A 106,265-nucleotide genomic window follows, 5' to 3' on the forward strand; every position below is an offset into this window, starting at 1 on the left:
TGATTTAAGACAGTCTGTTATTTGGCTTGGAGATCAGCTAATGAGTCTTGAACATCACATGCAAATGCAGTGTGATTGGAATACTTCTGATTTTTGTATCACACCATATTCCTACAACAAGACTGATCACTCATGGGAAATGGTCAAAGGACACCTGCTGGGTAGGGAAGATAATTTATCTTTGGACATAACTAAATTTAAAAAACAAATTTTTGAAGGCTCTCAAGCTCATTTATCCATTGTGCCTGGAGCTGAGGTGTTAGATCAGGTGGCAGAAAGTCTTTCTGGACTAAACCCCACAACTTGGATTAAGTCTATTGGGGGCTCCACTGTAGTAAATTTTGGAATCATGTTTCTTTGTTTAATTGGCTTGTTTTTAGTGTGCCGGACTAGTCAAAGAATCCTGCATCAAAACCAAGGAACAAACAAGCCTTCATCACCATGGCACATTTATATAAAAAGAAAGGGAGAGATGTTGCTGGAAGTCAGGGACCCCAAACGGAGGGACCGGCTACAGCCGTAGCAGAGGAACATAAATTGTGAAGATTTCATGGACATTTATCAGTTCCCAAATAATACTTTTATAATTTCTTATGCCTGTCTTTAATCTCTTAATCCTGTTATCTTCGTAAGCTGAGGATGTACGTCACCTCAGGACCACTGTGATAATTAACTGTACAGATTGATTGTAAAACGTGTGTTTGAACAATATGAAATCAGTGCACCTTGAAAAAGAACAGAGTAATAGCGATTTTTAGGGAACAAGGGAAGACAACCATAACGTCTGACTCCCTGTGGGGTCGGGCAAAAACAGCCATATTTTTCTTCTTGCAGAGAGCCTATAAATGGATGTGCAAGTAGGAGAGATATCACTAAATTCTTTTCCTAGCAAGGAATATTAATATTAATACCCTGGGAAAGGAATGCATTCCTGAGGGGAGGTCTATAAATGACTGCTCTGGGAATGTCTGTCTTATGCAGTTGAGAGAAGGACTGAGATACGCCCTGGTCTCCTGCAGTACCCTCAGGCTTACTAGGGTGGGGAAAAACTCTGCCCTGGTAAATTTGTGGTCAGACTGGTTCTCTGCTCTCAAACCCTGTTTTCTGTTGTTTAAGATGTTTATCAAGACAATACGTGCACCACTGAACATAGACCCTTATCAGTAGTTCTGCTTTTGCTCTTTGCCTTGTGATCTTTCTTGGACCCTTATCAGTAGTTCTGCTTTTTCCCTTTGTCCTGTTCCCTCAGAAGCATGTGATCTTTGTTAGACCCTTATTAGTAGTTCTGCTTTTTGCCTTTTGAAGCATGTGATCTTTGTAACTACTCCCTGTTTTTCACCCCCTCCCCTTTTGAAACCCTTAATAAAAACTTGCTGGTTTGAGGCTCAGGTGGGCATCATGGTCCTACTGATATGTGATGTCACCGCTGGTGGCCCAGCTGTAAAATTCCTCTCTTTGTACTCTTTCTCTTTATTTCTCAGCCAGCTGACACTTATGGAAAATAGAACCTATGTTGAAATATTGGGGGTGGGTTCCCCCAATAATTTGTCCCCACGCGACACCCTGTGAGCCAGCCCTGGGTGGTACAAGGACTCCTGTGGGAGCCACAGGAGTGGGTGCAGCCCCAGGCTGCTGGTGCTATCAGAACTGCACAAACACTACTTTCTGAGAAACCGGTACAAGTACTTTCTAGTAAGGGGGGAGGGCATCTCCCAAACCAGCTATGACCTAGTCACCTGAGGTGTTTAAAAGTCTCTCTCATCTGTGCCTCACTCCAGCTTTGGAAGTGGGACCTCCTTGTCTAAGCCACTCCTCTGGAGTGAGCTGCACAGCCCAAGGGACAGATTTCACACCAGCACCTTATGCTAGCCCAGAGAGACAGATGTCACTCACTGCAACACAGCAGAGGTGCAGACTAAGTGGCAGCCAGGGGCCATGAGAGGGAATGTGGTGGAGGGGGACAAACAGGGCCCTCCTGGCCAGTGAGCCCTGGGCTTGGATCCAGTTAAATCACCTGAGTCTTAATTTCCTCACTCAAATAGTGGGCACAGTAATCCCCGTTACACAATATTGAGGTATGATCCCCACCGCAAAGGGCAGCGGGATTGTAAACCCAAGAGCTGGAAGGGAACATCTGGCAAGAAGGGTCTAGAGAGCTGTCTCCTTTTCTTCATTATTACTTTTCAACAACCTACCTCCTACATCCTCCAGAGTCAAGCTCCAGCCTTTCTTCTCTGCAAGCTCCCAGGGTTCTGCTCCCTGCTCCCTGCAGAGGACACACCCCTTGCCCACTGACTGTTGCCCACACAGCTGTCTGTGGCTTCCCCGGGACTTGGGGAATGCCTCCTGTCAGGTTCACACTCCATTCCTAATGGGGGCTTCCACCCTGACTCATGCACTCTGGAATCAGGGACCAGCTGGGCCTCAGACAAACCTCAAACACTGTAAACCCTGCCTCACACTGGGCCTGGGACAGGAACGTCCCCATCAGAAGCACTTGCAGACTGTGGTCTCAGCCAGCCTGCCTCATCTTCCTCGGTGTGGCTGAACTGGGAAGGAGGAAAGAAAGGTCACTTCTACCATCCTCCTTCTCCCCACAAAGGGCCAGCACACCTTGGGCCAGGGTGCAGGGCAGGACTGCCCGCCTTATACTTTACCAGGTATGCAGCTGAAGCACTACAGAGGTCTTTAGAAAAAGGAAGCAAGGCTGAGGTCAGACAGAGTAAATAATCTCAAGAACTCAGATCACTAAAGTTATTTAAAGTTACAAATACACTTTTAATTGATTTCAGATAAAAACTACTCAAGGAAGGTCAGTAATCATTTTAGCCCCGAATCTGTTAGAGCCGTATGGTGAGCAGCCTTGAGTAACTGGGTTAACTCGTTATTTTCCCGAATTCCCACCATCCACAGTATTAGAAAAACAAAGCATTGTCTCAGTTTAGGATAAACACATGGCACAGTAACCAAATCCAGTCTCTCATATCCCGTATTTTTTCTTTAGCTCTTCTACTTTGTTGATGTAAGCTTTCATGGCATCTTCCTTGGTAGTCCCTGTAAGGAATCGACAGGATTAGTTGTCAGGGAGGTAGCATGGTAGGAAACAAGTAGCCTCCAGAGTCCCAGGCAGCTCTGCTGTAACTCTCCTAGGCTCAGTTTCTCACTTAATAAAGTTGAGATTCTACTAATTACACGTTGGAGGAGACAGTATCCACGGAACCTGGCCCGAAGTGAATGCTCCATAAGCAACTGTGCTCAGAAAGCCTGGTGGGGCTGGCCAAGGTCTGTCGCCCATCTGCTGGACACCTGCATCCCCCACCTGTCCTGGGGGAATGGCCAGTGTGAGCCTCGAGAGAGAGGTGCCACCCTCCAGAGAGGCAGGAAACTGTCATCGTGGTGACTTGACTGGTCCTGCTAACTCTCGTGACTGACATTGGCTTTGGCCTTTTCAGTATCTCTGTTTTGGGCTGCTATCTCCCAGAGCTGTTAAGCTGGCAGTGAAAAAGCAAAGCCAGGCATCCTCTTCTCCCCAGAGAAAGGCTATGAGAAAAGTTTCAGGAACTCTGAGCAAAAGTGGCTGCTTCTTGGAGGGGAATGAGACAAATCTTTGTCTTCTTGCTGCAGTAGAAAGGACACTGAATGTATCCCTCAGAGACAGTGACACCCAGTTTCCTTGATTCTATGGTGAAGGAGAGAGACCCTTTGGAACTCAGAGCTTGTTCTGAAGCACTGGAGAGTACATGGGGCCTGAGGATGGTATGGAAATGTCCCATGAAAATGGCCAGGCAGATAGGCATTCCCTTCCCAGTTACTTGCAGATCCTAGGAGTGTGTTTATTGTATTGTGGCCCTTTCTGAATTCAAGGGTTTCTCATTTGCAGAGACAGAGGGCTTATTCAGAAACTAGCCAGCAGGAACACTAATGCTGCCAGGAGCTTTGGTGCCAACTCTTAGGTCTTGCTGCTGCAGGTGGCACGTGATTAAGTACGAGCTTGGATATTTCTTGGCTGCTGGTGCTTAGCATATAATGGCTCCATTCACTGAGCCTACGATGCCAGCGGCAGGCCATGCATTAGCTCATTCCCTTCTTTTATGTACCCTTCTGGCTAGGAAGGAACTGGGGAGGGCCACTGGGGTTAGGGGGTCACCGCCTGGCCTTGTGGGGGAGAGGGAGCTGCAGACAGGAAACCACCCCTTATTCTGAACACATCCAAAGCCCACATCAACTACATCATTTCCCAAACTATTTTTCAGTGGCCTGGTTCCCAGCCCCTCCTCTCTAGATGATACTCCTGCTCAGAGATGGTACTTTTAGAAAAGGCATAAGTGGTGTTAGGAGAAAAAGTAGGTGGCCTGGTTTTTTCCCATTCTGGCGTAGGTCAGGCTGGTTTCCCACACGTGCCCCATTGACTTTGTTTTCTCTCCTCCTCCCTTACACTTCATAATGAAGACTCTTTCATTACTGGGTTTCACAAATGAGGGAAATTGATTAGAACAATTACCTTTCAGCTCATTCCAGGCATCCCACTTGGCCTTGCCTGTGAAGTCCAACATCCCGGGCCGTTCTTAAACAAGGGAAGAAAAAGCATTAGATCTGGTTCAAATTCTAACGGAGAACTTGATCAACCTTCTTGCCATAAATGCCATCTTCTATTACACCTGTTCCTTCTAGGTTCTGTCATGGGGTTAAATAGGTCTAGTAGAGTAGGTTCTGCCCTAAGAAAACCAATGTATGCCAATCCAAACTTAAAATCTAGAGCAAATAGGAAGAACACTATTCTTATTATAAGATAGCCTTTGTCTTACAAGTTAAATGACTCCAAAATTTCTCCTTTAAAAAAATTATACTTTAGTTACAATTTTTTAAAAAAAAAATCCATTCATATGTCTTAAAATTCAAAAGCTACAGAGGAAAATACTATAAAGTTTCTCTCCTACCCCTGCTCTTAGCTACCCAATTTCTCTCCCTCATCATTAATGATATCAGGTGTCCTTTCCTGTGAACTGTTTATATCCTAGCCCCATTTTTCTACCAAATGGTTAGTCTATTTCTTGCTGATCTGTGGGAGATTTCATCGAGGGTAAGGTTTCTTTAAGTTATATGATGACTTTATGCTTATAGACCTGTTATCATCTGCAGTTGGGAAACACACTCACCATCTCCCTGTTGTCCTATTTCACTACCATGCCCAGCCCCAGAGCCATAGGGAACAATCAGAGTCCGTAGCCTGGAGCACTGTGCCTGAGAAAATGTCCCTGAGCGCTTTCAGGGAAGTGTTCCCAGGGACAGCTGAAACAAACTGCCCTTGCGGTCATCATCAGGATCCTAGAATAGCACTCCTCGACAGCTCTCTCCAAGTGGTGGAAATGGAAATGTACATGTATATTTGCAATGTCCAATTCAGGAGCCACTTGCCACACCAAGTACCTGAAACGACTACTGGGCATCTGAAATGTGGCTCCACTTGATTTTATTTAACTATTTTTAGTTAATTTTTTTTTTTTTTTGAGATAGAGTCTCGTTCTGTTGCCCAGCCCAGTGGTGTGACCTCAGCTCACCACAACCTCCGCCTCCCAGGTTCAAGTGATTCTCCTGCCTCAGCCTCCCAAGTAGCTGGGACTACAGGCATGTGCCACCATGCCCAGCTAATTTTTGTATTTTTAGTAAGATGGGGTTTCTCTATGTTGGCCAGGTTGGTCTCAAACTCCTGACCTCATGATTCGCCTGCTTCGGCCTCCCAAAGTGCTGGGATTACAGGCATGAGCCACAGCACCCAGCCTCAGTTAAAATTTATATAGTCATATGTGGCTACTGGCTATTATCCTAAACTATCGTGTTTGGACTATCATGTTTTATAATCGTGTAATAGGGCTGTATAGTACAGCCCTAGAGAAAGCCGATGACACCTCTTTGATCAGTAAGTGATAGATTCCTACGCCAGTCTATCTAGACTCATGTAATCGGTAACTCTAGTATGGGCACAGGCCAGTCTCTGTGAAAATACTGTTTGTCAGAAAAGCATCTTGGCACCTCTGGCCTCCTCCACTTCACCTTTCCTTCCCCTCCCTGGAAGGATAGAGTTTACGAACTCACTGTAAAACTCATCTTCACCACAAGATCTTCTTCAACTAAGTGCTCCATGTGAACCCCAGGGTTTGATTTGGTATTGCCTGTGATCCATCATTCTGGGTGTCATTTCCTGCTTCCAGCTGGTTGGCAGCCAGCCCACCTGCTCCATCTTCCACCCCAGCTACTGTGGAAATGGGGACCATGCTCACCTTCCTCCTCAACAGGGGCAGGGGAAACCTCCCTTCTGTGCTGCCATAACGCTGAGTCCTTGCACAGAATGCACTGTGCTGTTGCCTCAGTATCCACCCACATTTCAGGGACTTAGGGACATAATGAAACCTACCCAAGGCAGGAAAGATGTTATTACAGAACATGACAGTCCAAAGCACAGCCTCAAAATCAGCACCAAGATTTCTGGACAGGGAAAAAGTTGTCATCAGGAAGGCACAGACTTGTTAGCGAAATGCTCTGACTGGCCGAAGAAACCAGGTGCTTCTCTGCTCCTGATATCAGGCTTGGCCAGGCTGTCAAGTGCTCCGAAAAGTGCTCCAACTTTGATCGTGCCCATCTAGGGCAGAAGCTGAACGGCTCAACAATGATACCACTGAGCTGAGAGCCTTCAGCAAGTCTTTTCCAAGCTGCAGCCTTTGCTCCTTCCCTAGTAGAGAGGAGCTGCTGGTGATAACCAGTAAAGACCTTCTAAAACCAGGATTTGAATTCTGCTACTACTGGAGACACTGAGAATCCGGAACATGGTCTTTTCCACCCCAGGAACCATCACCATACTCCACCTGAAGAGTAGGGCCTCAGGCAGTTTGACAGTGAAGTTCCCAGGGACTTCCAGTCTGGGCTGCTGAGCCTGCTTTGATGAGCAGAGGCCCTCCCAACCCGCCGCTCTGCATACCTGTATTTATGTCGCCCACAGTTGCTTGTTTGTAGCGGCCATAGATGAACAGCATCTCATCATCCGCTGGCTTGGTCTTAAGGTGCCTAACCTCCTCTGCAGCTTTCTCAAACTCAGCCTGAATGGAAGGGAGAGGAGAGGACTGAGGGCCTCCTCTGGGTGGGAGAGGGTAAGAGTCCTGCTGTGGCCTGAAGAAAGCCCAGTTACAGGGATGGAGAGGTGGGAAAGGTGGCACCCTTCGGGCAATGCAGCCCCTGAAGTGTGTCTGCCCCTCCCTGCCCCAACGGGGCAGCTAGAAAGATTCAGCAACACAAGAAGGGGAAGCCCCTCCAGTTCACTCGTTCAATCGAAAACCGTATATCCAGCGCTCTCACAAACGCAGGCATCAGGTCTGGAAATACAGCAGTGAAGAGGGCAGGCCAAGCCTTCGCCCGCAGTGGGCGTCCACTCTGCGGGAGAAGCAGCGAGGCCAACTGCTTGGCCACCACCGGGCCAGGCACTAGGGAGTGGCTGGGGCTTCAGCGAAGCCCTGGCCTGGGGACAGAGAGGGAACAGTATGCTGGAAACAGCTGAAAGGGGACAGGGCATGAGTGCCGCGGTGTCAGCGCCGAAGCCCGTTGGTCCCCTCCCTCCCCCTGGGGCCCGGGCGTTCAACACCGACCTCTGTCCCAGTGCCCGGATTGGCAGAGGCAGGCGGGAGGAGCCAGGGGTCGCCCCACATAGCTCGGTCTCAGACAAGGGTCTACACTGGAGGGAAGGGGGCGGCCCCTAGGTCACCTCTCCCCGGGCCGCGATTCTCCTCGTCCCTCACTCTGAGCACCCGGCCCCGTACTTCCCATGACCTCCAAGCTCCCGGCCACGGCCTCCTCGCTTCCCCACTCCGCCGCGACGTCCTGCCCTGTGCTTCGAGATGGGGACTGAGTCTCCTCGCTCCTCCAATCCGTGCAACCCCTTCCCCCATCTTTCCATCAAGCACCCTCGACTCCCAGCCTTCTCCGGCTACACAGCGAAGTCCACTCCATGGGCAACTTTCCGGCAGTTGCGGGGTGGGCAGCAGATTTAGAAATCCCCAAACGGAAAATCCCGCTCACAAGGCTCTGTCCAACGAATCAGGGCTGGGCATGGGTCCATGAGGAAGTGAGGGGCACAGAAGGAAAGAGCCCGAGAGCTTCTGGCTCCCGGCTGAGCCCCCAACAGGCCTCCCGCCCGCTGCACCTTCGCAGCCTGGCTGTGCAAGCGCTGTACCTGAGACATCCTGGCCGACTTGCAAGAACTCCTGGGAGACAGCGGAGGAGGCGAGGACCAGGAAGCGATCGTCCAGACTGCACTGGCAAGCGCCTTTACAGGCGCGGTCCACTCGCCCCAACCCTGCTCGGGCGAGCACCGGAAAGCCAATCAGAAGCCAGCTATGCGCTAGGGGCGTGCCCAGCCCCCGCCGCGGCGCCAGCCCCGCCCGAGCCCACGTGGGACCGCTTGCGCAAGCGCCGGGAGTAGCCAAAGGGAACGCCGGGAGCAGGTGGGGACAACGGAAGTAGGGCGCTTAGTTTTGCTGCCGGGAGTTGGTCGAGAGTTGGGTTCAGTCCTGGGCCGTTGTGGGGACGGCACGCGGGGGAAGGGGAGGGGACGGAGACCGAAGAACGGAAGTCCTTATGTTTCTTTTCTTTCCTTAAATCTCCTGCCCGGCCTGAAGAGGCCGGAAGTTGCATCTCTGGACAAGTAAACTCTGAGACCTGAGAATGGCGAGCGGGACCCGCTCCTCCCTTGGGGTCTAGAGGAGACCCCCGGAGATGGTCACTGGTGAGCAGCGTGATGGTGGAAAGCTGGACTGGTCTCCCGAAAGGCAAAGCCGAGGCTTCTTCCTCTGAACTTTTGGCACGTTCTTTGACTTGCCTGTGGCCTTAGTGTCAGTCCTGTATTGCACATATATGTCTGTGATGCATTTCTCCATCTGGTGCGTTAAAGGCAGGGACAGTGTCTTATTTGTCTTGATTTAACAAACTTGGGACGAAGTGCTCAGCAAATATTTGTTAAATGAATGGCTGTTTATTGAACTGTTGGGTAACTTGCACTGTTCTAGACCTTGGCAGACAGCAGTGAACAAAGCAGGTGAATCCCTGCAATCTTGGAACTTACAAGTAGGGACAGTAGTTTATACAATAAGTTAAATCTAGAGTTCTTTAGGGGCTTAGGAAGTTGGAAGTTTATAGTTTTAAATGGAGGAGGGTGAGTATCGAGGGAAGGTGACATTTGAGAAAGTTCCTCAAGGAGGGGAGGGAGGATTCCAAGCAGAGAACAAGTGTAAAGGCGTGGGCAAGGAACCAGGGGAAGAGGAGAAAGATGAGGCTGGAGAGTTTTGGCGGTGGCAGAATGGCTAGGCGATGCAGAAGTTGGCCATCACAGGGACTTTGACTGTCATGCTGAGTGAGATGGCAAATTGTAAAAGGGTTTGAAAAGAGGATGAGGAGACGGAGGGAAACGCCTTTGCGAGATTGTTACACAGCCTAATCTCCATGGGAACAGAAAGGAGCAGCACAGGTGTCTGGAAGTGTTTTAGGATCGATGTTTAAGAAGCTAAAGGAAGACTTCTCTGGCAGTGGTTACAAAGGAGCTGGGTGAAGAGAGGGAAATGATGGAAAATTCTCTGGAGATCATTATAAAAGCAAAATCATTCCTCTCTAATTCATAATTTGTGGCAAGAGGGCTGGACTACAAATCTCCGCCCTGCCTACACCTTCCCCCTCCCCAGGAAAGGTAGACGCTTTCAGACTTAACTTGCTAACTTCATGTAGGTCAGATTTTATGGAATGTTTGGGAAGAAATGAAGATGCAATAGGGAACAAATCTAGAGTTTTCAGTCTGAGCATAATTTTGTTTGAGAAAGGAGAACCAAACAAATTAACAAAAATCTTGGAGTTAAATATGGGGAAAGTACACTGAAGTGTAAGAAATGCAGGTTTCTTTGAAAATCACAATTCAGAGCTGCTTTTTCCATTTGAGGCTTGGATTTGTTTTTGCTCTACTTGGTGCTTACAGCTTACTTGATGGAAACTCAGATTATTGCTTGTGTGGGCCAGATTTGCAGTCAAATACATCTCCTAGTCAGCAGGTTTTAATTTAGGGTATTGTTGAGATTAGGTACTTTGAAAATGCAGTTATCACTTCTCAAAGATCAGTTGCTTTTAGTTTTTTAGTTTTTGTTTTTGAATTATTTTTGTATGTGATGGGGTCTCACTCTTTTACCCAGGCTGTAGTTCAATGGCACAATCTCAGCTCTCTGCAGCCTTGAACTCCAGGCCTCAAGTGATCCCCCCACCTTAGCCTCCTGAGTAGCTGGAACTCTGGGCACAACCACCATGCCTGGCTAATTTTTTTATTTTTATTTTTATTTTTTGTAGAGATGGGGTCTTCCTATGTTGTTGGTCTTGATCTCCTGGGCTCAAGGGATCCTCCCACCTTGGCCTCGTAACGTGCTGGGAGTACAGGTGTGAGCCACTGTGCCTGGCCTTGATTGAATATTGCTTTTCATAATTCTGAGAGTGCAAGATCCTCAGCTCTGTTTATGTCCTTGTTAGCAACCGTAACATGTTGTAATTATTTTATTTACAATTATTTTAATTTTAATTTACTTTTCTACTGGTAACCCTCTGCCCCTGCCTCCCACCAAACACACATAAGCCAGGAGGAGATGGGGTCATTGTTTACCAGTCACTGCTGAATCTCCAAGTGTCTGGCACTTCTTAGGCACTCAACAAATAGTTGTTGAATGAATAAAGTGTTTTTCTCTCTATGAAGATTTATTCCTTCTGATTAACTGAACTTGGAAACCATCTAAATTTGTTAGAACTGAATGTAAAACTATGGGGTTGAGTAAAGTAGATGAACTCTGGTGCAAAGACCATGTAATCTCTTTGTATCACTCCCAGCTTTGGAAGCCGAGCACCTGGAGAAGAGAAACCTGACCAGCCAACTTGTCAGCCAAATTGACCCTGCCAGTCAATAGAGAGGCCATTGTCGTTGTTGTAGTTTGCCTTCACATCTGGGGATGCCACTTTTTATTTATTTTTTATTTTTATTTTTTTCATAGAAACCAGTCTTGTCTGCCACAGGCTTCACTTGGTGGGTCTCAGCATAAAGCCAGATGGGCAAGATCTCTCTCTCTCTCTTCTCCTATCTCCTCTCCCTCTCTCTGTGTCCTGCCTCTCTCTCCCTCCCCCTTTCTCCTATCTCTCTCTGTCTCTCTCTCTGTCTCTCTCTCTCTATTTTTTTGAGACAGGGTCTCACTCCATTACCCAGGCTGGAGTGCAGTGGCACGATCATGGCTCACTGCAGCCTTGACTTCCTGGGCTCAGGTGATTCTCCCACCTCAGCCTCCCAAGTAGCTGGGACTACAGGTGTGTGCCACCATGCCCGGCTAATTTTTTGTATTTTTTGTAGAGATGGGTTTTTGCCATATTGCCCGGGTTGGTCTTGAGCTCCTGGGCTCAAGTGATCCCCCCTGCCTCAACCTCCCAGGATGCTGGGATTACAGGCCTGAGCCACTGTGCCTAGCCCTGGCAAGATATATTAATAAGCGAAAGCATTTCTTGCTCAGTGGGTGGGAATAGTAGTTTCATATTAAGTTTCTTAGTATAAATGAAACCTCTAATTTCTGAAAGTAACCTAATCACCAGAAAAGGAACTACAATTACAGGAGTGCTTCCAAGTTGCTCTAGTAACTAGAGTTACTATAAGGTGAGGGTTAGGGCATCCACAAATGATGGATTACATTCATTCTGTATTTTCTTTCAGGTTACTTGGAATGTGAGTCCTGTGGCAGGGCTCCAGCAGAGATGGAGGAGACTAGTTTTTTTTTTTGAGATGGAGTCTCGCTCTGTCGCCAGGCTGGAGTGTAGTGGCTTGATCTCGGCTCACTGCAAGCTCCGCCTCCCGGGTTCATGCCATTCTCCTGCCTCAGCCTCCCGAGTAGCTGGGACTACAGGTGCCCGCCACCACGCCCGGTTAATTTTTTGTATTTTGAGTAGAGACAGGGTTTCACCGTGTTAGCCAGGATGGTCTCGATCTCCTGACCTGATCCGCCCGTCTCGGCCTCCCAAAGTGCTGGGATTACAGGCATGAGCCACGTTACCTGGCTCAGGAGACTAGTTTTAAAGGGAAGAAGGGACTTTGGAAATGCTTCTGGATAGGATTGGGGAGGTATGGGTGGAGTCAAGGGTTTTGTGAAGGCCGAGGGAGGTGAGAGTTGGTGGGGGTGGGGTAAGAATGAAGCCTGGCTTTCCTCATAACTGGTGAGAGGAGGCCTGGCAGCTGGAAGTGTTAGCAAGGCCTTTGCCATTCTTACCCTCTCCTTCCTTTGGGTGTTCGTCTTCAGAGGAATTGTGGCAAGGCGGGCATGAGAGAAGAGTGAACAGGTGTGGCATGCACATGTTTACCATTTTCTTCTTCCTCTTCTTTCTGCCTACCCAACTTGGGCTGGGGGTGTTTAGGGCTGAGGTGAGATGCAGAGATGGCTTGGGAGTGGAAGATTTTGATAGGGAAGTATCCTAGGCTGGCTGGAAGTAAGGAAGACAGGACTTCCTTCAGAATTGCTTCTCCATGAGTTGGTCATACACTGGTCAGGTGCTGCCTGCGCTCTGTTTAGAAGCATTCATGATTATGGGCAGTAATAATGAAAATATCTTGAGTTCAATACTGAGTTCTTGTTCAACTTCATACTTTAATAACAGTGTGTTATATATTCTCTTTTAAATCTACATTGCCTTCTACATCTTTGCCTATTCAGCTCCTAGCTGCACATGACAAACCACCTGGAAAATGCCTCGAAACTAGATTGTTAGAGATGAATTTTCTTAGTAAACTCTTCTGCCTGTCAACAAGAAAATTAGAAATACAGCTGACCCTTGAACAACACAGGGGTTAGGGGCACTGACCTTCCACACAGTCAAAAATCTGTGTGTAACTTTTGACTACCCTAAAACTTAACTATTAATAGCCTACCGTTGATTCGAAGTCTTACTGATAACAGTTGATTAACACATTTTATATGTTATATGTATTATTTACTGTATTTTTAAAAGTAAACTAGAAAAGAATGTTACTAGAATCACAAGGAAGAGAATTATTTACTGTTCAGTAAGTGGAAGTAGATCATAAAGGTCTTCAGACTTGTCATCTTCACATTGAGTAGGCTGAGGAGGAAGAGGAAGGGTTGGTCTTTCTCTCTCAGGGATGGCAGAGGTGGAAAAAAATAGAAGTTGGACTCCTATTGTTCAAAACGCCACTGTATTAAAATACAGCCTTGGTGACAAGGCTGCAGTGAGGTATAATCCTGCCACTACACTCCAGCCTAGGCAACAGGGAGAGACTCTGCCTAAAAGGAAAAAGATCTGGTGACATGCTTTGGCTAATAATTCCTTTGAAGGGCAATGTTGTTCAAAAAAACGCTATTTTGAGCTAACTACATAGATTGACGTGCGGTTATAAAAAGTACAATAGTCCCTCCTTATCCTCAGAGGCTAAATTCCAAGACCCCCCCAATGGAGGCCTGAATCCTATATATGTTTTTTCCTAGATGGTTGTCTGTCAATATCTGTGGGGGATTGGTTCCATAACCTCCTATGGATGCCAAAAATCCATGGATGCTCAAGTCCCTTATATAAAATGATGTATTTGCATGTAACTTATGCACATTCTCCTGTATACTTTAAATAATCTCTAGGTTACTTATAATACTAGATACAATGTAAATACTATATAAATAATTGTGATACTGTATTTTACAGTTTTTTTTTTTTTTTAGTGTATTCGTATTTTTTTTATTGTTTTCTTCCCAGGATATTTTCACCTGAAGTTGGTTGAGTCTGCAAAGACAGAACCCACAGATACGGAGGGCTGACTGTACGTACATATCAAAACATAATAAAATTTAAGTTTTAAATTAGGCACAGTAAGAGAGTAACAAAATAATAAAATTGAGCAGTTATCACAATATATTGTAATAAAAATGTGAGTGTTTACTCCTGGAATTTTTCATTTAATATTTTTGGACAGTGGTTGGCCGTTTGTAACAAACCCACGAAACCCATTTTGGGTTCAAACCATTGAAAGTGGAACTGTAAGTGAGGACTACTGTAGTCTGGAGAGATCTCTTGTACGTCTTACCTAGTTTCTCCCAGTGGTAACATCTTGCAAAACCATATAGAATACATAACACAATCAATACATTGACATTGATACATTTAAGTAAAATAACAATATTTCCATCATCAAAGATTCCTAATAGTGCCTTGTGGCCACAACCACTAACTTCCTAGCTCCTCCTCAGCCCCTGGCAACCACAACTTTCTTCTCTATTTCTATAATTTTATCATTTCAAAAATGTTATGTATCATGAAATTGTGGTATATAGCCTTTTTGGATTGTTTTTTCTGAACTCAGAATAATTCTCTGGTGATTCATCTAGGTTGTTGAGTGAATGATAGTTTTGTTCCTTTTTATTCCTGAGTACTATTGCATCATATAGATGAAAGAGTTTAACCATTCACTATTTAAAGGCTATCGCTATTGTTTCCACTTTTTGGCTATTATGAATAAAGCTGCTGCCAATCACTTGTCTACAGGCATACCTCAGAGATATTGCAGGTTTGGTCACAGACCACTGACATAAAACAATGATCACAACAAAATGAGTCACAGTTTTTTGGTTTTCCAGTGCATATACAAGTTATGTTGACACTATATGTATAGTCTGTTATGAAGTGTGCAATAGCATTATGTCAAACAAATGTATGTATCTTTTTTTTTTGAGGCAGAGTTTCGCTCTCATTGCCCAGGCTGGAGTGCAATGGTGCAATCTCAGCTCACTGCAACCTCTGCCTCCCAGGTTCAAGTGATTCTCCTACCCCAGCCTCCTGAATAGCTGGGATTGCAGGCATGTGCCACCACACTTGGCTAATTTTATATTTTTAGTAGAGATGGAGTTTCACCATGTTGGCCAGGCTGGTCAAACTCCTGACCTCAGGTGATCACCTGCCTCGGCCTCCCAAAGTGTTGGGATTACAGGCGTGAGCCACCGTGCCTGGCCTCAAATGTACATATCTGGATTAAAAATACTTGATTGCTAAAAAATGCTAACTATCACCTTACTTCAGTGAGTCATGATCCTTTTGCTGGTCGAGGGTCTTGCCTCAATGTCGATGGCTGCTAACCGATCAGTGCGGTGGTTGCTGAAGGTTGGGGTGGCTGTAGCAATTTCTTAAAATAAGCCAACAATGATGTTTGTTGTATTGATTGACTCTTCCTTTCAAGAAAGACTTCTCTGTAACATGAGATGCTGTTTGACAGCATTTTATCCACAGCAGAACTTTCAAAATTGGAGTCAATTCTCTCAAACCATGCTGCTGCTTTACAAGTTTATGCAATATTCTAAATGCTTTTTTTGTCATTTCAACACAGCACTCCAGCCTAGGCGACAGGGAGAGCATTTTCACCAGGAGTAGATTCTGTCTCAAGAAACTGCTTTCTTTGCTTATTCATAAGAAGCAACTCCTAATCCGCTGGCATTTTATTATGAGATTGCAGCAATTCAGTCCCATCTTAAGGCTTCACTTCTAGTTCTAGTTGTCTTGCTGTTTCCACCACATTTGCTGTTACTTCCTCCACTGAAGTCTTGAACTCTTCAAAGTCATCCATGAAGGTTGGAGTCAAGTTCGTCCAAAGTCCTGTTAATGTTGCTATTTTGATCTCCTCCTGAATCATGAATATTTTTAATGGCCTCTAGAATGGTGAATCCTTTCCAGAAGGTTTTCGCATTATTTTGCCCATATCCATCTGAGGAATCACTATCTATTGTAGCAGTAGTCTTACAAGATGTATTTTCTTAAATAATAAGACATGAAAGTTGAAATTGCTTCTTGATCCATAAGCTTCAGAATGCATATTGTGGTAGCAGGCATGAAAACATGAATCTCCTTGTACATGTCCATGAGAGCACTCAGGTGGCCAGATGCATTGTCAATGAGCAGTAATATTTTGAAAGGAATCTTTTTTTTCCTGAGGATTAGGTCTCAACAGTGGGCTTAAAATATTTAATAAACGATGCTGTAAACAGATGCACTGTCATGCAGACTTCGTTGTTCCATTTATACAGCACAGGTAGAGTAGATTTAACATAATTCTTAAGGGCCCTAAGATTTTCAGAATGATCAGTGAGTGCTGGCTTCAACTGAAAGTCACCAGCTGCCTTAACCCTTACCCACAGTCAGCCTGTCCTTTGAAGCTTTAAAACCAGGCATTGACTTCTCCCTAGCTAGGCAGATCCTAGATGGCATCATCTTCCAATATAAGGCTGTTTTGTCTGTGTTGAAAATCCGTTGTTTAGTGTAGCCAACTTCATCAGTCTTAGCTAGATCTTCAGGATAACTTGGTGCAGCTTCTACATCAGCACTTCAGACTTCATTTTGCACTTTTTTTTGTTATGGAGACTGCTTCTTTCCTTAAACATGAACCAAACTCTGCTAGCTTCACTCTTCTTCTATAGCTTTCTCACCTCTCTTAGCCTTCATAGAATTGAAGAGTGTTAGGACCTTTCTCTGGATTAGGCTTTGGCTTAAGGAAATGTTGTGAGTGGTCTGACCTTCTATCCAGAGCACTCAGACTTTCTCCATATCAGCGACAGGCTGTTTTGCCTTTTTTTTTTTTTTTTTTGAGACAGAGTCTCCCTCTGTCGCCCAGGCTGGAATGCAGCGGTGCAATCTCGGCTCACTGCAATCTCCACCTCCCGGATTCAAGTGATTCTCCTGCCTCAGCCTCCCGAGTAGCTGGGATTACAGATGCACACCACGACTCCTGGCTAATTTTCGTATTTTTAGTAGGGACAGAGGTTTCTCCATGTTGGTAAGGCTGGTCTTGAACTCCTGACCTCAGGTGATCCACCCACCTAGGCCTCCCAAAATGATGGGATTATAGGTGTGAGCCATCTGTTTTTCTTTCTTACCATTTGTGTGTTCACTGTAATAGCATTTTAATTTCCTCAATAACTTTTCCTTTGTATTCACAACTTGGCTGTTTGGTGCAAGGGGCCTAGCATTCAACCTATCTTGGCTTTTGACATGCCTTCCTCACTAAGCTTAATCATTTCTAACTTTTGATTTAAAACGAGAGACTAACAACTCTTCCTGTCACTTAAAAACTTAGAGGCCATTGCAGTGTTATTAATTGGCCTAATTTCAATATTTTTGTGCATGTTTTGTTAGATTTACACCTAAATACTTGTTTTTGAGTGATTGCGAATGTTATTGTCAATATTTTGTATTTGTATTGTATATTGTGTTCCATGTGTTCATTGCTACTATTTGGAAATACAGTTGGTTTTGTATGTTTATTTTGTATCCTGTGACTTTGCCAAATTCATTAATTCCAGATTTTTTTTTGAGAATTCTTGGGATTTTCTGTGTAGATAATCATGTCATCTGCAAATAGGGACAGTTTTATTTCTTCCTTTCTCATCTCTTTGCCTTTTATTTCCTTGTCTTGCCTTGTTTCACTGGCTAGAACTTCCAGCAGCATGTTGAATAAGAATGGTGAGCATGGCTATCTTTCCTTGTTCCTGATCTTAGGGGGAAAGCATTCAGTCTTTCATCATGAAGTCTAATGTTAGCTCTAGTTTTTTTTTTTTTTTTTTTGGTTTGTTTTTTGTAGATGCTCTTTACCAAACTGAGATGTTTCCCTCTTGTTTTTCTGAGAGTCCTTATTGTCAGTGGATGTTGAGTCTCCATTGAAGTTTATCAGGTACCTTTTCTGTATCACTCGATGTGATCATGTGATTTTTCTTTAGCTTGTTAATTTGGTGGATTACATTGATTGATTTTCAAATATTAAACTAACCTTGCTCCTCTGGAAAAAACTCTACTTGGTCATGGTGTATAATTATTTTTATGTATTGCTAAATTCTATTTGCTAATGTCTTACTAAGGATTTTCATGTCTATATTCATAAGGGATATTGGTCTGTCATTGTCTTTTTTTTAGTAATGGCTTTGTCTGGCTTTATTGTGGAAAAACTAGCTGCATAAAGTGAATTAGGAAATGTTCCTTTTCCGTTTTCTGAAAGAGGTTGTGTACAATTGATGTTAATTCTTCTTTAAATGTTTTGTAGAGTTCTCAAGTGAAACCTTCTAGCACTGGAGATTTCTTTCCTTCCTTCCTTCCTTCCTTCCTTTTTTCTAGGAACCTCATCAGGTTCTTACAGAGATTTCTTTCTTGGGAGTTCTTAAATTATGAATTTAATTTCCTTAATAGTTATAGGGCTATTCATATTGTTTATTTCATATTGGTGAGTGGTGGTAGTTTTAGTTTTTTAAGAAATTGGTCCATTTTGTCTGTGCTGTGAAATGTACGTATGTAATTAGTTCATAATATTCCCTTATTATCCTTTCGCTATGTGCAGAGCCTGTAATGATATCCTCCGTTTCATTCCCAATATTGGTTATTTTTGCCTTCTTTTTTTTTTTCCTAGCTGGTCTCGCTCAAGATTTGTCAGTGTTTAAAAAATCTTTTCCAAGAACCAGCTCTTTTTTCATGGATTTTCTGTTGTTTTTCTGTTTTCAGTTGTATCGATTTCCGCTCATTATTATTTCTTTCCTTCTGCTTGCTTTGGGTTTGTTTTGCTCTTGATTTTCTAGGTTCTTGAGGTGGGAGCTTAGATTATTGACTTGAGACTTTTTCTCATTTAATATATGCATTTATACATTTTCCTCTTCACAGTGCTTTAACTGTGTCTCACTTTCATTCAGTTCAGTGTATTTTTAATTTCCTTTTTTTTTTTGAGACGGAGTCTCGCTCTGTCACCCAGGCTGGAGAACAGTGATCTCAGCTCACTGCAACCTCTGCCTCCTGGGTTCAAGCGATTCTCCTGCTTCAGCCTCCTGAGAAGCTGGGATTACAGTGCCTGCCACCACGCCCAGCTGATTTTTGTATTTTTAGTAGAGATGGGGTTTCATCATGTTGACTAGTCTGGTCTGGAATTCCTGACCTCAAGTAATCTGCCCACCTCAGCCTCCCAAAGTGCTGGGATTACAACTGAGAGCCACCGAACCTGGCCTTAGTTTCCTTTGAGACTTCCTCTTTGGTCCAGGGCTTGTTTAGTAGTCTGTTGCTTAGTTTCCAAGTGTTTGAAGACTTTCCTGGTAGGTTCCTGTTTCTGATTTCTAATTTGATTCCACTATGGTCAGAGAACACATTGTTTAATTTCACTTCTTCAAACTCTTCATGGTTTTTTCCTGTGGTGCAAGATATGGACGTCTTGGCATCTATTTTGTGGATACTTGAAAAGAATGTGCATTTTGCAGTCATTAGTGGGGTGTTCTATAAATGTCCATTACATCCTGTTGGGTGGATGGCATTGTAGAGCAGCAGTCCTCAACCTTTTTGGCACCAGGGACCGGTTTCATGGAAGACAATTTTTTCATGGATGGGGTGGTAGGGGGATGGTTTTGGGTTGAAACTGTCCCATCTGAGATCATCAGGCATTAGATTCTCATAAGGAGCATGCAACCTAGATCCCTCATATGCTCAGTTCACAATAGGGTTCATGCTCCTATGAGAATCTAATGCCACCACTGAGAGGAGGAGTTTATTCCATTCCTCCTCCCTATAGGTCCCACAGGGGCAATCAGAGTAGCTCAGTTGCTACTGCGTGTGCAGTGGGTTTATGTCACAGCTGTAGAACCTCAGGTTTAGGTAAATAAAATTCTTTATAAAGGGCTGCAAGCAAACCTGTGCAGCCTTACCCTGGAGTGAGATGTCTTCATTGTACTGGACAGTCTGGTGGGAGATACTGTCTCTGTCTTTCTAAGCTGTTCGCTATATACATATCCTTGAAAGATAGTTCAGAATGAAAGCAGCCAGCCCCTCTGCTTCTAAGACACGCAGACGTGTGAGAGACCCATGGAGAAATGTCTCCCAACACACAGTACAAAGATTAATATTCTCACTGATGATTGCAAATCAAGAAAAATAGAATTTATACCTAGTATACCTTGTTTAAGAAAGTGTATGAAATATTCTTTCTAAATGGTTAAGTCTCCAACCCTTGGGAAAACTCAACTGTCCAGAATGGTTTATGGAGAGTCTTGCATATCTTGAGCAGAGAAAACAAATTATGGTTTTGTGCATTTGCTCCAGATTCAAGGTCATAATGGCAGGTCTGAGGAATTGTAGGTGTTGATTTGTCAGTGGGTGGTGTATTCTAGATGTGAACAGTAATCAAGGATATATTTATTTGGAACTGATTATGGTTCTTCCTCAGGGAAGGTCAGCTGCTAATGTCATTATGCAGTAAAGCAGTTACAGCATGGAGAAGCATGTGCCAGTCAGCAGATTAGCTAAAATTTATCTTGTACCTACTGTGTTACCTAAACCCCTAGAGGTGGAAGATTTTATTTATTTAACCTATCTAAAAAATGGCTGAGGTTGAAGACTTTGAAATCATTTATAAATGAATATGTTGAAAATATCTTTCTCAAAAGTTCTGTCAGTGAAAAATGATTTAACCAACTCTTCTAGAATAATGGTGCTTTCATTTGTATTATGCAGCTAAACAACAATAAAAAAAATGCCAAGAAGTTTTCAAATGTTATTTAACCCTCACATAGTCCTAGTTTATAAATGTAGGGTTTTTAAAAAAATTTTTATATTTTGAGACAGAGCCTCACACTGTCTCCCAGGCTGGAGTGCAGTGGTGCGATCTTGGCTCACTGCAACCTCTGCCTCCTGGTTCAAGCGATTCTCGTGCCTCAGCCTCCCAGTAGCTGGACTTACAGGAGTGTGCCACCACTCCCGGCTAATATTTTTCTGTATTTTTAGTAGAGACGGGGTTTCGCCATGTTGGCCAGGCTGGTCTCGAACTCCTGACCTCAAGTGATCCGTCAGTGATCCGCCTTCCTCAGCCTCCCAAAGTGCTGGGATTACAAGCGTAAGCCACCATGTCCTGCCATAAATGTAGTTTATAAATGCTGAGTTTCATATTTAAAAAAAAAATGTTTTTGAAAAAATTTAAAGCAGATTCTTTAACTGACACGTAATTGTACATATTTGGGGAGCACAATTTGATGTTTCAATACATATATATGTTGTAGAATGAGCAAATCAGGGTATTTAGTGTGACCATTGCCTCATGCATTTATCTCTTTGTGGTGAGGATATTTAAAAATCTCTCTTCTAGCTATTTTGTAATGTACTGTTAACCATAGAACTCCAGAACTGATTCCTCCTATTTAATTTCAACTGTACCTTCAACCAGCCTCTCCCAGTCCTTTTCCCACCCTTTCTCCAGTCTGTCCTAAAAAGAAAATTCTTGGGGCTGGGCGTGGTGGCTCACGGCTGTAATCCCAGCACTTTGGAAGGTTGAGGTGGGCGGATCACCTAAGATCAGGAGTTGGAGACTAGCCTGCTCAACATGGTGAAACCCCATCTCTACTAAAGCTACAAAAATTAGCTGGGCGTGGCAGCATGTGCCCGTAGTCCCAGCTACTCTGGAGGCTGAGAAGGAGAATCACTTGAACATGGGAGGCAGAGGTTGCAGTGAGCCGAGATCACGTCACTGCACTCCAGCCTGGGTGACAGAGCAAGACTCCAGTGAGACTCTCAAAAAAAAAAAAAAAAAAAAAAAGAAAATTATTTTTTCTTTTTATTATAATGTCCAGCTCTTGATATTTCATTGTTACCAAGATCTATTTTTAGAAGAAAATTTTGTTCTCCATCCAAGAGTTAAAATTATGCTTTTGAAGTAGGCCAGAGTAGATTAAAATGCAATTAACATTTTACTTTTAGTCATAGTCCTAAGTGCGAATTAATTTTGTCATTCTTATAAACTTAAACTGAAATTAATATAGTTATTAATTTGCCAAGGTTAAATTTTCTGTAAATGGTGAGCATTTATCATTCATCTACTAACAGTATGCTAGGTGTTCCGTCTTTTTAAGAAGGATAATAAAAATAATTTAGGCTCCCCCACATCACCCCTGGACTTAAACAACATTTTTTTTTGATAAAATGACATATTTGAATGCTATTTAATTGTACTTAAGGATTATTTACTCCAAAATCATTAAGGGCAGTTTCAGAATCATTTGCATATTCAGTGATTTTCTTCTTAACAATTTCCTGCCCTTTCTCCTTTTATACCCGCTTACCTTTGCCAATTTAGTTTCCTCACTTAAAAGAACAATAACAACTGTATTTCATATATTCTTTTTATTGATTTATTTGTTTTAAAAGGAAGGTGGTGGACTCTCTGCCCTGTGATACTGGTTCCTAAATCTTGAGGAGAATTAAGCATTTAGCATGATTACATATACATACATACATACATATGTATGTATATTTAATCACTCTAATACACTGTCTCTGTATATAACCTATCTGTCTATAATGAGAGAGAGAGAATATGGTGTTAAAAGGAAAACTTTTGACAAATTCAATTTAGCAGCATTTATTTGAGTAAAGAAACAATGCATGAATTAGGCAGCATCTGAACCAGTAAAGGTTCAAAGAGCTCTAACCAGCAACAGTATTTTCTGTCTATAAATACCCAGCAGGCAGTATTTATAGACAGAAAACAGAAGTGAGAGACTGAAATAGTCTGACTGGCTACAGCTTGGCTTTTGCCTTATTTTGACATGTTTTGGCAGTTTGCAGCCTGTATTGGCTGAAAGTTTGGCTGCTGTGATTGGCTGAGACTCAGTTACTTATTCCAAGAATACACTTGCAGGTTAGGTTGCAGCTTGTTTATATAGTAAGATAGGGTGCAGTTCATTACCTGTGGAGGCAGCTTTAGGCCAAATTTAATTAAACAGTGGTTAGAACCTTCCCTTTTTGAAAGTTGTACCTTTTTCATTTGGATAAGACAAACTTTAAAGCAAAGTTGATATATGACAAGTGTAATTTTACAGTACTTAAATTTAGGGAGTATATATGCTTTATAAAATATTTTGGTTTTTCAAAATAATTCTCTCTAGGAGTTTGTTAAAATTCTGGTCATAAACATAATTTCTTGGAAACCTGCGTGTGGCTTGAAGGAAGGTCAGTCAGTGCGCAAGTGGTTATAGGGCCTTCTCCATGTTACCTGCCTTAGTGCCTGAGTACTTTTCCTACCTTTAAAGCTTCTAATAGCTCATTTTGGATTCCATTCTCTTATAAAAAAGTCAAGAAGATGCTTTCTTCGAATACCATAAGGCATGTATACCAGGTTTTTTAGGTAGTACAGTCAATCCTAATTATTTTCAGATTCTGTATTTGCAAATTCACCTACCTGCTAACATTTATTTGTAACCCCAAAAGCAATATTCATGGCACTTTCTTGGTCATTCTTGGACGTGTGCAGAGCAGTGAAAATTTTGAGTCACTCAATACATTCCCAGCTGAAGTCAAACAAGACAACACTCTGCTTTTTTTTTTGAGACAGGATCTCGCTCTGTTGCCCAGGCTGGGGCTGGAGTATAGTGGTGCAATCTTGGGTCGCTCTGCAACCTCTGCCTCCCAGGCTTAGGTGATCCTCCTACCTCAGCCTCCTGAGTAGCTGGGATTACAGGCGCACATTACCACACCCAGCTAATTTTGGTATTTTTTTTTTGTAGAGATGGAGTCTTGCTATGTTGCCCAGGCTGATCTCAAACTCCTGGGCTCAAGTGATCCTCCTGCCTGGGCCTCCAAAAGTGCTGGTATTACAGGCATGAGCCACCATGCCCAGTCGCTCTGCCTTCTTGTTTCAGCTCTTATATTGTAAACAAGTGACCAGTTTGTGGACTATTTATTGCCATGTTTTTTTTCATTTTAATGCTTTTCTGTTGGTGATTCTGCTATTTAAAATGTCCCCAAAGCATAGTGCAGACGTGCAGTCAAGTGTTCCTAGGCGCACGAAGGCTGTGATGTGCCTTATGGAGAAAATACTGTGTTAGATAAGCTTTGTTCAGGCGGGCTGTGAGTGTTGTTGGCCGTGAGTTCAATGCTGATGAGTTAGCAACACATAATAATGTCTCTTTCAACAGAAACATGCATGAAACAAGATTATGTATTGATCATTTGCCAAAATGTGAAAACAGGCTCACAAGACCCTAATTCTGTAGTTCCCCTAGGAGCAGTGGTTCAGGATTTGCTAATTCAGTGTTCACAGCCAACTTTATAAACCATAACTACTACCAACAACCAGAATCAACTGTAGTGATGTTTTTTTTTTGAGCTGACAGAGATCAGTGTAACATCAACAATCAAGTATCTTGTGGGTGTTTTGTGCTTATCTGGATGCTCGGCTCTGAGCTTTTATGTGTGGTGCCTAGTTTTTCACCTAGAAGCCTGTGATGCTGGTTTATAACTCTGCAGCTTAGAGCTCTGCCCTGGGGAGACCAGCCAGCTTGGGAAGGGGAACCACTGGGCAAGTTAAGGAGCATTGCATTTAGCTTGTTCTGGCTTTGCCTGGTTGCTGAATTTCCACCACAGGCTCCAGGACTGAAGGCTGAAGGCCCATCTCATCTATGGGGCCTCAAAGCTTCCAAGCTATGCTTCCCTCCTCACCATCCTTGCAGCTTGGACCAAAAAAGCAGCTGCAGAGGGGCGGGTGCTGGGCTGCTCTGATGCAGTGGTTACTGGCCAGTGAACTGGGACTTCCATGCGAGGCAGTTCCTATGGAAGTTTTGTGTTTGCTTTGTTTGTAAGAGCTTTGTTTTGCTTTGCATATGGGCTTTTCTGCACTGCCCCAAACTAGCTGGGAAAGGTACTAGCTAGAACTACAGGTTTTTTAGGCAGAGAGGTTTAAAGACCTTCCTAAGCCCTAGGCATTCTTACTTTTCAAAGCACCACCTGGGTCTTATGTGTTGAAATATATCCATATCCTACATTAAATCTAACATATATAATTATGAATAGAATCTAGTTGCTGTTGAACTGTTACATTTTATAAATATATAATTAATATTAATTTTGATTTTTTTTCCACATCTCAAACATTTTCTTGGGTCCTATGTCTCTAATGCAAGATTGCCATGTTAGTGTGTCCTTAGGAAATGGAAGAAATCAGGTTTTTTTCCCTCCCTTTAACTGCTCATTAGTTCTACAAACATTTATGCGGGGTGTGGGGCGGGGGGTGTGGGCGGGGTGTGGTGGCTCACACCTGTAATCCTGTGCTTTGGGAAGCTAATGCGGGAGGATTGCTTGAGCCCAGGAGTTCAATACCCACCTGGACAACATAGTGAGACCCTAGCTCTACACAAAATTAGCAATTTTAAAAAGAACATTTATGGGGCTTCTGAGGTGCCTCACGCTACACAAGCTGTTGGGTCTACAAAAACAGACCATACAGCATTCTTTCCCTTAAGGAGCTTGTGGGCCAGACCTCTAACACAGATGACATCAACAGGGAGTGATAGGTGCTACAGCATACAGAGGGGCCCATGGCTCAGCCTGGGGGAGAGGAGGAGCCCAGCTCAAAGGTGTCCTGCAGAAGATAGCCCCCTGAGCTGGGTTGAAGGAGCCTCTGTGGGAAAGCAAAGAGGGTGAGGGGCGGAGGGATTTTGGAGAGAAGCTGGGGCTGGAGAGGTGTGGTAGAGGCTTGGCAACAGCATGGTGGGTGTGAGGAACTGTGAGCTGTCATTGTGGCTGGAGGGATATGTGAAAAGCAGATTTTGATGGTGACGCATACCACTAGAGAGGCAGCGGGACAAGTTCAGACTCCTCTGGGCGTGTGACCTGCTTCTGGTGCCTCCGAATGCTGTTTGGATTTATTTGGTGTCCCTTGGTACATAGCAGGAGTATAACTAAGTTCCTAGCCCTTCCCTCCTTTCCAGTACTCTGTAAGTTTGGTATTGTTTGCTTTGCTCTGTTATCTCTTCCTTCTTAAAAAGAAATGGAAATAGCTGAGTTTTTAAAATAACTTATTGTTGATGCATACACATACATCAGAAAAGTGCAAATATAAGTATACTGGAAATAGCTTAATTTAAAAACACATGATTGGTAAAACATCAAACAATATTAAAAAGTATATGAAACAAGTAACAGTCTCTTGGATTTCTGCCCCTCAGAGACAGCCACTGTTAATGTTTTGGTAAAGGCTTTTCTGGACATCTCTCCATGCTTATGTTCACATGTAACACACCTACATTACAAACATGCAGTGATACTGTACACAGGCAATTTTCTAATTTTTGTTTTGTTTTGTTTTTTTGAGACAGGGTCTGGCTTTGTCTCCCAGGCTGGAGTGCAGTTGTGCAATCTTGGCTCTTGGCAACTTCTGCCTCCCAGGCTCAAGCGATCCTCCCACCTCAGCCCCGCAACTACGGGCTTACGTCACCATGCTGGGCTAATTTTTGTATTTTTAGTAGAGATGGGGTTTCACCATGTTGCCCAGGCTGGTCTCTTGAACTCCTGGACTCAAACAACCTGCCCGCCTTGGCCTTCCAAAGTGCTGGCATTACAAGTGTGAGCCTGGCACCCAGCCCTTTAACTTCTTTTCTTTTTTTTTTTTAAGACAGAGTTTCACTCTTGTCTTCCAGGCTGGAGTACAATGGCACAATCTTGGCTTACTGCAACCTCTGCCTCCCCGGTTCAAGCAAATTTCCTTCCTCAGCCTCCTGAGTAGCTGGGATTACAGGCACGCACCACCACACCTGGCTAATTTTGTATTTTTAGTAGAGACAGGGTTTCACCATGTTGGTCAGGCTGGTCTCTAACTCCTGACCTCAGGTGATCCACCCACCTTGGGCCTCCCAAAGTGCTGGGATTACAGGCGTGAGCCACCGTGCCCAGCCTAAGTTGTTTTTTTACTCATTGGTATGTCATGGCCATCTTTCAAAGTTGGTATCCATACATCCATATCACCCTTTAATGGCTGCAGGGTATTTTATTTTACTGTGTGGCATAATTTACTTAACCATTTCTTTACTGTTGGACATTTAATTGGATTCTAATTTTGTTAACTGTTAGAAACATTTCAGTGAAAGAAAATCTTTGAATGTACACCTTTGTGCACTTATAGTCTTCTTCTTTTTTTTTTTTTTTTTTTGAGACAGAGTCTCGCTGTCGCCCAGGCTGGAGTACAGTGGCGCAATCTCGGCTCACTTCAGGCTCCGCCTCCCGGGTTCACGCCATTCTCCTGCCTCAGCCTCCTGAGTAGCTGGGACTACAGGCGCCCGCCACTGCGCCCGGCGAATTTTTTGTATTTTTAGTAGAGACGGGGTTTCACCGTGTTAGCCAGGATGGTCTCGATCTCCTGACGTCGTGATCCGCCTGCCTCGGCCTCCCAACGTGCTGGGATTACAGGCGTGAGCCACTGCGCCCGGCTGCACTTATAGTCTCCTTGCAAAATGTTTTTATTATGAAAAATGTCAAGCATTTACAAATGGAATAATATATGAGGTTTCATACATAACCAACTTCAACAGTTAACAATGGTCTAGTATTTTTTTTTTTTTTTTTTTTTTTGAAACAGAGCCTTGCCCTGTTGCCCAGGCTGGAGAGTAGTGGTGTGGAACACAGTACATAGCTCACTGCAGCCTCAAACTTCTGGCTCAAGTGATCTTTCTGCCTCAGCCTCCCAAGTAGCTAGGATTATAGATGTCCGTTGCTTGTATCAATGTCAATTTCCTGGCTGTAAAATCGACTATACTCAAGCAAGATGTTGCCAATGGGGGAAAGTGGATGAAGGGAAATGGGATCTCTGTATTATTTCCCAAATCTACATGTGAATCTACAATTATCTCAAAATAAAAAATTAATTAGCTGAGGTCATTGCACTCAGCTAATTAAAAAAATTTTTTGTAGAGATGAGGTCTCGATATGTTGCCCAGACTGGACTTGAACTCTTGCGCTTAAGTGATACTCCTGCCTCGACCTCCTAAGTGCTGGGATTACAGGCGTGGGCCACCATGCTTGGTCTCTACTATTCTTTTTTAAATCTAGGCTTCTACAATTGTTTTTCCTCTGCTAGGGTATTTGAAAGCCAATACAGGTCGTCATTTCACCTGTATATTCCTCAATCTTTTAAGGTAAGGACTTAAAAACACAATCATAGTATCATATAAACAGAATTAACATTAATTCCTAATATCATCTAATATTATACAAATTAGGATCCATACAAAGACTAAATGTTGCATTGGTTGAGATTAGCTCTTTTAAGTCTCTTTTAATATATAGCCTTCTTCTCTTTTCTTTATTTCTCATGCCATTTGTTGAAGAAATCAAGTCATTTTTCCAGTACAATTTTCCACCATCTGAACTTGGCTGATGGCCTCCTTGTGGTGTCATTTAACATGTTCTTCCGTACCCTATCATAGCTGATAAACTGGGAATGAGATCGGAGGCTTGATTCATTCATTAATATGGATTAGTAAGTTCAGGTGTTGTCAGCCCCAGATGTACCCATGCTGAAGTTTCCCATCAGTCTTTTACCTGATGGTTTTAACACCACTTTATGATCATCACCTACACTCATTTCATTAGCGTTTTCAGAATGATAATTTTTAGAATTTTTTTATTTTGGAATAATTGTAGATTCACATGTAGATGTAGGAAATAATACAGAGATCCCATTTCCCTTCATCCACTTTCCCCCATTGGCAACATCTTGCTTGAGTATAGTCTGATTTTACAGCTGGGAAATTGACATTGATACAAGCAATGAATCTCATTTAGATTTCACTAGTTTTATATGCACTTGTGTGTGTATATGTGTGTATGCCTGCGTGTGTATGCATTTAGTTCTTTGCAGTTATATCACATGTAGATAAAAATGGGTAACATTACAGTCAAGAATCAGAACATTTCCATCACAAGGATCTCTCATTTTACCCTTTAATAGCCACAGACACTTCTTTCCCTCTCCTCCCCTAACCCCTGGCAACACCCTAATGCATTCTTCATTTCTGTAATTTTGTCATCACAAGAATGACATAAAAATGGAATTATACAGTATGCAACCTTTTGAGACTGCCTTTTTTCATTCAGCTTGATTCCCTTGAGATTCACCCTGATTGTTGCCTGTATCAATAATTTATTTCTTTTTTATTACTGACTAGTATTTCTTGATGTGGATATACTGCAGTTTGACCATTCATATGTTAAAGGGCATTTGGATTGTTTCCCAGTTTTGGGGTATTACACATGGATATGCTATGCACATTCATGTACAGGTTTTTGTGTCAACATAAGTTTTTGTTTCTCTGGCATAAATGCCCAAGAATGCAACTACTGGGTTATATAATGGGTATGTTTAGTTTTGTGAGAAATTGCCGTATTCTTTTTCAGACTGGCTAGTACCATTTTACATTCCTACCAGCAATGTATATGAATTTCTCCACCCTCACCAACATTTGGGGCTATTGCTGTGTTTTATTTTAGCCATCCTGATAGGTATGTAAATTAGGATTTTAAAATTTTATTCTTTTTTTTTTTTTGAGATGGAGTCTCACTGTCGCCCAGGCTGGAGTGCAGTGGCACTATCTCTGCTCACTGCAAGCTCCGCCTCCCGGGTTCACACCATTCCCCTGCCTCGGCCTCCTGAGTAGCTGGGACTACAGGCACCCGCCACCACGCCCAGCTAATTTTTTGTATTTTTAGTAGAGACGGGGTTTCACTGTGTGAGCCAGGATGGTCTCAATCTCCTGACCTCGTGATCCGCCCACCTCAGCCTCCCAAAGTGCTGGGATTACAGGCGTGAGCCACTGCACCTGGCCAAAATTTTATTCTTTTAGTACTTTTTAGCTGTAATTCTTCTATAAAGAAGAAACTTTTTTTTCATCAGCTATTTGATAATACTGAAATACTGTCTGTACAAGAAAGGAAGGGTAAAATGTTTGACTTCTTATTTCCACCAACCCTCACTTGGAAAGCCACTTTTCAGAAAAACAAATTAGGGCCCTGTTAGCCTCCAGAACGACTAGCTTTTTAAAAAAGTGTCATATGAACTCATGGGTTTATAAAATAATTGATATGATTATCTTCTCAGGGTGAATTATTAGAAAAGAAATTGCCATCTCAAAGGGTAGACAAGTTTAAAATTTTGGTACAGATTACCCACTCACCTCCAGATAGGCTGTTTCATTTTATGTTCTTGCCAGTAGTTTATAAAAAATATTTGTTTCTCCATATCCTTGCCAACACTGGTTGGCCAGTTTTTAATTGTTCTTACTATACCAGTCTGATGGCAAAATTGATAACTGTTTCTCTTTCAGTTCTTTAGTTGGAAGTAAAGCTGATCTTTTCACATTATTGGCTTAAATTTAGCCAGTTGCCTGTTAATTACAACTATCAGTCTTTTACTTGATGATTGCTGCTTTGTCTTTGCTTAGAGCTTTTCCTATCTTAAGATTATAAAAATATGTACCTATTTTCTTCTGATGCCTCTTTATGATTTTATAGTTAAATATTTGTTTCATGGACACGTTATTTTGTATAAGGAGTGAGATAAGAATCCGTTATTACTTTTCTCCAAATCCATTATTAGTTTTCTCAATGCCATTTATTAAGGAAACTATGTTTTCCCCACTAATTTGAGATGCCACTTTCATCTTACATTAAATTTTCTATAATCTTAAGTCTGACTTCTCTGTTAGATTTCACAGATTTGTCCATCTGTTTTTGCTCCAGTATCAGATTTTATATTACTGTGGCTTGATTTTGCATTTAAAATAGTTGTTACTGGCTTTTGTAAAATTATGAAAATCAAACAAGCTTTTTCCTGCATAATGGTTGCTTTATGATGTGTTTTAATAATTGGTGTCACTGGTCTCTTTTCTTTTTTGTTGTTTTATGACTTTGCTGACAAAGCTCACAGATTCTTCTAGATGGATTTTAGAATTATTTGTGTCAGGATTCCCAAACAGCTCTTTTTTATTTTGATTGGGATTTTATTCAATGCATAGGTCAATTTAGGGAGACTTGATTTCTTTACTACTTTGAACCTTTGTAGTTAAGGACATTGTCTATCATTTCATTTATTTAAATCTTTTATGTCCTTGAATATTTTAAATTAATTTATCCCGAAGTTTATTTTTATTGGCTTCTCTGCCTTTTCATTTGAAGAATACTTTTAAAAATTGGTCAGATTCACATTTTTAAAAAACTAGGCCAAACTTTCTGGGAAAAATGTCAGATTTTCTTATCTGTAAGGTTAGTCTTCTAAGCTGAGGCAGCTTCTCTAGGCAAACAAGCCTATGTCCCACTGTCCTTAATCAAATTAAATAATGGTCCTTCTGATAGTAGCTATTGTTTTGTTACTGAGTATAAATTGAAGCACATAAAAGAAAAATGACAATAGTTGTCCAAAATGAGATATAACACGAATTTTGGGGTTTTAAATGGAAAAGTTCAACTATTTAAGTACAGCATATGGGCAGCTTTTTATTAAGTGAAAATAACAAACCTGTAATTATGAAAAACAGTTTTATGAGGAATGCAAGTGCCAGCCTGCCCAGCCGTCGCTTCATTACATCTGGGAATTTCTTTATCTGCTGCTTATATAGGCTGTATTTATACCCAAACCTATTTTAGTCTAAATACAATAATAATGATAAAAGCAGCTACTACTTATTGAGATCCTCCTATGTGTGAAGAATTGTGTTTTATGTATGTTAATTTCTTAAAGTAATGGAACAACTTGTTTTTTTGTTTGTTTGTTTTTTGAGATGGAGTCTCACTGGGTTGCCCGGGCTGGAGTGCAGTGGCGCAATCTCAGCTCACTGCAACCTCCACCTCCCTGCCTCAGTTTCCCGAGTAGCTGGGACTACAGGCATGTGCCACCACGCCCGGCTAACATGGAACAGCTTTTTAAGGAATTCTTATTTTATATATCAGACAGTTGCAGCTAAGAAGCAGAGTTGATCTTTAAGTTAAATCTGTCCAACTCTAGGCTCTTAGGGACACTGGGCTGCATTCCAGGGCTTCCCAGTGTGTGTGTGTGTGTGTGTGTGTGTGTGTGTGTGTTTGTGTGTGTGTGTGTGTGTAGGTGTAGGTGTGTGCATCTGCATGTGTATGGGAGGGCTTTTTTGTTGTTTGGGGGGTGAGAAGAGGGAGATGTGGTCATAGCTTTAGCAAACCTGTCAACGCTGCTTCTAAAATACAAGAGGCTTCTATATGTTTCATTCTGAAGAGCTTTCCTTATTGAGTACTTCAGTGTATTTTAAATTTTAATTTTGTAGATATTTGCTGAACTGCTATTATGTGGTAGATTCTGGGATCCAATTTTCTGAGAAGCATAGTAAGCCAGATTTAATAAGAAATAGTGAAGTAACTAATATTGAAATTGTGAAAAGATTTGTTAAACTCATTAACCACAAAACATGCTTATGAGATTCAGAGTGACTTTCCAGGCCAAATTAATGTGACTTGCTTGTGAATGTTATAAAATATTCCAGACATACTAAAAGGCATAAAGAATGATATACTTTGGGAGGCTGAGCCAGGCGGTTCACCCGAGGTCAAGAGTTCAAGACTAGCCTGGCCAACATGGTGAAACCCCATCTCTACTAAAAATACAAAAATTAGCCGGGTGTGGTGGTGTGCACCTGTAGTCCCAGCTACTCACGAGGCTGAGGCAGGAGAGTTGCTTGAACTGGGGAGAGGGACGTTGTGGTGAGCCAAGATGGTGCCACCGCATTCCAGCCTGGCGACAGAGTGAGACTTCATCTCAAAGACAAACAAACAAAAAACCCATATACCTAACATCTGCTTAAGATATAAAATGTTACTAATATAATTGAAGCCCTGATTTATTCCTTCCCAAGTACACAATTCTTCCTACACTTCAGATAATTGTCTCCTTTCTTTTTTTCTTTTTTGTTTTTTGAGACCAAATCTTGCTCTGGCAACCAGGCTGGATGGAGTGCAGTGGTACTGCTCACCGCAGCCTCCATCTCCCGGGTTCAAGTGATTCTCCTGCCTTAGCATCCTGAGTAGCTGGGATTTCAGGAACCCGCCACCATGCTTGGCTAATTTTTGTGTTTTTATTAGAGGCTGGGTTTCACCATGTTGGCCAGGATGGTCTTGAACTCCTGACCTCAAATGATCCTTCTGCCTCGGCCTCCCAAAGTGCAGGTATTACAGGGGTGAGCCACCGTGCCTGGCCAATTGTCTCCTATCAAACAAAATAAAGACTATGTTTATGAACTTTGTATAAATGATAGTACAGGATGCTCTGATTCTTCTGCAACTTGCTTTTTTCCACTCGTGGTAGTATTTTTGAGATTTATCCATGTTTGATGCTTGTAGTTCCAATCCATTCATTTCTATTGCTTGTATTGTATGAGTACACCATCCTTTACTTACCTGTTCTGCTGTTGATGGACAGTTGTTTCCAGTTTTTGCAGTTAAAAAATTACACTGCTATTAATGTTATTTTATGATTCCTCCTTGTATATATATGTGAGATTCCTTAGGGTACCTATGTATGAATGAAACTGTAGATTAAAAGGTATGTGTATCTTCAGTTTTACTAAAGATTGCCTAATTGTCTCCAAAAGTACTGCTCCTTTAAGTCCCTGCCATCACTGATGAGGTTTTCATTGTTCTCTACCCTTGCCAATAGTAGGTATTGTTAGACTTTGTAATTTATCAGTTAGATGAGTGATATGTCTCATTGTTATTTTGAATTTCCCTGACTACTAGTGAGGTTGTATATCTTTCCTTACATTTATCAGTATTACAGGTATTTTTTTCTAGTACTTACTCATTGTATATTATGGTTTAAAGTTACATGCAAAGTTGTAAGTAGCACAAAGTAGGTACTACTAGATAGAACTATGCCCTGCTTGTATCTTTAAAACAAAGCGTTTTTGATACTTCAGAAAGTGAATGTGAGAGTTAGAGTTACATCTTTCAACATAGATAAATGAAAAGCGATGCTGAAAGGCTTGCGGAAGCTATGTGTAATACACCATGTATGTTAAGGTAACCATACTGTGTATCTGTGGGCACAGTACTTCAGCCTATTTGTGTTTCACTTTTTCTGTCTGAGATGATCTTACCAACCTCACAGGGTGATTGGAGGTGAGTGGGCAGTCGATGATATAATGAATGCTAAGCACTTAGAATAGTATCTGGCATGTAAGCATTGTTGATACATAACAGAAAGTGTTGCTGGGCATGGTGGCTCACACCTATAATCCCAGCACTTTTGGAGGCCAAGGCAGGAGGATCACTTGAGCCCAGGAGTTGGAGACCAGCCTAGGTGACAGAGTGAGACCCTGTCTCAAACAAAACAAAGCAAGATTTAAAAAAATATAGAAAGTGTTGTTATTGCTGTGCATAATAGTCTATTTTCTGTAGATTCAAATGATATGAATTAGAGTGTAAAATTATATATTGGAATGGCGTGTGCGAGTCACTGCTCTGTCGTCCCAGGGCAGAAAATGCTGATGGAATTGGGGAGGGTACATGGGGCTTCTGACGTGTTTTCTTCCTAAAAGATGCAGAATGCATCAGAATGTTAAGATTTGACAGGGTAGTGTAGCAGGTTCTTTTTTTTAACTGTTTGCTTAAAATATTTCAAAACAAAAATGTTTTTTAAGCATAAAAAAACATTGGCAATTGTGCAGAAATTTTTTGGAGGAAATAATTTGGGGTGGTTTTCCAATTTGTGTGTGTGTGTGTGTGTGTGTGTATTAGAAAGCATGAACTTTGGAATTAAATTGATGCTTGAATCCTGACTCCATTATTTACCAGCTTTATGATTTTGGGCAGTTTATGCAATCTTTCCAAGTCAGTCTTCTCATTTTTAAAATGTTACCTCATTTAATTCTCTCACCAAACCATGAGGCAAAATGCTTCAGGTTTTGTTGAGAGAATTAAATGAATTAAATGAGCTAACATTAAGACCTGGTACATGTGCCTAGTACTTAGTTTTAGGATGAACTATACATACTCAGTTTTAGTAATGTGAAAGATGGGTAACACCATCATATATAATTAAATCAGCCCTGAAATCTGGCAGCATTTATGAGATTGAAATGCTGTCTGTTGATAGTTGATTCTAATATAAATGTACTTCCATCTCAGGGCCAGCTGAGGGGCCCACGGACATAGGGCACCCACAATAGGCGTGTGTCTGCCGTGTGTTTGTGTTCGGCCATCCTGCTTCTCTGCTTCCACACGTACACACGCCCCTGTGTTACTTTGGTTCATCTTCTGTACTCTGTCAGTTTTCTGCTGGTCAGAACATCTGTGACTGTGACAGAGCCGTCCAGGATTGCAGTGGATAGGTGGGCATAATCACTGGGACCCTTCTGGGGACTCTAGAACCTGGCTTCTGTTTGGGAACTCTATCAGTGATCATGCAGCATGGAAGAGGGGGCTGGTGCCGGAGGGCTGATGATAGAGATGCCGGCTAGGTGCTGGTAGACAACTGTGAGCTGGCTTCATTTAGATGGTTCTCATGTCTCTTGCCACAGGAATTTCTTCACATGGCTCCTGAAGAAGTGACCATCACAGTTCGCCTCATCCGTTCCTTTGAACATCGCAATTTCAAACCTGTAGTGTATCACGGAGTGAATTTAGACCAAACTGTAAAGGAATTTATCGTATTTCTAAAGCAAGGTATGAGATGTGAAACCCATTTTGTTTTACTAGTATTTTTTAAAAATAGCTGACTATGACATTAATAATAATCTTTAACAAATCCTAAAGTACTTTGAAAGATTAACCTGGGTTCCAAGCCGGGTGCTGGGTGAGCCCCTGTTCTGGGCCCTGGCATCTGTAGAGGGCCTCCCTCAAGGATTCTCCCTGAATAGTCTGTGTCCTCATGACGGATTGTGACCGTCATTTTTGGCTTCTTTTTTTTTTTTAAATTAAAAGTAATATCTAGGTTTGTTGTTAATAGGGTTATGTATTTGGAGGTTGATTAGCAAGGGGGTGTAGCGTAGCTGATTGTGGTACCCAGCTGAGCACAGAGGGTGTGGGGTGGTCACATGGGGAAGTGTGGTGGGAGGGGAGCAGAGGCTGTACAGCAGGAAGTCATGAGAGCTCCTGCTAATTGTGGTCACAGACACAGAAACGGCAGTGCTAGTTTATTGTTTCAAACTAGAAGTATGCATGAGGTTAGTCTTCATTCTGTTATGTCCTCAATGGGTTTCTCTTCTCTGTTTTTAATTATCGAAGTGTCCCAATCATTGACCTTTGAGAAAACATCTAAAATAAGGTTTTATTATTTTAATTGAAGTGTTATTTATATATGGCGCAATCTGCAGATTTCTTGTATAGTTCCATTGGTTTTGACAAAGGTATTGCTTTATATCCAATGTAATTTTTTTACTTTGACATGATTTCAAACTCAGACAAGTTGCAAGAACAGGACAAAGAATTCCTGGATGCTCTTCACACAGATTCCCTGTGTTAACATTTTGTTATATTTGTTTTATTCCTGTGGAGGCCAAAGCAACTCCATCTTGGATGCTGATCTGCCATATTGACTTCTCATTAGCCCCAGTTTCGAGATGCCTCTAAGATTTCCAGGTTATCTACTATTCCCTGTGTAAGAACAGGTACTTACTATAAATCCTGACCTTAGGTCAAACAACCTTGATGTTACTGTACTTTGCTTGCCCTACACATCCCTTCAGATCACCCTTTCCCTATGGTGTAAGCCCTGGGTCTGGGGGGTAGTGGTGTGTGGATCCATTGTCTTGTCCTGCCAAAGCCTGAGACACAGACATGGCTTCTGTTTATAAGTTCCTATTAAATATGTCTTTCTAAGAAACTGAATATGTCAACCTCTTTCTTCAGCCTCTCAGCTTCCTTGGACTTTCTGGGGCAGGTTCACATAGACCTGCTCACCTTGAAACAATTCCTCACTCCCTCCCCTCTCTCCTCTTCCCGTTTCTCTCTCATTCTCCTCACTCCCCCAGATTAGGTAGCATCCTCAACAAAGAACAGTAAAATTTTAGAGAAGTGACAAGACAAAGGAAATGAACTCTGAATCTCTCAGGGTGACTTGTGGGAAAGTGAATACTTAGTAAAGCTCGTTAATGTGGATTCTGTTGTGCCGTCTCCAGACTGATAGGGGTCTAAAGTTGTCTTCAGTGGTTAACCTTTGTTTTCCTTAGTAGAGAGGTGGGCAGGATACCTTTTGTCTTTGTAAATCTATTATATGTCCTGATTTTAGGCAAACAGAGGGAGGGCCGAGAACTTTCCTGCATCTGCTGCTGCTTAATTGCCTTTAGCTCAAAAAAAATCCTTAGCTAAAGAGGCATATTTTGGGGGGCACTTCCTGGTCTCTGACAGTGTCAATTAGAAAGTGTCCTGCTTTTGAAAGGTCATTACCCAAAGCATAGTCAGAGTTTGAAACAGAAACAAATCCGTACTTTTTTATTTTATAATCTTTATGTGTACTATGGGTTACAGTGTTTCTTAATGTTGGTACAGCAAGTGCTATGATGTTCTTTGTACAGTGCAGACTAGGTTCTTGAAGAATAAGATGTATTTTCAAGCTGCTGCAATGTCAGGGGAAGATGTCTTTTTTCTGGGGTCACGGTATTCTTTTCTTCCCAGGTACCACAGATGCCTTCCCCAGCAAAGCAGTGGTACTGGTCACAGTGAGATGCTCAGACCCACCTACTCATACCTTTCATATGCAGTGGGAATAACAGCCACTGCTTGTTTCAATTGTGCACTTAGGGAAATGTGTTCCACTGACTAAAAGGTGAACTTTTGGGGTACAGACTTTTTTGAGTTGTGGGCTCTGTGTCCAAGCCTATCCTTGTCACCTGATTTGAGGTACTATGGAACTCTGAAAGGTTGGTGGGCCACAGATTTGCCTTTTATGAATTGTATACATAACAAAGACCAAATAGTTTGATAGTGAGGGATTTTTGAAATATGTAATAGTAATAATGATAGCAAACATTACTATGTATCAGGTACTATACTAAGAATTTTACCTAGATTATCTCATTTCATCCTCACAGCATCCCTCTAAAATTGGAACCATTTTACAGGTGAAGAAACTAAGGAACAGAGGGGTTAAGAAGCTTGCCTGGCCACTTGCAGTAGCTCACATCTGTAATCCCAGCAATTTAGGAGGCCAGGGCAGGAGGATCACTTGAGCCCAGGAGCTTGAGACCAGCGGGGGCAACATAGCAAGACCCTGTCTCTCCAAAAAAAAAAAAACAAAAAACCCAAAAAAACTAGCTGGGCTTGGTGGCATACATCTGTAGTGCCAGCACTCAGGAGACTGAGGTGGGAATAAATAAATAAATAAAACTTTCCTGATGTTGCATGGGTAATAAAAGGCAAAACTGCAAGTCAACCCAGGCATGTTAACTATCAAACATGTACTCTTATTAAACACTGCACTAAATTGCTTCTTTATTCTTCTCTACTGCCTCACTTGCTTGAGTGGGATCTCTGAAATAAATGGATGGACTCTGTGTCAAAAGGGTCATTGAATTTAGTTCATCTTGCTCTAGCATTTTGAATGCTGAGTGCTAGAGAGATTGTCTGACATAGTGGCACAGGGAATTTTGTACAGGTACAGAAATGGTCATTGTGAAGAAAGATCTCTTGGAGTTATTTTACACACTTTATTGCCATTCTTTCTTTCTTTCCTTTTAAATTAAATTTTATTTTTCAATCCTCCTCCCTCCCCAAGGCTTTCTAAATGTTCTTTTCTTTCATAGTCATGTTTTGCCATCCACAGGTTAACCTAGTTACCTGCCATCATTGTTTGTATTTTCTCCTCAGCCAAAAAGTTTTGGTTAAATTTTATTCATTCCCCATTGAGAATCATAGGTCTAGAGCATCATCGCATCATCAAAACCTTAAGTCATATAAATATAATAAATATAAATGTATATATTTACATATAAATATAATAAATATAAATGTATATATTTACATATAAATATAATAAACCTATTTCTGATGTATGAGAAATTTATTTATTTATTTTGAGACAGAGTCTCGCTCTGTTGCCCAGACTGGAGTGCAGTGGCGTGGTCTCGGCTAACAACCTCTGCCTCCCGAGTTGAAGCGATTCTCCTGCCTCAGCCTCCTGAGTAGCTGGGATTACAGGTGTGCGCCACTGTGCCCGGCTAATTTTGTATTTTTAGTAGAGATGGAGTTTCACCATGTTAGTAGGCTGGTCTCAAACTTCTGATCTCAAGAGATCCACCTGCCTCAGCCTCCCAAAGTGCTGGGATTACAGGTGTGAGCCACTGCACCTGGCCTGGGAAATGGATATTAATCAAATATTATCATAGAGGTATCATAATATATTACCATCTATAGATGACTGTATTTTTTAGATTCGGAATACTAGACAAACCAATTATCTAGATAACATAAAATTATTTTAATTATTCTTAATTTGCAAGCATTTCGATTCTTACTAATACTTCAGATCTGGTTTCCAAATGTAAATTCATCCCAACTATGAAAAAGAACGCTGTGGAAGCTCTCTCCAACCTTCCAGTTCAGTCTGATGTTTTTCTCATGGTTAGACTGGGCTTACGGGTTTTTGAGAGGAAGGTCACAGAGGCACAGAGTGATTTTATCAGATCGTATCAGAGGTGTACGCTTTCCACATGATTTAGGATTATTGATGTTGACCTTGATTAAGTGGCTGAAGTCATGTCAGGTTTCTCTACTGTAAAGTTACTCTTTTTTCCTTCCCTTTTCAAATGGTACTTTTCAGAAGGAATTCATATCACAGTTAAACATTCGGGGGTTATGCTCCCCTTCCTTTAGAATAAAACATTTACAAAAATCCTTTGGAGTTCTGTATGGTGGACTTGACTTTGTTGCTCAGATTGTGCTAGGTTTGGGAGCTCTTTCAGTTGCCTCCTGTGCTCCTCTGACATACGCCCTCAGTGTGCATGGGTGCACGTGTTCAGTACTTCTACTTTCTGGTACTACAGGATGCTCCAGACTGTCCTGTTCCTAGAATCAGCTTTATTTCCAAGGAGTCTCAGTTCTTTTTTAGTGGAAAATTGTGTTAGAAACCAGGATCTATGCACTAGATGTGTTCATTGCTACTAGAGTGTTCTTTCTTTCTTTCTTTTTTCTATCGTAGATATCTAAAGACCAAGGAGTGTTATTTTAAACTGTCTCAGCTGATCAGGCAAATAAATATATGTGTCTATATTAACCTGTGCATATGTACATATCTATAAATATTTTTATATGTAATGACCTATATATAAATATGTTAAACGTGGGTTCTTACTGACCTTTCCATCTCTGATCCGTTACCCTGTGGGTCATTCTAGCTTCCTCTCCTTGCTTATCTGTTAATTCCCACACCAACAGTGAGAAACGTGGTCCCACCATCTGCTATCCGTTTATTTAATTGTTTAATTCTAGCATACAGGTATAGCAGTGTATCTCCATGGGAAGCAACTTGATATCAGTTAGACACAGTCCTTTTGTGTCCTTTCGCCATAAGCACTGTAGTCTTACAAAATCTGTTCATTGCTAGAGTTATTTAGGTCAGCACTTTTTCTTCTACTCCCTTCAGTAAGGTTGTTGTAGCATTTGTAGTACAGATAGATTAGATTCTCTTGTCACCACCTGCATTCTTTCCTGGTATCCTCTGACTTTTTTTTTTTTTTTTTTTGAGACAGAGTCTCGCTTTTTCACCCAGACTGGAGTGCGGTGGCTCAATCTTGGCTCACTGCAAGCTCCGCCTCCCGGGTTCAGGCCATTCTCCTGCCTCAGCCTTTCTGAGTAGCTGGGACTACAGGCGCCCGCCACCACGCCCGGCTAATTTTTTGTGTTTTTAGTAGAGACGGGGTTTCACTGTGGTCTCGAACTCCTGACCTCGTGATCCACCCGCCTCGGCCTCCCAAAGTGCTGGGATTACAAGCGTGAGCCACCGCACCCGGCCTCCTCTGACTTCTTAAATAATTTTTTTTTTTTTTTTTGAGAGAGGGTCTCATTCCAGTTGCCCAGGCTAGAGTGCAGTGGCACCATCTCGGCTCACTGCAGCCTCAACCTCCCAGACCCAGGTGATACTCCCACCATAGCCTCCTGAGTAGCTGGGACTACTGATGCATGCCACCATGCCTGGCTAATTTTTTTTTTATTTATTTTTTATTTTTAGTAGAGACGGGGTTTAGCTGTGTTGCCCAGGCTGGTCTCAAAACTCCTGGACTCAGGCAGTCTGCTGCCTCAGCCTCCCAAAGTGCTGGGATTATAGGTGTGAGTCGCTGTGCCCGATCTTTTTTTTTTTTTTTTTTTTTGCTTTGCATACATTGAGGTTCACTCTTTGTGCTACAAAGTTCTTTGGGTTTTTGACAAACGGGTAATGTCATATAGCCACCCTTACAGTGCTGTACAGAATAGTTTCACTGCCTAAAATATCCGCTGTGCTTCACTTCTTTATCCTCTCCCTCCCCATGCTGTACCCTTGGCAACTACTGATTTTTTTCTTATCTCTGTATCTTTTCCAGAATGTCACTGAATTGGAATCATACAGTATGTAGACTTTTCAGAATGGCTTCTTTTACTTAGAAATATACATTGAAGGGGTCAGGCACAGTGGCTCACGCCTGTAATCCCAACACTTTGGAAGGTGGAGGTAGGAGGATCACTTGAGCCTGGGAGTTTGAGCCCAGACTGGCCAACACAGTATGACCCCATCTTATTAAAAAAAAGAAAAAAAGAAAAGAGAAACATTCATTGAACATGCATTGAAGGGTCCTTCATGTCATTTTGTGACAAGTCATGTCTTTCTAATCTCCATTAATCTGGAACAATCCCCCACCTTCTTTTGTTTTTCATTATATTGATTCTTAAAGAAAAATTTAGGCCAGTATCTTATAGAATGTTACATAATTTGCATTTGTCTAGATTGTTTTCTCATGATTAGGTTCAGGTTAAGCAGTTCTGGCAAGATTACCATGTAGGTCAGGGGTTAACAAACTATAGTCTGTGGACCATATATGTACCACTTTTGTGATTTAGTAGTAGAGTTGAATAGTTGGGACAGACTGTCACAGAGACAGAGACTGGCCCACAAAGCCTAAAATGCTGACTCGCTGGCCTTGACCAAAGGCTAAAATGCTGACTTGCTGGCCTTGATGTAGGTGATTCCTCCTTGTTGCATCACATCAGGAGACACTGAATGTCAGTTTATCCCTTCATTGGTGATACAGATTTAAATCCTTTGGCTAAAGGTGCCATCCGCCAGATTTTCCTGGTGTAAAAGTGTCTTTCTAATTTATAAGTAGTCTATGGAGTGATCAACATTGAGACCATTTACATATCTTGTTTCTTATGGTTTTAGCATTTATTGATGATCCTTATCTGAATCATTGGTGGTTGAAAAATTGTGATTTTTCTAATTCTATGATTATCTCTACATGTATTATCTGGCAGTCTTCCATAAAGAAACACTCCCTTAAAGCCTCTCTGTTTTTGAAAGGAATACAATAATTTGGCTGCAGCACAGTCATAACATAACATGAGGCAGTTCCTTCAACATATTGTTAAGGCAATGCTTTCTTGTTTTTACTAGTCTACTACAGGATATACTGCAGATTCTTTAAGTATTTTATAATTTTAATACACAAAATAATACTTGGCCTCGCATGGTGGCTCACACCGTAATCCCAGCACTTTGGGAGGCCAAAGCGGGAGGATCGCTTGAGTGCAGTTCAAGACCAGTCTGAGCAACATAGCAAGACCCTCATCTGTACTAAAAATGTAAAAACATTGGCCTGGTCTGGTAGTGCATGCCTGTAGCCCAGCTACTTGGGAGGCTGAGATAGGAGGATTGCTTGAGCCTGGGAGGTCGAGGCTGCAGTGAGCCTCGATTGTGCCACTGCACTCCAGTCTGGGCAACAGAGAAAGACCCTGACTCAAACAAAACAAAACAAAACTATTTTTATCATCTCTAGCTATCAACCTTTGGAACGAGAGTATAACAACAGAGCGGGTGTGCTAACCTAGGGATGGCAGGTGGTTTCTTCTAGGTAGGGAGTAACAGTGGGACTGGGGAAAGATAGAAAGGTTTCAGTTGTATCCAGATTGTTTTACTTAAAAAAAATGGTAAAGGATCTATAGTCATATGACTACATGTTAACATTTGTAAAATCTGGTTGGTGGGTTAAATGAATCTTTTGTTCTGCTCTGTGCTTCTCTATAATTTAGATTATTTTATAATTAAAGTAAAAAGCATCTTAATATAGCTTAACCTTGGAATCTTACCATCATATCTGATAAGGATACCTTAACAGGTTTGAATGTTGGTGCATAGTTTTGATTATTAGGTGTTTGGTATTCTTTGTCCATATAGATTAGTCATTGGCTTAGTTTTGTTTTTTTTCCTTTAGGTGTTTACGCTTTCTCAAAGGTCTTCTAATGTAGATCCAGCATCCAATAAGTTACAAATTGTACCACTTCTATTTTTAGAGCCTTTACTGTGAGGCAAAGAATTATTTTATTGCCTATTGATATTTCAGTGGTTTTCTAGACTTTATTGATTTTTGTATTGAAATGTGTGTTTTAACATTTCAGACTCCCCTGGGGCATCCTAATTTTCAGTAGTATATTTGTTAAGTTGCTAAATTTTTCCACTGATTTTTTTTATGGAGACTTAATTGTATGAGAAAAGTTAGTGGTTACCTTCTCGTGACCTTCCTTCCTATTAATGAAATATTAAATTAATTTTTGCAACATTCTGAAGTCTGAAGTTCAAAGGTGGGAAAACAGAAAATGAAAGAAAAACTCTGTGCAAAGTGGGAAATAATTTTCAGAATATAATAGATACGTCATAGACTTTTGTTTTCAGCCAAGATAGATTGGGACTGGGGGACCAGGCTTGCTCTTCTACATTAAACAACTAAAAAAACTATATGTAATATATAAAACAATCATTTCCCTGGGATTGGGGAAACAGACAAGGTGACCCCTGTGATTGTGCCACTTTCCAGGCCACAGTGCAGGGATAGGGAATTCAGGCAAAGCTGGTGGGTTCCATGAGTTTAGGAATCAGAGCTGGCAGTCTGGAGTGGAGCCTGGAGAGTTCACAGGGCAGAGTACAGGGACATAGAGAGCAGTACAGAAAGATGGGGACTCTGAAGATTTGCAGAGGATCTTTGAAGATTTGCAGAGTGTGAGTCTTCAGTTGTGTATGGATCAGTGCAAGCAACTAAAGAAACCACTGGAAGCCTGGGAAAGAACCACCTAAAAGTAGTAGAATGAGAAATGCTTGGAGCTCCTACAGGGCTGGGAATAGTTTTTATTCCACCTGTTGGAGTGGAAACCTTGTTATTCACAGGTTATCGGGCAGAGTATCCAGAAGGGTGTTGCTGCAGTAGTAGAGCAAAATTATCTGTAGACTGAATTCTGCCCTGGTCCCATCTAACAAAGTTCAGAAGCACAACTTGAAAGGATCATATTGTTTCCAAATAATTTAACTGTGTTGCAGAAGAAAGCTCAAGAAAGCTTACAGGAATACAGAAATATCCAGCACCCAACAAGATAAAATTTACAGTGTCTAGCATCAAATCAGAACTTACCAGGCATGCAAAGAAGCAAAAAAGTATGACCCATAATGAGCAGAAAAAAAAATCAGTCGATTGAAACCAACCTAGAAATATTGCAGATGATAAAATTAGTAAAGATGTTGGAGATAATTATGACTATATTGCAAATGTTCGAGAAGCTAGAGGAAAGATTGAGCATGTTAGCAATGGAAGATATTTAAAAATACCTGAATTGAAAATAGTGTCTGAGATGGGTATACACTGGACAGGATTAGCCTGCAGATTAGATGCTGCGGAGAAAAGATTAGTCAACTTGAAAACATAGCAACAAAACAACCTAAAATGAAACATAGAGAAAGACTGGAAAAAATAAAGCAGTGGGGAGGTATGGGACAACTTCTAGTAGCCAAATATACTTGTAACTGGAGATAGTGAAGGAGAGAGGGACGGGGGACAGAAGATATATTTGAAGAAATAATGATTGAAAATTTTACAAATATGATGAAAACTAGAGACTCACATTTCCCAGCAGTTCAACAAATCCCAAGCAAAAGAAACATGAAGAAAGCCACACCAAGGCATACCATAATCTAACTGCTTAACTGGTGGTAAAGAAAAAAAATCTTAAAAACAGCAAGAGAAAAAAGAACACATTACATAAAAAGGAACAAAGATGAAATTGACGGCTGACTTCTCATCAGAATCAGTGCGTGCCAGAAAGAAGATACTGGATTAACATTTTTTTTTTTTTGAGACAGTGCAGTAGCGCGATCTCGGCTCACTACAACCTCTGCCTCCCAGGTTCAAGCGATTCTCCTGCCTCAGCCTCCCAAGTAGCTGGGAATACAGGCATGTGCCACCACGCCTGGCTAATTTTTTTCGTATTTTTAGTAGAGATGGGGTTTCACAATGCTGGCCAGGCTAGTCTCGAAATCCTGACCTCAAGTGATCTGCCCGCCTCAGCCTCCCAAAGTGCTGAGATTACAGATGTGAGCCACTGCACCTGGCCTGGAGTAACTTCTTTAAAGCAGTAAAGGAATGAAGCCAACATGAAGATGTTTTCAGACATACCAAAGCTGAAAGAGTTCATCACCTGGAGATCTGCACTGTAAGAAATGTTAGAAGGCCTTCTTCAGGCATAAGGAAAATGATACCAGATATAAATCTGGATGCACACAGAGAAATAGAGAGTACTGGAAATGGTAAATATAATAAATATAAAATATTTTTTCTTATTTTAAAAATAATTAAAAAAAAATTTGACCATTTAAAGAAACACAACAACAACGGATTGTAGGTTTTGTGGGAAATTTATGACAGCAGTAGCACGAAGGCCAGCAAGGAGAAATTGAAGAATCTTTTGCTATTACAAAGTGTTATAGTATCATTTGGAGGTAGACTGATAAAGATGTTTGCTGTAAACCCCAAAGCAACTCCTGCCTCCCAACCCCACAATCTAAGGGTTACAGCTAATGAGCTAACAAAAGAGATAAAATGGAATCATAAAATATTGTCAAATAGACAATCCAAAAGAAGACAGAAAAAGAGGAAATAGAGAACAAATTTAAAAGAATATCAAACCTTAACCATATCAATAATCACATTGAAAGTAAATGGTCTAAATACCCCAATTAAAAGACAGACATATAGTAGGAAGTCCCAATTATATGTTACCTACAAGAAATGTACTTTAAAGATAAAAATCAAGTAAGAATAGAAGGATGAGAAAGTTATATCATGCTGATATGAATCCAAAGAAAAGTGGAGGGACTGTATTAGTATCAGATGAAGTAGATTTTAGAGCAAAATATTACTAGGGATAAAACTATCACTTCATAATGATAAAGGCATCAACTGAGAGGACATAACGATGCACCTAACAACAGAATTTCAAAATAAATGAAATAAAAACTCATAGAACTGCAGGAAGAAACAGATGAATGGAACAAATAGAAAATCAGTAAGGATCGAGATAACTTAAAAACACTAGCAACCTAGTCAACTGAACTGATATTTATAGAATCTTGCTTCCAACAATAGTGGAATTTACACATGTCTTTCAAATGCACATGGAGCGTTTATGAATAGTCTAGATTTCATGTTATAAAACAAGTCTTAATAGATTTTAAAGGATTCAAATTAGTGTCTGTTTTCTGGCCATAATGGAATTAGATTAGAAATCAGTAACAGAAAGATCTCTGGAAAAATCTCCAAATATTTGGAAACCAAATAACACACTTCTAAATAGCCTAAGGGTCAAAGCAGAGATCAAAAGGGAAGGTATTTTGAACTGAATGGAAATGAATATACAACTTTTCAAATTTTGTGGGATGCATGTAAAATAGTATTTAAAAGAAAGTCTATAGTACTAAAACACCTAAATATTAAAAAAGGTTTCAAATCAATGATTTCAGTCTTTGTGTTAAGAAACTAGAAACAGAAAAGCAAATGAAACCTAAAATAATCAGAATAAAAGAAATAATAATGATCACAGCAGAAAATAAAAAAACCATAGAGAAAATCCATAACAGTCAAAGTTGATTCTTTGAGATCAATAAAATTGAGGAAGCTCTAGCCAGACTGATGAGGAAATAGAGAAGATACAAGTAACCAGTATCAGGAGTGACAGTTGTCATATCACTACAGACTTTCTACAGATATTAAAATAATAATAAAGGAATATTCTTAACAATTTAATGCTAATAAATACATTATCCTAGATAAAGAGGACAAATTGCTTGAAAGACCCAAACTATCAAAGCTCACTAAAAAAGAAACAGCATGAACAACTCTGTATTTTAAAAGGAATTATGGTTAAAAAATACTTCCACAAAGAAAACTCCAGGCCCAGATGGTTTCACTGGTACATTCTACCATATTTTTAAGAGAGAAATAATCTCAATTCTACAGAGATTCTTCCAGAAGACGGATGGGAGCCAGGCACGATAGTTCTTGCCTATAATCCCAGCTATTTAGGAGGCTGAGGCAGGAGGTTCTCTTGAGTCCAGAAGTTTGAGAACAACCCGAGCAACATAGCGAGATACTGTCTCTTAAGAAAAAAAAAAGGAGGGGGCAGAATATTTTTCATCTCATTCTCTGAGGTCATCCTTACCCTGATACCAAACAAGAGAAAGTTGTTGAAAGAAAACAAAGCTACCAGCCAATATCCATCATGAATGGAGATGTAAAAATTCTTGCCCAAACTTTAGTAAATCAAATCCAACAATATTTAAAAAGGATAATACATTATGACTCTGTTAGTCTGTTTGCATTGCTATAAAGGAATACCTGAAGCAGGGTAATTTATAAAGAAAAGAGATTTATTTGACTTTCGGTTCTGTAAGCCATACCCAAAGCTTAGTGCTGGCATGTGCTTCTGGTGAGGGCCTCAAGAAGCTTACTACCATGGTGGAAGGCAAAGGGAAGTCAGCATGCCACATAGCATGTCCTATGGGAGAGGAAGCAAGAAAGCGAGAGAGGGAGAAGATATCAGGCTCTTTTTAAACAACCGAATCTCACGTGAACTAATAGAGGAGGAACGCAGCCATTATAGCATGGAGAGCACCAATCCATTTGTGAGGGATCTACCCCCATGACACAAACACCTCTCACTAGGCCCATCGCCAACATTGGAGGTTACATGTCAACATGAGATTTGGAGGGGACAAAACATCCAAACTATATCAATGACCATGTAGGGTTTATCCTAAGAATGCAATGCTGGTTCCACCAAAAAACAAACAAACAAACAAACAAAAAAACCATGTAATTCATCATAGTAATAGTAAAGAAAAGAAAACTATAAGATTATTTTAATTGAAGACAGAATCCAAAATCCATTCCTGCTAAAAACTCTTTTCAAGCTAGGAATAAAAAGGAACTTCCTCTACCTGATGAAGAGTATTTATGAAAAACTGTTGCCTAACATCATACTTAATGGTGAAAGACTGAGTGCTTTCCTCCTAAAATAAGGAAGCAGGGGCATCTGTTCATCATCGCTGCTATTCAACATTGTACTGGAGTTCTAGCCAGTTCATTAAGGCAAGAAAATGAAGTAACAGGCAACCCTGTTTGAAAGGAGGACATGAAACTGTCATTATTCACAGGTAATATGATTATCTATGCAGAAAATCCTATGAAATCTATACAAATGCTACCAGAACTTACAAACTGAGCTTAGCAAGGTTATAAGATATTAAGATATAAGATCAGTGTACCAGAATTAATTGTATTTCTAGTTACAAGCAATATACAGTGGGAAACTGAAAAAAAATGATAAAACATCAAAAAACATGAAATACTTAGGATACATTTGGTAGAAGTGTAAGACTTTTACTCTAAAAACTTTAAATATCACTGAGAGAAATTTAAAGAGACGTAAGTAAATGGAGAGGTATACTGTGTTCATGGATCAGAAAACTCAAAACTGTTAAGATGTCATGTGTCCTCAAACTGTGGTATTGATTCCAGTTCCAATCAAAATTTTAGCAGGCTTTTTTATTCCTTTCAGATAATACCAAACTGATTCTAAAATTTGTAAGGAAAGGCAAAAGACCTAAAATGGTCATAACTCACAAAAAGAAGGAAAAAAGTTGAAGAAATTACACTACCTGATTTCATGACTTACTGCTATAAAACTATAGTAATCAGTACTGCATATGTGATACTGGTCTGTAGATAAACATATACGTTAATGGGAAGCGGAGTCCAGAGACAGACACACAGATGTGTTAAGCTGATTTTTGCTCAAGGTATTTTTGAGGAGAGTGTAATTTTCCCAAACAAGGTATTAGGACAATTTGATAGCCATATGCAAATAAATGAACCTCAATGCTTACCTCCTACCATATACAAAAATAACTCAAAATTGGCCAAGAACTAAATGTAAAAGGTAAAACTATAAAACATCTAGAAGAAAACAACAACAAACCTTAGAGACTTTGATTTTGGTAAAAGTTTCTTAAATACAGCACAATAAGCACAAACTATAAAAGAAAAAATCAATTGGGCTTTAGCAAAACTAAAAACTTATCCTTTTCAAAATATACTGAAAAAATGAAAAACCAAACCACAGATATGGAGAAGATATTTGTAAAACATACATCCAACAAGGAACTATTAGGAACTATTATCTAGAATAATAACAATTAAAACTAAAACCAAAACCTCTTATAACTCAATAATAAGACACACAACACAATTAAAAGTGGGCAAAATATTTGAATAGACATTTCACTAAAGAAGACATATGTATGGCAGATAAGCACATTAATTAATGCTCATCATTAGTCTTTAGTGAAATGGAAATTAAAACCACAGTGAGATTACACAACACATCCATAAGAATGACTGAAATTAAAAGGAGTAACCATAGCAAGTTTTGGCTAAGATGTGGAAGAATTGGAACTCTCATATACCACTAGTGGGAATATTAAAAGGAACAACCACTTTGGAAGATGATTTATCATTTCTTTCCTTTTTTTGGAGTCAGTCTTGCTCTGTCTCCGCTAGGCTAGAATGCAGTGGTGCAACCATAGCTCACTGCAGCCTTAACTCCTGGGTTCAAGTGATTCTCCTGCTTCAGTCTCCGAGTAGCTGGGACTACAGACATCATCGTGTCTTTTTTTTTTTTTTTTTTTTTTTTTTTGAGACAGAGTCTCGCTCTGTCGCCCAGGCTGGAGTACAATGGCGCGATCTCGGCTCACTGCAACCTCGCCTACTGGGTTCAAGCGATTCTCCTGGCTCAGCCTCCTGAGTAGCTGGGAATACAGGCACCCACCACCACACCTGGCTAATTTTTGTATTTTTAGTAGAGATGGGGTTTCACCATGTTGGTCAGGCTGGTCTCGAACTCTTGACCTCAGGTGACCCACCTGCCTCGGCCTCCCAAAGTGCTGGGATTACAGGTGTGTCTTTTTTTAATTTTTATTTTTGTAGAGACAGGGTCTCACTATGTTGTCCAGGCTGGTCTTGAACTCCCGGGCTTAAGCGATCCTCCTGCCTTGAACTCCCAAAGTGCTGGGATTCCAGGTGTGAGCCCCTGCACTCGGCCAACAATTTCCTAGAAAGCTAAACATACACCTATTGTATGATCCAGCCATTCCACTTCTAGGTGGAATGACAGTATGTGCCTGTGAGAATGAAAGTAATTTCCTCCATGTGAATGTTCCCAGCTTTACTTGTAATAGTGCAAGATTAAAAATGACCTTTAGCATAAAGAACATGTTTGTTTTTTTCTAGTTCCTTTGCAGGCATGTTTATGTGTATTTTGGCTAAAGCTCTTATCTCACCGGAGTGGGTCTAATATCTAATCTGTCTTTCTGCCACTGTAGAAGGTAACTGCTTTAGTTCCTACCCTTCTCAGTGCTGCAGGAGGGGAGTCGAGAGGGCAGGGTTCTGGTCCCAGCTCTTGACACCTTGGGCTGACCAGGCACTTCTTGAGACCTCAGTGTTCTCCACTGGCAATTGTAGGCATTAAATTATATGTATTCTTTCATGAATGTTTTGAGCACATGCTGTGTACCAGGCACTATTTTAGATTCTGACAACACAATGAAGAAAACAGGCTGTGGTCCCTGCCCTCATGGAAGCAGTTTGTGGTAATTTGTTATGGGCCGGACATGGTCCTAGGTTTTGAGAGGACAGCCCATGTTTTCATCTTGAGGAATTTATAAATTCATAGGAAATAGTGACAAAAATAAGTTAAAAGACAAAACTATAATTGTAAAACCTGTTATGAAGGAAACAATATCAGAGAAGACCCCCGCTTTAGAAGGGTTGTCAGAGGAGATGGCACTTCAGTTAGGACTTAAAGGCAGGAAGAGAATAGGTGCTCACTGTGTCCTGGTCGTCGTCTCTTCTCTCAGAAGTCTGGATTGAACATAAGACTGATTTGATTTCTTCAGTCGTAGACATCTCTAAATGATAATAGCTTCATGGGGCCATCTGTTCTTCACCTCACGGCTTTCTTCCGGGAGTTTCATTGTCTAATTCAGGAAATATAAATGGCAATACATTAAATGGAATTAATTCTCCTTTCTGATGTTTAATGAATACTTCTTTGGCCCATAATTCACAAATGATGGAGACACAAGAAGAATAAAATGAAGTACATATGCTCTGGTAAGCCTAAGCCAGAGGTTTCAAATTGGTATCTGGCAGGCAAATCCTGCCTCCAGAGAGGTTTCTTTTGGCCTATAGTGTTTTAAAAGTCAAGAAATTTCACCTAAAACCCTAGACTTGTAGCATTGCCATTTAAATCTTGAGGTGTGGCCACTCCAGGCTCATGTTCCTACAGCACTGTGATCAGTCAGCACTGATTGGCAGAGCCCCCTTTGATGGGCGCATGCTCTCAGATCTCATTGCCCCTCCTTGTTTGACCTGCTTCACTTACCTGTTGTCACCTGTCTGGCCTCCGGGTGAATTTGCTTGAGTACGAATCATCTCTGGGTTTTTTTGTTTTGTTTTGTGTTTAAATATCTCTGCCTGGGACCAGCCTACTGTGAGTCGGATCCACTCGTGCCAGGCTGGATGATTCTGACGTGCAGCCGGGGTGAGGACCACACTCCTAGGACCATAGCCCTGGCTGGAAACGTACTTTTGTTACAGCATTCACCACTGGAGCACACACTGTCATGAGTGGGCAGCTCTCTTTTACTCTGTTCCTGGAATACCTGGTAGTAGGTGCTTTAAATGCTTGTAACATAAATGAATAAATTATATTTTAATTTGATACGTATTTGATCTTGAAAAAGCATTTAAAAAAAACCCACATTTCCTGACCAGGTGTAGTGGCTCATGCCTGTAATCCCAGCACTTTGGGGGCGAGGTGAGAGGGTTGCTTGAGCCCAGGAATTTTAGATCAGCCTGGGCAACCTAGTGAAATCCGTCTCTATTTAAAAAAAAAAAAAAAATGCCAGTACTATGGGCATGGTGCTGAGTGCCTGTAGTCCCAGCTACTTGGGAGGCTGAGGTGGGAGGATCACTTGAGCCCAGGAGGTCAAGGCTACTGTGAGCATAATCACACCCCTGCACTCCAGCCTGGGCAACAGAGCAAGACCCTGTCTCAAAAAACCTTCACATTTCCTAATTTAGATATGTGGATATTTTTTGTTTGTTTTTAGTTTTCTTTAGTAGGTAACACATTCATGTGGTTTTAAGATCAAAATGTAAAAAGGAATATAGTGAAAAGTCTCCTTTCCCCTTCTGGTCCCTGTCTGACCAGTGCACCACCCCCCTGCCCTGCCTACCCCCCACTCAGCAAGTGCAAGCAAATTCCACCATAAATTCTCATTTTACCCCCTTTATACTCAAGAGGTAGCTTCCTAAAAATAATGTTCTCTCATATCTTTTTAGCCTTGACATAACTTGAAGATCTTATGATGTTAGTAGAGAGCTTCCTTCTTTTTGTTTTAACAGTTGAAAAGTATTTTTCATTGTTTGGGCATATTATGATTTACTTAACAAGTACCTAATTGAAGGACATTTGGACTTTTCCTAACATTTGCTGCTGTGAGCAATACTGCAGTTAATACCCTTCTATGAATGTCATTTTACACACACACATGTGCGTAGTATAGTTCTATGATAATAAATTTCTGGCTGGGCATAGTAGCTCACGCCTTTAATCCCAGCACTTTGGGAAGTCAAGGTGGGCAGATTGCTTAAGTTCAGGAGTTTGAGACCAGCCTGGGCAACATGACAAAACCCCGTCTCCACAAAAAATACAAAAAATCACTGGGCGTGGTGGCATGCATCTGTAATCCCAGCTACTTGGGAGGTTGATGCAGGGGGATCACTTGAGTCTGGGAGGTCGAGGCTGCAGTGAGCCATGTTTGTTCCACTACACTCCAGTCTGGGCAGCAAAATGAGACCCTGTGTCAATCAGTTAATCAATAAATTCATTCATTCACTCATTGATTCTGAAGTGGAGTGGCTAGGTCAAGGAGTATGTGCATATGTAATTTATATATACATTTCTCTGTTAAGTGTTGTACCAGCAGATCTTATTAATTAAAATTAGTACTGGCATTTGGAATATGTTTTTAAAGGAATATTTACTGTGTTTTGTTGTCTTTGTGGAGTTAGAGGAGTTATTTTGTTGGTTATATGAATTTTGGTAGAGTAATAAGATTGTTCTAGGTCATTGGTTTCCACTAATGGCCAAAGACCCATAAGGGGCTCTCAGATTCATATGCTAAACAAACATCAGCTATATATATACATATATATATATATATATATGTCTCACACAAGTGTATTAGTATATATTTTAACTATACGTAGATACTGTTGTCTTTAATGAAATTAAACATTCTTTTAATAGTGTTACTGAAGTCTTAGTTCAGATAGTAACAACTCAACATCTTGTCAAGAGCTCTAATATTTTAGATGGTGATATGCTTTGGCCATATCCCTACCCAAATCTCATCTTGCATTGTAGCTCCCATAATCCCCACCTGTCAGGGGAGGGACCTGGTGGGAGGTAATTGAATCATGGGGGTGGTTTTTCCCATGCTGTTCTTATGATAGTGAATAAGTGTCATGAGATCTGATGGTTTTATAAAGGGCAGTTCCCATGCACAGACCCTCTTGCCTGGCGCCATGTTAGACGTGCCTTTGCTCCTCTTTCACCTCCTGCCATGATTGTGAGGCCTCCTCAGTCCATTAAACATTTTTTTAAATAGATTACCTAGTCTTGGGTATTTCTTTATAGCAGTATGAAAATGGACTAATATAGATGGCCCTTGGATTTCTGTGATGTATTCATTCTGTGTTCTATCAGTTTTTTCAAAGTAACTTAGTCTGTAGATAGAGAAGAATAGAACCAAAAGACTGTGCATATTCTATGAGTATCTATTTGCTTATTGTGTAATAAAAATAATCTTTCTCTTGTAGATGTCCCTTTAAGGACCAGCCTGCCACCACCATTCAGAAATTATAAATATGGTAACCATTTTTTTATTCTTTTAAAATATATATAAATACAATTTTGCGTTAGTTTGTTACAAACTTAAATTTTGTTTTCAAAAATGACTATCTGTAAATAAAAACCAATTTGGAAGTTTATTGAGAAATATAGGAAGGCTAGTATATTGCTCAAATGAATTGTAATAGTAAGGAAGTGGCATATTTGCAAAGAATAGCATGTTTGGCAAAACTGTGTTTAAAATGAGTTTCTCTGCCAGGTAATTAGAAAAGGAAAAATGATTGAAGACTAAGAATTAAAAGAAGGGATTTAGGATTTTAAATGCTAAGAATTTGAGCATGTTATATAGTAGTTTTATGTGTTACAATTGATGAGTTAAAAATGGAGTACTAAGGCAAGAAGCTAGATGTCATTCATTATTTGTTATAAAGATGGCACAGTTATTAACCTTCAGCAGAGTGACACTTACTAAACTTTGAATTTGAGACTTCATTTTAAAAGTATGATGCACCTAATAAATATTTCTGTTAATTGGTGCAGACATTTTAAAGTATAAATTTTTTATTACCTTAGATTATTTTTTTGGAGTGGCTTTTCATTCCGTTCTCATTTGATAGAACAACTTACGACCTAAAATCCTTTGAAATCACAGTCTTCGCCGTGTGTATGCATTTTAATATCCAGAAACTAATTGTGAGGTTATAAGGGGTAGTGAAGCAGAAGTTGAAGGCACTGAGTGGAAAGTACTTTGATTTATTGGGCTTAAAGAATTTACATACTCAGTATTGAATAAGATAAAGGAATAAAAAGGATGATTAAGGTAAATATGAAACTTCTCAATTATGGCTTTCAAGGCTTTCAAAGTATAATGTCTTGAGATATAGCCTTAAACTTGAATCAACTTCAGATGCCATTTTAAATTAGAATAGGTACATATGGTTTCCTTTTTCATGGTGTGTGTGTGTCTATATGTCTATGTGCAAAGCTGTGTTCCATGTAAGTTCTTTTGAAAGAAATTTTAGATAATGAAAGCGTTAGAATATCCAAGTTGCTAAGCATTATTGTGGTAGATAATGTACCTTTTAGGCTATTCTATCTTATTAACATCCTTCTGCCCTAGTATTTCTATACTATTCAGATGAATTGGCAGAAAAAATGAATACATTTATCTGTGAAGAAATTATAGAACCACTCGAGTTTTGATAGACTTCGAGTGGCTTTGTCTGAACTTGGCTCTTTAACAATCTTCTGCTTTCTGTTGAACAAGAAAGGCTGCAGTGTTATTTTCACCTGTCATTGTCATCCGAGACTGCCACCTCATGGTCTGCGGGACAGAGCACTTTGTTAGGTATTAGGGAGTGGAAAGGGTGTGGAGTCAGATTTCAGTTTTGCCAGTTACTGTCTCCCTACCCTTTGGCAAAGGGCTGGTTTCTTTGCCACCAAAAGCCTGAGATATCTCAGAGCCCTCCTCCCATTTAATTGGCATCCACATCTATTATTGATTTACCACGCATGCTACTTATCTTAAATCCCTATCGCCTAGACGTGACGCATGAGGGCACGCAAGAATGTAGTTGTTGTACAGTGTGGGCTGCTCATCCCTCTCTGTTTCATAAAGCTGTGTGTGATGCTCCACAAATACAAGATGATATTTTTATGAGGTTGCTTTCCTCAAGGAATTTGTATTAAGAAAACAACACCCACAGGGTTGTTTATGATAATTATGAGGCTTATTTGAAAGAAGCAAGAACAAGGGAAGCAGCTTATTCAACACAGAAACGGACAGTAATACATCTCTCTGCTGGTTTGTCATTTCTCCTTTCTTACCCACTCCTCAGGTCACACCCCTTTCTCTTGGAGAGAAAAATCTGGCAAAAACTTCTCTTCAAAACATTTCTTTTTCTGCTAAAATATGTAGCCGTTTAATTGTGTGTTGGCCAAACCTATTAAAGCAGCAGGATTTCTAGTTTAAAGGCTCATTAGCAAAATATATAGAACAGGATTAATATTTAGTAAGGTCAGACTATAGTTTTGCAGGTTGATTGCGACAGACTTTGAGCTCCTGTTATTTTAAAAATACTATTGGCTTCTCTCACTTATCTCAAATAATAAACATATCTATAGTGAGAAAAAGGACATGATAGGTAATTCAGAATACTAGATAAGCTGAAAGTCAACTTTGTTTATTTTCTTACACACATTTTAAGCTTATTTTTAGCAATCACGGTTTATTTACATCCCTAATATGCGTATTTTACTTAGGTTAGATTTATTTTTATTTCTTAGGAATACAGAGTTAGTGAGGATTATGTTGACCTTGTATAAAAAATTACAAGGCCAGGTCCAGTGGCTCATGCCTGTAATCCCAGCACTTTGGAAGCTGAGGAGGATGGATCACCTGAGGTCAGGAGTTCGAGACCTGGCCAACAGGGTGAAACCCTGTCTTTACTAAAAATACAAAAATTAGCCAGGTGTGGTGGTGGGCGCCTGTAATCCCAGCTGCTCGGGAGGCTGGGGCAGGAGAATTGCTTGAACTTGGGAGGTGGAGCTTGTAGTGAGCCGAGATCATGCCGCTGTACTCCAGCCAGGGCGACAGAGCAAGACTCCATCTCAAAAAAAAAAAAAAAAAATGCAATAGATAACTGAAAGTTGACTATTTAAAATAATGGGCAAATTCAGAGTGCTAGTTCTTATCTAGATAGCCACCTTATTGTGTATTATGAGAACATAGTTAAATAAGGTCTGTTTTAAAAATAGATCCTTTCATTTCCTGTCACTGTTGGAATTCCTTGTTACAACGTGATTGATAGAAATGAGTTTTAGTTTAAGTTTGGGAGTTTATTCAATAATACATTGTAATCATAATGCATTCATTAAATGGTTAAATAAAAACGAGTGAAGAATTGGAAACTTTCTGAATTTCAACCTGTTGAACGGCTGCATAGATTATGTAATTAAGGGCTGATTGTTGCTAAGTTAGAATTTTACCCAAGTGTGGAGAAATTACTTACTGGAAATGCACAGTGTAGCCTGACTTCAAGATAAACAAATTAAGGAGTGAAGTTGGGTTTGAATAGAGCAGATTAAATGGTGTGAGCCTGTGCGGTATTTGCAAACCAAGAGACAGATACTGATATTCTTGGGGCAGCCTTGCTCAGATTACCGGTGGTCCTAGATATAGTGTTTGAATTCTGAGAGTGGCAACACCTGTATCGTCATTTGCTCTCTTATCGTTATATCTCATCTGAATAGATTTTTTTGAACTGCATTTGCTAATGTCTATTTTAAGACTTTTTTTTTTTGCATTATTTGCTAATCCTATTCTGTAGTGACTCCAAAAAAACAAGATACAGTAATGTGATTTGCTTGTCTTCCATTCTAAGAGAAAATGTGCTGAGTTGACACAAAGTTCTGACACACACTGCTGTGTGTCAAAGACCAAGGCTTTGAAAGATAAAGATCTTTTACTTCAGTTTTAATGATCTACAGAAGTAATTTTTCTTTTACTGTATAGTATATTTCTAAATGAGTCTGGTTATAAAACAAGGACTTATGTTTCTCAATTTTGTAGCCATCCTCCACTCATTTTAATAATTTGAAAAGAAGTTTAGAATAAACTGTGTAAAAAGATAACTTGCTTTTTTCTTTCAGATACACTAAAGATTATTCATCAAGCACATAAATCAAAGGTATGTTCCACAGGTACAGTATCTGGCACATAGCAAGTAATCAATGTTGGTTGAATTTGTGAATAAGTGAATGAATACATGTACATCTAAAATATTTCCCATTATAATAGCGCTTTTTATTTTGTAGGTACCCTTTCAACTGTCTTAGCTTTTTCATTGAAGAAAAATAAGCTATTTCCCTGTTAGTAGTAGGTCCTTTTTTAAAAAGTGTTAATTAAAAAAAAAGTATACTGTATTTTTATCAAGTACATATTTAACATAAAATAAGCATAAAACTTGGAAAAGTAAATTCAATTTACAGATAAAAGAAACTGCTTATTATCTGGCAATCCAGTGTCTTTTATTTTCTTAATTCTGTGCCAGAACAAAAGGGCCAGATGCAGACACGAATAATTAACTTGTTCTAATTTGAGTCTTGCTGCGTATAAGAGAAGGCACAGAACTGTGGCTCTGGGAACACACCTTTTAGCTCCACCAAGGCCAGGGCCTGCAATCCTGAAGTTGTTTTACCTTTCCCAAAGAGAGCTATTTATTTATGGGTTTGTTGTGTGTTTATATTTCTGTTTTTTTACTTTTTTAGAGTAACGTTTTTATGAAGCCACACTCAAAGACTTGTTTATCATACAGACAGAACAGAGTGATCTTTTTTTCTTTAATCTCAGTGGCCTTCTATAGAGTCCTCATTAAAGCAGTAATCTTCCTGTATTATATAAACTACTCAAGAACAAGATATTATTTGTCATTCTCAATACCTAGCACAATGCCTAGCTCATAGGAGTTTTTCCATAACAATTTTTGAATGAAGTATTTATTAATTCATTTTATTTCGTTGTCTTCTGTAGTCGTAGATGTACTTCATACACTCAGTCACCTTTCAGATAAATGCATATCACAGATCATAAGAAAATGGCATGAGGGTATGTCTGTTGACCATTGATTAGTAACTGTGTTTTAAAATTTATTTTATTTAAAAAATTTTTTCGTGGCTTAAAACAACACACATTTATTCTCCTACAATTCTGGAGGTCAGAAGTGCAAAATCAGTTTCACTGAGCAAAAGTCAAGGGTTTAGTAGGGTTGGTTCCTTCTAGTAACTTTATTTTTTATAACAAGGATCATATATGCCAGTTTTACGACATCCATTGTGAAATGCCTCAAAATGTTATGCTCACACGTGTCTGGGGCTGTGGTATGCAATCTGCCCTTTTGATTGGTACTAGAATGTATGGCCACTGTATTTGGACTTCATCCAATTTCTCTCCTCTGGAACAGGAATGTTTTCAACCTGTTCCTAAAATGTAGAGAATAGGTAATGTTCTATATTTTTATGTATTATATACAATATATCTAAAATACAAATATAAATATAAAATAAAGTTAAAATAAAACGATACGCTCTTTGAAAAGGTTGTAAAGCAAAGTGAGTCCCCATTCTCCATTCACTGCTGCGTGTTCTACGTCATTTGGCTTTTCATATGCTCATGTTTCCAAAAAGGAGTAAGTAGTAAATTATTCCTTCATCTTAGTGAAGACATAGTTCATTGTGTTCAAATTATCAGTATTATAACATTTAAAAAATCTGGAAATTATCCTGTCATTGAAAGACAAAACAATCTTAGAATTGTTACTTATATTTAAGACATATGTTTCACACTGGCAGGTTCTAGTTATAAAATTAGGGCTTGTTTTTCCAGTTGAACAATGTATTTGTTTAAGGGAGGATTCCCAAAACAATTAAGTCACTCAGAGTGCTTCTGAAATCTTGCTTTATAAACTTTCATCCAAATCATAACAATGCTAGTTAAGATGCTCTGGGGATGGTTCTGCAAGTTTCTGCTTCAACTTTTCTAAGGGAAGAGTTCAATGTATTTTCACAGATACAGCTTTGAAACTTCAGAGAAACTTCATCCACATGTCCTCATTTGTGCCTTATCCAGTTCACAGGCATTTTTCTCATTTCCAAGTTATTGTTGTCCTTTCATTTTCTATTCCCCATCTGCGGGGCCTGTGGCATTGCTGGCTTGGCCTGTCAGTGTTCCAACTCAGCTATAATTTTAATCTCCTTCGTCAGCCAAAAGGAGAGACTTCTGAATAATTCCTTTGTCTTAATGAACTCATTCATAAAAGGCATTTTCCCCATTTCCCTAATTTTCTGGGCTTAGAGACTTTCCTAATTGCAGTTACTACATATCCTCAGAAATTTCTTCCCATTCCCACAACAAAAAGACTGACTGGATACCTTCCCACCAGAGCCTCCTCTGTGTGTGTGTGTGTGTGTGTATTATGGATGGTAATTAGTGGTCTGTTTATAAAGTCAGAATAATTTCTATTAAAAAGATTGAAATAAAAACTTTAATTTCCATTTTATATGTGGAAGTCATATCCTGGAACAAACTTTATAAGAAATGTGCAAGGTCTTTTAAAAGAAATCTTAAAATGCTGCTGTCCTTCCTCACCCCTCACCACACACACACTTGAAAATATGAATCTAAACTCTGGGATTAATTTTTCAGACCCATTAAAGTGAACTCCTCTCAAGATCTGTGCATTTTATTGGGTGAAACTGTACTTCAACTTAACAACAAAACAAAACTTGCTATAAGAGTTCCAAAATAAGACTTAAATAGAAATGCTTAGGATATTTTGGATAGGAAGATACAACAGCATAAAATCAATTCTCTCTTAATTTACATATTTAATGCTGCCCCAATAAAATACAATCTTTGTGTTTATATGTAAACTAAATAAGCTGATTTTAAAATCAGTATGTAAAAAAATAAGAATAATCAGGAGAATTTTGAAAAAGAGAAATGAGAGTAATTAGCTCTAACATACAAGACATGTTATAAAACGATAGTAATTAGAACAGGATGGCACTGTCACATGAACTGGTAGTTTAAGGGCACAGAATTAAAAGTTCCAAAATAGACCCCAGTATTTCCAAATATGGAAATTGAATGTATAGTAAATATGGCATTTCAAGTTTGTAAAGAAAAGATGGAGGATTCAATAAATAGTATTTGAATAACTGTGTAAACACCTAAAAAACAGCTAAGTTGAATCCATATATTTTTCTTTATGCCAAAATAAATACCCCTTGGATTAAAAAATTAAACCCATAGATGAGGATAGAGATGAAACAGATGGAACATGACTTGATAATTTGTTCAAGTTGGGTCCTGGGTACAGGGCAGGGGGTTTATTACACTATTCTGTATCTATTGTATATTTGAAATTCTCCACGATGAAAAATTCAAAAAATGAAACTCATAAAAATATTTGAAGAGAACATGCAATTTAAAAAATCTTAGAGTGAAGGTCTTTCTAAATATGCCAGAAAACTGAGAAACGATATGAGATTGATACATTTTACTTCATTCACTAACTTACTTATTCCACGAAAATTCATTTAACACCTTCTATGTAAAAAAAAAAAACCACTGAGAAAAAGCAAGGAACAAATGAAAAGTGGGGGAAATTTTTCTAACTTACAGAAAAGGCCGAATGTCCTTAGCATAAGAAGATGCTCTAGACTCTACAACTCTTATTGGATAAATTAGCCTACAATTCCATTAAAAAATAGAAAATATTCAGAACTTTAAGCATAATAAAATACAAATTAAGACTATACTTAATCCACACCTGTCAGATTGGCAAGGATCAGAAGGCTTTGCTAACATACTGTGTTGGGAGGGTGTGGGAAACAGGTCCTCTCAGTGGTCCCAGTCCTCTCTGGAGAACTAGATAGCTGGTGGATGGGGATTGGAAGGAGACTGACTTTTCACTTTCTATTCATATGTGCTTGGAGAACTTTGTATAATGAGTAGATATTCTTTTTTTTTTGAGACAGAATCTCACTCTGTTGCTCAGGCTGGAGTGTAGTGGCATGAACACAGCTCACTGCAACCTCTACCTCCCAGGATCAAGATATCCTCCTGCTTCGGCCTCCTGAGCATCTGGTAGTATAGATGTGTGCCACCACACCCAGCTAATTAAATATAACTTGTTTTTTGTAGAGATGGGGTCTTGCTATCTTGCTCAGGCTGGTCTCAAACTCCTGGGCTCAAACAGTCCTCCTGCCTTGGCCTCCCAAAGTGCTGAGATTGCAGACTGTATTACCTATTCTAAAATGATTTTTTGAGTGAAGTATTTTTTCTTTTAATCTGTATGCTTGGAGTTTAAGCCCCTGTGCTCTGCAGTGAATGATGTCCATAAACCCTGCGTGGGTTGGGCTTCTGATTTGGCTGCTGAGAGGCCTTTCTGTTGACTCTCTGTCTCAGCTGTATTCTACAAATAGAATATGTTGCTAAACAGGTGTGTTCTGGTTGACAAGTGGTACTGTGTGCCACTAGTGGTCATCTCTTTTGCTATTTAGGGGCAGATAGCAACACTTTTTTTTTTTTTTTTTTTAAATGGAGTCTCGCTCTGTCGCCCAGGCTGGAGTACAGTGGTGCAATCTCGGCTCACTGCAAGCTCCGCCTTCCGGGTTCACACCATTCTCCTGCCTCAGCCTCCCGAGTAGCTGGGACTACAGGTGCCCGCCACCGTGCCCGGCTAATTTTTTGTATTTTTAGTAGAGACAGGGTTTCAGTAGAGACCGTGTTAGCCAGGATGGTCTCGATCTCCTGACCTTGTGATCCACCCACCTCGGCCTGCCAAAGTGCTGGGATTACAGGCGTGAGCCACTGCGCCCGGCCAGTGGCAACTTTAAATTTTCACTTGTATTTATGGAGTCTCACTGGATTTGTAAATATTGCTGGAGAGCACTCTCATTTACCCCCACCCCAAATCACATAGAGAAATATTCCAATTAATGTGACGTGGAACCAGATGTTTTTTAGCTTGGGCAAGGTTTTTAAATATGTGGACTTTTGGCCGTTTGAAGTATACTTGTGGCCAGGTGTGGTGGCTCATACCTGTAATACCAGTATTTTGGGAGGCCAAGGTGGGAGGATCACTTGACCTCAGGAGTTTGAGATGAGCCTGGGCAATATAATGAGACCCCATCTCTACTAAAAATAAAAAAAAATAGCCAGGCTTGGTGGCACATGTATGCAGTCCCAGCTACTCAAGAGGCTGGAGATGGGAGGATTGCTTGAGCCTTGGAGACTGAGGTTGTAGTGAGCCATAATCATGCCACTCCTCTCCAACCTAGTAGACAGAGTGAGACCCTGTCTTGAAAAACAAAACAAAAAAAGGAAGTATACTTGCTTCTCTCAGAACTCAGATTGGCCAGAGCTGGAAGCTCAGCTCTGTCGCTGACCAGGTTAGGATGGCAGAAGATGATGATGATGACTCAGCAAAAGAACAGTGACAGCTAAGAGAGAGTGCTCACCCTGCGGCCGGCACCGCTAAGGGTTTATATGCCCCATCCTGTCACCCTTACCACAGGTGATGAGGAAGGGGTCCTCTCCTCCCCTTTTTTACCGATGAGGAGATCGAGTCCTAGAGAGGTTGTGTAGCTTGTTGAGAACACACAGCTGGGTGCTGGTGGAGTCTGGATTTGCATCCTGATCTGACTTCACGCCCATGCCACAGAACTCTCCCCAGTGCTTTAGGTGGTGCGTGCACTCGGCAGGACCTCACTGTGCCTCTGTTCACTGCCCTCATTGCGGCCAGGGGAGTGGAATCTACTTAGATTATTGCTGTGCTCAAAGTTACAACTCTGTGTCTTTGAGAAGTCTCACCAAACAAACCCATGTAAGTACTAATAAAATGCAGATTTTCTTTCTTTCTTTTTTTTTTTTTTTTTTTAAGACAAATGAACTTGTGTTGAGTTTGGAAGATGATGACAGACTCCTGCTGAAAGAAGACAGCACTCTGAAAGCAGCTGGAATCGGTGAGGAAGGGGGCCTTGTGTTGCTGGAGGGGAAACACTCTGCCGGCCTATGCTGAGGCCTGGCTGATGGTATTTGGATAACTCACTGGAAAGTAAATGCTGCCCTTGGCTCCCCTGACACTGCCCGGTAGCTGTTCAGAGGAGGAGGATGAGGATGATGTGCATTCCGATCTCTTGACTGAGGGCAGTAGGTGTCTGCTCTCCAAATATGCAGAATGCAAACGGCTGTTTTCAGAAGGTATGCTCAGAATTCTCCTGAGGGTCATTTTAAGTGACGGGTTGTTAGTACCATGTCTACTTACTCTTATCATTGTCGCTTAAGCCAATGGTTGGAGAGAAATGGACATAGTAAGAACTAATGAGGAATAATGAAATGCGTTGTCGGTATCACATGCAGTGTGGTTTTTGATAGTCTTCCGAATCACTCAGGGCCCACCAAGGCATGGAATTTAAAATAGGAACCTGGTGTGTGCAGCTGAAAAGTACCTGATTGGGCCTTCCAGCCTAGAATGTGCATGTGGTTTATTCTAAATAAATGTTATGTGACATGTTTTGTGACCATTAGATGTCACTGTTATTCTACGTGTATGTACACCTAAAGCTGATCTGGCAGGAGGGGGAGTGGAGATTGTCAGGGAGGTCTGAGTGGTTAAAGGCGGTGTGCCCCTGACACACCTCTGCAGTTGGTGATGGATGCAGTGTCACAAGCCATGCTTCTTAATTATTTATTAATTAATTTATTTTTTGAGACAGAGTCTCACTCTGTCGCCCAGGCTGGAGTGCAGTGGTGCAGTCTCGGCTCACTGCAACCTCCATCTCCCGGGTTCAAGCGATTCTCCTGCCTCAGCTTCTTGAGTAGCTGGGACCACACGTGTGCACCACCACGCTTGGCTAATTTTTGTATTCTTTTAGTAGAGACAGGGTTTCACTATATTGGCCAGACTGGTCTCAAATTTCTAACCTCAGGCGATCTGCCTGCCTCGGCCTCACATTGTTCATAATTATTTATATGCACTTGTTAAGGAACACCGTTAGTGAGGTGCACATTGGGAGCCTGAATTTTTTTTTGACGAGTATTATTTTGAGTTACTTTAATCACGTATATCAGGAATTTACTTCTGATTGATTCATGTGACGAGCATGAATTCCTAATATGGATCTTCTGAGTTAAATAGGATCTTAAATAGCATGTTGTGAAATCTTAGACTTGATTTCTGTGTTGACGTCTATACTATTTGCTAGAATATTCTTGTCTTTCCATATTGTGAATATGTAAGGTTGTTATTTTGAAGAATGATTTTAAATTTGGCATTTGTTTCTTTAAATGGTATTATATTATTGTAGCAGGTGGCACCTTTGTGATTGGGGCATGTAGCACCCATAAGGTAGCCCTGCTTGTTGTTAAAGCATAAAGCATAATGAATATTACAGACTGATATTAATGGGGGTATTGACAGACAGCTCCATGGAAAACACTGGAAAATCCAAAAACGAAAAAAAGGGTAATGTTTCACAGGATGATGAAGTTGACATTTCAAATAAGTGAGGAAAGAATGATTTAGCCAGAAAATTATGTCAAGCCCATTGCCAAAGCATTCAGGAAAATAAAATTCAAACTCTTATCTCTATTTTTATTACAAAATAAATTCTAGATGGGTTAAATGTTATAATGTAAAAAAAATTTTAAAAAAGAAAGTGTAGTTCAATGAATTTCATAATCTTGGGAAGGAGAAGAGCTTTCCAAGCATGAGCTCAAAGACAGAAGCCATAAACAGGGAGAAGTGATAAATTTGACTACATATAAACTAAAAACTGTAAACAGAGTTCAAGGAGAAACAATAAACTTTGAAAAATACCTGCAGCATATACAACAGATCAAAAGTTATTAGCCTGGGGTCGGGCATAGTGGCTCATGCCTATAATCCCAGCACTTTGGGAGGCTAAGGCGGGAGGATCACTTGAGGTCAGGAATTTGAGACCAGCTTGGCCAACATGGTGAAATCCCATCTTCACTAAAAATACAAAAATTAGCCAGGTGTGGTGGCACATGCCTGTAATCCCAGCTACTTGGGAGGCTGAGGCACGAGAATGGCTTGAATCTGGAAGGTAGACAGTGCAGTGAGCTGAGATCACACCACTGCACTCCAGCACAGCACTCCAGCCTGGGCAACAGAGTGAGACTCTATCTCAAAAAAAAAAAAAAAAAAAAAAGAAAAGAAAAAGAAGTTATTAGCCTGACTTTATAAAGAGCCCTTGTAATGACTATGAAAAAGAAAAATTCTATTGATAGAAGAAATAACTCACATATTAAAAATAGCTCCACCTTATTAGGAGAGAATGAGTACTTATTAGAAATGAGTACATAGATACTGTTTTATGTAGTAGAGTCTAATGTTAAGACTGTAGTCTGGGGCCGGGTACGGTGGCTCGTGCTTGTAATCCTAGCAGTTTGGGATGCCAGGCTAGTGGATTGCCTGAGGCCAGGAGCTCTAGATTAGACTGCACAACATAGTGAGACCTCATCTCTATAAAAATAACAGAGTCCAGAGCCAGAGTGCTTGGGTCCAAAACCTGATTCTGTCTCTTACTGTCTGGGTGACCTTGGACAGCAGCAATTGTTATAAGATTAGCAGACATGAAAAAAGTGGCATTGTCCAAGGGAGTTCAAGATGTAGGAAAATGGATACTCTTACACCACTGTTGGGAATGAATATGACCTTGAATTTTCTGTGGGTCGGTTTGACCAGTAAGACTTTCTCAAGTTTGAATTTCAATGATACTTGTTTCTAAGCCAACAGGGACAAGCTGTGAGGTTATGCTAGGTCTTCAGAGGGGTGGTGGGGTTAGCCCTGACCTTCCCTCTACACTGATGTAGAGCTTGATTTATTGAATAGAAATAGAACATACTGTGTGATACCATTATTGTTTGGGTTTTTTTGTTTTTGTTTTTGAGACCAGAGTCTCGCCCTGTTGCCCAGGCTGGAGTGCAATGGCACAATCTCAGCTCACTGCAGCCTCCATCTCCTGGGTTCAAGCAATTCTCCTGCCTCAGCCTCCTGAGTAGCTGGGATTATGGGTGTGCACCACCATGCCCAGCTAATTTTTGTATTTTTTAGTAGAGACAGGGTTTTGCCATATTGGCCAGGCTGGTCTCGAACTCCTGACCTCAGGTGATCCACCTGCCTTGGCCTCCCAAAGTGCTGGGATTACAGGCATGAGCCATTGTGCCCGACCCCATTATTGTTTTAAAATGTTTAAAGTATACATGTAAGATTATTGTTTATGCGTATGTGGAGAAAAGATCATATGCCAAAATTATAGGAATGGTTTCTTGAGGTGGTGGCATTACCAGTAATTGATATTCTCCTTTCTTTTCTGTATTATCTAATTGTTTTTATGGTGATTTAAAAATTTTTCTACAGTTTTCATGTATTCCTTGTAATTAAAGGACCATTTTTTTTTTTAAGTATAAACCCATGACGTTGGGGAAAATTGGTTAGAATGAAGGCTGTGCACTTTGCTTGCTTTCTGGCCTTCTGTAAGCCACTTATCCTCTCTGAAACTCTATTTTGTTTTCTGTAAAAATAGAATAATGAAACCTATTCTAGAAGGTTGTCGTAAAGGTTGTGTAAAACAATGAAGGCATCGGGAGCGATATGTGTGAAAGGTCCTCAGGAACAACTGCTTTGTTTGGAAACCGTCCTGGAGAAGGCAATTGGCAAATGTTTTGACTTTACTAAAATATTGAGTTGTTGGTCTTGTTGTGATTAATTTCAAACTACTTATGTAATGAACCATCTGTAAAGGTGAGAAGGAAATCCTTCTTTTTGTCCTCTTACTTTAAGGCTATTGGTCCCGGATCACAGTCAGATTATTTTCCCAGATTCTCCACTCATTTCAGAGTGGTATGAGGACTCCAAACTGCCCTCCGAACTCCAGCAAGCCAGCAGCCCTGGGCTCGGGGTGATTTGGGTCCCTGCAGGGAGTGATTTTCTCTTTGTTATCTAGAGTGGTGTTGCTATGCTCCTGGGGACAAGCTGAGGTTATACCTGGAGAGCAACAAAAAATTCTAAGTGAGAAATGAGTTGTGAAAATGATACTTGAAACATGTGATTTTTTTTTTTTTTTAAGACAGAGTCTTGCTCTGTCGCCCAGGCTAGAGTGCAGTGGCGTGATCTCAGCTCACTGCAACCTCCGCCTCCCAGGTTCAAGTGATTCTCCTGCCTCAGTCTCTGAATAGCTGGGATTACAGGTATGCACCACCATGCCTGTCTAATTTTTGTATTTTTAGTAGAGACGGGGTTTCGCCATGTCGGCCAGGCTGGTCTTCAACTCCTGACTTCAAGTGATCCACCCGCCTCGGCCTCCCAAAGTGCTGGGATTACAGGCATGAGTCACTGTGCCTGGCCTGATATATGTGATTTTTTTTAGGGAATTTTCCCTCCCTCAGTGCTGTGTCTGGTGAGATTTTTAAGAGGTTTAAGAGAAAAATTCAAAGTTGTCTCTGTCTTCCTTTTCACCACTTGATCTTGCTGTAGATCTGTCACTCTGCTATCACAGCCAGTTGCCATGGGAATAATGCCAGGGTAACAAATTTATCGTTAGGACTTTGCTGCAGTAGTCATGAAAGGAAAAGAAAGGCTGCAAGTGGGGAAATTAGGGGGAAAAAACATGTTTGAAGATTTCTTTTCTCAGGGAGAAATTCTCTAGTTCATCCTTTGGCTTTTTATCTGCACTGCAGATCCCCGTGGAACATTCTACACCTGACGTCAGTGGAAGTTTTTGCTTGTGGACTCAGTACGAAAATACGTACTTAAAAAAGATTTGCTCAGTAGAAGCAAGAAGAAACTTTTACCTAGAAATGTTACTTATAATTTTTTGTCAGCAATTGTAGTTTTATGGACTAATTCCCCTAAGTAATACATTTACATGTAAGCTTTTTTTTTTTTTTAAGTGTTATTTTCTCTCTTTCATTTTGCTACATTCTGCTACTGTTGTCTTTCGAATCTGGTCTGGTTTAAGAGAGAAATTGTGGCTGGGTAACTCTTCCAAAGCCAGTTGTGTTTCATTGGAAACATTTTAAAACAAGATACAATGGCCAAACTGTAAGTGTTTATCTGAGGGAAGCATGCTCGGCAAGCCAGGTCCTGTAATAATTCCAAAACTCCCTCGTGGTTTGTTTTCATTTTGCGTGTCACTTCTGTCATCTGCCCCCAACCAGAACCCTGTCGTTCACGCCTCGCCCCTTTGGGTGATCTTGTCTGTAAAGCTAATATTGTGGGATTCTGTGGCTCCCCCTTCTCTTTCGGGATCATGTTTGATTTGTGTTTCCTTAAGGTGTGGGTCCCCTTCCCTTTCTTTTTCTGGGTAGCAGTATTTTTAGGTCATGCGTGTTTTCTTCCTTCGACAGTATGTTATGGTGGCCGTTCTTCACTCTTACATAGAAACAGTGATAGTCTGGTTACTTGGTAATGTGGGTGTCGGACCCAGGAAACTGGGGGATTCCAGAAGCAGGACTCTGAACCTCTGTAGTGTTTCCCTTTTTACCTCCCCACACTATGGTGGAAATTACAGGCGTGTACCCAGTCTATCAAAGACCGAGGGTTTTTTGTTGTTGTTGTTGTTTTTTGGCTAGTTGTTTTCTTCAAACTGTAGTTTGAAATCTTCTCTGCCAGCAGATCCAAAACAAATATTTGAAGCAAGTCATGAAATAAAAGGCACAGCACTTGGGACCTTTGTTGGTGGTGAAAACTTAGAAATATAACTCAAATGCGAGCACAGCTTTGAATGATTTGTAGATTAGGATTTTGTGACATTTGGGAGGATAGGCTATACTCCTAGAGTGGGAGAGAGGGTGAAACTTCGTCCTTTTGGTCTCAGATTGCCACAGAAGCCACACCTCGCCCTTCCTGTATTTTTTTTTGTCAACAGTATGCAGTTATTGTCACATGGCAGCTTCGAAGATTGTGGATTTTCTGTACCACAAAATCAGTGCGCGTGTCTCAGGCTCCTTTTTCCAGACAACAGGGGCTGTGCCTCATACTATATTGGTGCTGACTAGCATGAGGCTAGAGACTCAGAACATATGGATAAATCCTTGTTGATAGATGAATTTATTGAGATAAATTAGTTTAAGAGTTTAAATATATTGCATTTAATTTTTCTTGGGATTTTATACTTAAAATCGATTGTTCTTATATTCTTTCATTTAAAGTCATTATCATTATGTTCCTGTTAAAGTTGTGTGTGTGTGTGTGTGTGTGTCTTTTCTGTCTGCCTGTCTGGAAGCATTATAAAATGATTAATTTTATATCCAAAGTTTGAAAGCCCTGGCTTGTGTTTATTTCATTAAACTCGAACATCAGTATTAAAAGGATCCTACAAATGTATTTGGAGGGTTCTTGGTTTCATTTGATAGTAAGACGAAGGGATGAAGTGGCAGTGTATTTATTGGATTTTAGATTGCACATTCATTTCAGATTCCCATGCCAAAGCACTCTGCACCTGACTGCCCTGCCGCCTGCAGCACATTTAATTTAAAATCAGGTGCCCTGGGGGACCAGCACAAGGTAGACTTCTTGAGGGTTCATCCCCAGCCAGTTTTAAAGGAGCCATTTTAAATAGTATTTGGGAAGCAGGAATTTAAGGGATAATGGTGGAAAGTGATTATGTAGAAACCTTAAAAATCATTTATAATTGGTTTTCACATAAATTGGCAAATAAATTTGCAGCGTTAAGTCCCTGAAATCATTCTCTGAAACATTTTCCACAGTGCCTTACAGATGTAAGAAAACATTATATTCTACTTCTGCTTAAGGACCACATTACTAAAATTTAAAACCCATTTAATGTTTTACTTTTGAATGTTTGGAGTAAATTTTAATTTATGTGTTTTCCAATTTGTTAAGGGTGAAAAAAATTTTAAATCAGCCTGAAGTATTATAGTTTAACCCATTTGTTTACCTAGATTTCCTGAAAAAAAGTGCAGCCATCTGAAAATAAAATCTTTACACTGCAGACTCTCATTTTGAGTCCACATTATGAGAGCTAGCATAAATGCCTTATGTAAATAATGGATTGATGTTTAAGTTAACTGGACCCAAGAGAACCTGTGTGTCAAAACAGAACTGCTTAGTCCTTGCTTTCCAGCAGCTTCTCTGAACCTACTATTGCTGAAGAGCCACACAACATATTAGTTTCTCAAAAGGGGTTCAGATAAATGTCAACTGCAGTAAGTGAAAATTGTAATTACAGTTAGCGTGGATTGAGCGACGTGCTGTGTGGGCAAGGCGCTGTGTAAAGTTCTGTATGTAAATAGCACATCACAGATAAAACCTTGCTCTGCGATTATTAAGAACAGGATGTCTTTTGCTCATCCTCCATTAGAAGGTTGATTAGAATCACTTGCAAATTATATACGTCTACCTCTGGGCATGCTTTCCTTCAAGAAAGGAAACCTCAGGAGCTTTTTCTGTAAAGGATAGATTTCCAGATATCTTTGAATATTGAAGTTTTTGAAGCTCTCTTTCTTGATTTTCTTTTTCCCACTGATTCCAAGTGTGGAGGAGTCTTTTACCCATTCTTTTAGATGCCACTTTCTTGTAAAATTTAACTGTACCTTAACTTACTGTTTGCACAGGGTGCATCTTTTTACAGCCCCTCCTTATTGATCTCCAGTTTCTCTGTGCTGTATCCCCCACAGGCTCCTTGTCATGCGAGGTTGCAATCTGATTTTCATCTACTCAGATTAAATTTAATCTTGAAGATATAGTAGAGGACTGGAATGAGGATCTGTGACTATGGGTGGCTTTATTTTCTTCTTTAGACACTTGTTTATTTTCTGTAATGAGCATGGGTAGCTTATGATTAACAAACATTAAATTTGATATTTTTGAAAACAGCAAAAACATTTTTAATGAAATGGCATGCTAATCTCATTAATTTCATTATTTTGTGATAAAGTCTAATGATGAGATGAGAGTTGTAAACTAAGAGACCAGCGATAATCCTTGGCACTCTTTCTTATTATCCTATTTGACTTGGAGAGTTTCTCTTGTCTGTTTTTAGAGAATATGTTAATTGAGTGCTCAGTATGCATTACGAATAATCTTGTCGGTTTTCTTGTGGAGATTCTGAAGGCCCTTTTGCTCTTTCTGTAAAAGCCAAGCAGACTGTATTAACTTCTGGTTTAATTTGAAAAATGAATGTGGAACTTGTTGGCACAACGCCTTAAAGAATTGCATGTTTAATAATTGGAAGGCTTTCCATCAGATTTGTCTCTAGCCTGAATTAATAATGTTGCTGACTTATTGTTTTAGAAGATGCAGTCCTTGACCTGCTAGGTTGAAAGAATTGTGACTGCTCTGAACCTTCATGGGTCCTTTAGCTGTGCCATCTCCCCTGTGAATAATTAGAGGTATTTGAAGGTATCGAGGTAGAAGCCAATTTGTGTCTTTCACTTTGCATATTGTTGAAGCCGCATGAATTAATCATAAGCAGGGCAAAAAATTAACTTCTTCAGACACATATTTTGATGGGTCATGAGGGAGAATGTAAAGTGATCTGTAAAGTATTCTACTGATCCTCTAAGTATTAAATTATTATACCTACAGGCTAATTTCAGGGGGGAAAAAGAGTTTTCCCTCCCCTTCCTTCAGTACCTGAGTAGCATATTTGAGAAAAAAATCAAGGTTTTTTATTTCCTAGCACTGTAAAAAAGACTATAAACGAGCAATTTTATGATTTCCTGAAAACCAGATTCTTGTATTAACTCTTGATTTTAATTTTTTGTTTTTTGTTCTTTTTTACTTTTAAATCATTTGGGTTTTCGATTCTTAAAACTTCACCTGAAACTTCTTGTTGATTTGGTAAAATGTATTGTGTGACCCAACAAAAACTCATCTTTTTCACTTTAGGCATCTGAAGCTATTCTGAAATACCGAATCAAAGTCATATGGATTTCCATACTTGTTTAAAATTTAGATTTACATTAAAATCTTTTTTTCCATTTTCTGCTTTTTTTTCAGCCAGTGAAACTGAAATTGCATTCTTCTGTGAAGAAGATTATAAGAACTACAAAGCTAATCCCATTTCATCCTGGTGAAAACATCTCGAGGGCTTCCTTTTTGCATACCTGTATTAAGCTCTTTATTCCACTGCTGAGTTTTTGAAATTGACAAACAAATCTTAAAAAATTAATCCCAGGCTATACTCTTTGAGCTAAAATATGGTGATTTCTTTCTCTTCAGGTCTTTTTTTCTTTCTCTCTTTCTTTTTCTTTGTTGTTGTAAAATAATATATTATGAGAAAAACATTTGATCTTTTTAAAGGGAAATAAATTGTTATTAAAAATTATCGTGGAATATTGATTTTTAAATTATAATTTGTTTTCTAAAATTAAGAATTATTTTGGTGACTTGCATGTTGAGTTCCTTAAAAAGATTGTAAGACTAAGATCATACTGTTTATATTTTTTTCTGTAGTTTCTAATTATAGCAACTGTTTCTGTCTGTGGCTACCAGAAATTCTGAATTTCTTGACCCTCATGGCTATCTTTTAGCTCAGGGTGTGTGATACATACCACCATATGTGCAATTCAATTGTGTATATTTTAGGGAGGTTTTATGATGTAGGACGGTTACTTTTTTTTTTTTAAGTATCGCAGCCTATACAAATAATGTTGCTGATTTTTTTTTCTTTTCTTTCTTGAGCTGTGTTTTCCATCTTCAGGAACAAACTATCATAGAATCAAACTCATTTATTTGGAGAGAGGAAGCAGCAGGATGCTTGCACTTCTGGAAGAAAATTGTTCATTGAGAACAAGTCTATGTCCTGGAAGATACATTCCTTCTAAATAATATAATACTTGTGGTTCCTGATCATGGCTGACCACCAGCACCTGAGGAGTCATTTTTTCAGAGGCCTTTCAATCAGCCTGCGTTTAATCAGAACTCCTGGAGAGCTTAGCTAGCTCTGTCATTGCTCCCTGAGTGCTGGAGGGCTTAGCCGGCCGTGCCATTGCTCCCTGAGTGCTGGAGGGCTTAGCTGGCTCTGCCATTGCTCTTTGAGTCCTAGAGAACTTAGCCAGCTCTGCCATTGCTCCCTGAGTCCTGGAGAGCTTAGCCGGCCGTGCCATTGTTCTTTGAGTCCTGGAGAGCTTAGCCGGCTGTGCCATTGCTCTTTGAGTCCTCAGAGTTGCCAGGAGGGCAAGTTGGTTTCATTATGATCGTGTCTAACTTAAGAAAACCTATTTTTTTTTAGAAATCAACTTTGAAAGTCTGAGTAACATGATTAGAAGATGCTTTGCTTTGTTGAAAAAGTGAATAGGGTCTTCTTTAAAACAGAAATTCTATTTATTTTATTCATTGTTTCATTCAGGAGCAAAGTGTTGAATACACAGATGACGTAGCTTTTTGGGGAGTTAATAAAGAGGAAAATAAGACCCAGTTTTTGCCTCAGTGAATGGAGAAAGACATAGTATAAGCAAATGATTTTAAGAATAGCAGAAAAAGCTGCCATCGGAGCATTGTTGACAGAAATTAGTTCTGAGGTTTTTTTTTGTTTTTTTTTTTTTTAAGAAGTAGCAGTTGAGCTGTGTCTTAGAAGATTGAATAGGAATTTTTGCTTAGAAGAAAAGAAGGGAAAGGCTTTCTGGAAGAGGGAATAGCATACACAAAGGCAAAGGACTGTGAAAGAGCTTGAGGTTTTAGGAGAAAGCACAAATTTTAATGTTCCTGACTTTTATAGATGGTGCAACTTAATGATGTTTTGACCTTATAGTGGTACAAAAGCAATAGGCATTCAGTAGAAACACTGAGTACCCATACAGCCATTATATTTTCCACTTTCAGTGCAGTATTCAATAAGTTACATGAAATATTTAATACTTTACAATAAAATCAGCTTTGTGATAGATGATTTTGCCTAACTCTAGGCTAATGTAAATGTTCTGATCATATGTAAGGTAGATTAAGCTAAGCTGCAATGTTTGATAGGTTAGGTGTATTAAATGCATTTTTCACTTAGATGATGTTTTCAACCAACAATGAGTTTATTGGGACTAACCCCATTGTGAGTTGAGGAGCATCTATACAGGAGTGCGAAGTACATGGAACAGAGTAGAGGAAGATAAGGCCAGAAAGGTAGGTTGAGTAGGCCTTACAAGTCATGCTAAGGAGTTAGAACTGTATCTAGTAGGTAGATGGGAGCCAGTAGCATGATTTAAACAGGTATTTGATCTCATTTGTATTTTAGAAAGTGAGCTTTGTCAGCAATGTCCAGATGGCAGAAAGACTAGAAGACATCATTGAGCAGGTGAAGTTTGGAAGGCCTGGAGGGGCAGAGGGGAAGAACAGGAGTGGGGAGGTTCTTGGTGTTACCATTTGATCATCATTCCGTGGCAAATATGGTGTGGGAGTTAATTTACATATGTTATCTCATTTGACTTTTACCACAGTTCTTCAATGGTAGCATGTATATTTATAGATGAAGAAATTGGGGCCCAGAGAGGTATAGTTATTTGCTCAAGTGAATGCAGTCATGTGCAATGGGATTGGAACCAAATCTGTCTTAAAATCCTGACTTCCCCCATTCCATCCTGTAGCCTCCCAGCGGAGACCTGAGGTAGAATGACCTTAGAATGTTTGGGACCTGGTGAATGCCTGGACGGGGATAGTGTGGGGAGGGAGGAATGGAGACTTCAGTGACTCTTGCTGGAGTTGAGTGGCTGGATTGATGATGGCAGCAGTAACCCAAATAGGGAACTCAATAAGTAGAGGTTAAAACATATTCCAGTTGTTCGCTTTGCACACATTCAATTTGCATACCAGGCTTTTTTAAAATATAAAATTAAGCATATCTTTACCTGTGCATTTTTAAGTAGATAATGCAAAAATATGTATGTATAGTGCCTTTTTTGGTGTGTATTTTTCTTATAAAAGGTACATATAGGCTATTTTCACTTATAAACATAGAATAAAAATAAAAAATAAACGTATCAACAGCAACCACCAGAAACTAGAAGAGGCAAAGAAGGATTGTTCCCTAGAGCCTGCAGAGGGAGCAGAGCCCTGCTGACACCTGGATTTCAGACTTGTAGCCTCCACAACTATGAGAAAAGACATTTCTGTTGTGTTTACAATAAATAAAAATATATTGTGACTAAAAAGGACTTTTACCAGGAATGGAAGATTGATTCAAAATTAGAAAACCTCTCAATGTAATTTTCAAAATTTATAAAGGAGAAAAAAATTATGTTTATCTCAATAGATGCCAAAAGGCATTTGATGATATTCTTGCTCATGCATATATATAAATTAGCAAGGGAAAGAAATACCATTAACTTGATGAAGGTTGCTCATAGAAAACCTGCTTAATGGAGAAGTGTTCAGCAAATCTATTAGATATGAGTAAGAGGCTACGGCTGGGTGCGTTGGCTCAGGCCTGTAATCTCAGCACTTTGAGAGGCTGAGGCAGGCAGATTGCTTGAGCTCAGGAGTTTGGGACCAGCCTGGGCAACAGGACAAAACCCCGTCTCCATAAAAAAAACAAAAACAAAAACAAAAACAGGTGTGGTAACTTGCACCTGTAGTTCCAGTTACTTGGGAGGCAGAGGTGGGAGGATCCCTTGGGTCCAGGAGGTCAAAGCTGCAGTGAGCTGTGATCACACCACTGCACTCCAGCCCAAAAAATATGAATTAGACAAGAATGAACACTATTGCCAGTACTATTCAGTATGTTTCTGCAGGTCTTATTGTAGCCAGTACAGTAGGAAAAGTAATAAGATTCTCAGATATTGGAAAGGAGTAGGCAAAACATTCATTTGTAGACAATATGATTACAAGAGAATTAAGTTTTTTGAACTAAGAGACTTGAATGCTGAACCTAAAATGTATTGTTCACAAAAGCTATAAAAGTGTTATTAGATGAGTATAAAAGACCTAAATAGAGATAGATTACATGTTTATAGATGGAAGATACCTACCTAATCCATAAATAAATGCAATCTCAATCAAAATCCCAAAGGATTTATCATGGAACTTGACAAATTGATTTTTAAATTCATTTGGAAGAAAAATATGCAGGAATAGCCAAGATCAATTTGGAAAAACAAAAGGTAGGCTAGAAGAAAGGGTGGTTGCCTACCAGATGTCAAAATATATTCAGTGATCAAAACAAGTTGGTAATGGTACAGAACTAGATAAAATGATCAATGGAGTAGAATATAGAAACTGATAAAATTTACATGGAAACAATAGCTAATAAAGGTAGTATTTGTAATTATGAGGAAAAGGAAGATTATTTAGCACATGGCCATGTATTTAAAAAAAACAGTTAAGGGTCCTACTTCATACCATTCACTAAAATTTCAGATGGATTAAATAACTAAACATGAAACACAAGATGATGAGTTTATTAGAAGAGAAAATGGATTATATTTGTGACCTTGGGGTAGAGAAGACCTTCTTAAAACACAAAAGGTGTATGCCATAATTTCCTAAGGAGAATGTATTTGTGTTAAGAATGACTAAAAGCAAGCCAGGTGTGGTGACGCACGCCTATAGTTTCAGCTACTCAGGAGGCTGAGGTGGGGGGGATTGCTTGAGCCTAGGAGTTTGACACCAGCCTGGGCAACATAGTGAGACCCTGTCTCATAAAAAAAGAATTAGTAAAAACAAAACCAAAACATGTACAGAAATTAAAAGAAGCAGAAAAAATCCATCAGGCAATTGCCATGAACATTTTGACATATTTCCATCTAGGTTATTTTTTCTATGTCTATTTTTTAGAGTTTCTGATCTTTTTCATGTGTTTTAAGTCACATTTGCTTGTTAAAACAAGCAATTCTGGTCCAGGCATGGTAGCTCACACCTGTAATCCCAGCACTTTGGGAGGCCGAGGCCAGTGATCACTTGAGCTCACGAGTTTGAGTCCAGCCTGGGCAACGTGGTGAAACCACATCTCTACAAAAATTAGCTGGGCATGGTAGTGCATGCCTGTAGCCCCAGCTACTTAGGAGGCTGAGGAGGGAGGATGGCTTGAACCCAGGAGGCAGAGGTTACAGTGAGCCGAGATCACACCACTGCACTCCAGCCTGGGCTATAGAGCCAGACTTTGTCTCAAAACAACAACAAAAAAATTCTGAAGGTTAAGAAAAGTAAAACTCCTCTTCTTGCAAGGTCACTCCTTTGCATAGCTTGGTGCGCATACTTTCAGACCTATTTTTTTTTTTTGCACATATGTTATTTAAACATATAGGTATGCATTTTAAAGCATTGTCATTTTATGCATTTCAAAGCGTGATCACGCTCTTAAATATGGTTGAGAAGTCTGTTTTTTAAATCACCACTATGTGTCAGACGCTGTATGTATTTTATATTATCTCATTTAATCCACACAGTAGACTGTGATAGAGCTCTGAGGAGTCCTGGTTTCCCCATCTGTGAGATGGAGTAGATAATAAGGGCCACTTTGCAGAGTTTTGTGATCAAGTGGGACATTGTCTACAAGGCACTTACGGACAGAGCCTAGCAGGAAGTGGGTGCTTTTTACATGTCTTTGGGTGCTTATTGTGAGAGTGAGTGCAGCAGCAGCAACTTCATTTTGGAGCAAGGAACCCTCACCCTCAGAGATTAAGCCACTTGTCCAAGGCCTGAGATCTGATAAGTCAAAGAGCAGGTCTCTTCTGGCTTCAAATCCTACTTTCTGCCACTCTTTGAAAACAAGGAGTTGGGCACTTGGAGAAACATGGTAGAAAGGTGGTCAACTACAGCCAAGAGACAGTTCCCCATCTGCGTTGTTGGCGCCCCTTTATATGCATTTTTCTATTCTCAGTTGAAGAGAACTTGCCTTTGCCAAAGGAACACATGGGCCCTGGTCCCACGAGTTGGGCCAGGTTTCATGTGACTTCGAGGAACTTCTTTGCCGTAGCAACCGGGTTTTCTTTTCCTTCTTTTTCTGCCTGCCCCAGACACAGGCAGGAGAGATGGTGATGTTCCTGCCTATTTGGACACACAGAGAACTGGCCTGGCCTGAGCCCCTTTGGAAACCTGCTGCTGATTGCTGGGGACAAGAGGGAAGAGCGGGGGCTTCCCCATTTCTGCTAATGCATGTCGGGGCATCGTGGGCCTGAGTGTCCAAGCATCTGTACTTGGACACCTCTGCCCACTAGAGAAGTTGTCCAGCAGTCTTGTCATCTTTTTCTCACTGTACGTGTACACATGTGTACATGTATGCATGCATGTGTGTTGGGAGAAGGGCTCTGATTATTGGTTCTGGGCAGTTTCACCACATTTTAGTTTCAGAAACTCTCATGATTGCTCAGAGTAGCAAAGCTAATTGAAGTGGAATATTGACTTAATTGGTCTGAGGTTAATATTTTGAACTCCACCATCAAGACAGTGGGCCTTTCTGTCTGCAGGCCTGGAAAGAACCACATAGAGCCGCAGCATGCATCTCATGGCCACTCTGTACCTTTCACTCTGCACTTCTAGTATTTATAGGAGTGGAAGAGGAAGGCATGGCATTTGTCATTTCTTTCCATCAAAGGAGATACATTTATTCAGTGAATCAGACCTGAGACCACTTTCCCCATCCCCAAATGTGCATTTTGGGTTAGAATATGAGCATACGAGTTTCGATAATGGCCTTTGGAGGCTCATTTGTTGATCATTAGTCAGCGAGAGGGTCATATAGTTGTCATGACTTAAACATACAGGATGTGTGTTGTGCTGCTTGACGATGTGGTTTGTTAGGGAGCAGTGACCCTCCTCCATTCCGTGCTGCTGCCACTTTGGATGAGCGTTCAGTGAATAATGTCATTCATAGGCCGTGAGATTTTAAGATGGAGAAAATCCATTTCAGGTCCCGGATGAAGTCATGTGACTCTTTCAAAATAGGTAAGGGCAGACCGTTTTGGGAATACTGCCTTAGAGACTCAAGCTTTTGGTTTTAACTTCATTTCTATTACGTCCAATACATAGGAAAAAAACTGTCGTCCATAATGGCATTCTTGTGATCTATCAAATCTGGTCAATCAAAGCAGTCACCAGAGCACTCTTAAGGCTGTGACTCCTTCACAGGACTAAGGCAAGTGGCAGGGATGGAGGGTGGCGAGGGCCTCTTCCCCTCCATCTGTGACTTGATGGGGGAATGAGAGCAGTAAGATCGGGAGCTGTCATCTGCAATCCACTCAGTGTTAATTCTGTTTAGCAAAGCACAACAACCTCATTTAATTTCCTATCAGTGTCCCTTCCTCCTCCCTCTATCCTGTGACCTTGAGCCTTATGCCATCGGACTATACATTATTGCCGTCCCCTAAGCTTGTTGCTGACACCTGCAGGCCCTGTGCCACTCTCCCTCATTACCTGATGATTTTAGCTCCTGGCTGACTGCTGCTGTCTCTCGTAATTCAGGATAGACATGGACAAACCTTCCTGTACCCTGGGGACTCTTAGGTCATTGAAGAACTCACTGCAACTTTCTTGTCGTCTGTCTCAGCCACCTCCTCCTGGAGGCACACCTTTGCCATAGTCATTAATAACTGCACCCTAGTCCACAATACCGTCTCAATATCCACCTCCCGTTCTCTGACTGCTGCCTCCTGACTTTCCATTTCTCTGCCTCTGGTGCCACCTCCAAGGCTCTTGAACCCCCACCTTCATTGATCCTGCTGTCTTCTCACTATCCCACCCCCTGACTTGAGATCCTCTACGCCTTCTCATCAATCTCTGCCTAGACCCTTGCTGCCCTGACCCCTCTGGCCCCAGGCCTAACCCTGCCGCGCTCCACCTTCTCCACCTGCACCTGAACAGCTGCACTGCACGTGGTGGGGTGGAGGGTGAGTGCTGACTGGCCACACTGTCGGTCATGGCCGCTAAGCTGCAGTCAGGTCCTCATGCTGCCCTGCAGTTCCGCTCGCTCTCCAGGTTGCTTTAGACCCTCAACCCTGAGACCCCTCCTCTCCCAGCTGCTGTCCTTACTTTGGGCCATCCTAGACAGCATGCTCTTGCTCCTGGCCACGTCCCCCACCTGCCTTCCTGTGTGGGTGGGCGAGCGAGTAGTGCTATCTGTCCTCCCTCGTGCCCGGGCTCCCCACCTCTGGAACACCTACGAGCACACTTCAGCATTGTCCTCCCTCTTCCACACCATCAAATTCTGCACCCCACCAGCATAGGGACAGCTCTCCCATCCGAACCCTACCACAAGAGCCACCCCACCTTCCCTTCACAGCCAAATTCCTGAACTGAGTTCTCCATACCCTCTTTCCTCCATGAGGGCTTCCGTACAGCACTCTGCTGAGACAGCTTTTGCCAAGGTCACCAAAGGTTCCTGTTGCCACAGGAATAGGATTCTCTGTCTTGGAATTGCTTCACCTCTCAGCAGCATTGGACACGTGGAATGAACCGACACCCTTCTTGCCAACACTTGCTTCGCTTGGCTTCACTGGTCACTCCTCTCCGTCTCGTTTGCTGGTTCTTCCTCATCCCTTAACCTTTGCAATGTAGAAGGCCCCAGGGCTCGGTCCTCTGACTTCTCTAATTATATCTTCTCCCTAGATGACCTCATGCGTGCTCCCAGCTTTAAATAACAACTAAGTGCTGCAGACTCCGGATCTCAGTCCACAGCCCAGCTGCCCGCTGGAGTCCCTGCTGGGTGCTCCCCATCCCTGGTGAGGTGGCTGATAGGTATCCTCTGACAGATGCCTCAGATGATAACACACTCCAGCTGAGCCTCTGAGCTTTCTCCCTGAGGCTGGACCATGCTCAGTCTTCTCCACTGAAGGACATGACCTCCAGTCCTCCATTTGTTCAGGCCAGAAACCTTGGATATATATCTTTTTTCTTTTACCCCCACACCCAGGCCATCAGCCAGTTATGTCTGCTCCATGGGCGTTCAGAGTATATCCAGGGCCCAGGCCCCTCTCACCTTTTTCACTACTACCACTGGGTCCAAGGCACCACCATTCTTACCTGGACTATTGCAGTCACCTTCCTTCCAACTGGGCTTCTTGCTGTCACTCCTGCCCCACTACAATTCTTCCTGTTCTCATTCCTGCCCCACTGCAATTCTCCACCCAGCCATCACAGCGATTCTTCTAGAACGTGAGTCAGATCCTGTCATGCCTCAGTTCAAAACCCTTACTCAGAGAAAGAGCCTTGGCCTTGGTCCTCTTCCCGGTGTACACCAAACATATGCACGCCCCAGGGCCAGCTGGTAAACATACATATGCCCCAGGGCCTTTGCACTTGCTCTTCCCTCTGCAGTGACTTTTCTACATTTTTTGCATAGTTTCTCTCCCTTTCTGTCAGATGTCTGCTCACATGCCATCAAAGAGGCCTTCTCTGCCTATCCTATATAAAATAGCAAATGCTTGCCCTTGCAAAACTCATTTGTCTCTGTTTTACTTTTTTAAAAATCCTTTTCTGTTCCATCTTCTGCTATTCGAATGTCTCCAATGTATAGAACAGCAGCTGGCACTTCATAGGCCAGCAGGGATGTTTCTGGGATGAGTGAATGACTTTAAAATTATATTTGTTTTTTGTTTGTTTGTTTGTTTTGTTTTGTTTTGTTTTGAGACGGAGTCTCATTGTGTCGCCCAGGCTGGAGTTCAGTGGCACAATCTCTTCTCACTGTAACCTCTGCCTCCCGGGTTCAAGCGATTCTCCTGCCTCAGCCTCCTGAGTAGCTGGGACTATAGGCGCATGCCACCACAACCGGCTGATTTTTGTATTTTTAGTAGAGGCAGAGTTTCACTATGTTGGCCAGGCTGGTCTCAAACTCCTGACTTCAGGTGATCCGCCTGCCTTAGCCTCCCAAAGTGCTGGGATGACAGGCATGAGCCACCGCACCTGGCCTAAGATTGTATTTGAATGTTAAAGTGAAACTTTACAGATTGTTGAAGCTCATCTCATAGCAATGTATTAACAGATCTGTGTAGATTGAATACACTCTCTAGGAGTTTCTTTAATTGAAATTAGTCATCCAGATGTGTAAAGTGGTGTAGACTGAGCTCTGGAATAATTGGTCAGCAGTCCTGCGTGCATATGTGTTTCAAATGGAGTTGAGGAAATGAGATGAAAACCTGTGTTGAAAGTTAGTTTGTTTTTGTGGGTCTGACTTGGGTCACTGCTGCACTTGCATTTTCATGCGGCTGACAGTTCTTTTCTGCCACTCGGCTCCATGTATGCCCGGAGGCGGTACTGAGTCTCCTGTGAGGGCTTTTTTACCAGCTGCAAAAAAAAAAAAAAAAACTCAAACGCTATGGTGGTTAGTCACAATAGGCAAGATAAGTGTCCTAGATTGTCATTTGTTTCTGTTTGAACTGTTCCCTGGAAAACTGAGTAGAAAACTGAACAGTGGATTGTACAACTGTACAGATTAAGGCAGAGTTTTTCTCCCCACTTGCCTTAAAGCAAAGTTGCTGGTTTTAAAAGTGACCTAGAAGTGAACTTGTGGTGACATTTAAAATTATACAAATTGGAAAAGGCAAATGGTGCACTTTTGCATATATTGGAATATTTGTCTTTCTGTGTTTGCTTTAGGCAAGCATGAGTGGGAGGAGAAAGCTCAGCTTTGACATAGGCAGCCCCGGGTTGGAAGAACACAGGCATTGTTGCTAGCTTGGAGGTGTGACCTTGGGTGAGCTGCTCGACCTCTCCAGGTCTCAGTTTCTGACTCTGTTAAGTGGGGATGATAACACTGACCTTCCAGAATTTCTCTCTGGCTTTGTTAAGGTGACCTAGCTTGGTGCTGCCTAAACATACTGTTCTGGGGAATAATTTATGTTACACTGCTATTTTACAAAGAAATACTATTAATCCCATCATGCAGAGAGAACATTTAGACACTGACGTTTGGACGTCCCCCATGAGTGCTAGGCAGTGGAGCCAGGCCTCTTCCTACAAGGCAGGGGTGTCCGGCTGCTGCCCGTTCTCCCCCTCCACCTGTCAGCTCCAACCACACCACCCAGCAGTGTTCTTGGACCCAGGGAAGGACTCGTTTTTTATTTTCCAAGAACCTTCTCTTCCCCTTTCATTTCCCGAGGTGCCTTGCCCTTGGATTCAGCCAGCCCTGAGCACATTACCTGTCACATGTTTCCTTGACGTATCCCCTTTCTTCTGGTTGCAATTTTCCCCAATTAGGACTAATGGGCTCATTAACAGCAGCCGGCACTTTAAATGTCCTTTCTGTAAGGATAAAGCCATCCCTTTCACTATTCTCTGGCTGTAACTTGCTTCAAGTGGGATGGGGTGGAGTGGGTTGGTAGAATGAATGGATACACAGGTTGTTCAAGGAAATATAATGTCTGGGAAGAAAAATCTTGCAAAGGCAGGTTTTGTAGTTTGAATATTCTAGATACCTGCCAGGCACCAGCCAATTAATGCCCAGCCTTTCATCTTTATATCTTGCCAAGCAGCTTCTCCTCTGGTATGGCACCTTTCCCGCTATTTTAATAGAACCTCATTATGCAGAGAAGTCCAGGCTACAGGTCAGGTGGAGTGGCTCTGCACTTGTCCGCCTTTGCCCACCTTCAGCCACCAGGTGGCAGCAGAGTCTGTCTGGGCCCGGGAACTAATGAGGCCGAGCAGGTGTCAGTCATTTGTTAAGGACTGTGTTCAATAGGTTTGTCCCCCTGTAAATCAGCTTTGGCGTCTGATAGCTGAAAGTCAAAGTCATCAGCTTATAGATGGGGTGGCATGTTGTTCTAGTGCTCAAAAGCGACCATGCAATTGCTACTGCCTAAAATTTTATTTTTATTTTTATTATTTTTTTGAGGCGGAGTCTCACTCTGTCACCCAGGCTGGAGTGCAGTGGCAGGATCTCGGCTCACTGCAACCTCCGCCTCCCAGGTTCAAGCGATTCTCCTGTCTCAGCCTCCTGAGTAGCTGGGATTACAGGCGTGCATTACCACGCCAGGCTAATTTTTGTATTTTTAGTAGAGACAGGGTTTCGCCGTGTTGGCCGGGTTGGTCTCGAACTTCTTACCTCAGGTGATCCAACCCACCTTGGCCTCCCAAAGTGCTGGGATTACAGGCATGAGCCACCACTCCCAGCCTAAAATTTTATTTTAAAAGTCAATGCTTAATTATTTCAAAGCCAATACCTAACTTTAGTCAGTTTTACCTCTATAGTCTTATTTTCTTCTTTTTCTTTTATTCCACTCTATTTAATGATGGGCCATTTCTAAAAAGAAGACTAATAATGTGTCAACGCTTTGGAAAATGTCCCTGTATATTTGTTGAGGATTCCTTAAAGCTGAGGGTTGAAAGGTGGTGAGCCGATTTCTATGGCTCCTTTGTTAAATGCTTCTTAGTACAACAATTGATAGGCAGCCTCCTCCATTTGGCCCAGGTGAGGTGCTTAAAAAATTCCTTCTCAAACCAATTGTAGGGAGACTTTCTTCTGCTTGGTGGAGGGGCTTGGAAGCTGTCCTTTAGCTTGTGCATATGTGAGCCTGTAAGCAGTGCCCGGAGCTTTGGGGTCAAAGGGTGACTCCCATGCAGGGGCAGGGACGCAGGAATTACTTTGCAGAGGGGATGTCCCTCTTCCCTTCTGAAGACCGAATGTTCTCACACATAATTAGGCAATGCCAGTAACTCTTCGGATAGTGTACAAAACCCTATGTTTGTCTCCAGGTTATTTTAAAAATTAAGAAATCTCACTTTAAGGCAGCAGACAGAATAAAAACCAGTCTGCCCTGGTGCAGAGCTGTGCCTCTGTGGGCTGTCTTCCTGGCTTAGCTGGGTGTGGCTGACAGCAGAGAACTATTACCGGCAGAGGGCTGAGTTGGGGCTACGAGTGGGGCCTGAGACAAGGTGTGAAGTGGCAGGGTCTCTTTATAGCTCTGTGGACCCCCTTGGTGTCTAATTCCAGTCCCCAGTCTGTCAAAGCCACCCTGCACTTTTTTTTTTTTCCCTTGAGACGAAGTCTCACTCTGTCGCCAGACTGGAGTGCAGTGGCACAATCTCGGCTCACTGCAACTTACGCCTCCTGGGTTCAATCGATTCTCCTGCCTCAGCCTCCCAAGTAGCTGGGACTATAGGCGCGTACCACCATGCCCAGCTAATTTTTGTATTTTTAGTAGAGATGGGGTTTCACCGTGTTGGCCAGGATGGTCTCGATCACTTGACCTCGTGATCTGCCCATGTCAGCCTCCCAAAGTGCTAGGATTACAGGAGTGAGCCACTGCGTCCGGCCACCCTGCGCTTTAATGCAGACACCACAGCTGGTAGACGCTTCCAGACTAAGATGTCAAGGAGACTTGGTTAAGTGCAAGATGGAACACAGAAGCTAAACCACAGGAGAGTAGAATCCTAAGAAGGCTGATTTGAGGCAGAGTACAGTATGTCCACACCCGGCTGCGTGAGACCCCCTGACCTAGCACACATTCTGCAGCCTTAAGGCCCGGTGTTTGCTAGAAATGCGTTGGGACCTGCCTGCAAAGGTCCTGGTAACTGGCCTTCCTTGGGCTCCAAGTCAAAGGGACAGAGTAGTTTCTAGAGCCAGCAATTCTCTCTGTATTCTCTCTTCCTCTCTTTCCAACGTGTTGGGTTTTTCAGTGTCTTGGCCCAGGGTTGCTTGTACACTTGAAAGCAGAGCAGCTTGAAGACAGATTATTTTGGTCTTCCCTGAAAGCCTTCGAGAGTCAGGGAAATTTTGCTAGAAGGCTTGAGGTACAAGAGAGGGAGAGGAGGCTGGGGGCTGGAGTGACTCACCAAGGCTGAGGGGATGGAGCTTGTGGGTTCTTCCATTGCCGCGTGTCTGGTTCTGGGGAGGTGACTTGTCCTCAGAGGGGAATAGCTGACCCTAAGCAGGTGAGTGCCCCCTCTCCAGTCTCTGGCCCAAGCGAGGCCTGCAGCTCCCAGGTTCTGAGGGTGAGCGTCTAGCTTCTGGTGGATGGTGCTTTCTGCCAGCGTTGGGGTTGGAGCTTTCTCTGCTCTGAGAATTCCACCCCTCTGTCCACTTCTCACCTTCAAAACTTGGATCAACTTTCTTGTCCTCGATGTCTTATCTCTGGGTCTCTTTGTCTTCATGAGTTTATGTTTGTATTATCCCCTTACTCCCATCTTAATGGGGTTTTCAGAGAAGATGATGTAAATGAATAGATCAGCCTCTCATGTTTAACTTTGGAAATCTGCTTGCTTGCTCTCTCCCTTTCTTTTTTAAAATTGAAGTAGACTGTAGTCCCAGCACTTTGGAATGCCGAGGTGGGCGGATCATGAGGTCAGGAGATGAGACCATGGTGAAACCCATTCTCTACTAAAAATACAAAAAATTAGCTGGGCGCGGTGGTGGGCACCTGTAGTCCCAGCTACTTGGGAGGCTGAGGCAGGAGAATGGTGTGAACCCAGAAGGCGGAGCTTGCAGTGAGCTGAGATGGCGCCACTGCACTCCAGCCTGGGCGACAGAGTGAGACTCCATCTCAAAAAAAAAAAAAAAAAAAAAAAATTGAAGTATAATTTACAGATGGTGAAATGCAAAGATCTTAGACATGAAGTTCTTTGGGTTTTGACAAGTGCATGACCCACATCTAAGTCAAGACGCAGAACATGCCCACTGCCCCCAAAACCTCCTTTGTGCCATCATAGTCCCCTCTCTGCCCCTCTGTCATCACCCACCACTGCCCTCTGTCATCAGCCACCACTGCTGTGATTTCTGTCACCATAGGTAAATTTGGGCCTTCATTTTTGAATATTTGAGGGTAATGTGTATGGTCCAAATCACTCTCCCAACACAACTAACTAACTGAAGACCAACTCTAATATTATAAGAAATTGGAATTTAAGTAAGAACAATGCCATTTTATTTAAAACACACACAGTTGTGTCCAAATCTAACCTCTTCCTTCAGGAGTAAGGAGAGAAGATGTGTTGTCTTCTAGAATTTCCTTCATAACCAGAACTTCATGTCGGTTAAAAACTTCTTCCTTAAAAAAAACTCAAGTAATCAAGAAAGAGCCTCAGTGTCTTTGAACAAACATCATGTCTCCTTCACAGATCTTCAATGTCATATTCCCGTTTGTTGTTCTCACCAAAAACAGAGACTTCCCATCTTAGAAATATATATGTGTGATGTCTTATTAAAAAAACATGTTATTAGCCCTCCTTTCAAATAACCCTCCGAAGTTGTATGCTTGAGGGCAGAGGCCCTTGTGGTGGGGTTGTGGGAGAGGGTCTTGGGCAGTGTGCATGTACGTACATGGGAACCTATGATGGTGAGCTGGTGGGGACTGAGGTGTGATAGTTGCCTGGTTTCTGGCTGGTGGGCACTTCCATTATGTAGATGTTGCATATGTGACAAAAGCCATATTTCAAAATTTCAAGTATTTTTCCAGCAAGGTCCAACAAGCTCTGCAGGACAAGCCATCAGGAGCAAGACTGAGCCAGGCATAAAACAGCCAGCATTTATCAAGTGCTTGCCCTTCCAGGCCTCACTAAAGCACTTTGCAGATATTTACTCACTACTGCTTGCAACCCCTTTGAGGTAGGTACAAGTTATCTGTGTCTCACAGATGGGGAAGGGGCACTTGGAGGTAAAGTGACCTGCCCGAAGTTTCCCAGCTCCTAAGTGATGGAGCCTGCCAGAACCAACCATCAGGAGGGACTTCACGGTGAAGGAAGGTTCTTACGCTCACTGGGGGTACTAGGAAGAAATTCCCAGTCTGTAGCTGAAGCAAGTGATACCCTTCTTTGCCTTTCACTACTTGCCGATACCTCCTCAACAGGAGTCAGCTCAGAATTGCCAGAATGAACCTCTCATGAGAACGGCTTCCCCTTCCCTTCCCATTGCCATTGCCCTGCTTTGGGCCTCATCATTTCTCATCCTGACCGCGGAGACACTTTCCTGTCTGGTGTTCTTCCCTGCAGACTCTCATCCGCTGAGTCCATCCTTCATGCCGCTGCCAGAGTGATCTTTTAAAAATGCAAGTCTGACTGCTGTATCCCTCCCTGTTTAGAACCATCGGATGCGTCCTTGTTTCCTTCTGAAGCACGTGCGCACTCTGGCATGGCATAGTGGGGCTTCCTTGGTTTGATCTCTGGCTACATCTCCAGCTTCTCCTCCAGCTGTGGAATTTGGCACCCCCTCCTGTCTCCCCCATCTCTCCCCTATCCCCTTACCCTGTTCTCTCTGGGCACACCATGCTGCCACTTCCTCAGACTTCCCATTCTGGTCTCTGAGTATTCCACCAGACTAGTGTTTATCCTGGGAGGCACAGCCAAGGACCATCTTGTCCCTAAGGTCCTTTCCATCCCACCTTCCCAGCACTTCACAGCTAGGAGACTCGACCCTGCTCTCCTTTTCATCCTGCTGTGTCCTGGCCAGTCCTCTGGAGCACTGATCACACTGTGGCCTTGTTTTTTTTTTTTCTTTTTGAGATGGAGTCCCGCTCTGTCGCCAGGCTGGAGTGCAGTGGCACAATCTCGGCTCACTGCAACCTCCACCTCCCGGGTTCAAGCAATTCTCCTGTCTTGGCCTCCCGAGTAGCTGGGACTACAGCTGCCCGCTACCACGCCCAGCTAATTTTTGTATTTTTAATAGAGACAGGGTTTCACCATGTTGGCCAGGATGGTCTCGATCTCTTGACCTCGTGATCCGCCCGCCTCGGCCTCCCAAAGTGCTGGGATTACAGGTGTGAGCCACTGCGCCTGACCGGCCTTGCTTTTTTATATACTGACCTTCCCCAAAAGATGTGGCTCTCCCTGAGGTTGAAGATCAGGCTTACTGTTGCATCTCCATGGCCTGCACACATTGGGAATTAATAAATGCAGGGGTCTGTTATTTATGTATGAATGAATGGATTCACTTTCCTTGCTATACCATACACTCTTCTAAAAGTTACCAGGCTTTCTGGAACTTGTATTAAGAAATTCAGATACCAGCAATAATATCCAGGTAACCCAGCCTCTGCCCAAATTGCTTGATGAGATTACCTGTGTCTCAGCACTAGGACCACAATTTCGGTTTCTTTTCCATTTTCTCCATGCCCTGACACAGTGTTGGATATCCACTACCTGTTTAAAATGTATGTGCTGATTTGAGTTGGTCAGGTGTTGGGGGTGGGATACGGCAGACGGAGAAAATCGGGTCCCAGCTACTGAGGACCCAACACATGAAAAGGGAAATGGGACAGATCCTCTTGGGAAAAAGCCCCATTGGGGCCAGTTCTGGGGCCTTTTCCTCCACAGCCCGCAGAGATGCCTCTGCACTTCCCCCAAGAAGCTCCTCCAAGTTGTGTGACCCTGATGAAAGTCTTCCTTCACCATATGATTTGTTACGGGAAAAATAAGGAAGGAATTTGGAAGCAGTTAAGGTCACTTTGTGCCGAGACTATCGCACTATATCATGTTAAATAAAATGTCAGGTGATAGTTATTGAGTCTTTCTTTTCTAATGGTTTTATGCACAGTAGATAATTTTATTATCTATACATGATTTGGATTTGAATAAATTATCAGTTTTTAAAGATTTAATAAGAATATGTAAATATATCGTATTCCCTATTTAAGTCAACCTACGAATGAAATGATGAGAGTAATGATATTTTGTGAGGATGGTGGGGGCTTTTTGGTAGATGACCTCCTCGGATCTCCTCCACGATCCTGGAACACAGATATTACATCCCCTTCTTACAAATGAGAAAACCGAAGCTCAGACAGTTTAATTTGCCTAAGGTCTCCCATCCCAGAATATGGGTTCAAGTTTTAGAGGTTTTTCACCTTAAGCTACCTATAGATATTCAAATCTAAATTTATTCACATGAAATGATGTGTTAAATCATTTACAAAATTATCAACCATAAGATTCTGTTGACAAATACCCATGAAATATTTACTTTTAAAAATGTCCTATCCATGCATATGTATTTCAGTTTTAAACATGAAAAATATTTTAGCTTTTAGGTTGCAAAAAAAAAAAAAAAAAGCCCAAAACAACCCACCCACTATATGGAGAGTATACAAAATGAACACAGGCTGATGATGTACATCAGTGTTTCCGTATAGTAACAGGAAACCTGGAACAGTATTTTTGGGGTGGAGGTAATTTGGTAATATATACCCAGATAAAAATTATACAAGCCCAGTGATCCACTGAGGCCTCTTGCGGGCTCTATGGGTGCAGTGACAGGGACGCAGGAGTGCAGGGAGGGGCTCTGGGTTGCCAGAGACCTGCTGTGGAGAAGTTTTCTGCCCTCAATAAGCCCTACAACTGTACACAGTTTAGTTTGAGTCCTATTTTCATCATCCGCAAAACTAGGCTACTTATGCCTTTGTAGGGTGTCAGCATTGAATGAATATTGGGATGTCGGCCAAGTGCTTAGCCAGGAGCCTGTCTGCGGCATGGCTCAGCCAGGCGGGATGTGACATTCCCTCGTGGTCAGTGAGGCATGCTGTCCTGGCTATGACGATTGGGAGGATGTGAAACTGAAGCTGGGTGCTGGCGAATCATGGAGGCAGTTGGGAACCTCAGTGTCTCAGGCTCAGTTCCTCAGCTGGGAATGAGAAAAGGGTGTGGCTTAGGAGAGGGGTGAGCCTGATGTCTGAAACCGCTTTCCTCTCATGGGTGAGCAAGTTGAAAAGCCAGATTCTACCAGAAAGGTGGCACGGGACGCCTTGGCTGTGTTTCCGGATGTGTGGGGCCGTTTCATCACGCAGTTGCATGGGGCCTGCTTGTGTGCTCAACTTTCCGGGATGTCCTGAGACTGGACTTTCCAGTTTCCAAGATTCAGTCCCATCGTCAAAGCCTAATATCTGATTTTTTGATTTGATTATCTAGTGTAGAGAAGTGGAAAAATCCTCAAGTTTGGGTCATTAAATATTGTAAAATAGGGCCAGGCGCAGTGGCTCACACCTGTAATCCAAGCACTTTGGGAGGCTGAGGCGGTTGGATCATTTGAGGTCAAGAGTTCAAGACCAGGCTGGCCAACATGGTGAAACGCTGTCTCTACTAAAAATACAAAAATTAGCTGGGCGTGGTGGCGGGTGCCTGTAATCTCAGTTACTCGGGAGGCTGGGGCAGGAAAATCACTTGAACTCAGGAGGCAGAGGTTGCAGTGAGCCAAGATGGCGCCACTACACTCCAGCCTGGGCAACAGGGCCAGACTCCCTCTCAAGAAAAAACAAAAAACAAAAACAAAAAAAACCCAAAAGAACCGTTGTAAAATAGAAATGGATATGGGGAAGAGAGAGGGGGAGAAGGCAAAGCAGGAAGGAGGAGGCAGGAAGGGCAGAGCTGGCACCAAGGCAGGCCCTGGGCTGGATGCCCAGGAGTGTGGGCAGAGGGGGTGCAGCACTGAGAGGCGGACTGGAAGCTTCCCCTGCCAAGCTCATGACAAAGAATGGGAGGCAGGGAGGAGGCCCACAGATCTTGCTGAGTGCCAAGCGCCTGCACCCCTGCTCCGAGCTACACCTTGGTGCCACTGTTGACAGCCAGCCCAAAGCCTCCAGTGTCTCTCAGGGACCTGGGCTTCCTTCCCACCAAGGAAGAGGGAGAGAGACTAGGGCTGCCCTCCACTGTGAAGGACCCCGCTAATTATTCATGACACCCCTGCAGAGTGGCTGGACTGCCACAGCTTCCCCTGTGCCCATCCTCAAAGACAGAGCCTCAGAAGTGGACATCCATCTTTCAGGAAGGCCTTAGAGGAGGTCTCCCAAGGACGAGCATGTTGTTTCCCACCGCAGCCTTGAGTTTTGAAGAGTGAAGCGGGGGTGGTTAGTGAGTCTAGGTTTAATTCTTCCACCCGATTTCCCATTTCATCACACTCCTCAGTATTATGACATTTGGATTATTTTTTAATCTTCTCTTCCCCTTTTTGTTGTTCTGCTGTTGAACTGATTATGCAGAACCGTGTGTTGATGTCTCTGTGGCACCTTCCCTCCAGGGATGCAGCTCTGTTTTCCAAACACCCTGCTTAATCCTCTTAGGAGGGAGGATGCACCGGTGCTCACCCTGTCCGTCAGGGCCGGCAGAGACGGACGCTTTACAGGTGTTTGTGAACCTGGACCATGCTGGACGGGAGGCTTGGAGGCACCAAGATGCCAAATCTCTTACCCATCCCTCCAGCCAGGCATCTCAAGTGGCTAAAGAATAAATGCATGAAAATTAAGAGCCAGCTCTGCCTGCGAAAGAGAACAGGAGCAAGCTGGCTGTTGGCTGTCACCTGGAGTCACCTACTGGGAAGTGCCGAATCACCCCAGACCAAGGACGGGAAGGAGGCTTGCTGAGTGACAGTCCCATCCTGGCAGCGCCATGAACAGCAGAGCTTCAATTCAAAGTGAAAACAGACTCCCTGCATCAGAGCCAACCTATTGGTATAAGATATTTCACTTGCAGCCCAGGGGCGTTTGTGATAAATAGATCCACACAGGATCGCCTGTTTTCATTTTTCATGTATGTGGGCTACTCAGGACACCTCTCACTTTCCCAACTTTTTATATCTTTTTTTTTTTCTTTGAGATAGAGCCTGGCTCTGTTGCCCAGGCTGGAGTGCAGTGGCATGATCTCGGCTCCCTGCAACCTCCACCTCCCGGGTTCAAGCGATTCTCCTGCCTCAGCCTCCCAAGTAGCTGGGATTGCAGGCGTCCACCACCATGTCTGGCTACCAATTTTTATATCTTAATGGCCTTTCCAGAACTTTCCAGAACATGTACAACATGCTCCTAGTGGGCCTGGGGATGGTTGAGGGTGGGTAGTGCAGTAAGACAGTTACTGTTACTTCAGTTTTCTTTCAGGTCTTCTGGTTGAGTGAGGAAGAGGTTTCAGTTTGGTGATGGCACATCCTTAAGACTTCACTTGCTTCCCTCTCTCTGTTCTTTTGAGAGCGGGTCTCCACAAAGCATTTTAGCAGGTAAAAAATCTAGCTAGAATTTAATCGTATTATTTTGTTTTTATTTATTTTGAGGTTGTAATTGCTTTAAGGTCTTACAGCCAGTAATATCGGTTTCCTATTCATGTTAGGATGTTTATTCAGCAAACGCTTATATAGCACTTACTCTGTGGAAGATCTGTTTTAAACACCTTAAAAAGAGAAACTGTTTTCTCTCTGTCTGTCATTCTCATTGTCTCTCTCTCTCTTTTCTTTGTGGTAGGGTCTCACTCTATCACCCCAGGCTGGAGCGCAGTGGCGGGACTGCGGCTCACTGCAGCCTCCACCACCCTGGCTCAAGCGATCCTCCCACCTCAGCCTAAGAGAAACTCTTGGAACAGAAAACCAAATACCACATATCCTCAGCAATAAGTGGGAGCTAAATGATGAGAACACATGGACACAAAGAGGGGAACAACAGACACCGAGGCCTACTTGAGGGTGGAAGTTGGGAGGAGGGAGAGGAGCAGAAAAGATAACTATTGGGTACTGGGCTTAAGACCTGGGTGATGAAATAATCTGTACAGCAAACCCCCATGACATGAGTTTTCCTGTGTAACAAACTTTCACATGTACCACCGAACCTAAAATAAAAGCTAAAAATAAAATTAAGTTAAAAGAGAAACTCTTATTTTTCTCATAATCTAATTACAAACCTATGTGGTAAAAACTATAATCACCCTCATTTTATAGCTGGGGAAACTGAGGCAGGAGGAGGTTAAATCAGGTTAGGAAGTAGTAGAAGTGGTGCTGAAACCCTGGTAGTGTGGCTCTAGATTTTGTTGTGTTCTTTTTTTTTTTTTTTTTTTTTTTACCTTTTTTCTTTGGAGATAGTGTCTTGCTGTCAGTCAGGCCGGAGTGCTGTGGTGCAATCATGGCTCACTGCAGCCTTGACCTCCTGGACTCAAGAGATCCTCTCAACTCAGCCTCCTGAGAAGCTGGAACTACAGGTGTGCACTACCAGCTTGAGTCATATTTAAAAAATTCTTTTGTAGAGATGGGGTCTCACTATGTTGCCCAAGCTGGTCTTGAACCCCTGGCCTCCAGCGATCCTCCTGCCTCCCACATCCCTGTGATTACAGGCCTGAGTCCCCATGCCTGGCCTGGACTTTGTGTTCTTAACCTCTGTGCTATGCTGCCTCTCCATAGGGAACATGAAAAATTAATGTTTTCAGGCCGGGCGCCGTGGCTCACGCCTGTAATCCCAGCACTTTGGGAGGCCAAGGCAGGTGGATCACCTGAGGTCAGGAGTTCGAGATCAGTCTGGCCAACATGGCGAAACCTGTCTCTGCCAAAAATACAAAAATTAGTGGTCGTGGGTGCCTGTAATTCCAGCTACTCCAGAGGCTGAGGCAGGAGAATCACTTGAACTCAGGAGGCGGAGGTTGCAGTGAGCTGAGATCGCACCATTGCACTCCAGCTTGGGAGACAGAGCGAGACTCTGTCTACAAACAAACAAATATTTTCAGGGAAAACAGTGAGTAGATTTGAAGGAAACGTTGATATGAAGAAATGAGGTCCAAGCCTGGGTGGAAATGGCAGATACGGTAGAGGTGAACGGAAATGGGTGCAGTGGCTGGCCACACTGGCAGATACAAGGAAGAAGGAGCTAGTGGATTAAGCACTTACTTGACCTCAGACAGGGCACACTCCTCAACAGGGTCTCTGGAGCCTCAGCTGAACATTCCTGCAGGTTGACTCTGTAGTAGAGCTACCTTGCTGGAACAGATGTATTTGTAATAATACACACATGCACACACATATACTGCTGCTTTTGCTATTAGGTACCAGTCCTTTCCTTTCACCTTGGTGACAGCCATAGGGTGGTTTTCAGCTCTGCTCAGAGATAAGCTGAGGAACTCCTCCAGGCCCTATGGATGGGGGTGGTGCTGGGCGGGGAGTCAAGGCCAGGCTGCTGAGGCCAAGCAAGGTCTTAACCAAGTATTGAAAAGTGACCTCAGGCCAGGTGCAGTGGCTCACACCTGTAATCCCAGCACTTTTGGGGGGCCGAGGCAGACGGATCACCTGAGGTCAGGAATTTGAGACCAGCTTGGCCAACATGGAGAAACCCCGTCTCTACTAAAAATACAAAAATCAGCCAGGTATGGTGGTGGGTACCTATAATCCCAGCTACTCAGGAGGCTGAGGCAGGACAATCGCATGAACCTGGGAGGTGGAGGTTGCAGTGAGCTGAGATTGTGCCACTGCACTCCAGCCTGGATGACAAGAGTGAGACTTTGTCTCAAAAAAAAAAAGAGAAAAGTGACCTTAGTCTTCCTACTCAAAAAGGAAAGTGCTAGGTTCAAACATGACTGTGGACCATGATTCTCAGACTTCAGGGTTTACTTAATGAAGAATTTAAATCTTAGAGATTGATTTGGATTTGGCAGCTCTTTATTTTACTAAGTGTGGACATTAAAAACCAAACCACACTTCCCTAAACAGTAACAAAGTCCGACCACTGTCTATCAACACTATCAATACATAAATGAAAGGAGATCGTAACACAGAAACATAGGGAGGAAATAAACTCCGAATAACCCGTGTGCGTGTGTGCATGTTTGCATGCATGTGCATATCACATTGCTTAAGACGACGAACACTTCTTTGGGGAACAACATTGGCAGTATTGGGAACCACCGGCCTGGAGTGCCTGTCTGCTGTTTTTGCTGTCTCCTGTTGGCTGCCTTAACTATCTTAATTTAAAAATTACCTCCCTCAAGTCATACCAACAAGGTATTTCCTAGTTATCCTGAAATGGAAGGTCCTGATTATGGATTGTCCTGGCTCTTACTCTCGGCAGGTTTTTTTTTTTTACTTTAAATTCTGGGATACATGTGTAGAATGTGAAGGTTTATAGGTATACATGTGCCATGGTGGTTTGCCACATCTATCAACCTGTCATCTGGGTTTTAAGCCCTGCATTCACTATGTATTCATCCTAATACTCTCCCTCCCCTTGCCCCCAACTCCTGACAGGCCCCAGTGTGTGATGTTCCCCTCCCTGTGTCCATGTGTTCTCATTGTTCAGCTCCCATTTATGAGTGAGAATATGTGGTGTTTGGTTTTCTGTTTTTGTGTTAGTTTACTGAGGATAATGGCTTCCAGCTTCATCCATGTCCCTGCGAAGGACATGGACTCATTCTTTTTCATGGCTGCATAGTATCCCATGGTGTATATGTGCCACATTTTCTTTATCCAGTCTATCACTGATGGGCCTTTGGGTTGGTTCCAAGTCTTTGCTATTGTAAATAGTGCTCTCTGCAGATTTGTAAAAAGCCACTTCCCACTTGGCCCCATCACCAGTGGCGTAGAAAGTCCTGGGAGACTGTGTGTGAACTTTGAGAGGACAGCCATGGTGTCTGCTCACTGCCCTATCCTAGGACCTAGCACAGGGCCTGGCATAAGGCAGGCACACAATGCCTATTTGTTGCATGACTGAATGAATGAACAAATGAATGGCTGATGAAGGACAGAATTCAATTTTTAATTTGTATTCTTAAGTGTGCAGATCTGATAAAGTCTTCATATAAAACACATTTGTGAATCATGAAACATGATAATCAAAAGTATACTGTGAACCCACCACATGACCTAGGAAGAAAACTTGGGTCTAGCTCCCCTATCCCACCCTCCTTGCTTCCCTAGAAATAAAAACCAGCTTGAATTTTGGGTTTATCATTCCCCTGCTTTTTTAAAGAATAGCTTTAAAAATCACATGTCTACTTATTCCTAAACAATATTGTTTAATTGTTGCTGATTTCTGAGCATTATAAAAATGTTATCATATGGTATACAGTCTATCCTAAATTTTGTGTTTGCCAGCCTTGCTTCCTTAAAATATAGTTTTAAAAATCACATACATATGTATTCCTAAATAATATACTGTTTCATTTTTGCTTGGTTTCTAAGGCTTATAAAAATGGTATCATATAGCATGTAGGTTTTTGATACTTGTTTTTTTCCCTCTCCATAATCATGTCTCTAAGTTTCACTGGAAGAATAGGTAATTTATTTTCATTGCTGAATAACAGGCCATCATCTGAATAGCACAATTTATTCATGCACTCCTGTCAATGGAGTTTGGGGCAATTATGAACAATACTGAAATCAATACTCTTTTAAACTAATTTAGTTGCTAAAAAAGAAACCATTATGGCCAGGCGCGGTGGCTTATACCTGTAATCCTAGCGTTTTGGGAGGCCAAGGCAGGCTGATCACTTGAGGTCAGGAGTTTGAGACCAGCCTGGCTGACATGGTGAAACCCCATCTCTACTAAGAATACCAAAATCATCCAGGTATGGTGGTGGGCGCCTGTAGTCCCAGCTACTCCGAAGGTTGAGGCAGGAGAATCGCCTGAACCTAGGAGGTTCAGTGAGCCGAGATCGCGCCATTGCACTCTAGCCTGGGCGATAGAGTGACACTCCGTCTCAAAAACAAAAACAAAAAACAAACCAAAACCAAAAACAAAAAACACCATTATACATATACGTGTATATATAGCCTAAGACAAAATGAGAGGTTAATGAAATTACAAGATAAACACCTTTAAACATCCCCACATAAAGGAAGCTGACTGACCCCATAAGCCTGCCAGGCTCACTTTCCCAAGTGCAATGCCCCGCCCCTCCTCCACGAGTAAACGCCAGCCTGGCTTTTGTGCTCATCGCCTCTTTTCTTTGCAGTTGTGCTCCCCATTCCTGAATACTACAGATGAGCTGTGCCATCCTCCCCTCCCCTCCCTTCCCTTTGCTTTTATGTCAAAATATTAGGCTGTCGTTTTCACCCGTGTGTTTCTCTGGCATGCTTTTATTGTCTGCAGGGATGTTATTCTACTTTTTATTTTTTCTTTGAATAACCGTGTGGGATTTGACTTCAATCCTTTTCTGCTACTTATGTTTACATAATATTAGATTTCCTGAACTTTTTGAAAGGAGGCATAATTTAGGGGTTTTTCTCATTTCACAATGGTAGAGCACTCTCTTCTGTTGTTTTTGTTCAGTATGTTAAAAATAGGGCACCTCACTTCCTGAGAACTTACATTCCGTTCTCCCCTACTGTAGTCTGGGTTCTCTTTTTTGCTTTTCTCTATTTTCCTGAAGTGCTCAATTTGGAGTCTGTTCCCAGCTAGTGTTCTGTTCTGGATGGGGGCTTGGGCTGGTTAGTTTGGAGTGTTTATTAGGCCCAGTCTTCCCTGGCCTCTTCTGACTTTACCTTTGGAACTCACATGCTTTTACTGAAGGATACAAATACCTCCCTGGGTCAGGTGCTATCCTCCAGCTGCCTGGTGGCTTTACAGTAGTTGTTTCTTGATTATTTAAAGTTCTTGTTACAGGTGATCAGTGACTATCTGGGCCAGTAGCATGGGCAGTAAGAAGAATTTGCCAAGACAGTTGTAGGTTTAAAAAAGGCAGATTTATTAGAGAAAGTAGGCAAATATGTTTCAAGGATGCAACAGACAGGTTAGCAAGAGAGGAACTGACTGCAAGGCAACAGTTCCTGCAGGAACTGACTGCAAGGAAACAGCTTCCTGGGGATTTTATAGGATGGTGCTGGTGCTATGTGCTGAAGAGGGCTTTGCACAGTACTGATAATGCCAAGGTTGCAGGGAACTAAATTGCATTATTTTATTAGTTGAGGGTTGGCACAGGAAGGCACGGTTGAGCACAGGAAGATTGTGAGTTATTTGTGCAGGAGGGCTATGTGTTTTGGACCTTATAAAATCCCTTATAGCTTATCTGCTTTCTGTTTTTTGCTTCCTCTGCTCCTGCCAGCCTGACTTCTTTCCCCTTGTTAGGATCCCACAGTTCTGAGGGCTACCAGGTGCTCTGTTGCTTCCTTCTGTATCCTCCAACACAGCTACTGATACCATGCAGATCTTTTAGGTGTGTCTCCACCCATTTGTGTTTAGAGTTTGTAGGGATTCAGTGTCATCTGGTTTGTTATAGGGATTGTCCATGGGTTTTTAGTTTTGCAATCCTGGCTACTTTGTGTATCTTTATGGGGGATTTGGAGAAATTAAATAATTATGCCATCAAGGCTGCCACATTCTTAGAATCTTCATGTTGTTTTCATATACAATGAATTTTTTTTTTTTTTTTGAGATGGCATCTTGCTCTGTTGCCCAGGCTGGAGTGCAATGGCACGATCTTGGCTCACTGCAACCTCTGCTTCCTGGTTCAAGTGATGCTCCTGCTTCAGCCTCCCAAGTAGCTGGGATCACCAGTGTGCGCCACCATGCCTGGCTAATTTTTGTATTTTTAGTAGAGACAGGGTTTCACCACGTTGGTCAGGCTGGTTTTGAACTCCTGACCTCAGGTGATCTAGCCTCGGCCTCCCAAAGTGCTGGGATTATAGGCGTGAGCTACTGCATCCAGCCTACATTGAATATTTTTATATACATTCACTGTTGCCCACCTACAAGAAGTTTTCTAAATATACTTTGGGGAGAAATTACAGGCTGTTAGGGTATGTAAAGGCTCAACATTATAATGCTAAATTGTTTTCTCAAATTTCTGTGTCAATTTATGTTGCTACCTTCCTTCTGGTTTCTTTAGGTTTGGTTTTCTCTTGCTTTTCTAGTATCTTAAGATGATGGTTTAAGTAGTTGATTTGAGATTTTTCTTCTTTTTACATACAGTTATTTACAGCTATAAATTTCCCTCCAAGTACCTACCGCTTTAGCTGTACCCCAGAAACTTTGGTATGCTATTTTTTTCCTTCATCTCAAATGTTTTTCTAATTTCTCTTATTTGTTCTTTGACTTCTTGGTTAAGAAGAGTGTTTTTTAATTTCCACATATTTGTGAATTTCTCAAATTAATTTTTGTTATTGTTTTCTAATTTTATTCTATGGAGAACATACTTTTTATAATTCTAATCTTTTAAAATTTATTGGGACTTACTTTGTGGTCTAATGGATGGTCTCTCCTGGAGAATGTTCCATTTGTACTTAAGAATGTGTATTCTCCCTCAAGGGTCTAGAACTAGAAATACAATTTGATCCAGCCATCCCATTACTGGGTATATACCCAAAGGATTATAAATTATTCTTCTATAAAGACACATGCACATGTATGTTTATTGCGGCACTAATCACAATAGCAAAGACTTGGAACCAACCCAAATGTCCATCAGTGATAGACATATACACCATGGAATACTATGCAGCCATAAAAAAGGACGAGTTCATGTCCTTTTTAGGGACATGGATGATGCTGGAAACCATCATTCTCAGCAAATTATCACAAGGACAGAAAACCAAACACCGCATGTTCGAACTCATAGGTGGGAACTGAACAATGAGATCACTTGGCCACAGGGCGCGGAATGTCACATACCGGTGCCTGTCAGGGGGTGGGGAATGGGGGAGGGATAGCATTAGGAGAAATACCTAATGTAAATGACGAGTTGATAGGTGCAGCAAACCAACATGGTACATGTATACCTATGTATCAAACCTGCACGTTGTGCACATGTACCCTAGAACTTAAAGTATAATAATAATAAAAAAAAAGTGTGCATTCTTTGCTGAGTATGGTGGCTCATGCCTGTAATCTAGCACTTTGGGAGGCCGAGGCAGGAGGATCACTTGAAGTCAGGAGTTCAAGACCAGCCTGGGCAAAATAGCAAGATCCTGTCTCTACAAAATTAGTAACTTAGCAACACCCTGGCCAACATAGCAAGACCCTGTCTCTACAAAAATTAATAATTAGCTGAGTGTGGTGGTGCACACCTGTGGTCCCAGCTACTCGGGAGGCTGAGGTGGGAGGATTACTTGAGCCCAGGAGGTAGAAGCTGCAGTGAGCCATGATCGTGCCACTGGATGCCAGCCTGGGCAACAGGGCGAGACTGTATCTCAAAAAATAATAATAAAAGAATGCATATTCTGCTGTTGTTGAGTAGAGTGTTCTATAGATGTGTGTTAAGTATAGTTGTATACAGTATTGTTCATTTCTTCTAATTCCTTGGTAATCTTTTGTCTAGTTGTTCTACCCATTACTGAAAATGAGGTATTTTTCAGTAATGGGTAGACTTGAGCCCATGAGTTCAAGTCCAGCCTGGGCAACGTAGTAAAACCTCATCTCTCGACAAAACAAAACAAAAACAAAAAACCCAAAGATTCGAAAGTAAGAGGATGGGCCAGGCGCAGTGGCTCACACCTACAATCCCAGCACTTTGGGAGGCTGAGGTGGGCGGATCACGAGGTCAGGAGATGGAGACTATCCTGGCTAACAGGGTGAAATCCCATCTCTACTAAAAATACAAAAAACTATGATTGTTGAATAGTTTATATTCCCTTCAATTCTGACAGCTTTTACTTCATATATGAGGCTCTATTGTTAGTTGCATATATGTTTATAATTTAGATAGTCTTAATGGATTGACACTTTTACTATTATAAAATGTTCGTTATTATGTAGTCATCCAGTTCTCTTTTGGTTACTGTTTGCCTATCTTTTTTCCATCCTTTTACTTTCTTTTTCTTTTTGAAATGGCATTTTGCTCTTGTCGCCCAGGCTGGAGTGCAATGTCATGATCTTGGCTCACTGCAACCTTCACCTCCCGGGTTCAAGCGATTCTTCTGCCTCAGCCTCCTGAATAGCTGGGACTACAGGTATGTGCCACCATGCCTGGCTAATTTTTTGTATTTTTAGTAGAGATGGGATTTCACCCTGTTAGCCAGGATAGTCTCCATCTCCTGACCTCGTGATTCGCCCACCTCAGCCTCCCAAAGTGCTGGGATTGCAGGCGTGAGCCACTGCACCTGGCCCATCCTCTTACTTTCAAATCTTGGGTTTTTTGTTTTTGTTTTGTTTTGTCCAGAGATGAGGTTTTACTATGTTGCCCAGGCTGTACTTGAACTCATGGGCTCAAGTAATCCTCCTACCTCAGCCTCCTGAGTAACTGGGACTACAGGCACATGCCACTGTGCCTGGGTGGGTCATTTAAAAGAATTATTTGTTCTGCCAATCTCTGCCTTTTCTTGGAGTGTTAAATCCTTTCACATTTAATATAATTACTGCTAAGTTAGACTGTATTACATCGTTATACACTGTATGCCCATCATCACAGATATAGTTACTTCTTTCTTTCTTTTTTTCTTCCTTTTTTTTTGAGTGACAGGGTCTCACTCTGTCACCCAGGCTGAGTGCAGTGGTACAGTAATGGCTCGTTGCAGCCTCCACCTTCTGGGCTCAAGTGATCCTCCCACCTCAGCCTCCTGGGTAGCTGAGACTACAGGCATGTGCCACTGCACGTGGCTATTATTTTTCATTTCTATTTTTTGTAAAAATGGGGTCTTGCTATGTTGCCCAGGCTGGTCTCGAATTCCTGGCTCAAGTGATCCTCCTGCCTCAGCCCGCTGAAGTGCTGGGGATTACGGGTGTCAGCCACTGCACCTGGTCTGTATGCTCGCTTTTTGTTTTCTTGAGTCAGTTTTGGTAAGTTATATTTTTCAAAGTTTCAAATTTATTTGTATAATCTCACGTATAAGATTCTCTTATTATCTTTTAAATTTCTGTCTCATCTGTAGTTTTCTCTCCTTTTTATGCCTAAAATTATTTGAGCATTTTATCATTTTTCGGGATCAGCTTTATCAGAGATTCATCTATTTGATTAGTTTTATCCAAAAACCAACCTTTGGCTTTGTCAATCCTCTCTATTATATTTTTGTTTCCTAGTTCACTAATTTCTACTCTTACATTCAGTATATCTTTCTGTGTGTATCTATCTTTTACTTTCTGTGGGTTGGATTCTTTTTGTACTAATTTTCATCAAGGTTATTGATTTCCTTCCAAGCAGTATTTTTGCTGCATCTCTAAATATTTGATATGAAGATATTTAATGGTCATTCACATTTAAAAATTTTGAAGAATTTTCAGTGTAATTTTCTCTTTGATTAATGACTTATTTAGAAATGTATATTTAAAGTTTTAAAATGTATAGGCATTTAAAATACAGCATTTTAGGCCAGGCATGGTGGCTCATGCCTATAATCCCAGCATTTTGGAAGGCCAAGGCAGGAGGATTACTTGAAGCCAGGAGTTTGAAACAAGCCTGGGCAACATAGCAAGATCTCATCACTAAAGTATTAAAAATTAGCTGAGCACACTGGTGTGTGCCTGTAGTCCCAACTACTCAGGAGGCTGAGGCAGGAGGATTGCTTAAGCCCAGGAATTTGAGGCTGCAATGAGCTGTGATCGTTGTGTCACTGTACTCCAGCCTGGGTGACATATAAAATATATATATATATGATATATATGTGTGTATACATATATATATGATATATATGTGTGTATACATATATATGTGATATATATGTGTGTATACATATATATATATACACGCATATATATAGCATTTTGTTTTTGATTTCTAACTTTCTTGCATTCACTTGAGAGAATGCCGATACTTATTATTTGAAATTTATTGAAATTTGCTTTATGGTATAATATGTTTTCAATTTGTTTTCTTGAGAAAAATATAATTTTTCTATTTCGTATTATATCCAACTTGTGTTGTTATATGCACATACATGTGCACACATGCATATAATTTTCTGTTTGTTATAATCTCCTAGTATAATGAGGGATTTGTTCACATTTCTTTCTTTTTTATTTTTTTGCTTTACATATTTTGAGGCTATATTATTAAAAGCACATTATTCTAAAATATTTAAATCTTTATTTTATTATTATGTAGTAATTCTCTGTATTCCTAATAATGTCTTTTCTCATAAAATATGCTTTATATGATAATAATCTAGCCACTCCAACGTTAATTTAGTTTGTTTTTGCCTAACATACTTTTTTCCATGTCTTTACCTTGAATCTTTAGGTATGCCACTTATACATATAACTAAAATCCAATCTGACCATCTCTATCTTTCAACTGAAGTGTTTAATCCATTTGTATTTATTGTGATTATTGCAGGAGGGCAAGTCCTTGAATGACCTTGGCTGATTCAGCTCTCCCTGCTCCTTCTTATAATTCTTGGGCAGAATGTACTGAGAATGTAACATCCTGAGATAAGGAAGAACCATCCGGAACAGCCTGGGCTTTGTCTTTGTTCCTCTCAGAACAAGATGCTCTGCAATGCTTAAGCTCAGTGATTTAAGTACCTGCAGGGTATAAAACCCAGAGTGGACTGCTTTCAGGGTCCCTCAGCAGTAGTGTGAAGTTGGGCATATGCAGATGAGATTCTATCTGCCCTGGGCAGCTTGCTTGAGTTCTGGGGGGCCAGCTCACCATGGATTCAACGCTTCTGTCTATCTTTGCTACCTATCTGTGAGTAATAAGTCGGCTTTGCCTGACTTGTGCAGGTGTTTTGTCATACCAGACACAGACTCTGACAGCTGGGTTTGTGCAAAACCTTTAGAAGCTGTGTTTGTGTAAAGACTCTTGCCAGACCTGGGCATCCACCAGATATAGGAATCTTTACAAAAATTAGCAAAGTGTTTAGAGTCCTCTCCTGGTATCCAGCATATGGTGTGCCCCTCATAAGGATTGATACCAGTGCATGGTATTCTGTTTCACAATTATGAATATATGTGGATTTTTTCTAATACCTACTTTTTGTTTTCTGTGTCTTGCTTTATTTATGCTATTTTTCTTGTTTCTTGTTTTTCAAAAACCCAATTAAAATTTTTTTCCCTTCCTAAGGATTTTGGCATTATACTTTTAGCTTTTTAGTGGTTACCCTTGACATTTTTCTAGATGTACTTAACAAGATCTAAATTAGCCCATAACTTTCCCAACCCCAACCTCTAAACAAATATGAACCTCAGAACATTTTAACTCAATCCCTTATTTACATATCATTGTTTTTAGCCAGTTAGTATGTGCTTTTTTTTTTTTTTTTTTTGAGACAGAGTTTCACTCTTGTTTCCCAGGCCGGAGTGCAATGGCACTGTCTCGGCTCACTGCAACCTCCGCCTCCCACGTTGAAGCAATTCTCCTGCCTCAGCCTCCTGAGTAGCTGGGATTATAGGCATGCGCCACCATGCCCAGCTAATTCTGTATTTTTAGTAGAGGTGGGGTTTCTCCATGCTGGTCAGGCTGGTCTCCAACTCCTGACCTCAGGTGATCCACCGGGCTTGGCTTCCCAAAGTGTTGGGATTACAGGCGTGAGCCACCATGCCCAGCCTAGTATGTCCTTTTAAAAAAACACATACATAGATATTATTCTTCTATAGAGAAAAGGTTTGCTTAGATTTACCTTGAGGGTCACCACTTACTCACTCACTATTTCTTCTTGTTTTAAGATTCCCCTCTGGGATCATTTTCTTTCTATCTGAAGTATACTTTTAGAAGTTCTTCAGAAAAGAACTGTTGGTAAGCTCTCAATTTCTGTAATCTGAAACATTCTTATTTTGCACGCAATCCTGAAAGTCAGTTTTGCTTGATTTAAAATTCTAAGTTGGCAATCATTTCCCCCTGCACTTTCAAGATATTAGACTACTATTTTCTAATCTCCGTTGATATTGTTAAGAAGTCTGTTATAATTCCACA

The 106,265-nt window shown here is 41.4% G+C and overlaps 2 protein-coding genes across 9 annotated transcripts; one reads left to right on the plus strand and one right to left on the minus strand.

The window, feature by feature from the left end:
• Window positions 1–2,749: 2,749 nt before the first annotated feature.
• Window positions 2,750–8,351, minus strand: DBI (diazepam binding inhibitor, acyl-CoA binding protein). 6 transcript variants are annotated; one of them, XM_063631308.1, is made up of 5 exons: window positions 8,219–8,351; window positions 6,974–7,091; window positions 6,413–6,483; window positions 4,502–4,564; window positions 2,980–3,054 (listed from the first exon to the last, which is right to left on the minus strand). In XM_063631308.1, exons 1-4 carry the CDS (start codon window positions 8,225–8,227, stop codon window positions 4,505–4,507), a joined length of 258 nt encoding a protein of 85 aa, XP_063487378.1. In that variant the 5' UTR covers window positions 8,228–8,351; the 3' UTR covers window positions 2,980–3,054; window positions 4,502–4,504. The 6 variants fall into 6 exon arrangements, with proteins under 6 accessions (XP_055117151.1, XP_055117148.1, XP_055117146.1 ...); XM_055261176.2 differs by lacking the exon at window positions 6,413–6,483 and having other exon boundaries at window positions 2,750–3,054; XM_055261173.2 differs by lacking the exon at window positions 6,413–6,483 and having other exon boundaries at window positions 2,750–3,054; window positions 8,189–8,350.
• On the plus strand, window positions 8,352–73,245 carry C22H2orf76 (chromosome 22 C2orf76 homolog). 3 transcript variants are annotated; one of them, XM_055261167.2, is made up of 6 exons: window positions 8,352–8,489; window positions 35,403–35,547; window positions 54,333–54,383; window positions 58,015–58,052; window positions 63,810–63,891; window positions 72,918–73,245. In XM_055261167.2, exons 2-6 carry the CDS (start codon window positions 35,415–35,417, stop codon window positions 72,992–72,994), a joined length of 381 nt encoding a protein of 126 aa, XP_055117142.1. In that variant the 5' UTR covers window positions 8,352–8,489; window positions 35,403–35,414; the 3' UTR covers window positions 72,995–73,245. The 3 variants fall into 3 exon arrangements, with proteins under 3 accessions (XP_055117142.1, XP_055117143.1, XP_055117141.1); XM_055261166.2 differs by having other exon boundaries at window positions 8,479–8,845; XM_055261168.2 differs by lacking the exon at window positions 54,333–54,383.
• Window positions 73,246–106,265: the final 33,020 nt, after the last annotated feature.

The sequence above is a fragment of the Symphalangus syndactylus genome, chromosome 22 (assembly GCF_028878055.3).
Source record: "Symphalangus syndactylus isolate Jambi chromosome 22, NHGRI_mSymSyn1-v2.1_pri, whole genome shotgun sequence".
Taxonomy (NCBI): Eukaryota; Metazoa; Chordata; class Mammalia; order Primates; family Hylobatidae; genus Symphalangus; species Symphalangus syndactylus.

Coding starts and splice junctions, on each gene's coding strand:
- DBI (XM_055261171.2), bottom strand. CDS start 7,694: ATGTGGGGCGACCCCTGGCTCCTCCCGCCTGCCTCTGCCAATCCGGGC. Junction 7,092..7,634: donor ATCCGGGCACTGGGACAGAG/GTCGGTGTTGAA, acceptor CCTTCCATTCAG/GCTGAGTTTGAGAAAGCTGC. Junction 4,565..6,973: donor TGTGGGCGACATAAATACAG/GTATGCAGAGCG, acceptor CCCTTGTTTAAG/AACGGCCCGGGATGTTGGAC.
- C22H2orf76 (XM_055261166.2), top strand. CDS start 8,783: ATGGTGGAAAGCTGGACTGGTCTCCCGAAAGGCAAAGCCGAGGCTTCT. Junction 58,053..63,809: donor ATCAAGCACATAAATCAAAG/GTATGTTCCACA, acceptor TTTTTTTTTAAG/ACAAATGAACTTGTGTTGAG. Junction 63,892..72,917: donor TCTGAAAGCAGCTGGAATCG/GTGAGGAAGGGG, acceptor CTTTTTTTTCAG/CCAGTGAAACTGAAATTGCA.